At 42.4% G+C, this 144,179-nt stretch overlaps 2 protein-coding genes and 1 long non-coding RNA gene across 3 annotated transcripts; 1 reads left to right on the forward strand and 2 right to left on the reverse strand.

The window, feature by feature from the left end:
• Positions 1-23,040: 23,040 nt before the first annotated feature.
• On the reverse strand, positions 23,041-82,281 carry LOC130106696 (sodium- and chloride-dependent taurine transporter-like). Its single transcript, XM_056272909.1, has 15 exons — positions 82,079-82,281; positions 51,717-51,946; positions 49,940-50,074; positions 46,318-46,406; positions 44,855-45,000; positions 44,502-44,634; positions 43,101-43,235; positions 42,110-42,213; positions 41,856-41,980; positions 38,194-38,306; positions 36,606-36,743; positions 30,326-30,428; positions 29,615-29,715; positions 28,336-28,506; positions 23,041-27,742 (listed from the first exon to the last, which is right to left on the reverse strand). The coding sequence occupies exons 2-15, from the start codon at positions 51,943-51,945 to the stop codon at positions 27,584-27,586; spliced, it is 1,881 nt and encodes a 626-aa protein (XP_056128884.1). The 5' UTR covers position 51,946; positions 82,079-82,281; the 3' UTR covers positions 23,041-27,583.
• Positions 60,037-64,522, forward strand: LOC130131146 (protein SET-like). Its single transcript, XM_056300893.1, has 2 exons — positions 60,037-60,772; positions 64,512-64,522. The coding sequence occupies exons 1-2, from the start codon at positions 60,037-60,039 to the stop codon at positions 64,520-64,522; spliced, it is 747 nt and encodes a 248-aa protein (XP_056156868.1).
• Positions 82,282-93,171: 10,890 nt separating the features above from the next.
• Positions 93,172-94,525, reverse strand: LOC130133387 (uncharacterized). The gene is made up of 3 exons (XR_008813516.1): positions 94,480-94,525; positions 93,734-93,922; positions 93,172-93,289 (listed from the first exon to the last, which is right to left on the reverse strand). It is a non-coding gene; the product is annotated as an uncharacterized LOC130133387 (long non-coding RNA).
• Positions 94,526-144,179: the final 49,654 nt, after the last annotated feature.

Genomic DNA, 144,179 nt, shown 5'->3' on the forward strand with positions numbered 1-144,179 from the left:
ACCTTATGCAACACGAAATCCTTGGTTTTCTGATCACATTTATGACACCGTTGCAGAGATTCAATTGGTGGGGTAACCGTTTGTCTGTCAGGTCTCTGGTTATGAAAAGGAGCAAGTTGTTCTTGCCTTGGAAAGCACAGCATGCATGCACATACATATTAACATATGCCCACACATATGCACACACATACACCCCGAAGAAATAGTGGGGGTGGATCATGAGGACATGGAAAGATGCTGCTTTGTCTGTGTGTGTGTGTGTGTGTGTGTGTGTGTGTGTGTGTGTGTGTGTGTGTGCGTGTGTGTGTGTATATATATATATATATATATTTATACTTTGTTAAAAGAAACACTCAACAGTAGGGAAAGTGCTCAACAAATAAGGAGCAAAATAATCCAGTGAGTCAAGTAAATTCTTTATGAGACAGTACAAGCCTGTTTCATGCCATAACAAGCCTGTTTCATGCCGTAGGCAATTATCAGCTGTAAATAAAGCTAGCTAGCTTTATTGTTCATTTATGTGCATTTATTTCTGTTTTTGAACATTTTTGTAGTGTGTGTGTGTGCACGTGTGTGTGTGTGTGAAAAAAACCCCCATCTAAAACGGGCTAGTTGCTGGGCATTTTTTAGTCTGCGTCACCTCCTTTCTCTTACATCTCCACCACTTACCGTGTCTCTTCTCCTCTCCTTTCTTCTGTATATTTTTAGCCTTTACAGTGGAAAGGGGAGCAGCATAAATTCCTTCCAGTTCTTGAATATTTCTTTCGACACAATTTCCCCACTCCCTGCCAGGACTTTTCTTTCTGCTAAAATCCTCTTTGCCCCCCAATTATCTGTGGATTAGTGGGAATGATCTCTGCAGCTGCCAGACTAGCTGTCTCTCACCTCCCACGGCACTTGGCAACATGTGGCCCCCTAAGACCGTATGTGTGTGTGTGTGTGTGTGTGTGTGTGTGTGTGTGTGTGTGTGTGTGTGTGTGTGTGTGTGTGTGTGTGTGTGTGTGTGTGTGTGTGTGTGTGTGTCTAACTAGGAAAGAGAGGGAGAGAGACTCATCATGAGTGACGATGTGGGAGACAAAGTGTGTGTTGTAGAAAAAAATGCCTGCATGTGTGCCAATGTATTTGTGTGTATGCAAGAATGCACTGGTCTATGTGCGTATGAGTGAAACTGGGTGTGCAACAAAGTGTGTGCTTAATTGTGTATGTATGCATATGAGTACGAAATACACACACACACAGACACAGAGGAGCAGCACTTAAATTCAATATGGAAAGATGCCATTGAGTGTGTGTGTGTGTGTGTGTGTGTGTGTGTGTGTGTGTGTGTGCGCGCGTGTGCGTGTGTGTGTGTGTGTGTGTGTGTGTGTGTGAGGGAGAGTCAGAAATCCAGTCAGGCCAGCATTTGTTCACTGAGAGGATTGTAAAGCATTTAAAAAGAAACAATCACAACCTCTGTTCTGTGTCTGTCCTCGCTGGTTCTGTCTCCCTCTCTCCTCTCCTTTTCTTGTGTTGTTACATAAGCCATGTGAGTCAAACTGCCCCTTAGAGAATGACAACCTGACTGTGTTTCTGTATTTCTGTGTTTGTGTTTTTATGTCTTTACTGGATGTGTTTTTGTCTGCTTGTTCGTTTGTGCTTGTGTGTGCGTGTGTGTGTGTGTGTGTGTGTGTGTGTGGGCGTGAGCATTCTTTCCTTCGTGTGAAAGTGTGTGCCCGTGCAGTCACACATGTGTAGGTGGAGGTGATGGTGTACATGTCATTGTACAGTACTGACCCTGCTCCAGGGCTCTGGGCCTCGTCGCCCCACACCCCCGGATCAGAACAACACACTCCGTTTGTCTCAGAGCTGGAGAGACATGAAAATAAGACGCATAATAAAGGGACGTTTATGTTTCCCCCAAAGCACTTACGAAAAAAATAAATAAACAAAACAAAAAAAGCACACAGTTATTTGCCATGTACTGTAAGTATTTTCACGTGTGTTGGATAAACTTGTCTGGGTGTTTTCTACACAGTATCAAGTGGCTGATAAACAAGTAACATTTTGTAAAAAAAAAAAAATGAAAGAAAGAAAAGAAAAGATGAAACACTGGTATAAGCCTTTGAAGTCGTTCTGTGGGTTTGTTAGTGTGTGTGTATGTGAGTGGTCATCCATAACCCTATGCATTTTCGGGTCAAAGGTCAGTATAAGCCCAATCCGGAAATCGCAACTAAAGTCTGTCAGTTATGTGGATTTTGTAAAAGATTTTAAGGCACTTTGACAGGTTTACTGTGGTAGCATGGAAGAAGCTGTTTACCCTTCACCCCACCCCTAAACACAGGTACACACACACACACACACTCACACACACACACACACATCTGCACAACTACATAAAACTACGTTGTCTGAGGGACGTAGGGGCATAGAGATGTGAGTTCTTTCAATGAGAAGGTCAAATGCCCTCCCCTCTCTCGACCGCTATCATCACTAATCCCTTGAGCAAGGCACTTGATCCCCAGTTAACTGCAGTGAAGCCACTCAGTGACCACCATTAGGCGACAACAGCAGACGACAAAACGACTGTGATTGTACCCAGTGTGTCCCTACTGGCCGACAGCTGGAAGCTGGTTGTAGTGTGCAGCTAGCAGGTGGGAACATGTGAAGCAGGTTAGTGGTTTAAAAAAGGAGCTGGTGTGCTCAGTCAACGTAGCTCAGATAAATATAGGTTAGAAAGACAATCCAGCCTTCCTTCATCCTGCACGATGGGGACTCTTCATGGGGATGTGGGGGGCAGCCGCAGTGTTAACGCCGCTATTGCTGCGATGGCAAGCCACCTTGTGAGCTTTCAGTATTGATTTGTTACACGGGACGAAATTTAGTTAGCATTACCGAGGGTTTTTTTTTTAAACCAGTTTGGTTACACATCAAAATGTGTGCAAGATGCTGTCATGCTCAACATTATGTGCTTGAATTTAGTTTCCCATATTTCTGTTTCTGAGGTAGCAAATATAACAATTTGTCATTTGGATTCTGTTAAAGGGAGCTTCCGAGTGTTTTTCAAAATGTGGTCAATACAACGCTGCTGTGTCCCCGGTGGCAAGTGTCTCCAAATACAGTTTTACATGTCAGAAAGTGAACGCGCTTTCATTGCATATTGCTTGTAGATTAGAGAAATTACCATTTTGGAGTTTGTTGGGGTTTTTTTTGTGTTTTTGTTTTTGAAAACTAAGCCATCTGATGGGGGGAAATATGTGTAGTACCGAGGCTTTCTGATTCCGGATTGGGCCTTTAACAACATATGCGTTGATATTGTGTATTTTTTTCAGATTGTGTAAAGTTCTATTGTATGTAATATAGTATTTTTCTAAGACAATGCCCTCTTCCAAAATACAGGAGAGGGGCACAAAAACAGAAGGGAAAGTAAAATGTTTAACTCCATTGTTGTTGTTTGTTTTTGTTTGTTTTGAACCTTTTTTATGAATCAAAGAGTGTACTGCTATACTTCTCTTTTCGAGAAGAACAACAAAGGGACTGAAAATAAAAAGAAAAGCAAATGTCTTATTTTACTCTGGGTGACTGGGTTTGTGGTTTTTGAGTACGTCTTTGTGAAATCCTACTGGTTGTGTTTAATTAGTTTGTGTACGTGTGTGTGTGTGTTTGTGTGTGTGCGGGCGGGCAGGCATGCATGCACGTGTGTGTTTTTATGTGAGTATAAGGCAACAGACTAAACTGTTGCCCCTGCTGATTTTGTTGCCCTGACAGATCAGGCCATACACACACACAAACAAACACACTAGTGCAAACATTCTGAGATAAGCATGTGCCTCTCAAAAACACAAACACGCCAACTGACATACAGACTTAGAGAGACAGCTAGTGTACACAGCTTTTGTGACACACAACAAACAAAAGGTACAAGTTGTACAAAAGACGCAAAAACATGGAGCAAAGTTACACAACAAAAATAGGCTTAGCCAGTGGGTAAGACAACTTGATGATTATAGACCAGTCGCACTAACATCATTAATAATGAAAATCTTTGAGAAAACTGTTTAAAAACATTGTTTTGTTAACTATGGATGGAAAACTTGATCCACTGCAAGTTGTTTACCAGGCAGGAGAGGTGTGGAGGATGCAGAGCTTTTTATACTTAATAACCTACATAAGTACTTAGAAAAGCCACAAGCCCCATGCCAGGCTTTGGTTTGCTGACTTTTCATCGGCGTTCAATACAATGCAACCGCATCGTAATAAATTTAATAGGTAGGTTGCTATGTGATTTTAATTTGCCTCACCAGCTTAGATTATGGATCTTGGACTTCTTGACTGGCAGAGGGCAGAGGGTGTCTGTAAATAGCTGTCTCTCAGACTCTGTAGCTATGTCCATAGGCTTGCTATAAGGATGCCTACTTTCGCCCTTACATTTTATTATACACTGATGGATGCATGAGCATTCAGGAGGGCAGCTATTTGCTGACCCTGCTGCGTTCTCTGAGGACCCTTCTCTGAGGTTCAGAATCAGTCTACGAGAATGCTCTTCCTGATTTTATTCCTTGGTGTGATAACTTCTTGGACTTGTGTTTCTAAAAAACGTAACAGAGATGCAGCCAAAGAGTGCTTCATACATAATGAAATTGTGGAAATGGTTAAATCATACAAATATTTGGGTACTATTATCGATGATCACCTTACATTTGATGTGAACTCTGAGGCTATTGTGAAGCGGCAGCAACCAAAAATTCAACTTCTGCACAAACAAAATTATTTTTCTGTCAGTCCCGTCATCCTCTGTCACTTTTATTAATCTTTTGTTGAGAGTCTTCTGAGTTTTTCTTTTATATGCTAGTTTCACAGCCTCGTGGTAAAAGACAAACAGCCTGAACAGTGTTGTTAAAATCTGTTCTGAGATGGCTGGAGTGAAACAGAGATCTGAATTATTTTTTTAACCAACAAATCCTTCAGAAAGCAGCAAGTATGTTGGCTTCTTCTGGACACGTTCTTGCAAGTGAATTTTTTCTGTTGCCATCAGGGCGTCGTTATGTTTTACCTGCTTGTAAAACTAACCATTATTCTAAATCATTCATTCCCTCTGCAATTTGACAACTAAATGTTCCGTAGTTTATTATCTGATCGTTTTATTGTGAATACCAAGTTTATCTAGCCTATCAACATTATTATTAGAGTTATTATTTATTGTTTGTGTTATTTGTTTGTTTGCATGTTACTGTGTTTTGTGTATAACAAGCTGCTCCAAACTAGCAGAGTTGTGTGTATTGTATTGTGTTGGGTTCACGTAGTCTGTCTCCATGTGATGGGTGAGTGTGTGTGCATGTTTGTTTCCTGTGTGTGTGCTTGCTCGCAGATGTGCCTCTTGACCCAGTGATGGTGGCAGGATGAATGTCTTGTGTGTCAATGGAAATTATTAAAAACAAGAACAAGAGACCTGCATCAAATGAGTAAGAATAAAGGAGACCCCCACATCTGTCTTGGCTTTATCTTCCATATGTGTAATGCATGCAGGCATGCTAAATAAAAACTCTTTGAGGGGAACAAAGAAAGACGCTCTTGACAGTGAAGTCTATTCTTGGAGAGGAGTTGGCAGAGAAAATGCTAATATGGGAATGTCAGATCTGTCTAGTTATGTAAGGCCCTGATGGATGAGCCTCCTTAGGACAGCAGAACATATACTGCACCATTAATGAGCCTCATTCATCCACTGCCAAACTCATTTCATAACTACTATCTCAGCCTCTCATCAATAATAATGGAAATAAAACACTTTACTTTGGTGCAACATCAGGATAAGCTTCTATTCTTAGAATGAACCATATAACTAAATAGTAAAGGGTTTCCCAATGTCTTAAAGAGGATCTTTAGGTTAACTTTGTTGAAGTTTAGCATAAGTACAAATGCAGTGCTTTAATTTCCTGGTATTACTCGTGGTTTTAAAGGTTTAAGCAGAGTTGCTAGATTGAGTCTGTTTCCTTTTCTTCTGTGCAGAGCAACAAATAAACAGTTCCCAAACATTGTGGCTATAAATAATGCTACACTTTCAAAATATCCTCCGCCCAGAGTTTCTTTTTTTGATGTAATGTGTTTATAAAGTCTCAAGTTAGGGTCTGGGAAAATTAGCTGTGGGTTACTGCTTTCTTAGCTCCTCTCAGTATCCATCACCACCCTGACCGAGTCGTTGAGTTCACGGAGAAGCGTTCACAATAGAGGCCTTTAACAGAGTGATTGGGAATTGGTTGTGGTCCTGTGTGGTTATGTGAGACAGGCTACCACACTGGAGGAGAGGCCAAAAAAGGAATGACTCGAAGCACAAAAGCTAACGCACAAAAGCTTTTTTAGTCTGCATTTTGGGAGGAAGAGGTGATAATATCAAATGTTCCTTATGATATTACATGTCTATTGGCATTCTCCTTGTAACTGGTGCTAACAATCCTATTTTTGCTGGTAATTGTTTAGAGTTTGCATACAACAGAATGAAAGGAGAAACTATCATTGTTGTTACTATTATTTACATTTCTACGTTCAGTCCTTGTGTTGTTTAGATTATTAGACATGCTATGGCCATTCAGGTCTTGCCTGCACTGTAGGGGGTGTCTGCCACACAGGCAATAATAGGTAGTTTTATCAGATTTCAGAATTATTGTAAGTTTTTGATTTTAGATAATGCAGGATGACAACCACTCCACCCGGCTATATCTTTGCTAAGGTGCTGGAAGCATCAACAAGTCCAAACTGGTGGAAAATATTTCCGCACACATCTATGCACATCTATGCAGTGAAGGTTATAGCCACAAATATTGAGTGGAAATGTGCAGTTTTTGTTTACTTATTTATTTATTTGTATTCTAAAATAAGCATGGCTTCCATGCCATTTCTGGAAATTTGCATATTTTTTTTTTGTATTCTATAAGTGTGGCTTCCATTTGTATGCCTCACAGTACTCAATTTAGTACTAAAAGCTGCAGTTCCCAAGAGGTAGCACTTCTACCACCAGGGTGTCCACAGATGTACTGCATACTGCCTGTGATTAGAATGGGATGGGTTATTTCTACCTGCCTGTCCGTTATTGAATCATGTATGCTCCAATGAAGGTCTGATAGACTGACCAAAAGCTTAAATTAAGTTTAAACACTTTATAGATCTAAATGTGTGTAAATATTTTCTATAAAGTTTTTAATTTTACCCTCCGAAAAAAGATTAATCTTAAGAGGGAAAATGGACTGAGCGAGTGTCAAGTGTCTAAAGGACTGTTATAAGCAAATATTGCTTCAGTAAATTTTACCGTTGTCAGTGTATTGTCCGATATTGCTCAAGCCTATCACACATGCAGGCATCAAAAAGGTACGAAGTTTAAGTTGATTTCATTGTTCATATAAACATTAGAGCAGCGGTCGGGAACCTATGGCTCGCGAGCCATATATGGCTCTTCCGGTGACGGCATATGGCTCCCAGACAATTTTGAGTTGAAATTTAAAAAAAAAAAATCAGTTTGGAACTGATTTTAAAATACTTGTGATATTTCTTAATAATACTGTGTCATTTTAAAGTAAACAGAAATTAGTTTTGAAGATAAATTTCACGGGTCACGGGTCACCCGTGGGTCGGGTCGGGAACCAATGGCTCGCAAGCATGTCCGGGTCATTGTAAAGTGAAGAAATCAATTTGATCAGATAGCCAACTAGTTTATCCGCTTCAACCCTTGTAACGGAAAAGATGGCGAAAAGAAAAAAAGACGATGATTACCGTGCATTCCAGGCTGCGTGGACAGAGGAATTTGCATTTGTGGAGAGAGCAGGATCTGCGGTATGTCTAATATGCAATGATAAAATTGCTTCGATGAAACGGTCAATTATAAAGCGGCACTTCGATACGCACCATGCTTCATTTGCATGGAAATCTCCAGCGGGGGACAGCAGGAAAAGGGCATGCGAGGAGCTACAGCGGAGAGTGCAGACGAGTCAGCAGCAACTACGTGTGTGGACCAAGCAAGGTGACGGGAATTCCGCTAGCTTTGCGGGTGCTTTGGCAATAGCAAGGAATGGAAAGCCATTCACAGATGGCGAGTATGCCAAAACATTCATGCTTGATGTGGCCAATGAACTGTTTGATGACTTCCCAAATAAAAACGAGATAATCAAACGAATAAAAGACATGCCCCTGTCAGCAAGAACTGTGCACGATCGTAGCATCATGATGGCAAATCAAGTCGAGGAAACACAAATTAAGGACATAAACGCCGGGACATACTTTTCTCTCGCGTTAGATGAGTCAACAGACGTTAGCCATCTATCTCAGTGCAGTATCATTGCCAGGTATGCTGCAGGTGACACACTGCGTGAGGAAAGCTTGGCTGTTTTGCCAATGAAAGGGACAACAAGAGGAGAGGATTTATTCACATCTTTCATGGAGTTTGCTAAAGAAAAAAAAACTACCGATGGATAAACTTGTTTCTGTCTGTACTGACGGTGCACCCTGTATGTTGGGGAAGAACAAAGGATTTGTAGCGCTTCTCCGTGAACATGAAAAGAGAGCCATCCTAAGTTTTCATTGCATCCTGCACCAGGAGGCGCTTTGCGCTCAGACGTGTGGCCAGGAGCTTGGCGAGGTGATGTCGCTGGTCATTCGAGTGGTCAACTTTATTGTTGCCCGAGCTTTAAATGATCGCCAGTTTAAAGCTCTGTTAGAAGAAGTTGGGAATCATTATCCCGGTCTGCTTTTACACAGCAACGTGCGTTGGTTGTCAAGGGGGAAGGTGCTCAGCCGTTTTGCAGCTTGCCTGAGTGAAATCCGGACTTTTCTTGAAATTAAAGGCGTCAAGCATCCTGAGCTAGACAACACTGACTGGCTCCTGCAGTTTAACTATCTCGTGGACATAACTGGCCTTCTGAACCAGCTCAATGTGAAAATGCAAGGTATTGGAAATACAATCACATCCCTTCAACAAGCAGTGTTTGCATTTGAAAGCAAGCTGGAAGTCTTTCTCAGGGACATTGAAACAGGTCGTCTTCTGCACTTTGAAAGACTGCAACAATTTAGAGATGCATGCTTAGCAAGTGACTCCACTCAACATCTGGATCTCCAGCAGCTAGCTGGCTTTACGTCCAATCTCCTGCAGTCATTCAAAGCACGTTTTGGAGAATTTCGTGCGCGCACTGGTCTTTTCAAGTTCATCACTCATCCACATGAGTGTGCAGTGGACAAAATCGACCTGACATGCATCCCCGGGGTCTCTATCGGAGACTTTGAGCTGGAAGTTGCTGACCTGAAGGCATCAGACCTGTGGATGAGTAAGTTCAAGTCACTTAATGGAGGGTTTGGAAGGCTTTGCACAACAGCGAGCAGAGCTGGCAAGGGAACACAAGTGGACAGAAATGAAAAATCTTCAACCTGAAGACCAGCTGATTCTTAAAACTTGGAACGAGCTTCCTGTGACATACCACACAATGCAGCGTGTGAGTATTGCCGTACTGACCATGTTTGGCTCTACATATGCATGTGAGCAGTCATTCTCGCATATGAGGAACATTAAGACCAACCTACGCTCACGTTTAACTGATGGAAGCCTCAACACCTGCATGAAGCTCAACCTCACCACGTATGAACCAGACTACAAGGCCATCAGCAAAACCATGCAGCACCAGAAGTCGCATTAAAAGTAAGACATATTTAATTTATTATACGTTAAAAATACTATATGGCTCTCAATGAAATATATTTAGAAAAATTTGGCTTTTATGGCTCTCCCAGTCAAAAAGGTTCCTGACCCCTGCATTAGAGTATCCCCTTTTCATTTTGATAGCCAATTTCAACCATGCTAACTACATAACTTTCCTAGTACCCACAATTATCTTAAGCTAGCTAGAAATGTAACTCCAGGGCTGATGCAAAATTATCACTGACTTTATATTTTTCAACCCGGGCAACAGATAGAGACCCCAAACAGCAGGTTACATAATTTTTTTGGTGATTATTTGTTTTCAATTGTTCTCTAGTTCATACCGATGGAAGAAACAACATTATATCGGTCATCAGGTCAAAACAAATTGGTTAGTCAACCGTCTGTTAGCTTTTAATTTTGTTCTAATGCCGAATAAAGCTAGCTAGCCAGCAAACTAATATTATCCACAGAGATGTCCAGCTGTTACAACCATCTCTAGTATATTCAAACAAAATCCTCCTGACCGAATCTTCAGATAGGTGTGTTAAAATACTTACAAAAGAAGAAAGAAGAGAAACTGCCCCAGAGCAAGAGGATGATGGACAGATAATTTAAAAGGAGTGGCTCAGGGCACGTGAAAACTCTCCCCAAATTTTACAGAGGCTTAATGACCCTCTTGCAGAAACCATCTAGTCATGGGCACGACAGGTTTTTAAAGTTCTTTCCAATTTCCAGGTCAAATACTTGTAAAATATCTAATTATTTTATTTATGTTTTATCAACTGCATAAACCTTATCAGACAAGAAGGGCAAATTCAGAGCAAACCAGAGATGGAAAAGTGGAGGAGAGAGGAGCGCAAAGCAGATGTTGAGCATTTTCCAATTTTTATTGATATGTAGTGTTAAAATTGACCTTTGCAGTCAAGTGGGTTTTTTTCTTGAGGGACTTAATCTGACTTTCAACTCAACCCAGTAACATATGTCATGGCATGCCAGCAGCGTGCACACACAACAGGCCTGACACCCGTATCCTTCACTGCTGGAAAAATGGCTCACACCTAATGTCAACAACGAAGTCCTGAGACTCAACCGTGCAGGTGGCAATAAGAGCCTTTTCCATCACTGAGCTCCCTGGTTGTGCTTGTGGGGAAGATGACTGAGCATATTGACTGAGGCGTTTGTTCCACCTGCAACAACTGCTTTAGATTCTTTGGATATTTCACAGCTACAACAGACTAAATATTTCTAAAAGACCTAGATTGAACAGCTTATGTTGTTATATTATTTATATCGTTTTTCCCCGGAAACCGTCAATGGTGTCGATAAAAGTTGATAAAAGTGCTCAACCATTGAGGAGCGGAATTATTAAGATAGATGGGGGGGGCTTTAATACATTGCAGTACAAGCTTGTTTCATGTGTCACGCACTCATCAGCTGCCAATGTGGTTAAACAACAAAGAAAAACACACAGCCAATAACTACTATGTTGCCCCGCATCACGCCCCTAGTTACGGTGCACAGCAACCAATGGGAGGATAGAAAACATTTGAAAAATAACATCAGAAACATTACAACCAATGAGGTAGGGATTGGTGCTCTTTTTTAAAAAAAAAGCAAGGACTTAAAGGGCCAGGGCACTGTTGAAAATGCATACATTTAAAATATAACAAAATAATATCAAATGGCAGAGCAGACCGTTAAAATATAAAAATACAGCATCTAATAAAGGTCATCTAATAAAAATATAACATCTATGTTATATTTTTATTAGATGACCTCTTACATTTTTTATTAGCTGACCTTTATTAGATGTTATATTTTTATATTTTAACCGTCTGCTCTTCCAACTGTGCTCCAGCACCACTCCACTATATGATATACGTAAAGTACCCCACTGGATGTTATTTTGTTATATTTTATAACAAATAAGGAGCAACATAATTCAGTAAATTATTTATGAGACAGTACAAGCCTGTTTCATGCTGTAAGCAATATTGACAACGTATGATTACTTATGGCATGAAACAGGCTTGTATTGTCTCATAACGAAATTACTTGAATCACACATATATTATATATATATATTCATTTCACTGTCACTCAAATCTGACGCAGTTGGCTTGTATAGCATTAGGTGTCTATATATAAGGTTTTTTGACTGAACACTCGTCTCAGCTAGGGTTTGAACCCCCAATCTCCATGCGAAGACGCTGTTCTTACCTACTGAGCTATCCAACCAGACATTGCCACGGTTGACAAGCAAGAGAAGACAGCATTAGTGTTGCAGCTAGAAAAGCGCTACATAAAATGCAACTTGATCGATAGATATAGGGGGTGGGGTTATATTTGCCTTTTCCCCTTCTTCCGTTTCTTGGACTGGTTTTCATTGTGACATGACTTGAGGCGTGGTTAAGCAGCGTTTATAACCGGACGTCACTGTGAGGCGCGCATCCCCTGGAGTTAGCTAATGGCGACAGTTCGCAGAAATAAGCCTCGGGATACGCTACTTTGAACATGCGGTTCAGGATACCGTTACAGCTCCAGGACTTTGAAGAAACCAAGTTTCTTTTATGTTTGAGGATCCATCCGCCATCAACCCAAACTGAACTAAAATACCAAGAGAGAGTCCGCCGCTGACGGGAGCCGCCACCTATGTGGCCGAGGCCTTGAGGGACCTGCTAACCGCTAGCCTACTACCTCGGTAAGCTAGCCCTATTTCTCTATTCTTGGAAATCAGTCCTTCTTTCGGATTTTTCTCTCCTTTCTACACACTCCAGGTTGTTACTAATATTGCATGCTTAACCCCGACTAGCCCGTAACATAATTTGGTGGCTCTAACGTGATTTATTCGAAGATTAATGTATTGTAGCGAATTCGGGGGGCAGCCCGGCCGGACCGTCACAGCCGGGACGCGAACTCATGTATTCCGCACCGCGGGCCACAACGCTAACCAGTCGACTAAAGGGTCCGATCCGGTAGCCATAGGCTGGTCATCCGTGATCGTTACAGTATGTTAATGTTCGATAAAATTGGTTAGCGATTAGACGTCAGTTAGTGAGTTACATGCAAGCATTCTGTTTGTGAGAAGAGGCACGATTGAGTTGGATTCAGCTCGGGAAAAGCTATATGTTGCTAGGTTTAGAAGTAGGCCATGGACATACAACGAAGTACAGAATATCCAAAGGAGTTGAATCAAGTGCCAAGCTTGGTCTAGTCAGAAAGGCACGAACTGAGGAAGCCTCTTGGATGAGAGGCGAAACGTCTTCACGGATATATACCAAGTCCAGTTGCACTTGATACAACTCCTTTGGATAACCATGACGACCTGGATGAATGAGAACATTCACAGACACGTTGCGGAAGTACAGAATAGTTTCACGGCGCGGTCATTGTGGCCGTTTTGGGTTTTCAAAGTTTAATAACTTTGTGGGGGGAAAAGGATACAGACCTGCCGCTCCGTGAATTCCCTTCGAGTTATTTTCATTAAAACGAGTTTTAGATCAATCGCCCCAAAAAACAAAAAAAAAGTTACGGTAAGATTTACCTAAAACGACCGTGGACAATCAACTTGACCGTCTCCTAATTTGCGCGTGATCGTGCGCGTCATGTCACCATTTATGACGTGTTTTGGTCGCATAATGTCCTTCACGAAGTTCATTGCGCTGTCCTAGAAAAAACTAGTGTTCTCCAGTGCAGAGAAATGGTCTAATTTTGATTTTTGCCAACATGTCTGGTTACAGACGCACCACGACTTCCACCAACGCGTTGCAGTACAGGCGTTGGACAGCGGTCATTTTAAAATGTTTGAAAAATAGTATTCGAAGTTGTTAAAATGTTAATTTTGGTGTCAGTTGGTTTCATAACAGACGTACTAACACGTGTAATGCATTCATGTCTCAATTAGGTATTTATATTGACAGAATAAAATAGTTTAAAAATCGCCGCGGTCAAAATGACTGCCCACGGTCGTTCTAGTAGTTTTTAAGTTCCGGTCATTGTTTGGAACTGTTTGAGTTGTTGTTTTTTTTCTTCTGCATTTCACCTTGTATATGCCTAGTTACATTTTTTTAGATTAGCAATGTGTGTTTTCCGTTTTGTTTTTCAGGTAATATTTTCACTTTTTCAATTTTGCTGTTTTCAAGTTCGACCATGTCTCTCTGAAGTTGAAATTGTTTAGAAATAGTATTATAGTTGTTAAAATTTTAATTTTGGTGTCAGTTAGTTTCATAACAGACATACTAACATGTAATGCATTAATATCTCAGTTGGGTATTTATCTTTACAGAATAGTTTAAAAACCGACAATCATTTTGACCGCCCATGGTCGTTTTAAGTAGAAGTGAAATATCAGTCGTTCTGCTGTTAAACGGATGGTTGTGTATGTATGGAAAACTAAGCTAGCTAGAAGGGAAGTTAGTGAATGCATTTTATCGTGTGTGTTGAGGATAAAAACGGGGATATAGGTCTACAGGTTGATAACAGGTTGGTTTAGCTGGTTAGCTGATAGCTACTTGAATAATGGTGGCAGGTCTTTTGTTAGTGTGTACTGCAGTGTGAGTAACATTAGCATTGTCGTGAGCGCTCTGTGCGCGGCCTGTTCGTATCAATTTCTGGGAATATAGTGACGTGAGCTACCTCTTGTTGCAGGTTATGTTTTGTTGGTAAGGCTATTTGGTAATAGTTACCTTAGAGGTAATTTTGTGAGAGTCGTGTCTCTTTTGGTTAGCCTATTTTTGTGAGAATTTGATAACGATATCCATGGCAACGTTCAACATAGAAGAGTTTGTGGGAGTGATTTTGGGCACAAGGAGTTGCGTAAGCTTAAAAAGGAGGATTTGCTTGCAGTAGCTCACTATTGTGAGGTAGACATCACTCCAGAGACTAAAAAAACAGAGATTGTGGAGACTGTGGGGACCCACATCTATATAACTAGAGACATTCACCTAAGAGGACAGTGTACTTTTAAGGGAAGAGGTGAGGGGTCAGACCAGGCACTTCCGCTTCCGGTACACAGTTCAGTGTCGTTGTCGAACGTATGACATGCAAAGTTGGAGCTAGTAAACTACCTCGACTACGTCTACTCTCACGTCTCCTGTCTCGTTGTTTTCTAACTCCACATTGGTGACCCCGACGTGATCGAACTACTAATACGAGTATGTCTGACAACGACGACGCCGGTGCTAACAACATGGCTATTGCTAATGCTAGCATTTACACCGCTACTGTGAAGCTACCCGACTTTTGGCAGCATAATCCACGGCCGTGGTTTCAACATGTGGAAGCCCAGTTCCAGCTGAGAGGGATAACGCAGGATGCAACGCAGTACTTCCACGTAGTGGCGGCGTTAGACGCATCGACAACGGCGCGAGCAATGACACTGTTGGAAGCTCCGCCAGCTGCTGGCAAGTACGATGCTATAAAGACATTCCTCCTGAAACTATTTGAACTGTCGGAGCTGGAGAAGGCAGACTGTTTACTGTCCCCGAATGGCCTCGGCGACGGCAAACCGTCTGAGATAATGGAAAAAATGCTGTCTGTGCTGGGATCGGCTGATCCGGCCTTTCTTTTCACACACATTTTTCTGAGGTAGCTCCCCGCACCTGTACGCACAGCACTGGCCAGTTCCTCTCGCCGCCTCCAAGGACTACCGTTCTCTGGCTGCTGAAGCAGACAGGGTTTTCCTGGCCAACCGGCAACAGTTTGTGCATGCCCTGCTACCCCACCAGACCGCCCCACCACCACCTGTGTACGACTATATGGACACCGCGGCTGCGGTGACAGCCCGCCGCCAACCTGACGACGGGCTCTGTTATTACCATGCCAGGTTTGGGGCAAAAGCAAAACGGTGTCGCAAACCCTGCAGTTACAGGGTTCAGGGAAACGCCAAGGCCGGCGCTCGTTAACGGCTATGGGCGCCGGCCGTGACTGCAATCTGTTGTTCATCAGAGACTCCTTGTCGGGCCGGCGGCTGCTGGTTGACTCTGGCGCTCAACGCAGCATACTACCAGCACAAGCTGTGGACACGATGACCGACAGTCACGGCCCCCAGATGGACGCCGCCAACGGCACGTCCATTCGGACGTACGGTATCAGACATGTGGACGTGTGTTTTGGCGGCCGACATTTCGGCTGGGACTTTGTGATGGCCGCTGTATCCACCCCGCTCCTAGGTGCGGATTTCCTCTTTGCTTTCAACCTGCTGGTGGATGTTAAAAACTGTCGCGTGATTGATGCCGTCTCTTTTGCGTCATACCCCTGCACGCTTGGGGGCGCTGGAGCGCTGTGCCTCGCTAACACACTCTCCACCGGGGATCCATACCAACGCCTGCTCGCAAATTTCCCCGAGCTCACCACACCCACCTTCTCCTCGGCGGTGGCCAAGCACGGCGTGGAACATCATATCACCACAGTGGGCCCCCCAGTTTACGCCCGGGCCCGACGCCTCGACTCGGCCAAGCTCGCAATAGCCAGGGAGGAGTTTTCGACTATGGAGCGCCTCGGCATTGTCCGCCGTTCTGACAGCCCGTGGGCTTCCCCTCTTCACATGGTTACTAAGGCCAACGGGGGTTGGCGCCCGTGCGGGGACTACCGTCGCCTAAACAATGCCACGACCCCCGACCGGCACCCCATACCGCCCATACAAGATTTCTCTACCCACCTGGCGGGCGCTGCCATCTATTCCAAAATCGACTTAGTGCGGGGGTATCACCAAGTGCCGGTCCACCCACTGGATGTCCCAAAAACGGCTGTCATCACACCCTTTGGGCTCTTTGAGTTTTTACGTATGCCTTTCGGCCTTAAAGGGGCGGCGCAGACGTTTCAGCGCCTTATGGATTCTGTGCTCCGCGACATGCCATTTTTGTTTGTGTACTTAGACGACATCCTCATGGCCAGCGCGTCGGCGGAGGAACACATGATGCACCTCAGACAGCTGTTTGACAGGCTCAGCGAACACGGCCTCATCATCAACCCAGCTAAGTGTCAGTTCGGGGAGTCGTCCATCACCTTCCTCGGGCACCACATCACTCCACAGGGGGCCGTTCCCCTCCCTGCCAGGGTTGAAGCTGTCACCATGTTCCCCCGCCCCCGCACTGTACAGTCGCTGCAGGAATTCCTGGGCATGGTGAACTTTTATAACCGTTTCCTGTCCCGTGCCGCCCACATCATGCGTCCCCTGTATGAGGCCCTGCGGGGTAAGAAGTCTAAGGACGAGCTGGACTGGTCTTCGGGGATGGACGAGGCTTTTGTGGCCGCCAAGACCGCGCTGGCCAACGCTGCGCTGCTAGCTCACCCGTCGCCTGCCGCCCCCATAGCCCTTACAACGGATGCCTCCGACTACGCCGTGGGGGCCGTGTGTGAGCAGTGGGGGGGGGGGGGCTGGCAGCCGTTGGCGTTCTTCAGTAAACAACTCCGTGAGAGCGAGCGCAAATACAACACCTTTGATAGGGAACTACTGGGTCTCTTCCTCGCAACCAGACACTTTAGGTTCCTATTGGAGGGCCGACAGTTCACCGCTTTCGTGGACCACAAACCGCTGACGTTCTGTATGGCCAAAACCTCAGAACCGTGGTCTGGGCGTCAGCAGCGTCATCTCGCGGCGGTTTCCGAGTTTACCACGGACATACAACACGTGTCGGGCAAGGATAACTTCGTCGCCGACTGCCTTTCACGGGCGGTTGTTAACGCCGTTCACTTGGGACTCGACTACGCCGCTATGGCAGCGGACCAAGCCAAGGACGCGACCGTTCAAGACTACCGCGTGCCAACGCGCCAAGGTGCCCTGCCATACCAAGGCCCCTTTTGGCGCCGTTTGTGGTTCCTGAGAGGCGGTTTGACCACGTCAATGTTGACCTGGTGGGTCCCCTGCCCCCCTCCCGTGGTTATACGTTCCTCCTCACTATTGTGGATAGGGCCACCAGGTGGCCAGAGGCTATTCCCTTGTCCTCCACGACGGCAGCAGAGGTGGCACGGGCGTTCATCGGCTGCTGGGTGGCCCGTTTCGGCACGCCGGGTGACATCACGAGCGACCGGGGCTCCCAGTTTACCTCGGAGCTCTGGACGGCGGTCGCTGAGCACCTGGGGATGAAGATCCACCACACTACGGCGTACAACCCGCAGAGCAACGGACTTTGTGAGCGGTTCCATCGGGACATGAAAGCCGCTCTGCGGGCAAGCCTCACTGGCTGCGACTGGATGGACCGGCTCCCATGGGTCATGCTCGGCCTGCGTTCGGCCCCGAAGGAAGACCTCCAGACCTCCTCCGCTGAGCTGGTGTATGGCCAGCCCCTGCGAGTTCCGGGGGAGTTTCTTCCGGATGCTACGGCTCCCTGGTCGGCCGCCTCTCACCTCAGTGCGTCCCGGAGCGCTGCCGGTGCCTTCGCTCCCGTTCCGATGTCTCAACACTGCCTCCCCCGGTCCTACGTCCCCAAGGATCTGCCATCGGCAAGGTACGTCTTCATTAGGCACGACAGCCATCGGTCCCCGCTGCAGCCCCCATACGACGGGCCGTTCCGCGTCTTGGAGGCGGGGGATAAGAACTTTGTGGTGGACATGGGGGGCAGGCCGGAGCGGGTCGCTATAGACCGTCTCAAGCCCGCTCACTTGGACATTGGGGAGCCAATGCAATTGGCCCTACCCCCGCGGCGGGAACGCCCTCCTAGGTCGGCCCCGGCACCTGCCTCTGTTTCCCCTCCTGTGAAGCGCAGCCGTTATGGCCGCAGGGTCCGCCCCCCGACTCGTCACTTGTTTTCCCCGTGACTTTGCAATATGTCATTGACTGTTCTGTTGTAGAGTCTATTTTTATGTTCATGACTTGCGCTTTTGCTGTTTTGCATTGTTTTGTGTAGGTGAATTCTGGGGGGGGCCTGTGTGGTGACCCACATCTATATAACTAGAGACATTCACCTAAGAGGACAGTGTACCTTTAAGGGAAGAGGTGAGGGGTCCGACCAGGCACTTCCGCTTCCGGTACACAATTCAGTGTCGTTGTCGAACGTATGACATGCAAAGTTGGAGCTAGTAAACTACCTCGACTACGTCTACTCTCACGTCTCCTGTCTCGTTGTTTTCTAACTCCACAAGACCCTGATTTCAGTGTTGACGCCTAAACAATCCCGTACATGAAAGAGCAGAGAGAGAGAGAGGGTGATCGGCTTGAGTTAGCAAAGCTGACATTAGAGAAAGAGAAGCTTAAAGTGAACAACAGTGACTTACAATGTAAGCACAAAGCTTGTTTTGATGTTTCCAGCTGTTTGAGACTCATGCCAAAGTTTAATCAGGATGATGTGGGCTTTCTTTTACATTTCTGAGAAAATTGCCAAAGAGCTAGAATGGCCTGAGAATAGGTGGACGTTGTTTATCTGGCAGAGCCCAGGAAGCTTATGCAGTGTTAGATGCTTCTGACAGCAGAGACTATGATACTGTGAGGAAGGTGGTTTTGGCAGCCTATGAGGTGGTGCCAGAAGCCTACCGACAGAAGTTCAAGTCTCTGCAGCGAAAGTCAAATTAAACTTTGCTTGATTTGGCTAGGCAACAGGAGGTTGTGTTTGACAGGTAGTTAGCAAGCACTAATACTCACACCTTTCAAGAGTTGCGGCAACTTATGCTGGTGGAGCAGTTTACCCTGGTATATGGAGATGCATCTAAATGAGATGGGGAAAATTGTGGGATTGATTAGCGCCCAGACTCAAGTCAATCCCTGGGAAGTGGACAGTTTGAACTTTTCTTCCTGCCCAATAATGAAGAGGTTTGAAGGTTTTGTGACAAAAGGGGCAGTTTTGGTGCACCTGAGGGGTGAAATGGTCCCTATATCAATTTTGAGGGACACAGGTGCCACACAGTCCTTGGTTCAGGGTGTCATAGACCTACCATCCATCACCTATTTAAAAGCTTCTACCCCAGTGAAGGGGGTAGGAGGTGGTTTTGTTAGTGCCCCTCTGCACAAGGTATTTCTGTCATCTCATTGTAAATGGACCAGTAGTGGTGGGTATTGTCCCTTCTTTGCCGATTGAAGGAGTTGCCTTTGTGTTGGGCAATTATTTGGCTGGTACTCAGGTTTGTGTGGCACCTGTTGTGAGTGAGACACCTTGTCAGGTCCCTGAGACCATGGCCTTGGAAAGAGAACATCCTGAGGTGTTTACGGCATGTGCTCAGGCTCTGCCTGCTGAAAATGGAAATTCCAGCAAGCAGGATGAACTGTCTGGTGGTTTGGCTGATACCTTTTTTTGCTAGGCTAGCTGAGGTGTCCCCCCACTCCCAGTTTTCTTGGGAAGCCCTTATAGCAAGGAAAATACCTTTTGTAGCTCCATTAAGACAGACAGCTGATAATGCTGAGGCCAAGAAGGCTGTAGCTGAAGGTTTCTTTGTCCAAGATGGAGTCTTGTTGAGGAAATGGCAGCCTCGTGATCATCCCGCGGATGAGCCGTGGACCGTTATGACTCAAATTGTGTTGCCTGAGAGTTTCAGGAAGGAAGTCCTGCATTTAAACTATTAAGTATCCTTAGTAGGTCATTTAGGCATCCATAAAACTCAAGACCAAATCAGTAGACATTTCTACAGTCCCAAAATGCATAAAGACAGATTCGTACTGTTGTAGCTGCCATGCTTGTCAGGTTGTGGGCAAGCCCAACCAGATAATTCCAGTTGCTCCTCTCTGCGCTCTACCTGTCATGGAGGAACCTTTCTCAACAGTACTTATTGATTGTGTTGGCCCTTTGCCAAAAAATAAGAAAGGGGATGAGTATCTTCTGTCTATTCTGGATGTTGCCACCAGATTTCCGGAGGCTGTGCCGTTGAAATCAATTAAGACCAAGGTCATAGTGGAGGCTATGCTCCATTTCTTTTCTCGAGTAGTTTTACCACTAGAAGTCCAACATGATCATGGGTTCAATTTCACTTCTTCTGAAGTGATGCACGAGCTGGGAGTTAAATAGATTATGTCATCTGCCTATCATCCTCGGTCCCAAGGTGCAATCGAGACGTACCATCAGACCTTAAAGTCTATGATTAAGACCTATTGTGTTGGTTACTCAAATGACTGGGATGTAGCTATGCCATTTTTATTGTTTGCTATTAGAGAATCTATGAATGAGGCTACAGGTTTTAGCCCTTTGGAGCTGATTTATGGACTTCAAGTGAGAGGACCACTGAAGATGGTGAAAGACCAGCTGTTGCAGTCAGCTTTGCAGAAAGGTGCTCCTGGTGGGGCTTTGCAGTATGTAGCGTCCTTCAAGGACCAGCTGCATGCAACTTGTGACTTGGCCAGGAGTAACTTGGAAGCAGCTAAGGGAAAGATGAAGGCTCACTATGACAGAAAGGCAGTGAAGCGTACCTTCAAAGCAGGAGACCAGGTTCTGGTGTTGTTGCCCATGGGTTGAGGTAGGCTGAGGGTGAAATTCTATGGTCCATATACATTTATCAAGAAGGTGGGTGATTGCAATTATGGGTGATTGCAATTATAGGCATATATTTCCTCTGTTCTGTGAAATGAACTAATAGCTGCTGACTTCACATTGCTAGCTCAAGCTGCTACTCAGTATTCTACACTCTACACCGAATCAGTCACAGTAACTCACATGTTCAAACTCTATTCCACCTAGTGGTGTGGTGGAGGAACTGCGCACCAGGAGAGCTCAGAATCACGAGAAACAGTCGACGTTCTGTAGACACATTTGTTTTTATTAAGAAATAAAACAAAAAGTTTTACACTTTTGTAAACCCAGTTTAAATACACATTGGTTTTTATGATTTTATTGTTCAGCCATGGGAATAAAAACATTTCAAATTCCATTAAAATGTTTGTTTCCTCTCTGTGAATTAAAAACATTTGATACATTCTCACAGAAGGCCAGGTGTGTGTGGTAGTGTAGGGCAGAGAGATGGAATGTCATTAGAGACGATGATTAAATGAAAATACTATTAATTAGCCTTGAGGAGAATTAATAGGCCTATATTTCCCAGGGTCCTTAGTGCTTCAATCGCCATTGTTTTGTTGCAAGCAGAGATTTTTCTAGAAAGCAGTGATACATGAACTGGAAATCTTGGCTGAGGGTTGCTTCTAAGGCTTTATAAAAAACAACATTAATCTTAGTTTTGAGGAGAGTACATGGAGTTGAGACGTCCTCAGTCTAAAGATGGTTGCTGGTCCATCACAGTTGGTTGCCTGGATGTACATAAACTATGGTATAAATCCAATGAGATGTCCGTGTGCCTGTTATAGAATTTGACCAACCTGAAAAAGTTTTAATTACTTTCAAAGATTAAGAAACTGCTTCAAAAATTTGAGTCATGCTATTTATTTGGCTGTGGTTTTCCAAGCTGTCCATTGCATATGATAATGGGTATGGCCAGGTGTTAAGGGAAATTTCCTGTATCCAAAAGGTTGCAGGTTTGATACTTCCCCATGAGCAAGACCCTGAAGTTGCATTCATTGAGTACATTTAAGTGGAAAATCAGCTGCTAAACCTGCTGTTTTGTGTGGTGATAGGAGTGATCAAGTGGGCTGGTGAACATATCCTTACAATTCAGAAATGACTGGAAACATGAAGACTGCAGTTACAAAAGAGACACTTTATCCCTTCTATCTCTATTGTGTAGAGTCTATAATGGTCCAGTATGAAAGCTGATTGTTAAATCCTTGCTGTCCTTTTATTTTTAAAAAGACCAGTTAGAAAGATGACCTTGCTCTAAAAAGTTTGGAAAACGGTATCCAATTCTCTGCATTCGCCAAGAAGTCAACCGTGTGTGTGTCTTAACTGACAGAAACTGTGTTAATTGTCACTTTGCTGCCTTTAATTCAAACTCCATGTGGTTTTTATATTCCTTCTGACAGTGCAGGACCTTAACCTGAGTTGTTGGGTTCATTTTTCTTCTTCTTCTTTGGTCTCACCTCCAGCGAAATTTACCACCAAGTACTAGCCTCCAAAGGTGATGTGTAAAAAAAAAAAAAAAAAAAAAAAAAAAAACTTTGTTACAACAAAAGTAAATGGAGAGAGATTATCATAATTTAGTAAATCTAAAGGTACATATTGTAAGAATTTTAAGTTTTTAATGAGACAGCTTCTGTATACGCTAAACTGTAAAAGTTTGACATGGTGCCAACATGCTTTTAGGATCCTGAGTGGTTTCAGCAGTAGGACATGGATAGATAGATGAAGAGATGGATGAGTAGACAGATTAGATGGATGGATGGATGGAGATAGAGATGGATGGGTAGATAGATGATGGATGGGTGTATGGAGAGAGAGAGATGGATGGGTGCATAGATCGAGATAGATGGATGGGTAGATAGACAGGTAGACAGGCTGATAGATTTTCTATTCCCCTCAAGCACTTGCAACTTAGCAGAATATTGAAAACTATAAATTTACTTAGTAATAAAATTCAGTACGTTTTATGACAATGTTGAATCAGTTTTATTCTCAGTGCATTTCAAATCACATGATCTCAAATGGAAAAGCATTGTCTGAACAGATAGCTTGGTTTAGTTTGGTTTAAAACTGCAGAACATTTTGTGGTCTTTTTTTTTTTTTTTTTAATGTGACTTGGCCCCTGAAATTAGATTTTTTTCCTTGTTTTTCCAGAGTTCACAGGCTATCCTTTAAATTTCAAAGTTAGTACCACCTATTGGACAGTATGAAAAAAATACTTATCTTTCTACAAAGTATTGCACATTACAAATCGCAGCTTTTTTTTTTCTTTTTTGATTGACAGTTGTACATGATACTCCAATGACAGAAGTTCAAATACACTATGTTTGGAATACAAAAGGCAAATGTGATTGACAGTCAAAAACAAAATAAAACAAGAAACGGATGAATTTCATACATCAAGAACAATGAAAATAAAAAAGAGACTAAATTATTTTTTTTCCTCTAAAAAATAACTCTTCAGAAACTTCCGCAGTCACCCGAAGGTGTCTTTCACATTTCAACATTCTGTGTTTAAAAACTTGCATTGTGTCTCACAAACGCTTTGTTTTTGTTGCAAAAGGAACACTTCTACATGTCATGGGAAACCTTGGTTTGCGGGATTCGAACTACGGCTTTTGAGCAGGCTGACTTGACAGTGGAGTGTGAGAAGGCAGAGGGAGTGGATCAATGACACACACCAAATATAGCTACGCAGACTAAATCCACACGTGACTGAGTCAGTCACAGTATTTCTGGCCCACATTTCCCTGCCCATAATGACTACATCTAATGCTAAAGAGAAAATAAAAAAATAAACTTGAATTATCAGGGGATAGAACGAGCACAGCCACATTTACAAAACTGCCAATCCGCTTTTGACCCATTCAGAATTTTTACATGGCTGTCTGCCCAACAAGTCCCATTCCCCTGTTACGCAGGTCAAAGGTCAATGACACAATTATTTTTCTTTGGGTTCATACGAACACACGTTTTAATCAAAACTGAGCTGCGATGCATTATCCCTGACCTCCCTCCAATTGCTGGCAAATGTAAAATTTTCAGATCATTGTCACAAGGAATTAAAAGACAGATTGTTCTTGTCCATCATAAACGAGTTTGCAAGTTTAATGCTGAAAATCTGTCTTAGTGCAAAGATGCTTTGGGGAAATTGAGGGCCAGATCTGTGCAAAAGTCGAGACGCTCATAAAACTGTATATTTGGATTACCATTAAAATGAACAGGATCTGTTGTACTAGATAGCTAGTTGTGCGAGTACATCGATAAGTTTTCAACTGCATGAAATATGTTTGGTCCGGACTTGGTTTCCCAAATCCATGTTAATGATATGATCATAGCTATTCAAATTGAAGCAATAAAACCAATGGCAGAAATATTGACGCCAAGCTCATCTTGGAAAGCAAGAGCTTCGCAACATAATGATTTGTTTAACATACATTTATTAAGGATATGTAAAAGGGTGATCAGGAAAACTGTAATAGTGCATTTTGGAAGCGGTTGCACTTGTGCGGACAAATGACTGCACCATCTTTATTGGTCCTTTGGTGACATTTTACACGTATAGTTTGATGCTATTTTTTTGGCGTATTTCAGTTTTTAAATATCTGTTTTAACTTGTAAGTCCACCAGGAACCTCAGTTTACAGTGCTAGGTTCTTGATAACAACGGCAAGGACACATTGTCACCTCGATCTGTAGGGACAGCCTAGCGTAGTTTTTTTTTATGTGCTCATTCAGTGTCAAAGGCTAGAATTAAACTTTATTCAGCAGAATTAGAAACTATTAGTACATCCAGCCAAGCACCTCACTTCAGACTGGCTTTCTTACACCCATGACCCGGGGCTCCCTCGTACGTCTGTTTGGTGCTGCTCAGGAACGAAGGAGGCGCCTGGCACACGGGCTAAATCTGTCTTGAGTTTCCAGTGTATATCACATCATGACTGACATGAAGGGAATAGACCTGGAGAATGGACAGAACTGTCTTTCCAGTTCCAAAAAATAATTTTTGAAACGCGATTTAGCTAAAAGTCTCATGGTGCCAATCTTTGGGTCTTGAAACCGACAACAAGAAGAGCACTCGGGAGACTCCATGGACCACACTTGCCTCTACTTCCCCTTCTCATCTTAATTTGTTGGTTTTATTTCTCTTTCTTCTTTTTTTTTGATTCACAATTAAATGTCAGCTTTTCATCATGTACGCCAGATAAGAAATCGGGATGTTCTCTCGCCTTATCCTTTTTCTTTTTTTTTTTTTTGAGTGAAGAATAATCTCACTGTTCCTGTGCAAACACTTTTGATTGAAAATGGTCTGAATTTAATTTACAGAGCAAGTCTTATTATTTTCAATCATTGTGACGTGTACCTGATCTAAAATCCCTACCTAAACTGTGAGGGACAACAGTTTTCTAACCCATTAACCTTAGGAAGACTCAGCTCCATGCCACCAGAGTTAGAAATCACATTTAAAATCTGTGTAAATATAGCTGTGTATTGAGAAGGTCATTCCTACATTTGTTAAAACAGTGCACCTGAGTAGATGGTTGGCAGTGATACATACCTATGACAAAACCCTAAATACACAGCCATATTAAAAACGGCAATGCTTAGCATAATAATCTTTAAAATAGGAAAATGTGATGTACATTTTTCTAGCAGGTGTGCGTTGCCCATGTTGTGGCCTTTTGTTATGGTGGAAATAGCACGATTTGTTTTTATTTGTCAGGAGCCAGTTCATATTACAGAAGAACTGTATGTGATACATTGGAAGGTAAGTTCCAATTTTTTTTTCCCCCAACAAGCCTTTGAATCAAAGAATTTGGACGCAGCCAGGTTAGCATCCTATTTCTGCTCACTGGCTGTCACATTGTGAAAGGAAACAACTCTGCTCGTTCATATTTAGAATTTGATGGAGCGATTAAACTATCTGTTGTATATCTGCAAATAACACTTGAACGATTAATTTTGTTAACATACAAGTAATAGTCTGGTGACCTATTGGTTGGGAGAAATTACGCAATTTTGGTTGTACTGCTTCATGTTCCAGAGAGAAATTTTTGTGAAATGTACGCAGGATAGGTACAGAATGAATAAATATACAATGAAAGCCTTTTAACAATGGATACTGCTGTAAATGTAGGGTTTCATGTATGTATAATGGATAATAGTGTAGTATTGTCATCAAATCAAAAAGATGTTTTCCTTCTATGTAAAACTACAGCAATTATTGTCAATAGCGAATACCAATATCAATATTGTCTTGATAAAAAACATTATAAACATTGACAGAGAAAAAAAAAATACCAATGTAACCTCCTCTGTAGAAAATAAAACAAATGAAATCCAAAATGTTAAGCCAAGAGTGCGTATCGCAGTCACTAATGTACTGTAAACTGTTCTAGGACAGAGAAAAAAAGATAAGAGCTAGATAGACAGATTAGCTACTACTGTACAGTACGCCACAGAAGAAAGACATCAAGGGTTTAACCTCCACAGTTCAAATCCTTTCAGATACTTAACTCTGCGCAGGGACGGGTTTCCCCAATACAATCTAAGTGCTGGGATTGTGTTTTTCCCGTTATTAGTGTATTGGATGATGTTATTTGTGCTGAGGTTGCTCATAAGAAGCACCTAAGAAGTTTGTTTGAGGGTCATACGCTGAGGCTGGGTATGGTGTAGTTTTCTTTCATGATTTACTCAGATATTTTTAGTCTACAGGATGGGTATGCGTTTCAAAATTTGTGCGTAAAGAGGAAAACCCCATTCACACACTTCTATCAAAAATTGCTATGTGGTTTAAGACCAGAGCTTTTAAGTTTTTAGGCTAACAAAGCTGTCACAAATGTGTGTGAAAAAAAAATTATGCTAATTTATTGATCCCTGTGGGGAAATTCTTTCTCCTAGCTGTGTAGCTAGGAGCAGTGGGCAGCTGCCATGCAGCGCCGAAAGACTTAACCCACTAAAGCCAAGGCCCCTAGCATCCACATCAACAGACAGCCATGTTAAACAAGCAGCCAGCACGTGGTGTGTGATTCATTAGCTTGTAATGGATTTTTTTTTTCCGCTGGCTACAGGGATTTGACTGATATCAAAAATTTATATCAAAACTCCGCTGCTTTTGCTATGTTATACACCAAATGTGATTTTATAGAGTACATTAAGCCTCTGTGCACTGGCTGCTTACCTTCAGAGTAAACCTGGTGTAAACTAACTAGTTCTAAAAAATCGTCCATCATTTGGCCAATGTTTGATTTTTGTAAGACAAAGTTACAAGAACGTATCGTAGCTCGAATATCCTTCAGAAACAACTTTAGAAATGACTTTTCAAACTCAAAAGAAAACTACCAACAGCAGACCCTCAAAGTATTCCTAAAAGATTTGAAATGGGATATTTTTCTCAACCCTTTACAATCCACCAGACAGACAGACAGACAGAAAGCTAGCTAGCTTAGAGAAGCGGTTTGTGAGGAGAGGAGGGCGTTCTCATGGAGAGCCTCCTTCCTTTTCCTTCACATCATGGTTTCTACGATGGTGTGGGTGGGTCCTTTCATCAGCAGGCCCTTGTTCCCATTGGGGTCCAGCGGGTAGGTCAGCTCCCTGGGGCCACGGTGGTCCGCAGGACGGGAACTTGCCCCACCACGCACCGGGGCAGCCACTGCCTTGATCCTCTGGAGGGTAGATAGGACAGAGGGAAAATAGAAATAAATAAATGATAGGGAGAGAAGTGGAGCGAAAGAGAGAAGATAGGAATGTGAATGTTGTAGAGAGGGAGGGAATGAAGAGATTAAGCATGGGAGGGATAAGATTTAAGGAGAATGTGTCAGAGTAATAGAGAGAGAGATAAAGAGAGATCGTGGGAATTAGGGAGGGTGTGGGAAAGGGAACAAAAGACAAAGACATGAAGGAAAATGCAGATATGCAGAGGGTGGGAGACGGTAAGACAAAGAAAGGGAGAGAAAAAGACAGGGAAGTATGAGGAATGATCTAAACCAGTTCTACTTCTGGCAGCAGAAGAAGACTGATGTGGTGAAGAGATTGGCCTGGTATTAGGCCCATTAAATTTTCACTTAACCTCTCAAGTCAACTTAGGTGATGATTTTGTCCAGCAAATTAAGCCTTCTCGTTTACAAATATTATGAGTAGGCAACCAACAGCAAGTTTTCAAATGAATGTGAAATGGAATAAAATACTGAGATAAAATGCCATCGTTAACTTGTAACTATATTAAGAATTGAATTACTATGCAGTTGTGACCACCCACCTCTATGAGCGGTCCATCTGATTGGATGATCTTGATGACAACCACCATGGGGATGCAGATCATGGAGGCCAGGGCCAGGGTCCAGCCCACTCCAATGGACCAATCAGGATATTCATAGACCTTGTTGTACGTCAGTGGCTTGTATTTGACCAATGAAAAGACAAAGCAGCCCTGAAAGGTGGGGAAGAGAGTTGAATTGTAATAGGTTTCAGTCAAACACTAAAAGAAAACTCTGGTTGTGTTTGAACACCCATATAGAATATTCTTTATTAGTCATTTTGTACATACATACAAATGAAATTTACTGTCTGCATTTAACCCATCCTAGCTGTGTAGCTAGGAGCAGTGGGCAGCCGCCGTGCAGCGCCCGGGGAAATATTACAGCTATTGTGTGTACTATATAGCATCCATGTTTAATATACAACATTAGTGTATTTGGTATTGAAAAATATAGTATACAATATTTTGATACTACTTTCTCTGAAAAATCTAATACGAACTGACTGGACACTATTCCGGAAGAAAATGACAATTTTTCATGGTTAGGTTGTGCAACCCATACCCAGCTGCCTTCACTTCCTCTGGTTGAAGGACAGTATAATAGATTTACAATGCATACTTAATGCATTCAAATAGACAGTAAGTATTAAATAGTATGGTACTGTTAGTTAGCAGTATATTCTATTAGTATGTAGTGCATAGTAGAGCAGTCGGACACAGTCCCAGATTTTCAGAATTAGAAAGTATGAACATCAGAAAGAAAGAAAAAAAAACGTCAGCAAGTCTTGAGATGTTCAAAAATGAAAACAAAACAAAAAATCTAAACCATTTCAAAATTAAAAGGACCAACTTGGTGTTACATCCCCTGCAAGTCCCCCTTAATGGATCATAACATATTTCTTCCTACAGTGAGCTTGCCAATCTTTAGTCAAATAAAGGATGCCCTTATACACCTCAAGCCTAAGCGCATGTAGTAGAGTAAGGCCAAGTGTCCCCTGCAGACCTCTTTCAGAAACCATCAGTAGTACCTTTGCTCACAGCGTACAGCTTAAAAGGGGGTCCAGTCCTTGCATTGGTTTGAGAGTGCTTTTAGAGTGAAGTACAGAGTTTTTTTTTGTAGACTACTGGCCTTAATTTACTGAATGGAAACCAGCAAGTCCTTAATTGCTTGTATTCAGTTAAAAGTTCTTTGGATCTATGACACTGTAAAAACACTGTCGATGATTAAAAAAAATGGAGTCTCTGGTGGTGTGTATTTACAGTTAGAATGAGCCCTTACCATGCACAGAAGAGGAGTGATAACAGTCCAGCTCCATTTCATCCAAGGATTTGGTCTGTAGCCAATCATATCCTCAATCGCATCATAGAAATTATCAGCGCCTGCAGGGAGGACAAAAGCATTAAGATACCTTCCAACCCTGGAAACATCCATTAAAGAACACACTCTTAGAGGTTTCATGAACCCTGACATCAGTTATTTCACAAATTTCTCTCAAGTAGGGGTTCTACAAAGAACCATTCAGTAGTGTCAAATGAAGTCTAAGCTGTCCATTGATGCCCTTTAATATTCAAGAAGTTTCTATCAGGGCGTCAGTGTTGGCTCAGACATGACTGCAGGGTCCTGGATGTCAGTTGGCAACAGGACCTCTGCTGCTTGTCTCCTCCCTCTCTCTTTATCCTAGACTTCTCTCTGCTGTCTCATCTAATCTTTACATGAAATCATTTGAAATTAAAATATCTTCAATCTGGCTGCTGGTAGGTAATAAAATACGAATGAAATGTTACTATTTCATATGTATCTAGCAGCACAATGTCAACATCAATCCAAATATAATCAGCAGTCAGTAGAATTTACGTGTCTTTCAATTCGGTTGCTCTTCTGCAGTGAGGCCAGATGGCAAAAAGGTGTTTACATAATATTACATAAATTTCAAACTCCATTGACAAGAGTCATCATTTTCTTTTTGTTTTTTATTGAGCCAATACTCACCATAAACCCAGGCTACAGCTATACATTCAAAGAATGCCACCCACAGAAGGCACACACCGCTGGCTGCATAGTAATCAAACAGCTGGAACACATACATGCCACCCTGCAATGAATAGATCGAGAGAGAACATCTGGATCACAAACTGAGCAATGCATTGTGCACTTTTGCTACCTCTGCTGGCCTACATTTGAAATCTCACTGCCTGATATAGACAGAAAGAGAAGATAGCATGAGGAACAGAATAAAATACAGAGGGCAAGAGAGATATAAAGACAGGAAGAGTGACAGAGTGAGGGGGGAGAGAGAAAACAGATATTTAAAGACTGAATATTACCATATGTGGACATCAGACTTGCATGCACATAAACGTTCGTGTGTGTGTGTCCAGTGTAGGAATCCTATCATTTCTCTCTGGGAATGCTAAAATTGAATGGGGCCATCACAGCCATAAAAAGGTGTACTCATGGGAATCACAGAGGAGGATATAGAGAGTGAGAGAATGAGAATAGAGAGAAACAGAGGGACAGGAAAGAGGAAAAGGACAATGTGAAACACAAGGCTGAAGCGAAACTGAACATGGCAAACGTCACAAGGATATGGTGAAAGGAGAAAGAAGGAGAAAAGAAAACACAACTAGGGAAAAAGAGAGGAAAGGACTGGAAAAAGCAGTTAAGGGTGAGAATGAATGTGAAACGGACAGGGACAAGGGGAGGCAGGGAGACTGGGGCAGAGAGAACGACAAAATCAATGGATAAAAAGCAAGATAGAACAACACAATGGCAAAGTGCCATTTTAAGTATCCTAAATGGGGACAAAATCTGTTAAGTTCTTATATATATTATTTTCAAATTTTATATTTTTAATACAACGGTAAGTACATTTTAGGCAAGACAAATTTATTTGTATAATAATAGCACATTTCATACACAAAAAGTGCTTTATATAAGGCATAAGAGCATTAAATGAGAAACAATAGGATGAAAAATAAAAATGAATTAAAAGACAGAAGTAGAGAAATAAAATAGCATATAAAGAATGAGGGTAAAAGTGCAAGGGTCAAAATGCAAGGACCAAAGTGCAGTGAGTGAAAATGTAGTCAAAGGCAATAGAGAACATAAAAAATGTTTAGTCTTAATTTCAAAAATAGATGGAATTGAACCAAGTCTGTTATAGTCTGAAAGATTTTTCTAGTTGTCTATCCCTCCATCCATTATCTTAACCGCTTATCCTGCTCTCAGGATCGCGGGGATGCTGGAGCCTATTCCAGCAGTCATTGGGCGGTTTTCTAGCTGTATGTATCATAATAAGTGCTGCTTCAATATGTTTTGTATCAACTCGGGGAATAGTTAGCAGACTGTTCCCAGATGACCAGGGAGGTCAAGAGGGTGCATATGTTAAAGCAAGTCAGAGATGTATTTTGGTCCTAAACCACTGAGAGATTTGTAAATGAGCAGCAGTATTTTAAAGTCTGTTCTAAGACACACAATGAACCAGTAAAAGAGACCTGAGAATTGTTAAGATGTTTTCGGCTTTCTTTGTACCTCCAATCCCTCCGATTCCTTAATGGTTAACAAGTGCAACTCTTTCCTTTCCTTCAATTTTTCCAAACTAAAATTGACATCATCTACAGTAACCTGAACACCTCCCCTGTCCTCTCCACCTCCCCAGCTGTCTCCCCCCCCCCTTAACCAGTCAGCCCCCGTCAAAGTTCTCTCCTGTGACCCCCCCAGTGGAGCTATCCAACGTTACGGTAGGAATGAGAAGCACCACTTGTCTTCTGGATCCCATCCCATCCAGTCTTGTTAAGGACTGTCTCCCAGCTATCTCCTCAATCATCACGGAAATCATTAACTCCTCCTTCAACTCTGGTTTAGTCCCCCATACACTTAAAATGGCTGCTGTCACCCCCATCCTCAAAAAGCCTGGACTCAATCCCAGTATCATGAGCAATTTCCAGCCTATATCCAATCTCCCCTTTCTGTCAAAAATACTGGAACGTGTTGTCGCCTCCCAACTTGAAGCTCACCTCATCTCCAATGACCTGTTTGAACCATTTCAATCTGGCTTCCGCTCACAGCACAGCACAGAAACAGCCCTCCTTAAAGTCACCAACGACTTCCTTCTCTCCTCAAACTCTAGCTACCTTGGCATTCTCATCCTCCTTGACATCACTGCAGCTTTTGACACCATCAACTTCACCATTTTTCTCTCCCACCTTGAATCCTCTCTCAACATCACTGGCACAGCCCACTCCTGGCTAAAGACTTATCTCACAATCAGACAACAATTCATCACACATCAACTGCATCTCCTTCCCTGCTCCCCTCTCCCAAGGTGTCCCCCAAGGTTCGGTGTTTGATCCTCTCCTGTTCATCCTTTACATGCTCCCCCTTGGTAACATAATACCTCATCATGGTCTCCACATCCACTGCTACGCCGATGACATCCAGCTCTACATCTCCAGTAAATCCATCACTACAACAATTTACTCCAGTCTGACCAACTGCCTAACTGAAATTAAAACATGGATGCAACCAACTTCCTCATACTAAATTTTGATAAATCTGACATCATCATCATTATCGGTCCCAAATCCCTTACCAAATCCACTCACAACTTCAGCCTCATCATCGATAACTCACACTATCTTCCCTCCCACACATCAGCTACCTCAGGATCATTTTCAACAGCAACCTCTCCTTTGAAAACCATGTCAATAAAATGACCAGAACTGCCTTTTCCACCTAAAAAAAAAAACACATGGCACGTCTCCGTCCATCACTCTCCTTCTCTGCTGCTGAAACCTTGATCTATGTCATCATTACATCCAGAATCGACTACTTGCAAAAGCATTCTCTTTGGCTCATCATCCAAAGTCCTAAACAAACTCCAGTACATCCAGAACTGTGGCTCACCCCTGTACTCCAGAACCTCCACTGGGTCCCTGCTCCACAACGGATCCAATTCAAAGTTCTTCTCACTCACAAAGCCCTCCATAACCAGGCCCCCTCCTACCTCACTGAACTGCTCCACTACCATAGGCATTCCCGCAGCCTTTGCTCCTCTGATACCAACCTTCTGTCTCCACCACACAGGACCAAACACCGGACCTGGGGTGATAGTCTTCTCCATAGCTGCCCCCCTCCCTTTGGAACTCTATCCTTAAACATGTCAGAGACTGCACAGATCTGTCCACATTCAAATCATAAATCAAAACTCACCTTTTCAGAATTGCTTTTAATGTGTGATTAATGTTGTGTGTTTTGTATTTTTGGTGTGTTATTTGTATGTTTATGACTCATGTAAAGCGTCTTTGAGCACACTGAAAAGTGCTCTACAAATAAAATGTATTATTATTATTTGTCTCCGTCAGGACCCTAGCAGCAGTATTCTGAATAAGCTGAAGTTCTGAGGACTTTCTTGGAGAGACCGGAGAAACGATCATTACAGTAGTCTAGACCAGCGTTTCTCAAACCTCTCCTGGCGGACCACTTGTCCTGCATGTTTTAGATCTCTCCCTGCTCCAACAAAGCTGATTCAAATGATCAACTTGTTATGAGCTCCTGAAGCTGCCTAATAACAAAACTGATCATTTAAATCAGCTGTGTCGGAGCAGGGAGAGATCTAAAACATGCAGGACAAGTGGTCCGCCAGGAGAGGTTTGAGAAACGCTGGTCTAGACTACTGGAGATAAATGTGTGGTTAAAGTTTTTCTGTCTTGTTTAAACAAGAATCTTCTGATTCTTGACATCTTTTTAGGTGAACATAGACTGATTTTGTTATTGACTTGATGTCGCTATTTAAGTTTAGATCTGAGTCCATAAATACTTGGGCAAGTCATGTTTCCAAAGGGAAGTTTGATGTTCCCCAATACTAAAATACTGCAATACTAAGGAAATGTTAACAGCATGTTTGAAAAAATTGTGGGAACGTTTCAATGACTACTTCCCTGAACAACACTGGGATAATGACTGGGTACGTGATCCCTTTGGAATTGAGATGGCAAGTATCACATCGCCAAGCATTGAAGACAGCCAGCTGGTGGAGCTCTCGTGATCAGGTATTGAAAAATAAATTCACCGTCCGTGGTGGTGTAGCAGTCTAAGCATCGGCTTTGTGTCGATGCGGTTGCCCACTGGGGACCGGGGTTCACGGCTCAGTCTCGTCAGATCCAACTATGGCCGGACTCGATGAAGCAGCGATAATTGGCAATGTTGTCTTTGGGAGGGGGGTGGAGTTGGCTTGGAAAAAGCAGTGGTTCGCCTTGTCACGAAAGTGGGGAGGCGTCTCCTTCCAGACTGCCAGCCGGAGAGATGCAGTTAGCGAACGCATGCAGTACGAGGGTGGGTGTTCGAATTAAAATAGGGATCGATTGGCCACTATGACTGAATATCCATCCCCTGCCATCCATATGATCAAAATCATCCTGCCATTCAGCACAACCTATCTTTGTGAGAGTGGTTTCTCAGCACTGGTCCAACTGAAGAAGAAACACAGGAACAGAATGGAAATTGAACACAACCTTGGAGTTGCCCAGATTTTGAGACTCTTGTCAGGAGCAAAAAAGCATCCCAACTTTCCCATTAGTTCAACGCAGTGCACTCAGCATAACTAAATTCAGCCCCATTGATATGTTCCTCCCTAAAGAAACTTGTAAATGCTATTCATGATAGGCTTAATAGGTGTTTTGGAATCTGAAAACGATGTTTTTATGTTTCAATTGATTTTTTTTTTTTCGATTTCATTTGATGCACTTTGTTTTCATGTTTTCATCAGTTGAAAGCACTATTTTGAAAAAGCCATTGTTGCACTTGCTAGTTTTTTCCATGTTTTGAACAGTTCATGTTGCATTGCAATAGGCCTATTTGTATTGGTAAGATGGCCTTTTACTTTTTCATGTTTTGAAGAACGTTCAATTATTTTTGGGTGGAGACTTGATGAACATGGACAAAAGTGGGTCCTGAGGCTAAACCAGTTGAAAATTACTGCTCTACCATGCTGGGCAGGTATCCAGCTGCTGTCATTTGGTGACTATATTCAGTTGCAGAGATTTAGGGGACAGAAAAGGAGGTGAAAGAAAGAAAGAATAAAAGACACAAATAAGAAGAGGACACAACAAAGATCAAGGGTAAAGAAGATGGGGAAGACAGGGACGGACAAATAGGAGGGAGAGGGGAATTTGTAAAGGTGAGGTGGAGAAAAAGAGGATTAGTGAGGACAGAAGAGCAAGAGGAGTAAGGATGGAGAGAGAAGAAATGAACAACAGCCAGCAGGGCAGATATTTCAAGAAAAATATCTTTTTCTATTAATAACCCAGAATGGAGAGACAAGGAAGTTCTCATGACTTCACATTAAAAATAGGTTCTCATCTTCCCCCTAGGGACCGACACTAATAGCCATTTGTAACCATTTAAAGATCTCTTCCTGCCTTCTTACCCAGTGGGCTTTGTCCCCAAGTTAGGCAATTTTGACATCCAGTGTATGAATTTTGTCAACAACTGATTTAAATGGATTCTGGAAAGAAATTCTAATTCTTCTATTGGGTTTGTGCTCTTCCCAGAGTTTTTACAATTAAATTATCCTTAGTCCTTTAAAAACTTTTGTTAACTTGGTTTTGTGCTTTAAGTCATGTTGAAAGGAGAAAGGGTTACTATTTTTGCTACAAAATTCTTCAAGCTAAGTTAGAGGTCACAAGAATTCAGTCACAAGTTATTAGTCATAAGATGTCAGTCACAAGCCATCTTTTGAGTGTTGTTAGAATGGCGAGAACTAATCAGTGATCCTACATGCAACTTCAAAAACCCATTTTACCCAACCCAAATCCCTTCAAGTTGGCTGCAACAACATGGACATGAGTGGATTGAGCACCTACAACTCAATATCATTTGTCTACAATTGGATTACTACAACTACACTGCAATGTGCATGACCACAACATCTACATATTTTCTTAGCAAACCCTGTACATAATTTACAAGCATTTTCATGTTAGTTTTAACAATGTTATGAGGCTCAGGACCATCACTGCATTTCTCCTCCCTTCTCTGTTTACCCTCCAGTTCTTATTTCACAGCTTATCTTTACTGGCCTATCTAATAAAGGGTAAACCGCTATAAAAATATTCAAATAAATTCAATTTTAGAATGTACTTACAAAATCTAGTATCATTGTTATTGCTTCTGTTTTTTATTATTGTGACAAAATCAGTACTGATGATATAATTTTATCCATGTTTTTTGTTATTTACAGTGATTTTAATTTTTCACTGTTGTAGTTTACCTTGGTAACCATGGTGAGGCCCAGTAGGTAGCTGATGCAGCAGACGATAGCAATGAAGATCTCTCTGTGGTAACCCTTCCGTAGGAAGGACGGATACAGATCCACTAATGACGTGATCTGCCCTTCCACCTCCACAAACTACAGATAGGACAGAGAGAGAGAGAGTATTATGACAATGCTTAAAGACAGCCTGAACAATAACCAGATGCATGCTTCAACCTGCAAAAATTGTGAGAAGGAAAGCGGAAGTGCTAGACGCAGGGTTGGCAACCTATGACACGTGTGCCTATGGTGGCACGCGAGGCCATTAGCACGGGCACATGGAGCAATTCAATTAAAAAAAATTAATATACTTTTTTTGATTAAAAAACATTTAACATAAAATATAGCCTAATGGTGAACTAAACGAGCAATTATATTTAAAATAATACTGAAATAATTGGTCTCAAAACACAGCATTGTTTTTGACAGCACACACAAGTGACGTGGTCTATCATCCCCTCTTCCCTCTCCCTCTGATCTGCCCACAAGCATAGCATTACAGCAGTAGTGAAAACGTAGCATAGCTAGCTAGCTTTCTTTCTTTTTTGCTTTGTGTCCAAAACAACTGATGATGGCAGAAACAATATTGTCTAATATTCGCCTCTTTCAGTTGTCTTGGACAAACGAATCTGGATTTATTCGCAAAAGGACTTAGCTGTGTGCATTCTCTTCTACTACTACTACTACTTTCGGCTGCTGTGAAAATGTTGTGTGTCAAACTTCAAGTGTAAAATTTTATTTTGAAACGAGGCACAAGAAAAACCTCAAAGGTAAGGCTGATAAAGCTGAATCCATGAAGAGGGCAGTGTGTTTACAACCCGATGTGCCGCCAAAAGCCAAGCTACAGAGTTCAGCTATAAAATCATTGCTTAACACGGGAAGCCATTCTCAATGGAGAGTATATAAATGAGGCTTTCCTCAGCAGTTCGCAGGTCATATTTAATGGGTTACCAAGCAAAGACACAATCATCAACAGGATCAAACAACTGCCTGCTTCTGTGAAAACTGTAGACAGGCACATTACAGACATGGCTGAAAACATAAGGCACCGGAACAAGTTCTTGTATTGAAAGATGTGTCAGTATTCCGCGTAGCTCTTGACGAGTGTGGATGCAAACAACGTTTGTGTGCGTGTGGAGCATGCAGAATCTAGACTGGAAGATGAGCAGCAGCAGTAAATAAATAAATAGAAGAATGCTCATTATGAAAATGAACTGGCACTCAGGTCTGTGATCCCCCCCCCCCCCAAGTGGCACGGGACATCTAAAGGTTGCCGACCCCTTTGCTAGAGGAAGGGAGTTGCCCAGTACAACCATTGTTTTCGGAGCAGCGGTCAAGTGTTTTGCTAAAGGTTACTTCAGTGAAAGTCATCTGCCTGAAATGTTTTTCATCTTTCTATTCTTCAATGTTCCTGCCCTGACTTTCCATGACAGTTGTATAGTAGGTAAAATAGGATACCCAATTCGGCCATAAACCTGCTTCACTAAGCACCCACAGCTCCTTAAGAAGCTCTCATGTTGGTGCGCGTGTGAGGTTGACCACCAACCTGACTGTCGAGGCCAAGCAGCAGCAGCATAATGAAGAAGAGAACTGCCCAAAAGGTGGGAAGAGGCATCATAGACACAGCCTTGGGGTAGGCAATGAAGGCCAGGCCTGGACCTGTAGACAACAAGGAGAAGCAAGAGGGGGGCAAGTAAGGAAGGGGAGTAAAAAGAGAGGACAGAGAGGAGCGATTACATTAGAATGGTACCATTAGTTCATCTGGTCCACACCAATGCTGGAGGGAAAGGTCCCTGGCAGCGCAGAGCAATGTTTTAGTGTTCAAATACATCTATGCTACTCTACCAGAATATTGTGTGCGTGTGTGCATGCGTGCGTGTATGTCTAAGAGATTTTTGGGGGGGGGGGGTTTGTATACTATATTAATCTCCGTGGGGAAATTCCTCTCTGTATTTAACCCATCCTAGCTGTGTAGCTAGGAGCAGTGGGCAACTGCCGTGCAGCACCCGGGGACCAACTCCAGTCCTTTTCCCATTGCCTCGTTCAGGGGCAAAGACAGGAGTATGTAAACCCTAACATGCATGTCTTTTTGATGGTGGGGGAACTAGAGCACCCAGAAAAAACCCACCGCAGACACGAGGAGAAGATGCATACTCTACATAGAGGACGACCTGGGATGACCCCCCAGGTTGGACAACCCTGGGGTTTGAACCCAGGACCTTCTTGCTGCGAGGCGACAATGCTAACCACTGCACCACCATGCTGCCCAATTGATGTAAGAGTTTATTAAGTTGATTGGTGTATTTCTGTGATGGCGTGAGCTAAAAGCAGCACAAAGGAACAAATGTACTCTGATCACTTATTAAATCTCAACCCTTAGCTGTTGGTAACAATACTTACTGGAGACTGGCTGTGTACACTTATAAAGTACATGCTACTTTTTGACACTATTTGCATCATCACATTTAGAAATTAATGGTAAAATATGATCTAAAACTTTCAGAATGTAATGTACCTCACCATTTGCCAGTTTTTCAGTCTTATTGACTGAAAGAATCTGACTTTATATAGTTAATGACATGGTACACCACAGTGGACAACACAGCCCTGGACAAGAGAATATGTGTATATTACATTGAACATTGTACCAACTTGCTAGGCAGCTGAAATGCCTCAAACAAAAAAGACAATAAACTATACATTAAAGTAAATCAATTATATCCTGATTTCTTAAAATTGTGAAATGTCAACATTATATACCTCCCTTAAGGTATTTCACATCTCTGGTTAAATGAAACACAGTCATTACATTACATATTCAAAAGAGATGTGAAATGACCACTGCCAAACAGAAGCAAACGTGAACTGAGGTATCATGTAAAAGCAAAGGGTTTTTGCCCAGGTCCTATTTGACATGTGTAATCTTAACCTGTTCAGCAGGGGTTAAAAATGAGGAAGCATTTGAAACAGCAAAACAGCATCATAAATGATAGCTACATGCATAGAAAAATTAGGTTTATGGTGTGAATTGTGACAAGGCATCCAACCAAACATCTCATTGACTTCACAGTAACATTAAAATGGTGTATACAGGCTCCCATTCACTGGGGAGAGATGCTTGTAAAAAGTTAGATGCTAACCAGACTTGGATAATAAACTTTATGGGACAACTAATTTTGTTTAATGACACTAATATATTTTGGGGGTACAAAGAAATATTACAATGTTTATACCCTGAGGGCCAGGACAAACAACCCTTTTGAGATTGGATGGGAAAGGACAAATGGGAACAGAATCAAAATGTAAAGTGTGAGGCAAAATGCCTTTTACGTAGTGTGGTCAAGTTACCATTGTTCACTTTCTCAAAATGTTGGCTGTTGTTCTGCAGAAGTTCCAGGTTCACTTTGCTTTTCTCTGATGAGCTCCATTTCTACTCTACCCGTACCTCTCTGTTAGCCTCTCTGCAGTGTGCACACAGTCAGTATCATGTTGCCTGTTTAATTCTGTTTGTCTGTATTTCTGCTATTAGGAACAGGTGTAGGTTTTAAAAAACATACTGATCATACTAAGATCGCCTTTGCTCTATTTTATGAGGGAACTGCACAAAGACAAACTATGCTATCACTTATCCTAAACGTAAAATCCAGCAGCAGAGATTAGATGAATTTTGACAGATTTAAAAAAAAAAAGATTTCTGTTTTTTATTTATTTATTTTTTTATGGGAACCAGTTTCAGTTTTCTGTGTGTTCCCAACTGTTTTCGAATGAAGCTCAGGGCCATAACCAGAAAATAACCAGAAAGAGTCTAAAAGAAAAACCACTACTACTACTACTACTACTACTACTACTAGGAAGAGTAGGATATATGTGTTCTTAGTTTGGATATATGTGTTCTTGTAGTTTTTGGACATGTGTTTTTGACTTTGTGTTGCACTGCTGTGGGCTGGGGGAAACAATAGTTTGTTTCATTTCATGTACGCAAGTACATGAAATGAAATGACAAAGTGTTCCTGATTCCATCTTTTGTCTGGATTTGGGATTTCATGTTAAGTACAAATGGAGCAATAGTGTGTTTCTCATGCATTTGGGCCTGAACATCAACATGAACTTCTGCTGATCTGGCTCCAAATAGGAAAAGGCAAAACTCCTGTTTTGATAAAATCACCATTATTTCAAAAAAAAAAAGAAAAGAAAAAGGGTTTGCTAAACCCTGTTAGACTAATGTGGCCACATAAGAAATACAACCACAGTTTTATTTCTTTGTTTGTTGCTTTTTCAGAAGTTTTTGGAGTACAATCATTTCAATATTGTCCATTTATAGTCACTTAGTCAGGACTTCTTGATAGTACACCTGGCTAAAAGTGAATAGACAAAGTGATGCATTAAACTCTCATTTTCATACATTTCTGGGGCAAAAAATATAAAGTCAATAAATAAATGAAATGATTAAATACACCCAACCCAAAGTAAAACAAATGCATATGCTTAAAGTACATTTTCAACATGTCACTGAATAGTAAGTAGGATATAGGGACCACAACAATGGTGGAAGCTTTCAAGTTTCATCTGGTAAACCAAATGAATGCAGACATATGGAAGACCTCACAGCGAAGATGTAAGAGCCAAAATGAGGATAAATTTAACACTATTCAAATTTCGATTGCTCTTGAGCTGGCACAAGATGCCCTGTTCATTTGTATTCTGCACCACAACGCATGCTACTTTATTGCCCATCACTTTAGAGTCTTTCAATTCTGTCTCGAGCTTTCCAACCCTCGCTCTTAATAGTAACCACTATTTCAGCCCAGCGTTGCCCTGCTGTGTAATGTCTTAAGCATGGCTATTCCAGTTCGGCGTGCATTTAATACCAGCTAGCAAACTGAGCCCACACACTCCCAATCATCTCATCTTACAGTCAACGTTCGTCAAGGAGTGTTTGATTGCAGAATTTGCTGTATTTCGATGCCGTCTTGTTTTTTAGGTTTGTTCAATTACTCAGTGATTACGGTCGATTCCAGAAGAAATAAAGTTCTGTCTTCTGGATTTGGTTGCATTATTCATTCCTTAAAATGATTGCTTGTTTAAAGTCTTGCTGTTTTTCTCAGTAATCATTCCTGTTTTTATTATTTTTCTTTTCATTGATTTATTTATTTTTTTAACCAGGGAGCAGTGCCCACCATCACTGCTGCCTTTCCACAACCCTCGTACCTGACTCTGCCACATCAGCAATGTCCACCCCTTGCTCTTGTGCCATGAAGCCCAGGACGGAAAATATTGCGAAGCCAGACACAAAACTGGTACCACTGTTGAGGGCTCCCAGCAGCATACAGTCCCTATGTCACACATATGTCATGAGGAGGATTGTTAATGAACACACAAGGACCCCGCAGCGTCTCCCTCCCTCCCTCCTCCCCACTACAACCTCCCTGCCCCTCCCTGCCCCCCTGAAACCGACGCCTCACCTGTAGCAGTTGTATTTGTACTTGTTGTAGCTCCCCAAGGACGTCATGGCGCCCAGGCAAATGGCGTACGAGAAGAAGATCTGGGTGCCTGCATCAATCCACACCTGAAAAGTGGGGGTGAGGGGGTGGTGACAGAGAGGCTGAGGCCTACTAGTAGAGGAAGCACTGAAAAAAAACCAAAACTGTGACGCAGACATTGTGACTATAAGGGAGCGTGGCACTATGTGTTATGTTTATATGAATTAGGGAAACTTGGAGATTGTATGATGTGCAGATTACCTTGGAAGAGAGAGAGTAAATGTAAATGATTTTTTTAAAATTATTTTTATTTTCCCCCCCTTTTCTTTCCAACTGTATTCAGCCAATTACCCCACTCTTCCGAGCCGTCCCGGTCACTGCTCCACCCCCTGTTATTGCGGGGAGGGCTGCAGACTACCACATGCCTTCTCCAATACATGTGGAGTCGCCAACTGCTTCTTTTTACCTGACAGTGAGTGAGGAGTTTCACCAGAGGGACATAGAGCGTGGGAGGATCGCGCTATTCCCCTCCCCCTCCCCCCTGAAAAGGCGCCCCAACCGACCAGAGGAGGTGCTAATGCAGCGACCAGGACACATACCCACATCCGGCTTCTCATCCGCAGACATAGCCAATTGTGTCTGTAGGGACGCCCGACCAAGCCGGAGGTAACATGGTGACTCGAACCGACGATGCCCATGTTTGTAGGCAACAGAATAGACCGCCATACCACCCGGATGCCCCAGTCAAGAGAAAATTTAACAGAACGGGATTAAATAAAGAAATACGCATGAGAATTAAGTGAACAGGATCTCGGTTATAGACTGAGATACCTGGATAAAATGGGGTAGTTCCATAGATCGGGGGAGAATGAGGTTATGTGTAACAAAGAGATAATCTACAGGAGGGTAGTATGGAAAGTGTTTTTATTCCAACTTATTCTTTATCATTTTAAAGTGAGGTCAAGTCACCTACCTCTGGGTCCTTGAGGCGATCCAGATCAGGATATAGGTAGAACTTGATGCCTTCAGTTGCACCCGGCAATGTCACGCCTCGAACCAACAGCACGATGAGCATGACGAAGGGAAATGTGGCTGTGATGTACACCACCTGATGGGTCACACACAAACAGTGGCAACCATTAAAAAAGTGCCGCTCCATAGAATCCCCGTACATCTATTCCATTCACAGTGGTACAGCCGCTACATCAGCCCCATTTCATGCATTTAAATTGGATAATTTAATCTGAAACATTTACATTGTTGAGTGATGCACACTCACACAATTTCTGCATGGTTTTCTTGATGTTTTTACACACACACACACACACACACACACACACACACACACACACACACACACACACACACACACACACCATCTGTATTTGGAGAGCAGTATGCACATTTTACCTGGTATAATCGACGTCATTCCCGGAGTTAGAGCGTTGAGTCAAACTAATCAATAAGTAGGGTTTTAGGCTGTAAAAGGAGGAGGCTGGGATTGATTGAGCAGCCTGTGGTCACAGGGGTGTTCTTATAGTTGGACAAGGCTTTGCTGCTATGTTTACGAGCTTTAACACAATTAACCACCCTTCGAGTCTCTATTCATGCTTTTATCTTCCATCTATCCAAAGTTAGTATCATTTATATTGACAGCAATTGCAAAAGTCCCCTATTAATCCTGCAATTATCCTGCATTAATGGTTTATAAAGTTGCAGCCATTGTAAAAACTCCCTCCTAATTCTGCACAAGGTCGATAGTGGCAGGTAAAACAAGATGGTGAGCCTGTCACAGGCAAGATAACAAGGCAATAAATCACCCGCTAAATTCAGACCTGCAAAATTACAAGTGCATGGTGTGTGTCCTGGATCTACTGACACAAGCACAACCACATATTTTAACAGGAGTCGAGACAAAGCATCTTTATTTCACTTGGTCAAACCGCAGTAAAAAACATCATATGAGTGTCATGCTGATGAAGAGGAAACTATAATTCGTTTAAGAGCTATAAAAGCAGTTTGATGTGGAAGATTCTTTCATGGTCAAATAATCAGTTTGGATGCAGCTATCAACTTGTTTGTTTCATGTTTTAGAAGTAGTAACACTATACAATGGTTTAATGATTAACCCTTTATCTTGATGACATACTTCAACACTGAAAGCCTAATTCCAGTATTAAAGCCCAGTTTCAGACTGGATCTGACTTCAGGCAATAATTCCTCGCACATTAGCTTGACCGAGCCATTTTTAACGGGCTCAAATAACAGTAGTGTAATTTGATGCATTTGATTTTGCACATCTTTTTCTGGCTGAAACCTCCAAAAGCCACACCTGACCTCAGAGACACATACACACACACTCACACACACATACCTTGCCGGTGGACTTGACTCCCTTCCATATACAGAAGAAGCAGATGACCCAGACAGCCAGCAGACACAGAGCCAGATCCCATTTAATGGGACCCAGCTCCTCTATACCACCAGTGATACCCAGCACATTATGTCTGCAACAAGAGACCGCCCCAATACAATCAGAACCTTTTCTTTTATTAGCTGCTTTGATGTGCTACAGTAACTTCTTAAGTCATTTTGCACATACATGGAGCATCACTTGGTGAGGTGCTCACACAAAACATACAGGGTGCTATGTTGGTGTGGGAAGGGGAGGGGGGGTACATGTGGTTCAAAGTGTACATGTATAATTCATAGTCAGTGATAACTCACTCCCAGAACTCTGTGACGGGGGAGGTGAAGTTGGAGGCATTGGCGGCAAGCCACAGAGTTTTGTTCTTACGATAGGTGTCCTCCACGCAGCGCTCGGTGTTCCATGCCTGCTTACACCTGGCCCAGGGCAGCTCAGGGTGAAAGCACTGAGACACAGGGACAGACACAGATAGACAGAAACAGTCAAATACATACAGACCAAGTTGTAAAACATACATATGCAAGCTTAAATGTATTGCCACACACAGATACCTGTCCCAACACTGACACTATAATAGCGTTAATCATTATACTACTGTATAGAGGATGTAAAGTACTCAGGGGACTAACTTTGCCCCCCTGTAAAGCTTTGCCCCCCCCCCACCAACACACACACACAGATCTGTGAACAGGAGTGATATGGCTTTGAACCCAGTTGCTCTACTTTCATTTAGGGTGACACGTCTTGGAAGCTGTTAAAAAAAAAAATGAGGCCACTGCCAACACCACCCTCCATTCAGTTTTACTAGACATCTGTTTTGCTGCTATGAAGTATCAGTTGAGGAATCTGAAGGAAGCCATTTTGAATGGCCCCAGTAGGAAATTTTTTGGCCCACAGATGGATTCTGGGTAAAATGAATCTCCCTTTCTTGCATGACGCTGTCTCTTTTATCGCCACCATCATCTCTAATCAATGATACATCAGCATTGACGTCATAACCATCCTTAGATTACGTCAACATTTTTACACTTCTGTGCCAATAACTCAACTCGAGGAAAAATAATAAAGCTCATGCAACGTTTCTTTTTTTTTTTTACATTTTCCCCCTTTTTCTCCCTAATTGTATTCGGCCAATTACCCCGCTCTTCCGAGCCGCCCCAAAATCTGAGTACCTCTTTACATAGGTGCTTACTTTTTTTGAGGCCTGCTGAGTTATCCGTCACTTGACGATGACTCCCCAGGGGAGGATTCTTCCTCTCTCACCTTGTGAGACAATCACCCTTTCTATATGCTAAGTACCCTTGTAGTACTGGTCTATGTCGGTATTCAGTGTTAATTCATTTGCATTGTTTTCACCTTGCTGTTGGAGCCAGTAAGTCTGTCACGCTATTGTGAATGAAACTGATACAATCCTGTGAATTTAAACTACGCCCTACATGTATTGCTATTCGCTGTATAAAGAGAATTGTTCATTTGCATTCAGGGAGCCCGTCCATCAGAACAGCTGCAGGCCGCTGGTGTGTCTCGCCCGCAGCCACAACATTAAAGCCAACTGAACCGTTCACCCTACAAGTGCCGACTTTGAGAATTTATTTTGCTGTCGGACAATTCTTCCACACTAGGCTTTGCAAACACACTTTGCCCTGGGACTAAATATACCTGTCACTAAAATTAAAATAATGTTGACATCAGCAGCATGCTGAATGTGACTGGCAGGCTATTGAAACGGTACCTTTTGGGGCCTATTGTCATGGCGACCTACCTGGAGCAAGTAGTAGAGGCCCCAGGCCAGGATTACGATGTAGTAAATGTTTAGCAAGGACACGATCACAATGGAGGCATAACCAATACCTGGAGGCAGGAAAGAGAGAGAGAGAGAGATTAGAGGTGGAGCAAGAGAAGCACTGAAGAGAACAAGGGGAGGCACATTTAGCTGAATTATTTTGTCTTGCATCTGCCAGCAATAGGAAGTATGTGTGTGTGTGTGTGTGCGTGCGTGTGCGTGCGCCTGTCCAATACTCCAAGCACACACAAAGCAAATGGAGCCACTAATCTGATTGAATGTACCACAACGTCACTGGCCATCTGTGTATAAGAGTTTGAGGAAAAAAAGGGAGTCTGTGTGTGTGTGTGTGTGGGTGTGTGTGTGGTTTGGTGGTCTCTTGCATGTTGAAGTTGGAGTCTGTATTAACTCTTTTAACCGCAGTCATCCCTTTTTAAATGTTCAGCTAATTAACAACTGCCAAGCATTTGCTTCTACAGACTCACACACAAGCTCTTTCTTTTTCTTCATCATTCTCCCTCTCTCTCTCTCTCTCCCACACACACACACACACAGACATGCACGCACGCACACACTTCACACAAATCACATGGAACAGTGCTGATCAAACAAACAGATTTGTCCTCCATGATGTCATATCCTGTGCTTATCCAGCGACCTGAATCGACCCTGCCCTGTTGGTTTAGACGTACGTTTACATTTTTTCTCTGGTCATATCTGCTGCCCTTTAGACAGCCAGCACTTTTTTCTTACTGATGTTTCGCTTTCACAAGTCAAAGAGCTACTCGGGGGAAAAAAAACGCCATGTCATTGACAACGTAATTCAAGGTTAGGGCTGAAAATAAAATGAAGCAAAAATTGATAATGTATTCATTTTTTCTTTGTATAAACTCTAAAGAAATAATGATCTATCAGTGCTAATGCATTGATAGATGTATTAAATCTCTTGCAGGTTAATTCTACTACATCTGCTGCTGTACATGTAGCTAATAGCCCTGTTCACATCTGCCTACAGTCATCACAAGGATCACAGTGTGTTGTTAACCAGACACGGGGCTGTCAACCGGCTGCCCTTTACTGGGGCAGCTATCAAATAAGTGACTCATTCCTCAACGGACAGTCTATCTACCTACAGGTCCATCCCGCCACCCGTTAACCTAGATTTTGAATCTATTATTAAGCAAGAGGCTGCACTATATATGTTGCCCATGCACGCCCTCATAAACACACCCGTTCACAACCAGAACACGAAGACACATGCTCGCACACACAGCCCTGCAGTCGTCACGCCGTGGCCCGGCTCCCTCGTGTCATATAGAAATCGAAATATCGTGTAGCATGACAGTCTCCGAGGCTCAGTTAACATTGTAATGACTCACTGTAATCCTACAGATGAGCTTTAATCCCATTTAAGGTAGTGGATCAGTGAAATCGCATGTCTCCCTCGCCTTTTCCTCTTATCTTACGCCTCTTTCCCTCTTGCCCCTCCCTCTCCCTCTTTTCCTTTTACTGCCTCTTTCATGATTGCCCGTCTTTTCGTTCTGTGTCTGCCAGCGTTTCTCCTCCTCTCTCCCCTCTCGCTGCAATCTGGCTCTTTTTCTATTTGTTATGGCTCTCTCTCTCTTCCTTGTCTCTTCTTTTTCCTCGCTGCTTTCCCCTCTCTCGAGCCCTCATCATCTTCTCTCGCTCGCTCTCTAATTTCCTCTCATCCTTTACCCCTCCCACTTGTCTTTCCTTCTTCTCTCCCAGTCCTCTCAAGCTCCCCCCCATTCGCTGTCCATTTTCTCTCCTCCTTTCTTTGTCTCTTTTCTCTTTCTCATTTTTTTATCCATCCTCTTTTCTCCTCTCTTTCTGTCTCTTTCTCTTTTGCAAATGTGTTGCTGGGCTGTTGTCATGGCAACGTGCAATTCAGCACACTCTGTACACCCTGGCCTTGTCTCAGGGGTTCCCGGAGCAGTGTGTGTGTGCGTGTGTGCTTGTGTGTAAAAACATACAGGGGGAAGAGAAGAAACAGAGATGGAAGAAGACAAAGAGAAGCGGAAAGACAAAGGGCAAGGGCAAGAAAATTATTAAAGGCTAAATGGACGAGTTAGAAGAGAAAAGACAGATAAGGTGTGAGTCATACGGTACGTGTGTGCGTGCGCGTATATGCATGTGTGTAAAACAGACACAGGGAAAGAGAGAAGAGATGAATACCGAAGATGACGAGAGGTGGAAAGCGAGCAAGAGCAAGAAAACGTTTGGGAGATGTAGGACAGGGGAGAGGAGAAATTAGTGAACGATAAGGTGTGAGTCGTACAGTGTGCGTGTATGTGTTGACACGTGTTTACGAATTTGCGCATGCAAGAGCTTGACTGTGTAAATGTGTGCGCTTGTACACGGGTGCATGTGTGCCTGTGTGTATGAGAGCCAGGGGGAGCTAGAGAGGGGTCATCGTGTGTGCTAATGAGTAGTGTGTCGTAATGGTATGAATGCTGAAGCGGAGTCAGAGGGAAGTACAGAGATCCCACTCGGCAGATGGAGACACACTGCTGAATACATTAGTGTTATTTGGCTGCTAGCTAACAGGAAGATGAGGGGAGGGGAGAGGAGAAGTGAGGAGAGGGCCTAGGGGAGTTAGCTCTGACGGAGAATGGAGAGGAGCTGGGCAGCAGAGGCGAAGAGAGAAGAGAAGAGAAAGAAGGAGAGACTGGATGAGAGGGGATGTGGATGGGTGAGGAGAGGAGGTAGAACGGGGCTGTGAAGGTGAGAGGAGAACATGACACTAAGACAAGGGGAGTACACAGGGAAATAAATGACGTGAGAAATCACGAAAGGTGAGTAAGGAAGAATAAAGGGAACAAAAAAGAGTCATAGATGAGAAATAAGGAACAGTCAGTCAGAAAAACTGGTTGAAGGAAGAGAAAAGATGAGCAGGGGCACAGTGGAGTGGAAGAGGGAGGTGAAGGGCGAGGTATGGATGAGTGGAGAAATGAGAGGAGAGTAAAGAGAGAGGAGTGGAGGAGCTGGTGTGCATGCTGCTCTGTTTGCCTAGTAACTGTAGGCAGAATAAGGTCAAAGCTGGCTGAGCCACACTCGTATCCACTTTCAGACGAAGGATCACGCACAAGCTCATTCTCTACGTTTCAACAGTTTTTGGACAGTCAGCTAGGCTCGTCGGTGTTGTCGTTAATCCTACTGACGTATTTAGAGAGAACGATTACAGACAAAAAGGCTATGAAGAATCTGTACTTGTAACTCTACCATTCGCATTTGCTTACGTTTTTTTTTTTTGGTCATGGTATCTAAACTGAATATTGTCCAGTCTGTCTCTATCGTTCCCCAGTCACACGTTTGGAAAGCCAAGGGGTATGAAGAGAAGAGACACCTTCATATTACTTTTTTTAGAGAGGGAATATGAGTAATATACATACACAGATATTTGGAAACCAAGGCGCTTGATTACCACCAACAAATACCACTCGTGATTTTCAGTTCTCTTACTTATGCAACCCTGCTGGTCAGAATCAGTGAGAGATATTTTTCCGTGTACTCTTTTCATTGAAGTGACGACAATGCTATCATTAACTGAGGCGGAGACAAGGTATAAGGGGGTACTTGCCGGTAAAGATGGGGCAGAGCTTCTCCCAGCAGGTGATGCCACCCTCGGAGGTAAACTGACCCAGGGCGACCTCCAGGAAGAAGACTGGCAGACCCCCGCCAAACAGGAAGATGAAGTAGGGGATGAGGAACGCACCTGACAGGGAGGAAGAGAGAGGGGTTGGGGGGTGGGGGACAAAGTAAAGAATGGTAAATAACAAGATGAGTTAAAAGAAGAAAAGGCATGCCAAGTTCTAAACATCAAAGCGTGTGTATTTACATTTAATCAACCCATTTTTTTTAATATCATGTGTTCTCATTACGCACAAACAACCATGATTACCATGAATCTGGATGTAGGAAAATGATGGTAATTAGAATACATTAAAGTTGGGTTTAGTGACTTTCTGACCGCTGGATGTCAGATGGTGGTGCTACGGAGATTCCTAAACACAGTCACAGCTGAGCTGCTCTTCGTCCCTCCCGTCCTGTCTCTATGGTGGCCGCAAGGTAACAAACGATGTGTTTGTGATCAATTTTTTCAGCTGGATAGTGCTCACAGAGAAGTGAAAAGTTGTTGTTTGCTCATACACAGTTATTTGCTCATTTGTTACCCTAACTGGCCAGCAGCCATACCAACATGTACCCTGGTTCTGTGGAATAGCTAAGCAGGTGTGGGCTTGGATGGGAGACCTCCTGGGAAAAGTTGAGTTATTGCTGGAAGTGGCGTTGGTGGGCCAGTAGGGGACAGTCTTCCCTCTGGTCCTAATAAAAATCTAAAAAAATCCAATACCCCAGTGCAGTGATGGGGACATTGTACTGTAGGAGATGCCGTCCTTCGGATGAGACATTAAATTGAGGTCCTGACTCACTGTGGTCACTAAAGTACCCATGGCACTTAACGCAAAGAGTAGGAGGTCCCCTGGTGTCCTGCCAAAATTCACAACCTGGCTCTGTCTATCTGACCACCTAATCATCCTCTGTGTAACTGGCTCAATGACTCCTCCCCCTTCACCTCAAACTGATGTGTGGTGAGCGTTCTGGCACAAAGTGGCTGCCGTGCATCACCCAGGTGGGTGCTACACATTGGTTGTATGTTGAGCCGAATCTCCCCCCCCCCCCCTTCACTGTGAAGTGCTTTGGGTATCAAGGTAAAGTGCTAGATAAATGTAATCCATTATTACTAACTTGCTCACTTCATATTTCTATGTTATCATCCCTGCTTCATCTCCTCTCAGCAGGCTTCACCTTAGACCATGTTCTCATCTTCTGAGTTGCAAGCAGCTTATCCATGGTTGTATGGAGGTGCTCTTCAAGACCAGAAGTAATGCATTGGGCTAAAAGTTAAGAAATACTATAGACTGGTGTGTTGATTCTCAGTGCGACCGGCAATACTGGCAATCCTTTGACATTAAAATGTGTGATCTGATTCATTATTAATATCACACATATGGCTTAGTGCAGCCTTTAGCAACAAAGTGAGCCTGATAATGCAAAGCAATAAAGATAAAGTTGCAATGTTGAACCAAACCAGTTGACTTTCAAAATGTTTCTGACAGTTGAGCTAATAAGTGTAGGGCCGCTGGTTCAAATCCCACAAGTGAATGATTGAGACAGGGAGGTAAATGTGCATGCCCTTGACCATTCCCACCCGATCGACCCCCCCCCCCAAAAAAAACGCTTATAAGTGTATTTGTGACTGTGATACAAGACAGCATTTAAAAGTCTGTGCATTGTTAAAATTAGATACATATTTCTTGTGTAACTGAGGGTTTGATAATCATCTCAAACATCCTTACCTCCACCATTCTTATAGCAGAGGTACGGAAAACGCCAGACGTTCCCTAAACCGACAAATCCGCCAGCAACTGACAGGACAAAGTCCAACTTGCTGGCCCACTTCTCTCGCTGAGGGTGCTTCCCCTCTGCCTCGTCCTCGGGCCTGGTGCCGGGGCTCTTCCCAGGAGAGGGCTTCAGAGTGTCCTTGTGAAAGTCTTTCAGGCACTGAAGTTTCTCTTTCTGAGCCATTCTGCAGAGAAAAGACAAACAGACACAATGTCTAATGAGACGTGGCTCCAATTGGATCAACTGATATCAGGGTTTAAGTGGCGAAGAAATGCTAACACCTGGGGAAGCATTTTTAAAAAGTCAGGAGACCTTTTTTTTCTCCATATTTAACCGATTCTGCTACACGGCAAACCTTACAAAACCTTTTTTGTTTCGATGAAATCCGTAGGTTTTATGGCAGTTCAAATTTTAAACAAATTGTGCAACATTCTTAATAAGTGGCGAATACCTTAATGTTGGCATACATAATCGTCTACATTATAGATGTTACTAATCAAGTTTTTTTCCCTTAAAATTAATTAATAGCAGTTTTGATATGAACTCTTCAACTGTTTCTGAGTTCAAATTTAACAGGAAGACGTTCCCCTCAAGGCTCCAGTCTTTTGGTAATAACAACGCTGACTGATTATTCCATGTGATTATTCTGTCTATTCTGACCCATTTCCACCGAGCTTTTTAAAGCACTGCCCCTAGGCCAGCTTTTCTCAAAAGCTACTGTGGTAGTGCTAAAATGATGAAGTTTAAATGGATATTTGGCTCTGGCCGAAATGACTGTTGTTAAATTTTGGCAGTTTGCACTTAATAAAGTGCAAAATTTGTCTTTGAGCTTTAGTGACCTCCTTAAATTTATTAGTTACACTACAAGAACACTGTCTGTATGCATACTCAGTAATCCAGGTAAGAAAATCAAAGAAAGCTGAATTAGTTCATATGGACACGTTTATTGACAGATACGTTTCATCACTCACCTAAGTGATCTATCATCAGTCTCTACTGACTGCAGGTACCCCCCCCCATAAATAATACAGTGGCATAACAACCAAAACCAACGATCATTTTCACATGCAAATAGGCATGACCATTAACTAGAGTTACAATGGCCATGTGTACTATTCACAGAGGATGGTCATGGCAGTTTGCATATTAAACTGATTGGTGGTTTCGATCGTTATGCCACTGTATTGTTTATAAGGGTGGGGATACCTGCAGCCAGTTGAGACTGAAGAGCTCACTTAGATGAGTGATGAAACGTTTCCGTAACACTTTCTATTAAGCTTGTATCTATAACGCCCTATAAGCATCTATAACACCCATACTTTCCTATAATGTGTATTACAATGACTAACGGCTATGGCTGAGGACTGTGAAATAGCACTGAAGTCTCATGCATCTCTACAAAACTTAAGCAAAACAAGTTGGCTATGATGCATTATGACATTTGACAGATAAACAGGCTAATGATGACATATTTATAATGCATAAATCTGTTTTAAATTGACAGTGTATCATAAAGGGGGTTATGAGGTGTTGTGAGGGCGTATACATGGTTATAATGAATCTTACAATGACTTATAGCTACACTTATAGGGTGTTATAGATGCTTATAGGGCGTTATAGATGCAAGCTTCATAGAATGTGTTACCAACGTTTCTGTCAGTAAACGTTGTATCCAGATGAACTGATTCAACTTTAACTGATGTAAGAACACTGGCCAAATATCTTGGTGCTTAAATGTCCTCCGTCTGTGTGTTTTTCAGAGCCCTCCAGCAGCACTTTATCTCCGTAAAGCCTGATATATATTTTGAATCATGACATTAGCACATACACTGCTCAAAAAAATAAAGGGAACACATAAGCAATGCAATGTAGCTCCAAGTCAATCACACTTTTGAGATATCAACCTGCCCAGTTAGGAAGCAACACTGATTTGTGAATCAATTTCACCTGTTGGTAAATTGTCTAATTTCCACCTGGTGGAAATTAGACAATTTGCAAGACAACTCCTATAAAAGGAATGGATTTGCAGGTGGTGGCCACAGACCATTTGCCTGTCCTCATCTTTTCTGGCCGATCTTTGGTTAGTTTTTCATTTTGCTAGTGCCCTCACCACTAGAGGTGGCATGAGGCGGTATCTGCAACCTACAGAAGTTGCTCAGGTAGTGCAGCTCATCCAGGATGGCACATCAATGCGTGCTGTGGCAAGAAGATTTGATGTGTCTCCCAGCACAGTGTCCAGAGCATGGAGGAGGTACCAGGAGACAGGCCAGTACACCAGGAGACGTGGAGGGGGCCGCAGGAGGACAACAACCCCGCAGCAGGACCGCTATCTGGTCCTTTGTGCAAGGAGGAACAGGAGGAGCACTGCCGGAGCCCTACAAAACGACCTTCAACAGGCCACTAATGTGCAGGTTTCTGCTCAAACAGTGAGAAACAGAATGCATGAGGATGGTATGAGGGCCCGACGTCCACAATTGGGGCCTGTGCTCACAGCCTAACACCGTGCAGCCCGATTGACCTTTGCCAGAGAACATCTTGGTTGGCAGATTCGCCATTGGCGCCCTGTGCTCTTCACAGATGAGAGCAGGTTCACACTGAACACATGTGACAGACATGAGAGAGTCTGGAGACGCTGTGGAGAACGTTCTGCTGCCTGCAACATCCTCCAGCATGACCGGTTTGGCGGTGGGTCAGTGATGGTCTGGGGAGGCATATCCTTGGAGGGCCGCACAGACCTCTACGTGCTAGCCAGAGGTACCATGACTGCCATTAGGTACCGGGATGAGATCCTCAGACCCATTGTCAGACCATATGCTGGTGCAGTGGGCCCTGGGTTCCTGCTCATGCATGACAATGCTCGTCCTCATGTGGCCAGAGTGTGTCAGCAGTTCCTGTATGTCGAGGGCATTGATGCTATGGACTGGCCTGCACGTTCCCCAGACCTGAATCCAATCGAGCACCTCTGGGACATCATGTCTCGTACCATCCGCCAACGCGATGTCGCACCACAGACTGTCCAGGAGTTGACCGATGCCCTGATCCAGGTCTGGGAGGAGATCCCTCAGGAGACCATCCGTCGTCTCATCAGGAGCATTTCCAGACGTTGTAGGGAGTGCATACAGGCACGTGGAGGCCACACACACTACTGAGCCTCATTTTGAATCGTCTTGAAGAATTTCCACAGAAGTTGGATCAGCCTATATTCTCATTTTCCACTTTGATTTTGAGTATGATTCTGAATCCAGACCTTAATGGGCTAATGATTTTGATTTCCATTGATCATTCTTAGGTTATTTTGCTCTAAACACATTCCTCTGTCTAATAAATAAAGATTTTCGGCTGAAATATTTCATTCATCGAGGTCTATATTGTGTTTTTAGGTGTTCCCTTTATTTTTTGAGCAGTGTATATAAATGTAATTATTATTACTATTATTAGCTCATACATATGTATCACTATTATATTCCACACATTAGTCATGAAAGTTAAAGTAACATATAAAGAGTAGTTGCTTAAATTTAAATTAGATTAAGATTAGAGGAGAGGTGATGTGATGTGGTACAGTTGGGGAGGGTGACATAAGAAACGTGTCGAACAGATAGGCGTTCAGCCTACAATGTCGTGTGTTCATTAGTGTGGTAGACGACAACAACGGCACCAGTGGAGGAAATTCAAACACGTGGCCTCTGAATGAGTGGAAAGAGCATTAATTTCTTTAATAAGAATCGGTTAATCTTCCTTGATTGTACAGCACTGCTCATCCACAATTTTGCGCCATTATCGTGATGTTTAAGCACACACTGTTTAACTAATGTAACAAATCCCCCTTAAGCTCAGCACTACAAAGTGGCCTTGGTTTCCATGCTGGGCCTTGTGGCTTGGCTCTGCTTTTACAGCCAGCAAGGTTTGAATGAGAGCAGCGTGTCACAAAGGAGATGAATTGGCTCCGCTTGATCATTTGATAAATTGTTTTTGTACGAGGTCACATCATTGCATAACCGCAACAATACCTCACACTTTCCCTTTTCTATCCTCCTCTCAGTCTCTCTTTACCTCTCTCTCGCTCGCTCTCTCTCTCTCCTCCCTCTCGCTAGGCATCCCGATTCAGTTATACTTCATTTGATTTATTTATTTTACTAATACACTATGCAACATTCAACTTGAGTATTTGTTTCCAGGGTAACCAATGAACTCATCTTCTACTGAGATCAGTCTCAGTGCAGATTATCCAACGTAACAAAACTGGTTCATGGCGCTGACATGCCACTGAATCAGGCATATACATAGTGTACGCGTGAGGAATGAAATTTCACGACATGAAATTGAAACCGGATTCTGACTGCTGTTTTCCAGCCCTCTTTAGCTAACGTTTGGTTCCAAGAAGTAGTTAGTGCAAGTGAAGGCAGCCAGCTGTAGGTTGTGTTCACAAACCCAGAGCTGGAGAGAGTGTGTGTGAGAGAGAGAGAGAGAGAGAGAGAGAGAGAGAGAGAGAGAGAGGAAACTTCTCAGGTGGTTTTATCTTCTCAGTCACAATACGCTTACAGTTTGTAACTATGGCAACAATCTCAGTCCTGCCTCTCTCTCTAAACCACTAGGTCAAAGCCTCCATCTTCTGCTGGTCTCACTTTCCCAGTAAAAGAGGGTCAAAGAGATATGAGCTTCACAAACAGGGCCACCTGAAACAATGCAGGGGCCTTATCTTGTAGATAATGTAGATAGAGAGGTTTGAAGAATTATTTATGGGCGCTTAGCACGCAACCGATGTAGTAAAATGTGTAATAGATACAATTACATAAACCTATAACTATTTGCTTAAAAATCAATTAAATCTATATGATCGAACAGCACTCCACTTTACATGTGTCAGATGCAGCCACATTAAAACTTTTTTCCTACCTGACTACTCGCAGATTAACAAAACAAACTGATAAGACAACTTGGCCATATGTACATATCTACTATTAACTAACAGAGTCAGACATAAGTCAGAAAAAGAGACTGCCTGTACTTACATCTCCCTCATTGCTGTCTACAGTGTTGTGTGACACTTTTAACTGTAGATTCAGTCAGAATTTAAGTGTTGTCCCCTCTGCTTTCCTATTCTCCTGCCATCCTTACCCTTACCACTCACTGCTGGCTGCCCTTTCTTTGACTGCCATCAGATCTGAGATCAGTTTGATTAGCAGACAGTGCTTAGGGAGGCAGTTCTGTAACGGCATCATCACAGGTCAGAGTCCCATATTAGACAAGGTGAATCTATTTAGCAGCAATGTGTCACGCTGAGGTGCCCTTGAGCAAGACCCTACTGTCTCTTTGTGATTTGCTCTGGATGAAGATAGCAGGGAAACATGTTTAAAACAGTTTAAAATGCAAATTAGGAGTCCCCCCCCTTTTTGTTTTCTCCCTAATTGTATCCGGCGTATTACCCCACTCTTCCAACCCCTCTGCCGATCCGGGCAGGGCTGCAGACTACCACATGCCTCCTCCGATACATGTGAAGTCGTTTCCACTTCTTTTCCCCTGAAAGTTTCGCCAGGGAGATGTAGCGTGTGGGAGGATCACACCATTCCCCCCCCCCCCAGTTCCCCCTCCCTCCCTGAACAGGCACCATGACTGACCAGAGGAGGCACTAGTGCAGCAACCAGGACACATACCCACATCCAGCTTCCCACCCGCAGACACGGACAATTGTGTCTGTAGGGATGCCCGACCAAGCCTAAGGTAACACGGGGATTCGAACCGGTGATCCCCATGTTGGTAGGCAACGGAATAGACCGCCACGCCACCCAGATGTCCCAGGAGTTATTTTGAAGTAAACATTATTTGCAAGTTAATTTAAGTTAATAAGGAGTAAGTATGGGGTAAAAATACCTGGTCAGGTAAAGCCCATCCGGATGATTTAGAAATTGTCATTTTGTTATATTTAACACATCAAGTTTTAGGACTTGGAATTAATTTTTTTTTTAATCTCAAAATTTAGTTATTTAAATAACACCTACAAAAAAACAACACTTTTTTGTTTTTTTGCAATGTGCCACTGTTCAAGTTCAGTGCATAGAAATTGGCCTCGTTCTTAACCAGATGAATAAATGTCACCATTCAGTGAAGACTGTGCAACCAGTCGTGACTTAATACAATTTCAACAGCGCTGCTTCTTTTTTATTTCTATTTTGTCACTACTGTTCAGCAACCATTACAAAGAAATATAGCTGCAAGCAGCGATGGGGGGGGGGCAAGCAAGGGGTGCAACCACATCCTCGCATCAATGCGTTGCTGAGATATGCTCTGATTTCCTGTTTGACGGTTTCACCGCCGATTCAAATTGGCAATGACAGACGGACGATTTCGTAAGTCAAAAATTCCATCTGACAACTTTTGTGATGCTTGGCCCGAAGCTCATCTCTGCCAAGTTTGGTGAAGATTGGGCAACTTTGTGGCCTATATTTAAATATATCTAAAAAAAAGAAGTTCAGATTGTTACATTGTTTCACAAGAAGTCGGCGAACACTTGGATGTATTGTGTGTCTGAGTAGCGTGAGAATTGAGGCCGTTACTGCGATTTAAACTTGGCAGGAATTTGTTAGAGTTGGAGTGAGCCATATATGGTCATGTAATGTTAGTCTATGGGACGCGCAACCTCCAAACAAACGCTCGTATCACGAAAACGATAGACTTTAGGTAGGTAGATATTTCTTCGTGAGTGGCTCAACAAGTATTCCTACGTTTTGATGGGGTTTTTTTTGTGTATGTGCGTGCAAAATTGTGCAAGCAGCGGCAAGTTATAAATCCTTGTGGCAAAAGCACAGATCTGTCCGCCTCGCTCTAAATTCCCATAGGTGACATTAATACCCTTGGGTGAAATTCTAGCTCAAAAACTGGCAAAACCGCCGGGAGAATCCTTCCACAAAGTAACAGCAACTCGAGTGGGGTGGAGCCACTCGAATTGACACAAGAATGACTTTTTTTTTAAGGAAATGCATCATAAGTTAACCGGAAAACGCATTTTTGCTTATCACAGCGCCTCCCAGTGGTCAAATAAATATTTTGTGGCACAACCTCAGCAAGAGTCGATTTACTAAGTTTTGAGTCAACACATCCAACAGTTGCTGAGATATGACCTCAGCTCCTGTTTGGCAGCGTTGCTGTCAATTTTGATTGGCTGCAACGGTCAAACGGTTTTGAACGTCAAAAATCTATATTGTAGCTTTTGTGAGTGTAACCAGGTTAAAATTAATGTTTTTATTTTATTTTGTTTGAGTATGAAATATCACCAAATCCTGTCTGTGTGCTGTTATTTGTGTTTACTACATTTTATTTTATGTCATTATTTACTTTTATGTATGTTTTACAACGACCGTCATATACGTGTGCTGTCGCTTTAAGAGAGAGGTCTTGTGGGTACACGGAAGGGGGGAACACGCAGGACCCCGACACCGGAGGACTCCCCCGTACGCGATATTATGAACCCTACATAGGCCTCGCCAAAATCCCGTTTCTGGCTTTGTCACGTGTGCGCCACCGTAGCAACGCGAAAATATGTTGTTATGGGGTTAGCGCTCATCAAGGAAACGCTGTACACCCACAATTTAACCTGTCTAAGTTATCCACAATCAACATTAATATAATACCAATAACGTATCCAAGGAGCAGAGGCAGACCTTGTAACCTAAAATTGTTAGGTTAGTCAACTTAAGGCTATTCTTTCCCTCACAATCATAATTTCAACCCCATGGTTCACTTTTTAGACGATTCATAAGTTATGTAACTTAATATTTTGATTATTTTTAATCAAAACCAAAAATAATCTAGTCTATTTATTAGATATATGTTCATTTTCAGACAACTAACGTTACTTACCTCCGTTCTGTTGTTGACAGCCAGCAGTCCAAAATTACAAAAGCAGCCAGCTGTCCAAAATTGCGAAAAATACAAAATTACAAAATTGAAGGTAGCTAACGTTAGCTTTGCTTCGCACCGAGTTGATAGATTGTTTCCTTAGCAACGCAGCGGAAATCCGGCGTCCGTTCGCGAGATTTGGGACAGGGTACGGGATTTTGGCGAGGGCTATGTAGGGTTCATAATATCGCCCCCCGTACGTCTCTGACCCATCAGCCCGCAGAAAACATGCCCGCCTCGGCGGCGAAAGTGAGGAAAAAGGAGCTGAACTCCAAGAAAGCGCGAAAGGAAGTTATAGAGCACATTGAGAAAGTTCAACGGCAACTGGATAGGCTGAAAGAGCAGGCCAACGAGGAGATGTTAAAAGTACGACAAAACATGTCGGCCTCGGCGGCGAGAGTGAGTGAAAAGGAGCTGAACTCGAACCAAGACGGAGCAGACAAAACCTCCGAGGAAGAGCTAAAGGACATTATAGGACGCCTTGAGGAAGTTCAACGGGAACTGGATAGGCTGAATGAACGGGCCAGCGAGGAGACCTTAAAAGTAGAACGAAAGTGCGATAAACCCCGTCGGCCGTTCTTTCAGAAGTGGTCAGAACTGATCGCCAAAATCCCAAACCTTCTCAACCATCCAGCAGTATCTGCCCTACTGAGGGTGGAAGACGAGGAGGCACTTGATTACCTGAGCCGAGTGGAGGTGACAGAGTTTGAAGACATCAAGTCAGGCTACAGAATAGATTTTTATTTTGATGGAAATCCGTACTTCGAAAACAAAGTACTTTCCAAAGAGTTTGATCTGAACGAGAGCGGAGACCCATCTTCAAAGTCAACAGAGATCAAATGGAAATCGGGACGGGATCTGACCAAGCGCTCCAGCCAGACACAAAACAAAGTGGGGAGGAAGAGGCGACATGAAGAACCGGAGAGCTTCTTCACCTGGTTCACTGACCGCGCTGATGCTGAGGCTGGAAAGCTGGGAGAAGCCATTAAGGAGGATGACATCTGGCAAAACCCTCTGCTGTACTTGTGTTCTGACACGGATGATGAAGAGGGCGAAGGTGAGGATGATGATGATGATGATGATGATGATGCGAGACTGAGGGCCCCCCACAACACCTGGGGCCCCACCCAACTAGAACACAACGCAGAGCTACTGATGAGAGTGACGGGCGTGCAGCAGGCTGACCAGCATAGAACAGCATAGGACTGCCCCCGTTACATGAGGCTTGGTCTGAGGATCACCTACAGCAAATGTCGTGAAAATCGGACAAAATATGTGGCCTGTGCAAACTGTTTAATCATAAAATCCAATATGGCGGAAATTGACGTTATGGTGTGTATTGAGCTTGGCTTGATGCAAGGACTTCAACGATATCTTATTTTCGAAAATCGGGACATGCGGTTCAAAAGTTACATGCATAAACGTACCTCCAAATTTGATCCATTGGTGGCGCTACAGTGCCGGAGGCATAACCATGTTACTTGTTGAAAAGAATCGTTGCACTGTCCCCAAAAAGTGTGCCAAATTTCACAAATGTTTACCATACTGTTCTAGGGGCTGCCACTGACAACCTAGCCAGAAGAAAATGTTGTGGAATAAGATAACATAGAAACACTTAGGGTGCCAACGCCAGCTGCCCCCACCCCGATAAATAGAAAAGAGAAATAGATTCTGACGAAATTGAACTCAGCTCAAGTAAACCTTCAAGGTCACACACACCCCCCTCGACTTCCTCCTCCCCATTAGGACTATTAAATGGGACTCTGTGATTGGTTGGAGTTTTAAGCGGAGGGATCAGGGTGACGGGCTGTGACGCAACCAGCGCTGTAAATTTCCACCCGGCAGCGAAAGCGAGGACGATACATGAAAAAAGTCACAGAAAACAGAGAGAGAGAGAGAGAGAGAGAGAGAGAGAGAGAGAGAGAGAGAGAGAGAGAGAGAGAGAGAGAGAGAGAGAGAGAGAGAGAGAGAGAGAGAGAGAGAGAGAGAGAGAGAGAAATGGTGACAAAGGGAGAGAATCAGAGTGGGACTTATCCTGTGAGTCAAGAAAAGAAGGGGAGAAAGTGAGAGTAATCCAAAAATGTCTGTCACGTCATGTCTTTCTCCTCCTTACTTTTGCTCTTTTCTGTCTTAATTTTGCTGTCTCACTCCAGCGACAAGACATTTACACTTGGCATTTAGAGAACCAGGAACATGACTAACTTGTGGACAGAGCCAGCCTTTGTCTCTTCGCCTACCCGCTCACACAAACACATACTTGGGTTTTCTAGTTTCTGGGCATTTTAAGACTGAGTTTGCAATACATTGCAATTAGCAAAGACACGTTCTGAACAAAGACCTCTCTTGTGTGCAGCGAAAACAGGAAGTGCTAGCTTTCACAGTTGCCTGAGACGCTTCCTGTGTCAGTCGAGGGTCGGTAAATAGTGGAACGAAGTCATTTTGTGTTTTAAAGAAGTATAAACAAGCCTTAGTGCTGAATTGGAAACCTTTCGAGTTTCAAACTGCATTCGGGTGTTGCGTTCTCTTCAGAAATCACCACACAGGTTGTCTTAAGATAAAGCAAGTTTGCTGAAATGAAGCTGTTCCTCTCCCTCCCATACTCCTATTTATCTTATTATGTTCGTGGTAGTGTAACAAAGTGTTGATGTACCAGTGTTACTAACTAAGCTATTTCATATGCTAGCAACATTTGCTTCCACTTTATTGCCTGCAGTCAATTACTTGCTTGCATAGCAACAAGCCACTATATTCTTTGGTGAAAGAAATTGCAAATAAAAAAAAAATCTTAAAAAAATGTTTTACTTTTGTTGTTTTTTTACTTTCATAGCTGTGATTGCTTTCAGTTCACGTCATTGCTATTCACGATAACATACTCCCTCTCGTGCTGTACTGTGTACAGATACATAACGTATAGATGGAAGGGTTTTGTTGCCTTAATAAAAAATATGAAGACAAACTACCTAGCTAGTTTTCAGTTAATAGAAAGTCATATTTTCAGTTCATATAGCTTAACCTATGTCATAAATTATTTATGCATATAATGTATAAATGCATAGTTAGGTTCACTTCAGTTTTTTTTTTCTAAATTGGTCTGTAAATTGTCCAATCTCTACTGGCTCCAACAGTTAAGACCAAAGTCAGCAATCTCTTTTCAAGATGTGTCAGCAAGGATTTTTTTGTTTTTGTTTTTGTTTCTTGTTTAAAAACAGTTAATAGGAGATGTTCACACTGGCGCTGTTGAAAACCAGGAAGCAATTAAGATTGGTAACCTTGCCTCTCATGGACTCTCAAAGTGATCCAACAACCTCCTGGGATATGAGTATAAAAGAAACTCTTTCATCCATTAAGGTGACAGCCATTAGCATTAAGTGATCGATTGCTACTCACACCTTTGATAACATGTTATCCAAGTGTTGTAGATGTATGGTAGCCTATTGATTCAAATTCCTTTTTTTTTTGTGGATAATTTCACACTTTATTTTCTTGGAGATACAATATTGGAGAGGTTTAATTTGCCTTTTCAAGGATTTAACTTGAGACAAGTTTAAATTAATTAGACGAAACACTGGTTATTTACTGAACTGTACCGAATTACCATTTTTGCTCAGAAGTCATTAGTTCATTTTGCAGCACACTCTTGGTGTTGCATATGTAATTAATTATGCTCTTCATGTTATTGGTCTATTTTTTGCTACTAGAGAGGTCCAGGTTTCTTTTTTCTATTTCTGTCATTATGAGCTCCAACTTTTAACTGCGCTAACAGGGGAGGTGGTTAGAGGAGTCATACACTTGCTTTTTTGTCGCACTAAAAATGTCCCAAATGAGCTCAAACACTGACTAGTATAAGTCTCAGGATGAAATGTATAAGTTGGATATAGCCTAGCGAAAAGTACCGTAATTATTTGGCTCTCTATTAAACGTAAGTCAGTGACAGCTTTAAGACCTCATATAAACTGAAGCCTGTTAATTTTGAAAAATAAAGGATGGGCTATACGTCACACACAAGCCAACAACTTTACGATATTGGAGACATGTTCTGAAAGGTTTCAACCTTCTGGCTACAAAAAGCTAGCAGGTCTGAACTTATTCCTGCAAATAAATATAAAAATATGGTCATGTTACCAACCAAAACATTAATGCCTGTTATATTTTACAAAGACGGCGGCATTTTTGGATATACATGCATACATATATGTATGTATATGTAGTGTGTGTGTGTGTGTGTGTGTGTGTGTGTGTGTGTGTGTGTGTGTGTGCAGACATACATAACGTTTGTTAACGATGTTATCCTGCTAGCGAGGACATGGACTCCATTAAGCCTGTGATACACTTATCATAACAACAGAAGGAAATGGTCTAAGTAGTTTAACTCCCGGAGGAGGCAGGTAGATGAATTAATGTGAATAACAAAGTTGTCTGCAAGGAACAAGTGATTCATTGAGAAAGAGGGGGCAAAAGAGGAAGATGTGAGTAAATGAGTGAAGCAAAAACATTGCTAAATAAACAAACCATGCGCTCAGTCAAGCCTCCCACATTAAAAAACAGTTTCATTTTACTCAAAAAATAGTGATAATGTTCAGAACTGGCAACTGGAAGCTCCCCTGCAAACAGCTGCAATATAGTGGTTGGAAGTGTTGTTCTTGTATCACTGCCTCCACAAACTCCCTCCGGAGAATTACACTGGCCGTGGGAACAACACTAACTGTAGAGCGATTTAAGACACAGGCCAAAACCACAGTGTAAAACATAAAGACCCATTGTGTGGTGGTATTTTTATGTTAGTGTATGTGCATGTGTGTATGTGTGTGTGTGTATGCTCACTGGACCAGATTCTGTGCTCTCTATGTCTTCAGACCCCAGCTAGTGCCATGTGACACACACACACACACACACACACACACACACACACACACACACAAACTCCCTGACCGCTTACATAACATGTTTCCTATTTTAAAACCATGTACGTTTACAATGAGTCGCCCATTACAATTCACTCCCCTTTCTCTTAATCCCCCACCTCTCCCCCCACCCCAATACAGACTTCTCATTCTGATCCTCCCTCCGTTCCCCCTGGACCTACTTCTTCCCTCCCACCGCCTTGTCTCTGTTGTCTTCCTCCCCCTTCCCTACCCCCCGCCTCAACTCCATTCCCCTTCATGTTTTCTTCTCATCCTCTTCTGTACCTCTGTTGTCCTCTACAGTCCTCAACTCCCTTTCTTTTACCTCCTCATCCTATCATCTAACTGACTCATCCCACTCCTTTCTTCACCACCCTCTTTTCAGCTTTTTTCCCCCCCACTCCTCCTATCTCTCTCCCCTATCCATCCATCCATCCATCCATCCATCCATCCATGTGTTATCTTAACCGCTTATCCTGTTCTCAGGGTCGCGGGGATGCTGGAACCTCTCTCCCTCTCTGCCCCTAGTAAGCACATTGTCCACCTACTCTCCACTCCCACAGTATTAACCATAGCTCTCTACTCCTCCTCTCACCTTCTCCTCCTTTCCCTCTTTTACCCCTATCAAATTCATCTTTCTGTTTTCCTCCACCCCCCACCCCCCCCTCTCTCTGCAAGCTAGAAGTTCTGAGGGGTGTTGATGGTTTGAGAGAGTTTGGCATCAGATTTAACAGGAGATGGCATCCTTTGAGATATCATGTTTATTTATTCAACACAGGGTTTGGATCATACTTGAACCCTGTGTCACAGTAGATGAGATTCAAGTTGGCTGTGGGAGTGCAGAACTGTCATATTAATTTTTCCCATGCCTCCTAAATGAATAAGGTGGTAGCTGTGTTTCTGAAGAAGGAGCACTTTGTCAATCAGCTTTTTGAGAGTAGAGTCTTTGTATGGCATGTTTTGCCCCATGCTATACATTCGCCAGTGGTGACTCTTTCTGGAGTTCCAATATCCCCAATGAATTGCCGGCACATTCTAGGAACACCTCTTTCTCCAAAGCCAAGACCAGAGAAAAAGTGCAGCATCAAGAAAACACTACAAAAGACACTGAATGTGGTCTCCAATTCTTTAGATTTGGTAGGGATAAGCTGTTGCACAGAAAGAGACCATAGTTTATCTCGTTCATGTAAGAACCTGGATGTTTAGAGTTTGGTATACCACCATCAAGGATATGGATGCTACAATGTTTTTTCTTCTTTTGCTTGGAGAAACCAGCAACAGGAAGGAAGCTGTAGGCAGAGGGATAACAGGCCCTGCAAGAGGACTGTGATGCCCAGTGCACTGTGTGCAGTGTGAGCTCCTTGTTGCTGAGAGGGTAAGCCTGGACAGAGACTTCAGCCTGGAGGAGCTGACTACACAAAGTGGAAAGTTTTCCTCAGGCCATGCACTGGGACTGGACAGCTTATACACAGATTATTTATCAATATTTTTGAGGCTGTTTTGGAGCTGATCTCCATAAGATGCTGCTGGAGTGTTTTGGAGAGGCATTAATGAGAGTGTCCTGTCAAAGGACCGATTTCCCTCTTCTGCCTCAGAAAGGAGAAAAGGTTTTGTGGAAAAAAAAACTGGAGGCTTGGTTCTCTCATGTGCAAATTATATGGTGCGTTCCACAGGGTGCTTTTCAACAGACTGAAAGACACAACACTATTGCACTGATAGAGCCATAATCTGTCCTTTTTTTGACAGTATGAGCAGGAAATTTGTAATTTATTGACAAATCAAGATAAAGCATGTATTATTTTTTTTTATCTCTACCCTAAGAAATGCTGGGTAAGGGGTTTGCTTTATCTAGTGGATGGGGCTACTATACTGTATCACTAATGGGGCTACTATCGGGGTAATAAATAAGGGAAGATAAAGAGCAGGCCCAAACTCATAAAAAGGGACATTAAGGAAGGGGTGCTCCATCTCAACACAGTTGTCTCGGGGCCTCTGCCATGCAGATTCAGAAGCCAAGCCTCTGGTTTCTCACTTCCAGAGCCTTCCATTGGTACTATCAGCATATGCTGATGACATTAACATCTTAGACTTAGACTGCTTTTATTTGTCATTGCCTTATATGCATGTCTCATACGGACCTCAGTGCCACATAAAAACAAATACCACACAATAAATATTAAAAACGAAAAGTGCATTAAAAACAAAAATTATTCACAGACCTCAACATCACAAGCACACCTGACATGGACAGTGAGTAAGAAGGTCAAAAAGTCATTTTATGGAAGGTCTAAGTGTTCAGGCTGTTGAAGAACCTCACAGCCTGAGGAATGAAACTGTTGCATAGCCTAGTGGAGGCAGCACGGATGCTCTGGTACCTCCTGCCAGAGGGTAGCAGGGTGAAGTGGATGTGGGAAGGGGTGGGTGGGGTCCTTCATGATGCTAAGAGCCTTCCGGGTGCACTGTACATAATCGATGGCCTGGATGGATGGAAGAGCCGTTCCTATGATCTTTTCAGCTGTTTTCACTATCCGCTGAAGGGATTTGCAGTTGGAGGCCTTGCAGTTCCTATGCCAGACAGTGATACAACTGGTCAGAATGCTCTATGGTGCCTCTGCAGAATGTGATGAGGTGGGTGGGTGGAGACTTGCCTTATTCAGACGCCACAGGAAGTGAACACACTGCTGGACCTTCTTGGAGAGCGCAGTGACATGTGAGGACCAGGAGAGGTCCTCTGTGATGTGAACTCCCAGGAACTTAACACTGCTGACTCTCTCCACGTCCATACTATTGATGGCCAAGTATGATGGGTGCTGGTCTTTCTAAAGTCAATAATGACCTCCTTAGTTTTTCCTACATTTAGGGAGAGGTTGTTTTTGCACCTCGCTGCCAGTTGATCCACCTCCACTCTGTATTATGATTCATTATTGTTGCTGATGAGACCTACCACTGTGGTATCATCAGCAAACTTTATAATGAGGTTGGAGGTGGATGATGCTGTGCAGTCATGAGTCAGCAGGGTGAACAACAGCGGACTGAGCACACAGCCCTGTGGAGCGCCAGTGCTCAGTGTGATGGTCTTGGAGGTGATCTTGCCAATTTGCACTGACTGTGGCCTCCCCGTGAAGAAGTCTAGCACCCAGTTGCAGAGGGAGGTGTTAAGGCCCAGCTGGCTCAGCTTTTCAATCAGGTGTTGTGGTATGATTGTGTTAAAAGCTGAGCTGAAGTCAATAAACAACATCCTCACATATAGCTGTTCTTTCTCTCCAGGGGGGACAGGGTTGGATGAAGAGCAGAGGTTATGGCATCTTTTGTGGAGCAGTTAGCGCAGTATGCAAACTGGAGAGGGTCCAGAGTGGAGGGGAGGCTGGACTTGATGTGCTTCATGACCAGCCTCTCAAAGCACTTCATGATGATGGGAGTCAGTAGTAATTGTGGCAGAACACAGGGGACTTCTTTGGCACTGGTATGGTGGTAGACTTTAAACATGTGGGGATGACTGCCTGGGACAGCGAGATGTTGAAGATGTCAGCAAGGACATCTGGCAGCTGCTCAGCACAGTCTCTGATGGCTCGGCCTGAGATTCTGTCTAGACCTGCAGCTTTGTGTGGGTTGACTCTGGACAGCGTCTTTCTTACATCATCTGCGGTCACCTGAAGAACCTGGTCATCCACCAAGGATGTAGTCTTGACCACCGGCACGTTGTTCAGTCTCTCATATCGTGTGTAGAGGTCATTCAGTGCATCTGGGAGGGTGGGGGCACCGCCACAGGTCTGAGGAGGAGGCTTGTAGCCAGTGAGGGCCTGGTTGCCCTTCCACAAGTGCCGTGCATCTCTGCTATCAGTGAAGTGGCTGTTGATTCTCTGTGCATATTGTTTTTTTGCCTCCCTGATGCCACACGACAGGTTGGCCCTCGCTGTCTTGAGAGCTGCCTTATCACCAGATCTGAATACAGCATTCCGGGTCCTCGGACTTCTGCTGTCAGCCAGGACTTCTGGTTAGGCAGCGGAGAGATGGTTTTGGTGACTGTGACATTGTCTATACATTTATTAATTTAGGCTGTCACTGTCACTATGTATCCTACAGATCAATGTGCTCACAAGAGGAGGCTGCCGCTTTGAAAATGCCCCAGTTGGTGCTCTCAAAGTAGTCCTGAAGAGCTGAAATAGACCATCTAGTCAGACCCTGGTCTGTCGCTGAACCGGTTTGGCAAGTTTCATAAGTGGCCTGTATGCTGGAATTAGCATAACAGAGATGTGGTCTGAGTTTCCAAGGTGGGGGCGGGGGCATGCTCTGTATGCATTCTTATTAGTGTAAATGAGGTCCAGTTTGTTGTTTTCCCTGGTGGCAAATTTTACATGTTGATAAAATTTAGGAAATATAGTCTTTAGGTTTGCATGATTGAAATCCTCAGCAATAATAAAAAATCCATCGGGGTACGCGGTTTGTTGTTTGCTGATGCCATTGTGTAGTTCGCACTTGCCTCTGAGGCATTAGCGCTCAGGGGCAACTACATCAAAAGTCACCAGGATGTACAGGGTTTAGAGGCTAGCTTGGAGCTGTGAGGCCTTACAGGTGAGGCAGTGGTGGAAGGAGGCCACTCCTAGTTTACCTACAGGTCTCCAGTTGGTTAGGAGTAAAATAAAGACCCTCGGAGTTGATTTGCGGTACAGCAGACTTTGTAAAAAAAAAAAAAGAATTGGAGGGTATAGTAGAGCGGGTGTGTGCCAAGTTGTTAAAAAGGAAATAGCTGCTATACTGTTTAAGGGGAGGGTTCTGGTTGCCAATAATTTGGCTGCCTCAATGCTACGGGCCAGACTTTTTATCTTACCAGTGCCATCCAGGGCCCTAAATGAAGAGGTGGAGAGATCAATATAAATGTCCTTGGTCTCTACAGCACTTGATAAGGGCAGCTTGCGTATACTTGCTCATTGAGGAAGGAGGACAAGGCCTCATATTCATTACCGTAATGGTAACCTCAAAACAGAAATTCCCCCCCAGTCTTGTCCATAAGATAAGGGATGGTCTTGGGTCTCTTGCCTCGTCAGTTAAATGGATCAGGCTCTGACTCTGGACCAACATGTCAAGTGTATGATTTGCTCTTGTTTTTTCCAGCTGAGAAACACTGAAAAGCTCAGGCCCATTGTGTCTCAAGCAGAGATGAAAATGTTAATTCATGCTTTTATATTGTCCTGTCTTGACTACTGTAACTCCCTTTTCACCTGCCTCAGCAACACGTCCCTGGATTGTTTACAGGTGGTCTAAAATGCTGCTGCTAAACTCTTGACCAGGTCCTCAAAAAGGTCTTATGTGACACTGATTCTGATTGATGGGGAGCCAGTGAAGAGCAAATTCAGAATTCAATTCAAAGTTCTTGTGATCACATACACATCTCTGGATGGTCAGGCACCTGCCTACATTAGAGATCTACTGCAGCCCTATGTAACCAGCAGTCTCTAAGGTCCTCTGATCAGGATTTGCTGGTTGTTTCTCGTTCTAGGCTTAAAACTAAAGGAGACTGCTTTTGAGTGGCTCATCTGTTTATTCATTGTTTAATGGCAGTGGTTTCTGGGTCTGGGTGAATGTTTTTTCTTTTGAATATTTGTGTTTGTCCCCAGATACATAGCAATGAGGAAACTGCCCACACTTAGATGACCTTTAGACATAAAAAAAGAAAGAAAAAAAACACAGATCCAGGGGGTGGGGTGCATGGTCACTGTGCAGACAAGTGAGTGCTCACCTCTGGGTTGAACATACCTATTACAAAATGGTTGGGTGACTGGAAGTTTTTTAGCCTCGTATGTGGGCTGTTGGGGGTGTACTGTGTTGTATCGCATGACAAGTTGTTGACTCTCTTTCTTTCTGATGGTAATGGCTGTTGTGTTTGTTTGTTCTTATGCATTTACTGTTTTTTCTTTTAGTAGGTTTATAGCAGTATGCATTGTTACTTTTGACCTTTGAGTTCCGTTTGCAGTATTAATAGTTTTTTTGTGTTGCCCGAAGTGGTATAGTGAAGGCTTTTTAAAATTCAACGCGGTCTCTCTCTTTCGCTCCTTCTATCTATCAATCAGTCTATCAGCCTATCAATCTATCTATCTGTCCATCTAATCTCCTTTCTCTTGTCCCTCTCTGGACCTTACCTCTATCACAACCCATTCTTGCCCTTCAGAGTGGACTGGACGGCACATGACTTGGTTGGCCTTAGCTTACAGTACTGAGTCATAGTAGCATTTGAATAGCTGTCTCTGTTATGATGTGGAAGGATGGAGAGACATAGAGAAGGCTTCATCCAAGCCTTGCATGTGTGAAGATGGACACTTTCACATTTACTGGTAATATAGACATTATTGTGTTCTGAAATGAAGTCATGAACTGAATCAAATTACTGCATTAAAATAATACTAAGTGAACTTTTGCTGTATTATTATGCACTAAATTGTTGATAATTGTTGAATACAGTTTATCTGCCATTTATTTATGAATGACAAATTTATGAATGAGCTGGCCCTAGGTATGTAGGGTATCTCTTGCAGGTTGTCAAATTCCAAGATGGCAGCACATCTCTACCTGTTCGTATGTCTATAGGACTATTCTAGTGTTGACTGAGTGATATCCGTTGTTTCTAAAAAAAAGTACTGGTCAATTTTTCAAGTTGTTTGAAGAATACCACCACTTTACGTCTGTTTTGGTTTAAACTACTGTGTTAATATGTAAATCCGATGGTAGTCAGTCTGGTACAGGCCGGGTCTTGCTAGTTCTGTATGCAAGAAACTTGCTGGGCCTAGTTGTGTCTCCCAAAATCACCCTTTGTTATACAGTCTCGGTTTAATTAAAGGAACCTGTCCATCACACTGTGTACTTGGATCATATGTGAAGTGTGGCTTACATTCTCACTAATTCAGGAGGATCGTTTGGACCATAGAGCCTGTTCACATCTCAGCACTGGAATACCAACATACCACTTAATTTTGATGGGCCCAAATTTTTCATGATAAAGGAAAGTGCTTCTTTCATGGCTCCGATACTGGTTTTTGAAATTGTATCCCTATTGTTTTAGACCCTGGCTGGTCCTGATTTTAGTTCTTCTTCTAATTGCCAAAAAACTCAGACTTGAACCTAGTTTTTTGGCACTTACTTGTATTGTTGCCTCCTGACTAGATCCTTGCTTGTGTTGTATTAACTCTCAGATGTATGTCCTTTGGATAAAAGCACCTGCTAAATGAAATTGTAATACTGTAACGTTGTTGTTGTTGTTGTTGTTCTTCTTCTTCTTCTTTAATTGGCACTTGGCATCCAAAATGTTGCATTACCACGACCTACTGAAATATAAGAACTTCATAGTACTAATTGTATACCCAAAGTGATCCCATTCACAACATTGTCCATTCTTTAACCCAGAGCCAGTCTGAGTTGATACAAATCCTTCCCACAGTGTAACATCTTGATCTTCTCCAGATATGTCAAAAACATTCAAATATCTCCTGGCAGCGTCCAGCACCATTTTGATTCTTCCAACTTCCCTTTTATTTCAGCAGCACTATTTATGACCATGGCATTGAATGCAAAAAATTTTTTCTTGTCCATGCAGACATTCTGGTCAGCTCCATTCCTTTTCTGCTCCAGTTCTTTTTGCACTTCCACCATTTCTTCATTTCTCTCCATTCTCCATTCTCTTAGCATCTTCAGCATACAGCAATCCCATTTCTGCTCTCATCTTATTCACTTTGTTTTCCTTAATTATTTTTGACCACTGTGCTTGGCCAGTATCATGAGTTCTCTTGCAGTGCTGACACTTTGCTTGTGCTTTCTCAACTTTGCAATCTTCAACATTGCAGTTGTCCTCCCCACATCTCCCACATCTTCTGACTCCACTACATACTGCTGCATGTCCATATTCTTAACAAAAACATCTGAGAGGAGCTCTCTCATATGGCCTCACCCTGTAACTCACATAATCAAAGTACACTCTTTCCAGCAATTCTCCTTCAAATGTCAAACACAGAATTGCTGTCCCCCTTCTCCCTGTCACAGAATATAGTCATTCCTCTTGCCTCACACACCTGCAAAATCCTGAAATGACTCAGCCTTTACTGACAGTAGCACGCCACTTATCACTCCCTTCTTTGCTTTTAGTCCGAGTGAGAAGCAAGTCACACAGAGATACCTTCTAAATACCTTGAGCTTAAGGGCTATATCCCTCTGATGCTGAGATACAATCAATGATAACCAACCCACTTCTGGTTATCCTGCTTGATCATACATCTCCCAGGTTTTCCCCCTAAAACTTTCCAACATCATGTGGATCCTTGAAAATCCTGTCTTCTCTTGTCACGGCTTTCATCCCAACGAGATACTTCGCCTCTGTTCTCAATGACTGGCTAGAATAGCTTGAGCACTTTAATGCATTCTTCTTTCTTTTCTTATTTTCAAACCCTCTCATGTCCTCATTTTCATTTCCAATTTTTCTCTCTGACTCCGACGCCATTTCCTTCTCGATTTAATTCTTTTATCTACAGCATTGTTTCACCGAGCTCGATTTCTTGTTAACGTGGATGTCACACGTCATCATTTGGCTCAGGAGGACAAAAAACTTGGATCACTGCACTGACCTTGATTTTGTCCATATTCTTGCTCCGTACTACATGCTTTTGCTTTTATTGACTGTAGTGCCTCATCTTTTATACCCTCAAAAGGTACAAACTGGGCTTTTAAATCTTAGGAGCTCTCCCACTGGATCACATAAATGACTGAAGATCTCATGACTGTACTCTATTTCATTAAACTATTGAGTCCATATGACCGGTTCTTTTCATTCCACTCTTGTCCCCAATGTAGATCAGGGGTTAGGAATAATCAATCAGTACCAACACAAAACTCTGTGAAAAGAAGTGTCTTTATGCATGCTCTATAATCCAGGTAAGAAAATCGAAGAAAGTTGAATCTGGGCATCAGGACACAACATTTATTGACAGAAACATTTCATCACTCATCTAAGGGCCTTGACACACCAGGCTAATGGTCAGCCGTCGGCCAGTGTCGGGCCATCAGTAAGTGTCTGTGACCCTAGTTTTTGCGGTGTGTCCCACACCGTCGGCACTAGTTGGACCCCTGTCGGCAGCTTTTCGGCCAATTCAGCATGTTGAATCGGAGGAGCCTGTCGGTGAGAGAGATCCCTCTGACTGCTGCTCAGTTTAGCAAATCAGTGCAGACCGTACATGCTAGTTGGCTGTTGGCTGTAGTCTTTGCAGTTTGTTCAAGTGCTACTTTTTGGCCCAGACGGCAGGCGACGGTGAGGCAACGCAACAGTCAGCATTCATCACTGCTAGTCGGTTTGGTGTGTCTGGACCCTTAGTGACTTCTTCAGTCTAAACTGACTTCAGGTATCCCCACCCTTATAAACAATAGTTACATAATGACCGAAACTAACGGTCAGTTTCATATACAAATATGGGCATGACCATTAACTAGAGTTTCAATGGTCATGTGTATGATTCACAGCGGATTTGGGAATGTTTGCAGTCACTGCATTGTAAGATGGCGACAGAATGACCATCCCTGAAATCACCATCTTATAATGCTGTGAATCCAAACATGTTTGTGTGAGCGAATGTGTGAGAGTGAAAGTCTCTGACAGAGTGGATGATAAAGAAAGTTCAAGAAAATGACATAAACACTGAAAGAGAGTTGAATTCTATTCAGCCTTATCAGTCACTATTGATTTTTAGAGAGCTCCCTCTTGTATTTGCATTCCAAACATGTCCATTTCCAGCAGGCATGTTACTGTCGGTCAGTGGTCTTTAGCCACCTTTGACAACAGACATTGGTTTGAGTCTTGTATCTGGATCATGTGTGCTTTATAAAGCCTCAATCGCTCAAATAGCCCAAGAAGATGTTTTTACCTTTACTTGCATCCAAACATTCTCAATACAAGACTTATGAAAAAATTTGGTAACACTTTATTTTAGGGGGTCAGAAAATTACCTAGTTAATTTCCTAGTAATAAGGTGGTAATTATCACGTAATTTCTTAGAAATAAGGTTGAAATTACCTTGTAATTTCCTAGTAATGTGGTAGTTTTTACAGGCAATTCTACAGCTAACCCTAACCCAAATTACAAGGTAACTTCAAGATTATTTCTAAGAAATTACGTGATAATTACCACCTTATTACTAGGAAATTACCAGGTAATTTCCAACCCCCTAAAATAAAGTGTAACCAAAAATTCTTACTACATACCACACACAAACACATTTGTCGGTGAAGTAGTATAAATTTGACACATTTAAAAATGGCGCAGACGTTTTATTTTGAAGTTGAAATTAACTTTATACATCTCATGACTGAAACAATCCATATTCAAGTTCAAGCTGCCACCATTGCTTCATGCATACACAACGATAACGCTAAATCATACAGGGTGGTTTTACAGTGACTTCATGTTTTACCAGGCCATGTATGTACCCAACTACCCGGGGTCAACTACAGCATAGCACCCCTAGAACTGATGGGGATCAGCTGTCTTATTTATGGACACTTAAGTAAGATGGATGCTTTGCGGACATGGGGTCTTGAATCCAGGCGCTCAGGCTGGAGGGGCTCCCCCCCTCTTTTTTTTTTTACCCCCAATTGTATCCGGCCAATTATCCCACTCTTCCAAGCCATCCTGGTCGCTGCGTCACCCCCTCTGTCAATCCAGGGAGGGCTGCAGACTACCACATGCATCCTCCGATACATGTGGAGTCGCCAGCCGCTTCTTTTCACCAGACAGTGAGGAGTTTCGCCAGGGGGACGTAGCGCATGAAAGGCTCCCGCTATTCCCCCCAGTTCCCCCTCCCCCCAAACAGGTGCCTTGGCTGACCAGAGGAGGCACTAGTGCAGCGACCAGGACACACACCCAAATCCATCTGGCTTCCCACCCACAGACACGGCCAATTGTGTCTGTAGGGCGCCCAACCAAGCCGGAGGTAACACAGGGATTCGAAACGGCGATCCCCGTGTTGGTAGGCAATGGAACAGACCGCTACGCTACCCGGACGCCGGCTGGAGGGTCTCTTTATAGTCAGGACCAGAATTAGCATCTGTTATATTTGCAAAATAAGTTTCTGGATAAGTTCATCTTTTAATTTTCCATTCTAGATATAAATTATCATCAAACGCCACATCTGCATGTTGACATTTGCCTCCAGGCTTGGTCAGTGTGTGAATTTGTATCCCCATTATTACAATCGCATACAACAAAGTTTTTGTACATGATTTGGTGGATGAAATGCACTTTGTTGCATATGTGGTAGAATTCATCTCTCACCACCTAAAGCACTTTGTCCCTGTCTGAACTTTAGCTCATTAAGAGTGCATGCTTGTAATTTGTCCGTATGAGTGCATATTGTGTTGGTTTGTGTTCTGTTGGTGCAAGCCCTTCATAAATATGGCTAACACAATAATAATCTCAACGGTAATAGCGAGAAATTGTGAACATGTTTACTAATCATGCTAATTAGTTTTGATGATCTGAAGAGCAAAAAAATCCACTGCACATCTTGAATGTTTTCGACTACAACAGGTATTTCAAACAAAAGGAAAAGTTGCAATACCACTGCTATGCCACTCTTTTAACACTTTAGTGAAAATAATGGTGAGGCCATGGTCAGTATGTGTGTTGTATTGGTTCGAGTGTGGATTGTGTGTATCTCTTAAGTGGGTCAGTAGTTCAGGCAAGTAAATAGTGTGGCAATGACTGGTCTCTTTACAGAGCTAAAGTCAAGGACACACAGCTAACAAAGCTTTGATTGGCGCTCCTTCACTGTGTGTTGTGTTTTTATTCTCCGTGTCACTGTACTGTATCTCACCATCTATCCATGTCTCTGTCTTTCTCTCTCAATCTCTGTCCTTCACCTCCCCCTCTCTATACATATATATCTGTCTATTTTTCTTCTTACCCTTCATCTCTGTCTTTTATCCTCTTTCTTCATCTCTTTCTTGATTTCTCTGGTCTCGCTTCTGCATCATTTAGCCCACTACCATTCTCTGCCCTTACCTCTGTCTTTGATAGAGAGAAAGATCTCTCTATCTCTCTATATATAGTTCTCTTCTCTGGCTCTCATTCTAATCCCCCCCTTCATATTCACACATAAATTTCTAATGACGTTCCAGACTCTGGAAAGTCTGTTAACAACAACTCACTTTCTCGTAAACAGGCCTCAAGTCGGACTTGATAATTGATTCAACTTTAACAGGATTTGAACAGCCCTTTCATTTACTTGAGAGGCAGAAAGTAAATCTACCAATTTACCAAACCAAACCCTTGCAGGAAAAATATTAATCTTAGTGAGGTTTTACCTTTTATGAAGGATTTATCAAATAACCTTTTCATGAAATGCAAATTAAAAAACATTAAAGGTAATCAAAGGTAATTTTCATTATAAAATGAAGTTGGAAAAACATGTTTAAACTCTTTCACACACAGGCAAATAAACTGCAGCCTATAGCCAGTGTAGCCTTACGTATAACTGGTGTGTGTGTGTGTGTGTGTGTGTGTGTGTGTGTGTGTGTGTGTGTGTGTGTGTGTGTGTGTGTGTGAGTGCTGCTGTGCGGGAAACTCAACTCCATTTTTGATGACATTTTCAACTGCTGATAGATTTACGAGATGAAGATTTGGAATGGAATGGCTCTACAACACGCACGCACACACACACATGCACACACACACACACACGCCCACAAATATACAACCCACTTATACGTGTACATACAGGGCAGAATAGTGTCTCTACGCCTTCTCTTTTCTTTGGTTGATTAACTCCTATTTCTCCCATATGTCCCCCCTCCCGCCTCTCTCTCTCTGCCTCTCTCTCTCTCTCGCTCGCTCTCTCTCTCACATCCAGTGGTGGGTGGAGTCTAAATGGGCAAAACCAAAAGACTTGCGAATGATAAAAGGAGCCTGTGTCCTTCCCTCTTTACCGTCTCACACCTCTCTCTGTCCCTTCTCTCCTCAACTCCACTGTCCATCCCATTTCCTCTTCTAATCTCTTCCACTGTCTTTTATTTTCCTTTCTCACTTCCTATAACCCTGTCCTACTGCTCTCTCATTTCAGACCTTATGTCTTTTGCTCCTGTCTTTCTCCCCCCTCCTCTTTTTTTGAATATCATACAGTGTGTTGTGTGCTTGAAGAATCCTTTCTTTTGTTTCCAACAACACAACGTGATGAAAACCAATGTCAGCCCAAAATGCCATCACACACACACACACACACACACACACACACATGTGATAAATCTGATAGACCTACAGTGAGCAGGTAGCAGAACACTAACAAAACTCTGCCACCTGCAAAAGGACACAGACAGGAGCTAAACGTCTCTGCCTGCTTAGTCAAGATCGGGACATGCATCAGCCTCGGCACAGCAAAGCAGTGCAGAAAGGGGTTTTGGGGTAACAGTGGCTCACAAGGGCTTGCAGAGATGCAGACGTTTGCACGCCTCCAAAATCCCCACCGTCCACTTAGTGTGTCTGCAGGGCCACATGTCTTGCCAGTGCTGACTGGTTGAGCGGGGGGTATCTTGTGGCATGAAATCAATACCTAATCAGCACAGCAGTGGGGACATAGAAGCAGACATACTATATACACACAGATACGACGTAGAACAGAAGACATAACAAAAGTGCCCAGGGTTTTCATGCTGTGTTAAGGTATGTTGCTTTATGAGGGATTCAAGCACTGCGGATGCTGAAACCCCCTTAAAGCTGTTGGGATTCTGCCTCTGTTTTAGCCTGTATGTATCCGAGTTTCACTGACCAGAAGAGCTGCAGCAACCAAATCAAACTCTTACAGAGGGTTTCAGTCTCACCCTTTACTAAGGCAACAAAAAGTATGTTGATTAGCCACATGGTGCCGCTATAACAAGTAATGTTATGTTTTGGCCTCTAACTTTGAGCCATTTGTCATAGGGAGAAATTTCTTAGGAACATGCACATCCAATCAATACAATCACTTTCACACTTTTTTCACTCCTCCTCCTTGGTTATTCCTTCAAACCACACAAAACTGTAAAAACGGTAGGAAAAATCATTGACATGGCACTACCACAACTTCATAATATTTACACCACTCGCTGCAAAAGGGAAGCCCAAAACATCATTAAGGACACCAGCCACCCCGCTCATGTTCTGTTCTCGCTTCTTCCATCTAAAAAGTGTTAGTGGAGCATCGACTCACACACCAGCCGTCTCAGTAACAGTTTCTTTCCACAGGCAGTCAGGTTGCTGAACAGCTGAAGCACCCATATGCACCTTACATTGTTGCGTTATCATGTACTGTATATTGTGTATATAATGTATGACTTTCATTGTGTACATAGTCTGTTTTTTTAAGGGGGGGGTGTCCTTTGTCCTTTTGTCCCTTGTGTTAAGGCAGAGACAGCCAGAGCGCAAGAATCTCATTGTATTCTAATACACATGACAATAAAGTTGAACTTGAACCTGAACTTGGTGTGGACCATCTGGAACCAGATTGGCCAAATGGTTTGGCTATTATCAACCAACGGCCTTTTAATGAAACATGTCAGAACATAGAATTGGCCAAAACTCATTGACCATTAATGTGAGAAAACCATAATAATTTGAAAAAGATGGGAAGAGTTCTCACTGGGCATGCCCACAAAAACATTAAATTCTACCTACAAATGCAAAATTTTATACATTTTAACTGTGGATTTTAAAAAGAAATGTTAATATATGCCAGAACCATTTTCAAGTCAGTTCAACAATGTCTGGCTGTGATTAATGAATGTGAGTGTGGCTAATTAGATAGTAACCAAATCTCAATAGATATTACAATTAAAAATGCAGTATGCTCTGAAGAGTTGACATTTCCATAGTACACCCACTGATATGTGGAGAAACTGGCGCTTTGTTTTGCAAATCCCCTCTTAAAGACTGACTGTCTGCACTGTTATCCATATGGGATCATGGCTTGGCTTTGTGCTTTCAGGCAGCTGTGTTTTTGTGCTAGCATGTCTACGTTGGTTGATATAGCAATGATGCAGGCATGCGTATAATGACTAGTGGCACAATTCGGGGTCCAACAAGCTATCAATATGGAGATGGTGTGTACTTTCACTTTTTTTGTGTTTTCTACCTTGGCAAAGGTGCAAAACCCATGCGGTTCATGAAACATCAGGAGGAGGATGGTATGTACGGTGTTGTTGCATGCTGAATGTGGTTTGACATATGAATGTGGTTTAAATCTGATTTGGAAAACACAGATGCCATGCATTTTTCTTGCCATTCAAACTACAGAAGATCCAAATAAGATAAGCGACAAAAAAAAAACAAGAACAAAACCATTATTCAGGCAGACAGTCTGAACAAAGCCTAAAGTCACTCCCTTTTTCATGAACAGCTAACTATAAAACTCAGACTACACTCACATTTTTTTTTAAATGGGCCCAAAATTGGCAGACATGTTGGGTTTGAGGCCCCGGCGGCATTCAACTCCACGCCGGGGCCCAAAGTATGTTGACTTGTTTCCGTTTCCTTTGTAATTTGGCCATGGCAATGACATGCCAGTATGTAGGAAAACACTTTTTGCTGGTGTAAATGCATTGCACAATCTATAGTACGTATGTGAGGATGCAAACACGGTTGTGCACATGGGCGTGTGTGGACGGGGCTCCGTGCCGGGGTGCAGCAGCCTGATGAGATTGACTTTCATGCGTCTCCGAAGAGAAGTGACACCAGGATCAGACCGAGACGAGGCAGCCTCGCGCGCCTAGAGCCGAATCGCGTCCGGTTTTGCGTCGTAAACGTGCAGACCCAGTCTTATGTCGAGTCTACGGTACATTATGTCGTTCCCAACCCCGGCATCGCACCCCAATCCTATCTCTGGCCGACATTCACCATCTCCGATGCGGTTTTAAAGGCACAACCGGTTACTAACTGTCTAAACAGGGACAACTCACAGGATTAACTTGGCTCACAAAGCCATTTAGACGGCTTTAAACACTGAACGCGTTGCGACGTCTATCTCGGTGACACAATTAAATGGGACGGTGCAGCCAAATCGACCAGAATAACACGGCGACTGAAAAAAAACAAAAAGTGTTGTGAAGTCTAAACGGCGACCATTGTTGTCGGAGAAGAGACAGAGACACCGACGGGAACAGATAATGCCGTGTCACCGGGTTTAATCCCTCCGCTCTTTAACTGGACGAGACGGGCTCCGTGTCCCTATTCACACACGCATGCATACCCCACTCCAGTCTGCATTATTCATCTCGGTGCCTCGCGGCTGGCGCTTCAGACACACGACTGGGCGAGTCAAGGCGACACTGTCTAGTACACAAAGACCAAAACCGCCGATCTAACAGACATTGCATAGGCAAAAAAAAAAAATGTCTACTGCCACAAACCACTCGCACCGGTCCACAAACCGCGCTGAGCAACATCCGTGTTTCGGAGACAGCGACTCTGCAGCGCGGAACAATGAAGGAGGATATGAGATGTTGTGCAATCAAACTACTGAGAGGAGATCGATTCACAGGCGATATAGTGTGCTAACATCGTCTTCAGTCCGAAACACCCCGTCTAAACCAAAGCCAAGACCACATGCATCCCACAGCGTATATGTGAAAACGTAAACGTTGGAATATATCCAACGTACACGTACAGAAAGAGAGAGAGAGAGAGAGAGAGAGAGAGAGAGAGAGAGAGAGAGAGAGAGAGAGAGAGAGAGAGAGAGAGAGAGAGCGGGGGGGGGGTGTTAACGGATGGGATTGGTGGTAGGAAACACCGCGCGGTGTGCAACGTGCGCCCAGCGAGCATCCTCGACTTCATCAGCTAGCGCGCTTCACTTCCCCATATAGTCAGTTCAGTTTTACTGCCGAGCAAAAAAAAACAAAAAAAACCCCCAAAAAACCTGGCAAAACACATGAACACACTAAATCATCCGCGATAAGATTATAAAACGTGCCTCTTGGCGGGGACTAAACACGGGACTGGATCATCTAAAACACTTGACGCTTCGCATCTCGGAAGATTGAATTAAACGAGAAATGGCCATAAGGAAGTGCGCTACTCTGTAGGCGGCTAACACACGAGAAATTCGGGAGAACGTCCCAAACGCGTCAAAGGGCGCTTTCAAATAAAAGACCGCAAAACGTTGTATCTCAACGTTTTACAGCCCATGTAGTATAAAAGGCTGTAATGTCTTTTAGGCTGCTCCCATAGCATCTCCCCAAGACAACTCCGTTTTCCACAACAAATAAAGGAAATATAAAAAAAAAACAATAATCATAAAACCAGATAATTGTCCTATTATACCTGGAAACGCTTGTTTCATCCTGACAGGCAGATTCGGAGCCTTACTGACATAGCAACAGTGCTCGAGCGTGTCAGATCTCACGTGAAAAGGTACAATTTTGCAAGGAAATTTTACAAAGTGCACCAAGAACAACCTAAAATCCTTTAATTCTGGCTCTGCGTAGGTGTAAAAAATAAAATAAAATGAGGATGTCTTTTCAGTTACCTGCTTGATGATTGCTGCTATATTTTTCCTTTTATGTCCTTTTTAGCGCGTGGCTGTCCCTTGTTTGTTTTTTGTTTTTTCCTTGTTCCTTGTCCGTGTTCTCGCGTCCGTGAGAGCGACTAAGGGCGGACACGTCTGAAATTCTTATTTATAAGCCTTTCTTTCTGACCTTTGTCTCTTAAAATGGGGGACCAGAGAAATCAGCACGAGTGGAAAATCACCGGCCTGCCTCCCTGTGCAACAGGAGAGCCGTTTTTCTTAAAGCGGCAGGTCCCCCGTATCTCGCCAGCCTCTCTCAGATGCGCGCCACCAAAAACTCTCATCGTGCGCGTACTCGACAGGGGTCACAACGCCCAAGAATGTACAAGAGTGCAGTGAGGTTGGGAGTGAAGCTCCTGCTTCGCAGCCTGCCGAGAGCACATTTTGATCTCTGCTCCTCAACCCCAAAGGAACTGCGCTCGCTGTGGCACCCTACAACATTAAAATTCAACACAATGTCAAACGTTTAGTCTGACCCGAAACTGAAACCCAACTATGTTCAAACATCACTTGTTACTGTAGTTGTCTTGTATCTTGCATTTTTATACCGAAAAAAAAACACGAAAGCTAGAATTCAGTTTTTTTCCATTTGTCTCTATTGGGGAAAAAAAGCTCCACCTTCTACAGCAATCTCTCAGCTGATCTTTTTTTTTACTGATACTCATGGTGTCATCAGACACACTCATAAAGCCTATCGGATCAAATCATGAAAACAGGAAACGCCGTCCACCTTCATTGACAGTCCTTGCCTGTGCTTGCCACTCTGGTCAGCTCGTGAAAATGAGTGAGGCTAGATCACTCCTGCACAGTTCTCGAGACAACTGAGAACAAAATGGATAAAGGTTCAAAAAACACACTATTAGTCTTTCACAAATAATAAAAAAAAGAATGTTGCTGAATGTTTTTATCATACCATGTTCAGGGTTTCTAGACATGAGAAGTTAAATCTGACAATTGCTTTTGGTCCGACTTTAAAGTAACTTTATCAGAATCAGAATCATGTTTATTGGCCATTTAGGTTTTTACTACATGGAATTTGACTCCAGTTTCATGGCTCTCTCAGTGTACTTGACATAGAATAAAAACACTACAACACAACAATCTTCAGATATATACTCAAGGATTGACTATATACGGGCGAAATAAGAGGTGATAAAGTGCAATGGTACAGAGAATACATCAGAGATACTGAAATAAATGTTAGCAGGCTACTTACATACATGCCTGAGGTAGATGTACATGACAGAGCGTACCAGTATACGTACAACGTACAGTACAGTACAGTAGATACACAATGCTTGGTTTATTTGACAGTGTTAAGCATTAATTTGAATGACAGCCCGTGGAAAGAAAGTGTTGTTATATCTGATTGTTTTGGGGTAGAGAGGGGAGGAGTTGGAACAGGTTGTGACCAGGGTGTGACGGGTCTGCAGTGATATTGCCTGCCCGTTTCCTGACTCTGCAAATGTATAAGTCCTGAATAGAGGGCAGGTTGGCACCAATGATTTGGTCTGCAGACTGTCTGTTGTAGTCTGTCCCTGTCCTGTTTGGTAGCCAATTCAAACCAGACAGTGATGGATGTGCAGAGGACACACTGGATTATTGCAGTGTAGAACTGAATCTGTCTTTATGCATGCTCAATAATCTAGGTAAGAAAATCAAAGAAAGCTGAATCAGTTTATCTGAACATGTTTATTGACTGAAACGTTTAATCACTCATCTATGTGAACTCTTCGGTCTAAACTGACTGCAGGTTTCCCCTCCCTTTTTTTGGAGGAGGGGGATTTTTCCCCCCGTTTCTCCCCAATTGTATCTGGCCAATTACCCCACTCTTCCGAGCTATCCTGGTCACTGCCCAACCCCCTCTGCCGAGCCGGGGAGGGCCACAGACTACCACGTGCCTCCTGTGATACATGTGGAGTTGCCCGCCGCTTCTTTTCACTTGACAGTGAGGATTTTTGCCAGGGGGACATAGCAAGTGGGAGGCTCATGCTATTCCCCCCAGCCCCCCCCCCCCCGAATAGGCACCCTGACTGACCAGAGGCACTAGCGCAGTGACCAGAACACATACCCACATCCGGCCTCCCACCCACAGACACGGCCAGTTGTGTCTGTAGGGATGCAATTGTGTCTGTAGGTAACACAGGGATTCAAACCAGCAATCTCCGTGTAGGTAGGCAACGGAATAGACTGCTATGCTACCCAGACAACCAGACCCTTATAAACAATACAGTTGCATAACGGCCAAAACCAATGATCAGTTTCATGTGCAAATATGGGTGTGACCATTAACTAGAGTTTCAACGGCCGTGTGTACTATTCACAGAGGATTTGGGAATGTTTGCAATTACAGAACTGAATCAGCAGTTCCTGAGGCAGGTTGAACTTCTTGAGCTGGCGGAGAAAGTACATCCTCTGCTGAGCCTTTTTGATGATTGTCTATGTTGGATGCCCACCTTAGGTCATGGGAGATTGTGGAACCCACAAATCTGTAGGTTTTCACTGTAGACACCATGCTGTCGAGTATGGTGAGGGGAGGCAGTGCTGGGGCACTCCTCCTGAGGCCCGCTGTCATCTCCACTGTTTTGAGCATGTTCAGTTTCAGGTTGTTATGGCTGCACCAAAGGCCCAGCTGATCAACCTCCCATCTATATGCAGACTCGTCACCATCCCGGATAAGGCCAATGATGGTTTTGTCCTCCGCAAAGTTCAGGAGATGGGTCACCTAAGGTGCAGTCATTTGTGTAGATGGAGAAGAGTAGAGGGGAGAGCACACATCCCTGGGGGGTGCCAGTGATGATTGTCCGGGTGCTGGATGTGATTTTCCCCAGCCTCACCAGCTGCCTCCTTTCTGTCAGGAAATTTTTAATCCACTGGCAGATGGGGGCTGGTACAGTGAGTCGAGTGAGTTTGGAGTGGAGGATATCTGGGACAATGGTGTTGAATGCTGAGCTGAAGTCCACAAACAGGACCCTTGCATATGTCCCTGGGGAGTCGAGGTGTTGGAAGATGTAGTGCAATCCCATGTTGACTGCATCATCCACTGACCTGTTTGCTCGGTAGGCAAACTGCAGGGGGTCGAGCAGGGGGCCTGTGATTTCCTTCAGGTGGGCCAACACCAGTCTCTCAAAGGATTTCATTACCATAGACGTTAGAGCAATGGGCCTGTAGTCATTTAATCATGTGATAAGGGGCTTGTTGGGGACCTGGATGATAGTGGAGCTCTTGAAGCAGAAGGGGACTTCATACAGCTCCAGTGATCTGTTGAAGATTAGTGTGAAAATGGGGGCCAGCTAGTCAGCACAGACTTTTAAGACAGGAGGGTGACATGCCACCTGGGCGCGGTGCCTTCCTGGTTTTCTGTCTCTTGAAGAGCTGGTGCACGTCTTCAACACAGCTCCTAAGTGTGAATGGGGGTTCAGAGGGGGAGGGGAGAGTGGCTGGCAGGGAGTGCAGTTGGTTGTATATTGTGGCTGGAGAGGGTGAGGGGTGTGAAAGTTTGCTTTTCAAACCTGCAGTAAAACCCATTAGGGTCATCAGCCAGTTGATGGTTCCCTGCAGTGTGGGGGGATGGTCTACTGTAGTTGGTAGTCTTTCTAACAGTAGCGGCCCGTGGCCATAAATACTAGTGGGGCGGACAATGGCTGCAGCTTCTGAATTGCAAGCCACGTCCACTTTTTTTATCGTTATTTTAATAATTAAGTATATTAAATACTTATATTAATGATAATGATTACTATCTTAGATAATAGACAGTACATACCTGTAAACGTACCAGCCAGCAGCCCACATAACACCGCAGTAGCCAACACATTTCAAAGATGAACAATAGGCTATCCTTTAACCCGAGTGTAAGCGACAAAAAAAACACTCACGATAAACTAAAGCAGTGTCTAAAAATAGCTTACTCCATCCATCCATCCATTATCCAAACTGCTTATCCTGCTTGCAGGGTCGTGGGGATGCTGGAGCCTATCCTAGCAGTCATTGGGCGGCAGGCGGGGAGACACCGTGGAAGGACATGACAGTTGCATTACATCTTGCATGCAATAAGTAGCTCGTTCCCGATACTTTTGGATGTACCTTTGAAAACCATTGCCTTTTCTAGGTACTCCTGCACTAGAGTATCCAACAATGAAACTAAATCCACAAGGCCACGGAAGACGACAGGGTTATTGGATAATTCGGTCTTGTCGTGTCCTTGTTCAAATGCTTCACAGAATGTTATGCAGTCCATAAGCTTTGACAGAATGTGCCTGTTTTTGTCCACCTCCTTATTGTGGTTCCGCACACTTACATGGTAGCTCTCGTCAAGCTGTGCTGCTATGTTGGCTTGACCAAGCATGGCTAGTTTCATAGCACAATGTAAAGATGCCTTGCATGACTCGTGTTTCTTAGCCCGTTCTGAAAAGTGCTTCAAATCACTCAGCCCTGTGTTAGTCCATGTATCCCCTTGTCCTGACCCTGCTACAGATGACCGGAACAATAGGCACAGGAAACAGAATATTCCATGTTGAGCAACCACGTTTTCTTTTCATACCATGTTTGCAAAAATGTCCTGTTGTAGGTTTTCCCATTGTCCTTTGTTTACTGAGTAATGTTAATGTCTGGTCTATCAGAGCCAAGCTGCTTAATTACTAACTTGTCTTGTAATCGTAGTCATTCAAATCGGTTTTTTAAAATAAACTCTACACTGTTAGACACAGCAGGTGCAACAATGCTGGTCGCCATTTCTGCAGTAGTCTAAACGTGTGGACTTCAAGAAAACGGTAGAGGCTGCAGAGTACGGAGGTAGGGCACATCTTTGACAACCAGCCGCTATAATAAACCTGCCAGTGAAAGCGGGGTGCTGAGGTCTCCTGCCCCAATATTGCGCAATGCATTAAATTGAGACCGAATCACTGAAATGACAATTTTAATGTTCAAAGATCAAAAGTTGTTGAACAGTTTGATTCATTTATTGCACAAAACTAGGTAATATGTATTGCAATGTAAATTATGATGTATTAATATTGAAAAATAGTTAATGAGGAGGAACTATGTCTTTGGGTGGATGATTTTATTTTTTATTTTTTATTTTATTGGGGCGCTCCCCCTGAACAGGCGCCCCGACCAACCAGAGGAGGCGGTAGTGCAGCGACCAGGACACATACCCACAATCCGGCTTCCCACCTGCAGACACAACCAATTGTGTCTGTAGGGATGCCCAACCAAGCTGGAGGCAACACGGGGATTCGAACCGGGATCCCCATGTTGGTAGGCAACAGAATAGACTGCTATGCTGCCAGGATGCGGAGATTGGGATTTTGTCCAAATGCTAGTTGATATATGCTGCAGCCATGGATGTTGTGCATAATGTTCTTATTCCTGACCGCCCAGTCCAGGCAGTTTGCCAGTCACATCCGTTGTCTTGTTTTAATTTCCATACAGTTTTGGTAAGCATTTGATTGTGTCTCTCCAGTAATTAATTATTCCAAGAACTGTAGCCAGCTCTTGTCTTTGTTTCTGTGTGCAAATTGTTTGTCCATATCTCTTATTTCTTCATTATTAAATTTCCCACCATTGTACAGGGTGGGCCATGGACATCTATCCAAGTATGAATTAAGTGTTTGCCTATTTCTGAGGATTTCTTTGTTTGTAGAATACTTCAAGCACTGAAACATGTAAAGTTGTCAATGATATGTCGATATCAAACACCTGAATCCAGTTCATGCAGGTCCATTACAACAGTTTCATTATACTCTGAATCTAAATGCATACCTATATGTACAGTAGGCAGGACATGTCACACAGTCATTCAATATTTGTTGTACGATGGTGGTACACTCACTTTCTTGGTTGCCTGAACTGCACTGAAGCTGCTGTAATCTGTCTGCAGATGCATTATCAAACTGCTTGTAAAACTTTAGAAAAACTTTTTGCTTCTCATCTGAGGTCATGTTTTATGTCACTGTGAAGACCTCATTTTCAGCACGAACTTTTTCATTATCCCTGTCTCTAATTTTTATGCAGTATTGTCCAGAACTAGCAAATTTGAGAGGTACAGACTGTATGAGCATCCCCACATATTTCCATGTCCAAAACTGTCCAAACCTGCATTCTCCAGGGATGCTTTACTCAGTGGCAATGGAATATCAGCTGGAACTACCTCAGTTTCAACATGACATTTTGTTTGCCCTATTTTAGGTGGGATTTTCACTTTTCTGGCAGAATGTTTACTCTCTGCTTAAATCTCCAAACATAAATGGACTGCAACTGGGGTTTCTGTTCAAATTGTGATCTGTTTAGTTATCTGTCTTGGCATATGTCCCAACACACCCCAAACACCAATTTGAAGCCTTTTTTTTGGCAAAGAAATTAGGTATATACAAATCAGGTCACCAACAGACTGTTAATGTATCCATTGACTTTTTCACATTTGACTTCTGCAAATTCCAAAAACAATGAATTACATTGTTTGTGAAGTTTGCAGAAGTCATGGCGAATGTCACATAACCTTCTGGGCATGCCAATACAATTTTGTCATTGTCTTACTCACATGAGCAGAAGGATTTCTGTGCTCTTGACAATTTTAGCATTTATCTTTACTTCTACCATGTAAAAAATGGGGTGGGGGTGGGGTTTAACCAACCAATCTGACTGTTCAAAGAGCAGTTCAAATTTTGCAGAATGTTTTTGAAGTCAATTTTTCATGCATGCATGTTTTTTTTTTTGTTTTGTTTTGTGTTTTAATTGATAGCTTTGTTTTCTGTATGATTAGGAGTTTAGATGCTGCCAGTGCTAACCCATAGTTGGGCCTATTTGGCTTGTCTGACTGATTGTTCAGCTTGTGGTTGGTTGACTGTCTGAGGGGTTAACAGCAGCCTGCCTGGCTGGCTAGCTTGATATTAAATCCACTGGATGACAGGTTGAAAGGCTGAATTTCTGATTCATCTAACTGGCTACATGTCCTGTTTAGTTCATAAATTGATTGCCTGGATGGCTTGTTATTTTTCTGGCTGGTTGTTTTTTTCTGACTGATCATGTAGCTGGTTGAAGAGCTGGTTAGCTGGCTGGTTCAGTTGGCAATATCTGCATCTGTGGTCCTACAATGCATTATAGTAAGAGGTAGAAAGCCTTACACTATCAAAAAATATAAACAAGAGTTCCTTATACAAAACATGTCTGTCTTATTTTATAGGCAAGAGATTCCAAGTTGGTGAGAATATGGCCATATTTGAATACTTGGACTGATAAGGCCATATGTGAAGCTGACAGTTATGACTGGTAAGATAAAGAAGGCACATCTTGCAGCGTGTTGTTAAAATATTTGATTGTATTCAAATTACAGTTGTAATGTATAATTTTAGAAGTTATCACAATGCTTAGTGACAGATCCTACTCAATGACAGACAATACAGTCCTTAACCCTAGTAATTATAGTGCCTTGTTATAACCATTAATCTACACAGGAATTTCACACTAAAATTTCACAGTTGCACTTTCATAGCAGCTATATATCAGAATGTCAGACATTTCAGTATGACAATGCTATTGGTTCCCTCTTTATAGCCAAGTTGAGCAATCATTTGAAGTTTATGTCACAAGACTCCTCTTCTTCTTTTAGCTTGTTCTCTGTTTCTCAGGGGTCGCCGCAGCAGATTTTATAGTTATCGGTACCCTGTGAGGGCACAGCACCAATGGTAGTCATCGCTAACCCGGGCCTTGACCGATCTGGTCGTGAGCCTCAACCGATCCAGTATGGTCTACTCAATCCGCATAGGTTTTGGCAAAATTTTACATCGGATACCCTTCCTGACACAACAACTAACCCTATGGACAAGGGCACAGGTAAAGTGCTAGATGCCATCCCAGTATTCATGGACTTGTGCCCATGCCTGTCACAAGACATGATACAAGACTGGTTGTGTTAAATTATTTTATAGGGTCTCCTTAGCCTCAGTTTGCACATACATGCTAAACATTTAATGGTGAACGGACAATACAAAGGTGGATAAAGAATACATACAACTGTATATGGTGTAATTTTCCACTGTGATCCAAATTTGAAACACCCCATTGCTGGAGAAAGTATGATAATGCCTTTAAGGGAACCTTGACTATTAAGACTTGTAGGCCTTAATATGCTAGAATTGCCCTCTCCTACTAAAATATGTTGTTAGAAACACATGAAATATTTTCATTATTTTAAAAAGCCTCAACATTTAATACCTATCTTGACCTACGGAGGCCACCATTACTTTAGGTGCACAATGCATGCTGGGTCGATTATGTAAATTGGCTGCACTTGAGAGGTGAGCTAATGGCACTGCTGTTACCTGTTGCAATTTTTACCGGCCCACAGTAGAAAAAATATCAATACAGTGTCATACTGTGCTGCTTTAGGTTGTAGTTTCCAGTTGAAAAGCAACAAGAGAAGTGATGTAAGTCTTCACAGCTTTCCTAACGATAAGAACAGAAGAAAGGAGTGGGAAAGTGTATGTGGACGAATACAACTTCCTAAAGACCTGCAGCTATATTCTTGCCACTTCTCTCCTGATGCATTTGATGCATTTAGTCAACCACAGATGCAAAAAGAGCTCACAGGTGCTGCTGGTTTTAAGTAAAGCCTAAAACCAAATGCCGTACCTACAATTTTCTCCCACAAGGAGTCTAAATGCCCATGGATAGTGAATGAAATCTGCTCTCTTATACCCTTTTCCCACTGGCCAAAAAACCTGCTAACATCTGCCTTTGGTGGTCAATGTTACATTGACCAAAGGTGGATGTTAGTGGGTTTTTTGGCCAGTGGGAAAAGGGTAAAAGAAATATCAAAGACAGGAGACATTGGATGTTCTCCTGCTAGGATGTAAACAAACCATTCCTGCAGTTGCAGCCTCTGAAGGCAAACCATCAGGCATGACCCTGATCACGGAGGAACCTGACAATCCACCAGTTCAGCAATCCACAAGTGTACAGTGTTCTCCAAGTAAGACCGATGCAGCAACTCAGACAGATATAGACACATTGGATGCAGTGGTACAGTCAGTGGATGTGCACTATCCGGTAAATATGGACAATATTTACGCAGGTAAACATGAAATTCAGTTGGATAAACAAGTAGAGGGGGACAGTCAGTCCCAGGATCTGTTCCTCTCAGATGATGAACTTAGCAAGGAGAGTCAGCCACAGTACAGGCAATCTCACCTGGAATACAATGTAAGCTCACCTGAGTCCTCTCAAATCACCCAGGAATCACAAACTTAAAGTGACACCCATAAAGAAGATGGGCTTTTTCTAGTTTCTGAGGAACCGTTAAAACAATTGCTTCAGTATTGTTTTAAGTGCGGCTCCTTGACTGTCAAGGAACATATGAAGGAGCTGCAACATGAAGGAACACAGATGACACTAGAGCTCACATGTGCTAATGGCTGTAGTTCAGTGACGTGCAGTGAGGTCAGTGGCTAGGTTGGCAGTGGGCATTCACAAATCCAAATTACATCAGTTTGTGCTCACTAATGTTTTATAACAATCTGATCCTTCTTCATCTTCCAACTGCCACAGAATTCTAGAATATTATGCCCCCCTGACTGAACTACATTCCAAATGAAAACCTAAACAAAATATTGTTAATATATGAAGAACTTTTTTCTTGTTTTATATGGTTTTTGATAGCTGTGAAATTGCTTAATAACACCATTGCCTCACATCATTGCATTACACAGCATTACATCACTAAATCCCAAAAATGCCTTTTTGCAGACATACTGCAATACAACAGATTGCTGGGCTTTTTGGTTGTGTCAGTGGTCTTATTGACTTGTACAGACATGAAAGGGGCTGCATTTACCTCATTTTGAATGTTCTGTCGAAGAGTGTCACTTGCTGCCAGTTTTGAACACTGTTCGATGTTCTTGAAAACACTGAGGAAACTTCAAGATGCGTCGCCAACCGCTGGTCTTTCTCCACAAAGAGGTTTAAGAGCTTCACATAGTTTCCCTGGTTTGATAAGCCAGCGCTTTCCTTGCTTCCCTGAAGGCTAATTCCTGTTTCCCTAAGTAACAAATAGCACGAATCAAGTCCTTCAGAATCTCACGTTTTTCCCTCACCTTCGCGTTGTGGATGGAGACTTTATGTTTGTTAGCCTCGTTTAAAGCTAGGTTGATCGGGGTGCAGTTTCCAAAGGTTTTCAAAGCTATTTGATGTTGAATGTGTGAACTGGACCACTCGTGCTTGACTAGCACTGCAGGCAGATTGTTCAGATCACAGTAGCTGGCACCTACCCATACATTGTCCCGCGCTCCGGAAAACAGCAAACAAGGGAAGCAGTACAGCCTGCTGGTGGTAGCACTGGAGTCGCATAGCCACTTTCCTTATGTACCACTCTGGCTGGAATGATTGGATAATGTTCTGCCCTTTACACTGGTGGAGGTCAGGGAGAGCTGGTATAGGCCTGCCTTGCTTGATGACAAGTAATTTTTGCTGGGAATCCAGTTTATTAAAACTCTGAAGCTGTACGATGGTCAACATTACTGATTTCACTCTGAATTGTAGCCAAGCTAATCAAATTCAAACGAGCTAGCTTGCTTTATTGATAGCAACATGCATACTTGTAACTAGAGTGAGATTTTGATATGATGTTATGAATTTGTTGTATGGTTATTTTGATTAAATAATTACAGAGTAGGCACTGCCTACCCTGACCGCATGTCATTGCTGTAGTTACAGATGGAAGACTAATGGCAGACTGAGTGGGACCAAATCGGCAGAAAACCTGCTTTTGGCAGCATCAGTTTTCTTCAGTGGCATCCATCTTGCTAAATTTGAATGGTTCTGTAGTAACATGAACCTCAAAACAATGTGAAGACACATACACAACACTGAGGAAGAAGTTTGTCTCTCATCTCATCACATCATCAGCCGCTTCTCCGGGGTCAGGTTGCGGTGGCAGCAAGCTAAGTAGGGCACTTCAAACATCCCTATCCCCAGCAACGCCCTCCAGCTCGTCCTGGGGGATCCCAAGACATTCCCAGGCCAGATTGGACATGTAGTCCCTCCAGCGAGTTGAGTCTACCCCACGGTCTCTTCTCAGTCGGATGTGCCTGGAAAACCTCCAAAGGAAGGTGCCCCAGAGGCATCACAATCAGATGCCCGAATGCATCTGAATGAATGAATGAATGAAGTTTGTGTTTCCTGTTATTGGGGAAAAAAAGGGCCAAAGAGTGGAATGCAGTGTTAACTACCATGAAATCTTGAGAAGCAGAAGTTGTGCTCTGTGGAGATGGCCGGTGCAACTCTCCAGGCCACTCAGTGCAATACTGCACGTCCACTTTTTAGATGTGCAGAGTGAAAAGGTTGTCGACTTCAAAGTAATAAACTGCACCAACGTTTCAATCTCTAATACCTTGGAAATCAAAGGTTTTAAGGAAGCTCTTAACACTTTAAAAGAAAATAGAGTGAAGGTCTCTACCATCTCCATTGAAAAACATCCACAAATTGTTAAAGAAATGGGGGTCTGTAATTCAGAAAAATGCCACGAATTTGATCCCTGGCCACTGCACCTAAAAGGAGGGAATGTGAAGGCCTGGGAGAGTAGATTCCATCCATCATAAATCATTTGTGTTGAGGTGTACAAACCTGTGAGGGTGATGCCAAAGTGCTGAAAGAGAAGTGGGTATCAGTGATACACCATGTTACCAACCGACATGACTGGCCAGGGAACAGGCACCATCACCGATGAGCTCATGCACCCCTTTATGAGCCAAACCAGAGAAGTAAGCTTTGGTTAAGGCCAGGATCTGACAGCCCACAAAGCCTTCGTGAAGACTGTGAAAGACAAGTTGTTTTTGAAAGACCTCGATCATCTGACGAAGCGCATCCACACAAAAACACTAGAGGTATGTTCAAATATAGAAATCACCTTTTGTAAGGTGAGCTTTTGTCACCTAATGTGGTGGTAGTTGGATATTGTACTATGTTTAACCTATTTTTCATATTTCCGTGTTCGAAAAGGCTGTTTTTGAAGATGGGGAGCGTGTTGATGAACTCAAGTTCAAATCTCATCAATCAATCAATCAATCAATCACATTTTTTTTGTATAGCACTTTTCATACAAACAAATGTAACGCAAAGTGCTTCACACAATAAAACAATGAAATCGATAACCCCCCCCCTCTCAAAAAAAATAAATAAATAGAAGTACGGGCAAATTTTAGAAAAGTACAAACAAGTTTAAAACTGAGTTAGTAAAATAAATAAAAGTGCCATAAACATTGATTAATTAAAAGTAAAAACAGAGCAGAATATATAAAAATAACAAAATATATAAAACACACACACTATGAATTTAGCTGTAGGCTGTTTTAAAAAGTAAGGTTTTTAACCTGCTTTTAAATGTGTCCAGTGTGGGGGCCTCTCTCTCAGGTCCTCATGGCGCAAACTCCACAAGAGATTCGCAGCAAGACCAGTAGCTGTTGAGAAAGACTGTGGCTACTTGACGGCTATGGAGGCAGATATTCTGTCATCTGAGTCAGATTCAAACCGGGGCATGGACATGAGATTAAACCAAAAACATACCATGACTCCAAAAGATAGACTGTCCAAATCACAGATCATTTTTCAAACAGTAGTTTTCACATTTCAAGTAGTTGCATCATTACAAACACATGACGTAAACACCAGAATTGTTCAAATCCACATGAACTTTAATTTTAAATTCTAGTCAAAAGGTCAGTGTTTTCAAGGACACTTTATATTTCATAAATGGGATGAAACACATCTGTATAATTTTCATATCGGGGTACATTTTGTAAAAACATTATTTAAACCATTGACATTTTTGTATGATACCCTATTTTGTTAAGCTGTGCATAACTCATGCTCCTGATGAAAGTCATCCAAATGTGAACTATGCAGTTTAGATATCATTAAAATCTCTCCATGCTTCATCTACTTCTGCATGGTCAACATGTATAGCTTCAAATTCTGTACAGATTCCACCTGGTTCAGAGGAGACATTTCTTATTTTGTTAACTGCACATCATGGAATGACTGCCGACTCTTCTCCCCAGCCTGCCATGCATCCACCATGTAAATATGAGGTATATATCTAAGACCTAAAACCAGAATTTTTGAAACAAATATACTGTTAAGTTATGAAGGAATGATACAAGCTGTTTCCCTTAACCCGTAAATCTACTGAAGACTTCACACAAAGGGTGCAGTCCAGTTAGAATTTTTTTCATCATTTGTAGAGGGATGGAAAAAAGTGTGCACAGGTCAACTGTTACAGCTGAAACTACACGACCCTCAGTCCTCCACTGTCTTGAAGTACAAACATGCCACCTGAAGTAGGAAAGTAAAATTCACTTGAATGCTTTACACTAACTTCTATGGTTTTTCATCTGAGGATTTCGGTTACTGATGGTGGCAAGTGCAAAATGCTATCGATATAGAAACACTACTTAGTTCCCCGGTAGATATGATAAGGTGTTATAATCAAATATATGTGCAAAATAATGCAAGGACACTATTTGGTCTGCAGAATGCAAATAACCAGGAATCAAACTGAATTTAATATATAATACAGTTTATACAAGATATGTAAAGATTTGTACTCTGAATCAGTATATCAGTTGTGATAAAGTGATACTGATGAATCTACTGAAGAGTTTTAAATATCCAACAGCTTAATATTGTTGTAGTGGGAATGTGTAAGCAAAACTGTGTATCTAGGATACAAGGCTGGAAAAACCATACTTATGTATATATAAGTGTGTGTGTGTATATATATATATATATAGTTGTTCGCCATTTTTGCTTGTGACCTGAGATGACCTGACAACATAATCTTGACTTGACCAAAGCTTGCTGTTGCAGACCATTCAAAGATGGATGAGAGAAGAAAAAGGGAGATATGAACTACACAAGAACGAAAGAAAGAAAGACAGAAATTATGAGCATATACATCAGGAATGTCTGCTTATCTTCGCTTGTAAATAGTGATCTTCTCTATGTGACTTGCTCAGTGTCTTGGTGACTGAAATATTTTAAGACAGACAAAAACAATTATTTCCTCTAGAGCTGCTTTTACAGTTATACGTTCATGTTCTTTGGCATAACATTCACACTCTTCGCACACATCATCCTCCAAGCCAAACCTGCAACACCAGTTTTATACAAAATAGAACTTTATCTATTCAAACCAGCTGGGCAACCTTCATGTGGTGCTGCAAGTTAGTCACGAGACTCATTTAATCCAATGGTACATGCAATGGAGGGAAGATAAGCAATACTTTCTCTCTAAATTCTCTGTTAAAAGATAAGTATAATGTCATGTGTTGAAAAAATTCTTACACCCAAACACAACTCACTTTACCATGGACCCTTAAAGAGGAAGCGCATCAACTATGTGGCTCAAAATTGATCATAGATCTTGGTTTTGTCTGTTAGTGAACATATCCCAGGAGAGAGGGATCCTTCATATCTTTGTGATTTAATGATACTATGTATTGATCCACAATTTATCTTATTTTATTTATTTGAAGTTTTGTTGATAGAAAAACATGACAGGAGAAACTTGTATTATTAGTATTATTGGAAGTAGTTGTGCAATGCATCCTTCACCAAAGCACAAAATGAGGATATAAAATTTGGAGAACAAAGTTAATTTGAGCATTTGCGTAACTCTACAGTCTGTGTTTTATAGAGTGATGCATGTCTCGTGGCACATTTAACACTAAAATATTTCTAACGCTTGAGAAAATAAATGTCATCCCAAATGATGATAATAATAATAGTAATAATTAATAATAATGATAAGCATTTTATTTAAAGGCACCTTTTATGACACTCAAGGTCACCTTACATCAAATACAACAAAACAAAGCAGTAAAAACATTAGTGCAATCAACAATAAAACACACAATAAGCAATAGAGCATACATCAGCAGGAGTTTAAAAAAAATGAATTTGATGCTGTCAATGCTGTTAAAGTGAGTGTGCTAGTTTAAAAAGTGGGTTTTAAGAGCAGTTTTGAATTCTGTAACGGAGTCCAGTAAGCGGATGTTACAGGGGAAAGAGCTCCAGAGCATAGGAGAACACCCTGGCATGCTTTGTACTGAGGTTGATGACTGGTAGTGCCAACAGACCTGCTAGTCTGAAGGAGGTCTGTAAGATAAACAGAGGATAGATAACGAAGAGCTTAGAATGTTAACAATACAATTTTAAAATTAATCCACTGTGACACAGGAAGCCAGTGTAATTGAATCAGCAGAGGAGAGACATGGTTAGTGGACTTCGAACGTGTAATAATCCATGCTGAAGAATTCTGGAGGAGTTGAAGTTGGTGAATACGTTTCGTGGGGATACCTACCAGGAACACATTGCAGTAGTCAATGCGTGATGTGACCAAAGCATTGACTAAGACGTCTGTTGAGTGTTTTGTTAAAGCAGGGCGTAGTCTGAAGATTCGCAGATGGAAAAAGGATAGGAAGACATTGCTTATATGGCTGGAAAAGGAAAGGGTACTATCTAGGATAACACCAAGGCTCTTAGCCTGACAGGAGACAGGTACGGTGGCTCCAGCAATGTAGAGTGAGCAAATATTAGTTTTTGAGTGTAGCTTTAGTGCCAATGAGGAGTAGCTCAGTTTTATGACTGTTGAATTTCAGATAATTGTTAGTCATCCATATCTGTATATCAGGAGACAAGCAGCGAGGGTACTGGAGGGGAGAGTGGAAGTGGGCTTAGTGCACACATAAAGCTGTGTATCATTGGCATAGCAGTGGAAATAGATATCATAGGAAGATGTTGGTAATCAGGAAACAGGAACACTTTGTAATTTTATTTCATGTACTTACGTACATGAAATGAAAAGAAATATAATTTCCTCCAGCCCACAGCAGTGCAACACAAAGACAAAAACATAACCAAAAACTACAACTACAATAATATACATATCCAAACTAACACATATATCCAAACTAAACCAAAATAATCACTGTCCAAGGGAATGAACGCCAGTCAGAATGACTGGCGGAACTGCCGATGATACAGTCCTGTACACCTCTGGTCCCTCCCCTGATGCTGCCCTGAAAACTCTCCAGGAGAGTTTTCTAAAAATCCAAGCTGGCTTCTCTGCCCTTGGCCTGGTCTTAAACACCAGCAAGACCAAAATGATGTGGTTCGGCCACAAAGGTGCCTCCCAATCTGACACCATCGTAGCTGCAGATGACAAAAAGCTGGAAGTGGTCACCTCCTATAAATACCTAGGAGTGTGGATCGACAGCACCCTGTCATTCTCGGAACATCTGTCCAAACTGCAGGGCAAGGTCAAAGCAAGGCTTGGCTCTCTCTACAGAAACCGCTCCTCTTTCACTACCTCGGCGAAACGCACCCTGGTCCAGATGACTGTCCTGCCACTACTCGACTTCGGCGATGTAATCTACTGTTCAGCCTGCAAGGGATCTGTCGAGCGTTTAGATGTTTTATATCACTCTGCCATACGTTTTGCCACCAATGCTCCCTATAGGACCCATCACTGCAAGCTGTACTCCCTCATAAACTGGCCCTCCATCGAAACCAGACGCAACATCCACTGGCTGACGTTTATCTACAAAACACTTCTAGGCTACACTCCCTCATACCTCACACACCTCCTCCACCTACGCCCACCCCCGAAGTACTCCACCCGTTTAGCTACGCACATCCTGGTAAGTATTCCCAGTACCAAATCCTCATTAGGCTGCTCCTCGTTTCAGTATGCAGCAGCCGATAGCTGGAACAGGCTACAAAAAACCCTGAATATGGAAAAATTCATCTCCGTCCGTTCCTTTAGGGAAACCATAACAAATACACTAGTGCACACTTGCAGCTGTTTTACCTGAGCCAACTCCTTGCCACCATTACTGTTTGTCTGTCCTCCTGCTCCCATGGTTGTTTTATACTCTGCCTGTATGTCATAGCCTAACCTGCTGCCCCCCCCCCCGTCTGTTTTTAAACCCTGCTAAACGTGCGGTATGTCATAACCTGTTGCTACACCCCTGCTGTCTGCTTTATCACTGCTACATGTACTGTATATCCTAACTGCCTGAGTTGTATGTCTGCTTGCCTCCTAACTGCCTGCTATACTGTCCCATTATTGGGCTGTCTGCTGTAATTAACTGTCTACTGTCTAACCCTGCTGATACCGTATGCTGCCAATACCATTAATGCTTTATGTGTGTGTTGTATGTTGCCTCTTTTTTTATTTTATTTTTTTGAATTTTTATTTTTTTATTTTTTTTTATTTTACTTCCCATCCCCTTCCCCTAGGGGGCACTTACCCCCAACATAGGCCATTATTGTAATTAAGAGTTTGCTCTTAATTAACTTGCCTATTAAAATAAAGGTTGATGATGATGATGATGATGCTGGTCTGCACAGGCTAGCAGTTAGTTTAGCCTACCCTGCTTCCGCATCCTGTCAGACTGCCCTTGGTGTTATCTCCTTGAGCGTAGCTCTGGGCAGAGCCATGGTCCCTGGTCCCAGCCGATCCAGCGCTAGCTCTCCCAGCCATCAAATGAAGACAAAACTTAGATGTAGATGTGGACAAAGACACTGCATGGACGGTACTGGGTGAGGCCGCCACAAACGTAAATTCCCACTGCCATCCTCCTACACCGGTACTGGGTGAGGCTGCTGCAAATGTGAATTTGTGCCGTCATCTTCTCACACTGGAAACAAGATGGAGGAGGTAAAATATAAGCAGGAGTGGCCCCAACACTGAACCCTGTGGAACTCCATGAGGAACTATCAAACCCTCTGACCGGTAATTCTGAATTTGTACAAAATGTGTCCTGTCTGTAAGGTAGGAAGCAAACCACTGATACAGTGCCCCCAACGCCAATGCTAGCCAGATGATCCATGAGTAGCTGATGGGATATAGTATCAAAGGCTGCGGTGAGGTAAAGGAAGATGAGGATAGATAGTAGACCAGAGTCAGCTGCACGAAGGAGGTCATTAGTGATCTTAACCGGGGCTGTTTCTGTGCTATGTTTGGGGCGAAAGCCAGATTGGAATTGTTCAAAGAGGTTATTGTTATCAAGGTGGATCTGGAGTTGAGATGCAACTACATTCTCAAAAGTTTTTGGAGATGAATGGTAATTTGGAGATAGGCCGGTAGTTGTCTTGGTCATTAGAGTCTAAACTAGTTTTTTCAGAGTTGGTCTGACTATGGCAACCTTCAGTGAAGGGGGAACTATACCAGTGGACAGAGAGGAGTTGATGATGGAGGTTATCAGGGAGATGATAGGGGGCAGGCATGTTTTAACAAGGGTTGTGGGAACTGGATCCAGGTGACATGTGGAGGTGCTAGACTTAGTTATAAGTTCAGAAATGGGATTTTCAGTTGAAAGACTGAAGTCACATATAGGACAGTGGGTGGGGACAGTTTCATGGCACTTGCTGATGGTAAGTCAGTCTGCATGATGTTAGCATAAGCTAGCCGCTCATGAATGGTACTCATTTTAGAAGGGAAAACTTAAAAAATGCAGAGCATTTTTCGTTAGAAAGTTTACTGTTCATATTGGTTTCAGGTGGATTTAGTAACCTTTTAACTGTGGAGAAGAGAGTTCCCGTATTCCCTTCAACTGTACTGATGATATTTGCATAATAGAATGTTTTAGCTGTTGAAAGAGCATTTTTGTAATGGTGTATATGATCCGAATACATTTGTTTGTGAACAGAAAGTCCAGTCTTGATGCAAAGCCTCTCAAGGCCCTGACTTAAACCCTTGAGCTGACATAATTCAGGTGTGTACCAGGGAGCAGTATGGGCAAATGATACAACCCGTGATTTCAGGGGGGCTAAAGTATCAAGTGCAGAAGATAAAATATTATTTTAGCAGTCCATAAGATCATGGAGTGAGGAGGCTGGAGCAGGAATGGGGTTCAAGGTAATAAAACGGCTGAGATCGTCTCGATTAATATATCTAATGTTGTGGTATGATATGGTACGATGCATCCTTGATTTACTGAGCAGTAGGTTGGTGTTGAATAATACAGCTTTATGGTCAGAGATAGGTAGTTCAGTAGAGGTGATGTTATATAGTGCAATGCCAGAACAGCAAATTACCAAGTCACCGATTTGACCCTTGGTGTGGGTTGTAAAACTGACATATTGTGTTAGATCAAAGCAATATAACATTGCTTTAAAATCTTTAGTGAACATACTGTGAGTGTTATCAAAATTAACATTTAAATCCCCCATTAGGATTATATTCAGAGACATTGCACTAAGGGTGGTTAAAACTGTCAAGAGTCCAGTGATAAAAATATTCGATGCGTTAGGTGGTCTGTACAGAGCAGTAATAATGATGGATATAGGGCCATAGAGCTTAACAGCCAGCAGTTCAAAGGAAGATTGATCAGGTAGAGAGAGTGGCATTAGTTTTATACTATCACGATAGATCAGCACAAGGTCGCCTCCTCTGCCTGAAAACCGGGGCATATATAAACAAATCCTGGTGGAGTTGCTGAATTTAGCTGTAGACAGTCATTCTGTGACTGCCAGGTTTCCATGAGACATAAATAGTCCAGTTTGTGCTCTGTGATGAAGTCATTGACCAGAAGGGCTTTTGTTGGTGATAGATCAGATATTGTAGAGGGCAAACTTATGACAGGTCATGCGCGTATAAACAGCTGACTTAACAATCAGAGTTAGCACACTGTAGTCTACATGCTGGTTATGTCATAATATGTTGTGTGGATGAGAAGCCCAGTGCCTAATAGTCTGTATGGGGAAAACTCCCATTGAGAGGGTTAATGACAGATGAGGCCAGAGGGAGGAGCTAGCAGGCAAAACAGTACTGTGGGGTGCCATCGTAGGCAGAAACGTAGAATCCAGGAGGGATGTGTGAAATGTGAACAGTCAATCACGTGGAGAAGACTATACGGTGTGCTGCAGGTTGGCCGCTAGCATTCGGCTACCCAACCTGTTCGGGTGGACTCCCATCAGTTCTGAAGAGGGAGAATGACCTCAAAACAGATTAAAATTGTCAATAAAACCTATATTGTGAGATCTGCAGTTGGAGACTGGGCATGTGTGCAGGATGAGGATTCTGCTAAAATGCCAATAGGACATGAAATAAAAGCTGACTTTCCACAAGTACTTAAATAGCTGAAAAGGTCATTAAAATCCTTTTTGGTTAATTCAGACTGCTCACGAGCAGCACCGTTTGTCTGCACATGAACGATCACTCGACTGGTAAATGATGGGAGTGAGTGCAGCAGCCCCGGGAGCTTATCCGGGATATCTGGGACTATGGCTCCAGGGAAACTGTGTGGCTGCTTTGAGAAAATGGATCTTCTCAATTATGGAATACCCAACTATTAATGTGGCTGGGAGAAAAGGGGATGAGGAGCTGTGGTTTCTTATGGCAGGAGAGTACACAATCCACACTGTGTGTTGAAATTGCTGACTGGGAATATGGTGCCCGAGCAAGTAAGTGTTGTGATGAGGCAGCGACATCAGCTCTGAGAATGGATTTCCCTGGGGGCTCAGGGCAAGGAAGGTTTCAAGAGCATCTAATCACGGCCTCTTTCAGGATGATGGGAAGAGGAGGTCACCACCTGGGACGAGGGCTACTGTCTTGGCTTCACAATGGGATGGCGAGCCACCTGAACACTGCTTGCAACTAGCAGGGAGGCTGCAGTGTCAGCAGGCACGATTTTCACAGAAATGTCCAGATCAGGACACGTCAGAATCACAAGAACATTGGCTAGGTGGACTGGAGTGTCATCAGACAGGGTCACGTAGCGGTTGGAGAGGCTTAGGTGAGAGGTGGAGGCAACCCCGGTCGAGTGTTTCTTGTGACCATGGACCACCACTTCAGCCCAGGACGACTGGTGGTTAGGTATTAAGCAGAAGGAAAGCCATGGACAAGTGAAGGGGTCCCCACAGGACTGTGTCCTGGATGGTTGCACTGAGAGAGGCAATCCGTTTGGACTGCCCAGAAGCCACATCCATGAAGCTGGACTAAAGGGAGTCTTTCTTATGGAGTTCATCAGAAAGCTGTCGAACATCCTTTTCAAGGTCAGCAATTTTTCTATATGCTTTCTTTAGTAACACACTGTCCTCACAGGGCAAAGTTGGCATAATTGTTTGGTTAGCTTAGCCACAGGCTAGAAACAAGCCACATACAGCCTCAGCGCTAAAAAAATCGGAGGTTTTAGTGCGATCAAGTCAATGCAGGAGCTGATGATCAAATAAATTCCATAAAATAATAATAGAGGCAAACCATAAAATCAATCAAAATAATCAAATGGACCCAAGGATTTGTTAAAAGTTATTAGTTATTAAAGTTAAAAACAAGCAGAGCAACAGACAAACAAACCATCAGCTGGGAACCGGATGTGACGCCTTTCTACAGTGTAGAAAAGATGTCAAATTAAAAGCCTTAGCCCAACTATTAACCTCAACATTCAAACGTAACTGAGTCCAACAGCATCCACACCCAAACCAAGTCTGAGCTAACGTCAACAGATGTATTTTGTGTTTCCTTGAAACACGAGAGCACGCCTAGTTTACAGAAAGTGAAAGCAGGGGTAAAGCCTGAATACAGATGTAGCAGCTGCTGCCAATGTTCACACAAGTATTGACTGTTTAACGTAATATATATGGCCGAATTTTGGTCTCATCAAAATTGAAGTTGAGTCAAAAGTTGAATTTATAGTCCATGCCAAACGTCATGTTGTATATAAAGTAAAACTAGAAGAGTGCACTCAGTAGAGTGCAGATCCCCACCAAGTGTATCTCCCCTTCTCCAGTGCTTGGACTTAGGCGAAAAACCAGCTGAGGAGTTAGCACTCAATTGCAATTTTAAACAGGTTTTTCAAAGGTTTTGAATCACCACAACCACGAGAGGTCCTTGATCATAGTCATAACTGCACAAAAATTATTAGGCTGACAGGCCCAGTAATATGTGAGATTAATAGCACACAGATACACGCACACACAGACAGACAAGCCAGCGTTTTTCCCGCCATTGTAAGACTCTTGTGCAGCGCCCAAGTTGACTGAATGAGGAATATGGAAAAAAAAAGTTTTTAATATGTAGTGCTCAAGCTAAAAAAATCTACCTAATGAAAACGTTTTTCCTGTCAGTCTGTGGATGTGCGGCCTCTTAGGCGGAACGTCACATGAATGCGACCAAGTCTAATTTGAATTTACACTTTCCAAAAGAAAAGGTTTGCCATGCGACCATTTTGGTCTAACCCTAACCCTGTCTTTACTTTCATAATATAATAAAATTGGGTAAACTGACTCACATCTGACTCAGGTCCGGCAGTGACAAGAATATACAACACTTCCTGTTTTTACTGCAACCTAGAGGAAGTTGTTCCTTTATAAGTTTTGCATTTTTTGGATTATCAAAATTCTTTTAATAACATTTGATCATGTCACTGCCTGATCTGAGCACATGCGTTAACCTAAATGGTTTACCCAGCTTTATTATATAATTATTTTTGGTTCATCCAGTGTTCTTCCAGTTCTCCTGTGCTCATATCAGCAGTGAACTTAATTGATTACGACTAATTGCAAACTGTTCTCTTCTCTCACATGTCTTTTCTCTCTCTCTGAATGATGTCTGCTCCTTTCTCTTTTTCTGTGTTTGAATGGTGTCAAGTGAGTCTCCCTTGTGTGCACATGTAGTTGGTTCTCCTCCCAGGTCTCCATGGTGATGGTGGTCACCATTTGGATGCTGCCTGCCTTTCCTCTCCTCATATAAGTTTTTTTTTTTTAATTTACATGATGATGCTGGTCGTGTGGCTTGGGTCCTGGACTGTTCCGTTGGCATCGGGACACTGCTTTGCATCCTGTGCATCATATTCTTCATACATTTTATGTCCATTATAATTCTGTTATCCTCTTTCAATGTTATATTATGTAAATTGCGTGAACACAACATCAATTGCACGCTGTCCATCTTGGGAGAGAGATCCCTCCTCTGTTGCTCTCCCTGAGGTTTCTTCCTATTTTTTTCTCCCTGTTAAAGGTTTTTTTTTAAGGGAGTTGTTCCTTATCCGATGAGAGGGTATAAGGACAGGATGTTGTGTTGCTATTAAGCCCACTGAGGCAAATTTGTAAACTGTGATATTGGGCTACACAAATAAAATTGAATGAATGAATGAACGAATGAATGAATTAATTATTTGCTGACTCGCCAAGTACAATCGATATCTTGTTTACTTTCAAGACCAATACCCCAATATGTGTTTTGACACTGTTGTTGCTGCCTGATCTAAGTCAAATGTGTGTACGCATGCGTGCAGCAGTAATAGAGGGCAGCACTGGTCGAGCGAGCTAGAGAGTGAATGAAGAGAGGGAGTGGCGGTAGCAAGAACAAACATTTTTCTAAGGTTTTTAATCACCGCAGCCACGAGAGATTCTTGATCATACACTCATAACTGTGCACAAAAAAAAAAAAAAAGACTGATAGGCCCAGTACTATGAGAGATTAGCCACAGACACAGTAGTTTTTTTCCCCCCTCAATTCACTCTGTACAGTTACTTAAAAAGACACAAGTCAGGGGGTCCATGGTGGTGTAGTGGTCTAAGCTTCGGCTTTGTGTCGATGCAGTTGCCCACTGGGGACCGGGGTTCGTGCCCCGGTCTCGTCAGATCTGACTATGGCCAGATTCGATGAAGCACCAATAATCGGTAACGCTGTCTTTGGGAGGGGGGCGGAGTCGGCTTGTGTTCGTCACATGAATGCGTCTCTGTGTGTGTGGGGAAAAAGCAGTGGTTCGGCCTGGATTCGCCTTGTCACGAAAGTGGCGAGGCGTCTCCTTCGAGACTGCCGGCTGGAGAAATTGGCGAACGCATGCAGTACGAGGGTGGGTGTTTGAACAAGAATAGGGAGTGATTGGCCACTAAATTGGGAGAAAAAGGGAAAAATCAGAAATAAATTAAAAAAAAGACACAAGTCAGTGGCTTAAGGTGATAGTGGTGCTGAGAATGGTGCTGACATTTTACACAACAATGAAAAGATGAGTGAATCAGAATTATCAGCAAAATGATCCTGGAGATGAAACAAAAGCGAGAAACCTTACAGTGGGTTTCTTTTGGCTTGTTATTTATGTAAATGTTTTGAGCAGTGCCATACATTCTTGGGGACTTTGTTGTTGCATCAGGGATCATTTAATTGAATTATCTCCCTTTGAATTGTCCTCCTCGATAGTGTTTATTGTAATTTTTTTTCAGTTGAGATGTTCTATATGTGATGGACTGGCGGCCTGTCCAGGGTGTCTCCCCGCCTGCCACCCAATGACTCCTGGGATAGCCTCCAGCATCCCTGTGACCCTGAGAGCAGGATAAGCGGTTTGAATAATGGATGGATGGATGGATGTTCTATATGATCCTTTATGTTTCTTTATCTCACTATTTGCACCTATCTAACTACATCTTGAAGCGAACAACAAACTAGATTTTTAGATGTGAATGGGACCTGAACATGATGGCTGGTCAGTGTTCAGTGTGGCTTATTGAGTGGACAAACTTACAGGTCACAGTCAGCATAACAACATCTGACTGGTGGTACCGTCCCCTGCCGTTTGATATATCTTTCTTTTTTCCACACTGGATAGTTGGCACAGTTTACCAGAGCTTGACGGTTTCGCTCCATCAGTTTTCAAGCAAGAAATATATACATGTTTTTCCTTAACCTGGTTGCTAATATTTTCGAATGCAGTTATGATTATATCTTCATAAGAAATACTTGATCAAATCAAATACTGTTGTGGTTTTCTATGGCTCATGTGGAACGGTATGGCATTGCTACTGTCAGGGTTAGGAGACCAGTGAGTAACCAGTTGCAATCACACCTCATAAAGTCTATTGACTCATGAGATGGTGAGATGGTGTCTATAAAGTGTCCAAAAATGGCACATGTTGTAGTGTGTTTCTGTCTAATTTGGAAGCAACACTGCATTAAATATCAATATTATATGATTGCTTCAAATCAGTGGTCAAGTAATTCAATTTGTTTTTTCTTCAAATGGTAGAAACTAACTTTGTATTTAATCAAAATTCTGTTTTGTTTTTTTAGATTGCCTGTGTACAGTTTTCATGTTGGATCTTGTCAGTGACCTTGCTATCTGAGCCAAGTCAAACAACTTCCTTGTTGTGTAACTACTTCACTTAAGTCAGGAGAATGGAGGCCTTTTTGCGAATTGTGTTATATGCTTCACACAGTTGTTTTCATTCTGTAATAGATATAAACTGACAACGTGTGGGTTTGTCCCCGCCCAGAGATTAGAAACTATTAGCCCTCAGCATGAGATAGATACAGCAAAGCTGAAGACCTGTCTGTCAACACACAATACACCACAGGACAACTGAATCTCTCTCTCTCTCTCTCTCTCTCTCTCTCTCTCTCTCTCTCTCTCTCTCTCTCTCTCTCTCTCTCTCTCTCTCTCTCTCTCTCTCTCTCTCTCTCTCTCTCTCTCTCTCTCTCTCTCTCTCTCTCTCTCTCTCTCTCTCTCTCTCTCTCTCTCTCTCTCTCTCTCTCTCTCTCTCTTTCACCTTTCATGGGACCAAAGCAATGAGAGCTTCTTTGCATCACCATTGCATTGCACTCTCACTCACCCATATCTCCTTCTGTCTTCCTCTCTGTCTCCCTTTCTTCCTCCGTCTCTCCGGCTCTCTGGTAGAGTGACGATGGTGCAGACGATGGTCTGCTGCAAAGAATATGCAACCAATAAGTGGACTGATAAAAGGACAGACAGGCAGATCATGTACAGATGCTTGTCCGTGCTGTGGCATCTTTTCTCAGGCTGTTATGTAAGCACTAATCCACACTGAGTGCCATGAACTGGATTTGTTTAGGATCCCTATAAACACATTCATGCACACACACTGCACACAAACACATAAGGGCTTCCTACACTGAGGGATGTTCATCACAAAGATGACTTTCCCAGACATGCATTTGAACACAAATGCCCTATCAAGCGCACACACGCACACATGCACATACATACACATGTAAGACAACTTTGCATCATCCAAATCACGCCGCTGGCCTTCATGTGACTGAAGCATTGTCGTGTAAATAAAGAGCTATTGAGCCACATGCCTGACTCGCTTCCTGGTTTAGACAAACACACTGCAACGTCTCACGCCATGCAGTCAGATTTAGGGTTGAATATGTAAGCTACATTTTATCTGCGTATCTGCGTGAATCGATGTATTTTGCTGTGTCTGCCTGGTACAACCACAACTTTCCATTATTTGTCCCCGACTAGCCCCAACGGAACAGTTCAGCTCGTTTCAGTTCAGTTCCACTGTGAAGCAATGAGACGATAAAGATGATATGCAAATTACTAATCTGCTGAGATGAAAAAAGAAACATAAACAAGGAGCTCGAAAAACTCATTTGTGCTATTATTTAAGGGTTCTTAGAGATGTGAGACTGAATCAGTTAAGCGCACTTGGCTGTTCCAAAGATTGTCTATGTTTAGAAGCTTTAACACTCAACAGGAAAAACAGGAGACCACGTGGCTCTCTGCAAAACTGGATGCTGTCCTCCTTCGATTTAACCTCACACAGCATGGGTTTATACTGTACATAATCATATGATGCCATTGCAACAAAAAATATTCTGAATAGGCTCGTACAAAATATGCTGATCCAAAATCCCTGAAAGTACTCATCACAGAATATATATTGAAAAAAAATGCTGTTCATACTACATTTAGCTTGTGTTGTTTGGTCCAAATAAATGTAAGATCAGTTTCAACGAGTGATATTTACAACTTTTGCTTTTTCTGTTAATATGAACACATTGATGCCAGTACCAGACATCTTTTTTCAGCCTCACTTTGTAGTGAAGGTCGGGGTGTGCAGAAGTAGGTTTAGCGGTGGCTCTCTGCCTCCTCCGTTTCATTGGCTGCATCCCAATTTGGCTTTATTATTTCAAACATAACACAGCAAATGTACATTTCCATGTTTTTACCAGCTTACTGCAGCTCCTTCACTGCTGCTCCATCCTGCGAGAGGAATGACTGAGGAAGTCTTGCAGTACTAATACAGGATAGATGCAGGCTGGGGAGACTCACACAATGCCACCACTGTTAGCAGCACTAATGCAAACTAGGTGCAGGATGAGGAGCTCCTACAATGGCCTCCACTGTAATACTGATGCAAGATAGATGCAAAGCGGTGGACTTCTGACATGGCTATTCCTGTACACTTTACCAGTGCAAGACAGGTAAAGGACAGTGGGTTTCTGTCATGGCTACTTCTCTAGAGCTAATCCAAACCACGGTGAGCTAACCTTTACATTAGCAATGACTGTATATGTTGTAATAGGTGCAAACAGTAGTGGTATTTGGATTATTTACTGTAGTTAACATACATAATTCTGTCCAAAAGAGAATATATGAAATGGTTTGTCTTTTGCCTCACTGGGAAAAGATGGGTAGTGTGTTGTGTGTGGAAAATCATTACACCGAAACAACCCCTTAATATTAATCCTACCAACCGTACTATGAAACGTGTATGAATTTTAAAGTTGCTTCTTTTCAATCTAAAACTGGGTAACCAGCGGTAGCTTTCATAATGTATGAAAAATGTTTCAGAAAATATCAGACTGTGCATATTTTTTTCATCCATAAGGGTTAGAAAAAACACTTCTGCACTTTGTTCTCATTTGTTTTCAGTTTGAAAATTTCTGTAATTGCCACCTGGCAGAAGTCTAAATCTAATCTACATCAATCAGACCTGCCCCATAGATCGGTCCTTAGTCTGGTTGACAGAAGGCTTGTTACCATAATAAACCAATACAACTACTACTGTAACTACTGCACTGCAAAATACAGATTAATTGTTTAGGCCAGGCATTATAATTGATAAATTGTGTAATGTGTCTATCAAAAATCAATGAAAATCTCTTTTTTTCTTTTCTTTTCTTTTTGGTGTGTGTGTGTGTGTGTGTGTGTGTGTGTGTGTGTGTGTGTGTGTGTGTGTGGCTTAGTCCTGTCTTTCCTCGTAGATCTGGGATTCAGTCTGGTTCCCCTGAAAACCAGCGGTCAACTGCGAGGCACAGGTGCTGGTGGATCCTGGAAACTGGGAAGATTTGCATAGATATATAGTTATTATCTAACTTTAAGATTACTATATTACATTTATAGTTTCATCTTGTACTAGCAATTTTTAATTTTATTTATTTACCTATTTTATGTTCTTGCACACAGTAACGGAGCATCCCTTCCATTTCACTGCATGTTTAATTTTGTGTCGCTGTGTATTTGACAAATAAAGATCCTTGAATGCTTGAATCACTTCACCATGAACTTTGTCCTCACAAATTAATTAGTCTTTATAGTGACACTTAACAAGACTGTTCTTTTGGTGTTATTTTTTCGCGTGCAAACATCATGTGTACTGTTTAGATGAAATAAGGGAAGTCGTTTGCATCATATAGTTGTTGCCTATAGGACAAATGTTAGGATGAGTTGTGCCAAATGTTGAAATTATTCATTATGGAGTGAGATCGTCCTGTGACTTAAAGGACAAATGTGGTATTTAAAGTCTGATATTGTAGATGTCATAGGATGAGACCCTGAAGCACTGTCTATGGACTTTCATGAACTTTGTACTATTGTATACTGTATGTTCCAGTTAGATACATACAAAACATATGGCCCAAGAAAGTAAATGAAATAATTTCGTTATTATTGATAGATTTTATTCCAATGACTTGCATTATGCATTGCAATATACCAGGTAAGGTCTTGTTGGTCTGTCTTGTTTAAAGGTACTATGACAGTTAAACAATTCATGGACATATTAAGCTGTTGTAAAAACTCAAGACTGTCAACTTTTGCGTTTTTACAGGTTGGCTTGTTTGACCATGTGGCAGGCAGAGTATAGTTTGTGCCTCAGTTAAGAGAATGAGAAAAACCCATGTCTAACTAACCAGTTTGCCTATATTTATGTGCATCTTTCTCAGCAGAGGAGAAGCCTTAACATGCTGGCTGGTCTTTAGGGTTGTTAGAGCTGTTGATCATTCACTTATGGCCTTCATAAAGGAGGATTCTTAAGAGTGCTGGGCCTCTAAAGTTTGCCGTTGAACAAAAACTGCAAGTTAGAGAAGTGTTTCCAGTGTGCTCTACCTCCAGAGTGCCTGAACTCCATCCACACACATACACACACACATACGGATGAAAGTACATTTGCATTATTCTTTGCATTAATCTTACTACTGCAAAGTGCCACGCTAATGTGTTGTGTTGTCTGCAGTGTTTGGTTGTAAAAACTGACTGGTGACTTCTGGTTTAATACCAGAATTAAGATTTTTGTGACTGTCTTACAAGTCAATAATCTTCCACAGTGAAACTACTGACAGGCAGGCAGTCAGTCTGCAGGCTGGTCAGTTAACAAGCCAGCTGTCGGGCCGTAGGGGCCCATAAGACTGATCTGTTTTCATCTGGCCACTGGTTTCACTGACTTACCAACTGAATTATTGTGTAGCTGAATTCTACTTTGCAAGGCTGACTGACAGGCTGTAATGGTAGGTTGCAGTATAGTAATACTGCTGCTATAGCTGGAGGCCATCGGTCAGCTGCAAAATCTCATTGTTATTCTCCCAAGCTTTTTCTCAGATTTATGTGGAGAGGGAGAGACAGAAACACAGAGGCAGGGTGGTCAAAAAGTGATAAATAAACAGACACAGAGCAAAAAGAGTCTTCCTGATGAATACATCTTTTGGTGCTATTGTCGATGGCGAGATGCTGACGCTCAAGGTAAAATCCACAGTATTTATCTGGTGAAGGGAGCGCTCTTAGACTAGTGTTTTACAAGGGCTGAGTCTGAAGGGTTTAACCTTTAGACCAAGCCTTAGCCCAGACTATGCAGGGGAAACAACAGAGTTACAGTCTACATTTTTATCCCTGGGCGATCCGGTTGAGGGCCAAATTAGTTGTTATAATTGGGGTAATTTTTTTTTGTCCAGAGTTAAAGATATTCCATCAACCCTAAGCTAAGAATCTGCAGTGTACTCTCCTTAACTGTTCAGTAAGACTATTAGATAGACAGACAGACAGGCAGACAGCCTCTTTCTGTCTCAGAAAAACCAAGGTGCCATTTAGATAGGAAGTGGTGAAGATGGTAAACTCTCTGGAAAAAGAAGCTGTTATGATTGTTGTTGTTTGGATGACTGCTTTGAGTGCCGTTGCATTGAAGATCATGTGACAGGAAACGTGACAAGCATCTAGATGACAGACTTCCTGAAATATAGTGAGAGAGAGAGAGCAAGAGAAGGAGGGAGGAAGAGTAAGATGAAAGAAAAGGAGACTTAGAAAGAGATGGTGAGAGAGATACAGAGGCAGACAGACTCACAGGAAAAAAGAGATGCGAGAGACTGAGGCAGATAAAGGAAGAAGCAGATTCATAAGACGAGAAATGAGGAAGAGAAGTACTCTTTTTCTCCATTGATTTTGTAAACCAAACCTCCCAATTCATGTCAAAGGGAGAGGAGGTTTGAGCCAGAGTTGGAAAAAAAGCACAAAGAAATCTCAACATTGCTGACATATCAAAGAGCAAGTCTTGGCCTCTTGGTCTGTTTATCTGGACAAATCAAATCAAAATGAAGATCTTCACTTGCATGGCTGCCCTAGGTTTTTTATGGTACAATTTCCTCTGATCAAAAGGTTTAAAATGTGTTGTATTTTTTAAGATGTAACTGTCCAACAGCTGCACATTTGCTGATGACGTCCTTGCATTTCTGACTGATGTTCCTTTCTCACTATCACACATTATGGGACATTTTAGTATGCTAACGCTTCAAAAGTAGCGTGCTAAATTTTGAGACCAGCGCTTTAGTGTTCAAAATAGGGAGTTGAGCTTTTGATCTTGTTAACATGCTAGTTCTTTGAATGGTTTGGGTTAAAGTCCTTTGAACAAGGTGTGCTACATATTGTGAATGCAAGCATGCCATCTTTTTGAATAGAGCCGTCTCAGTGTGCTTGCATGTTTACTGGTTGCAGGCTACTCTAAGTGGGTGAGACGCGTTAGGTTTTAATCCCATATTACTGAGGCAGGCCCAGGATTAGGTGTTGTCATCTGACTGCCCCAGCCAGCCATGGAAAGGGATTAAACCAAAATAAAAGTACCATTACCTCATCGTGTAACAGGCCAAGGGTAGACGGAAGAAAGAAGGAAAAAAAAACAAAAAAACCAAGAAACCTCTCCCCAGTACCACGGAAAGATTTATCAGAATTATAACATTTCTTTTTAATCTAGCTTTCAATTACAGTTGCCTTTTATCCTCTCAGGTGCCCTACCTTTGACTTGAGCTTCATTTCACTCATTTTATTATGTTTCATAGCCATATCCTTTTGGCAATATTTTGCTTTATCACCATATGTGCTCTTAAATTGTTCTTTTGATTTTCATTCTCTGTTGTTCGGTCTAAAGCACTTTTAAACTGAATTTTTCTTTCCTGGTTGCAAATGTTTTTAATTTGCTTTCTTTTTAATGTAAAGCACTTTGGGCTTGATTTCAGTTTATCATTGTCATTAGAGGGATGCTGATTGAATGTTGATTTTTTTTTCTTCTTCCAGGAACTACATACACTACCGTTCAAAAGTTTGGGATCACCCAAACAATTTTGTGTTTTCCAAGAAAAGTCACACTTATTCACCACCATATGTTGTGAAATGAATAGAAAATAGAGTCAAGACATTGACAAGGTTAGAAATAATGATTTGTATTTGAAATAAGATTTTTTTTACATCAAACTTTGCTTTCGTCAAAGAATCCTCCATTTGCAGCAATTACAGCATTGCAGACCTTTGGCATTCTAGCTGTTAATTTGTTGAGGTAATCTGGAGAAATTGCACCCCACGCTTCCAGAAGCAGCTCCCACAAGTTGGATTGGTTGGATGGGCACTTCTTTGAGCAGATTGAGTTTCTGGAGCATCACATTTGTGGGGTCAATTAAACGCTCAAAATGGCCAGAAAAAGAGAACTTTCATCTGAAACTCGACAGTCTATTCTTGTTCTTAGAAATGAAGGCTATTCCATGCGAGAAATTGCTAAGAAATTGAAGATTTCCTACACCGGTGTGTACTACTCCCTTCAGAGGACAGCACAAACAGGCTCTAACCAGAGTAGAAAAAGAAGTGGGAGGCCGCGTTGCACAACTGAGCAAGAAGATAAGTACATTAGAGTCTCTAGTTTGAGAAACAGACGCCTCACAGGTCCCCAACTGGCATCTTCATTAAATAGTACCTGTTAGAGCCTGTTTGTGCTGTCCTCTGAAGGGAGTAGTACACACCGGTGTAGGAAATCTTCAATTTCTTAGCAATTTCTCGCATGGAATAGCCTTCATTTCTAAGAACAAGAATAGACTGTCGAGTTTCAGATGAAAGTTCTCTTTTTCTGGCCATTTTGAGCGTTTAATTGACCCCACAAATGTGATGCTCCAGAAACTCAATCTGCTCAAAGAAGTGCCCATCCAACCAATCCAACTTGTGGGAGCTGCTTCTGGAAGCGTGGGGTGCAATTTCTCCAGATTACCTCAACAAATTAACAGCTAGAATGCCAAAGGTCTGCAATGCTGTAATTGCTGCAAATGGAGGATTCTTTGACGAAAGCAAAGTTTGATGTAAAAAAAATCTTATTTCAAATACAAATCATTATTTCTAACCTTGTCAATGTCTTGACTCTATTTTCTATTCATTTCACAACATATGGTGGTGAATAAGTGTGACTTTTCATGGAAAACACAAAATTGTTTGGGTGATCCCAAACTTTGGAACGGTAGTGTAAGGGAAGAGGTATTTCAAGAACGCAGAGACACTTGGATGCTGTATGACATCCAGATGGAGAACATACATACAGACACATTAAAGTACATGGTGACCCGAGTCACAGACTTGTGGACAATTTGACACAGTGACTGCAGGTAAGATTGTTTCAAGCTTTTGGATTGCAGCCTATCTTGACAGCTTATGCTTGAGAAATTAACTATGGCAAAATAACAGGTGAAAAAGCCAGTCTGGATACAGATTTGAGCCTGGTACAACCAACTGAAGTATTTCAGAAGCATGTAAGGTAAAAAGCCAGACCCATATCTTCCTGTTCAGCTCACCCCTTAAGGGGACATGCAAGACAGGACACCTTCGAGGTGTCGAAACTCAAAAATTAAAAGACCAAATTGCATGTAAAATGACTTTAGACTGATGGGAGACCTTTATGCACACTATGGACCAATCACTCCTCATTCTGATCTTGTAATGTTGGCATATACCTTATAAGTGTGTGGTGTGGACATTTTATGTTTTTTTTTGTATTTTATTTTCATGTGACCCCTGTCAATAGATAAACTGAAAATGAGCCAACTAGAACCTCAACAGAAATTTCTGAAACACTTCCTGGAACAGGCTGGGGGAGGGGGGTGGGGGCGGGGTCTTACATGCACTTTAAAAACATTAGCTTAACTTGAGCTTTTCAGAAACTCCTGACATTGGGTTCATTGGGTTAAGGTTGGAGCCCTGCCGCTGATCTCCTGTGACTCTAAAGCCATGTCTCTTGTTACCACTCAGCAGACAATCTCATTAGTCTGCTTGTGTGTCCATCTAAAGCTCTGGACTGAACGACAGCTTACCAAGAGAAGGGCCTCAGTGTCACAGCATAGGCATTACTTCATTTGTTTGTTTTTTCCTTTTTTTTCCATTACATTTTATTGTATTTATGCTTATGTATAATGTCAAAGTGTGTTTTTCTTCAACTTCCACGTGTATCTCGACAGTGCTCTTTTTCTGTGGGTCTCTCTGTTCAGATGGATTTTTAATTTCAGTGACTTAAGAATACATAAATATCTTTAATTAGTCATGTAATTTCTTTAATGCTGCTCAAAGAGGGGTGAAAGATGATAAACATGGAAAGTGAATGCTTAACATTTCAGCTTTTGGGAGGAATCACAGCAGAGATAATGCCGTCACAGGTCCAATCTCCCCAGCCGTGTGTGTCCTTGAGCAAGGCACTTATCCCTGAATTCATTAGTTTGGTTCAATTCTGGATAATAATGTTGGCGACATGCCAACATATCTCCCTGTCTTCTTTAGGTGGTTGTGGACTGCTTTTGAAAGCAGGATATAGGGCCTATATTCAAGGTTAGGTTTATGCTATAATTAAAAGTATACCTTTTATGAATAGGATGGGGGGAATAATACATTTCTATACAAAAAGGAATATTTTGGTTTTATTTTAAAACTGCAAATACAGGAGCATTTTTGAGCATGCAGCCAAGGACTTTAGCAGCAGAATGGAACATTTTGTACCATGTTTTTCTAATGCCAATGGCCAGGTTGAACTGGCAAAGGTTAATCTCTGCATGATTTTGGATGACAATATCCATGTTCCGCCCTCCTTTCATACCCTCTCTCCATCCTCTCTCTCTCTCTTTTTCTCATATCTTGTCTCTGTTCTTTCCTTGTGTTAATTGAGAATTGTTCTTTAACTCTCTTAAAAGTGAACAAATCAATCAAGCATAAAGGGATTTTGACAGCTTGTAGAAAGGTAACTTCTCATAATAAATCCAAAATGAAACCATAAAAGCAAAGCTTTTTTTTAATATGCAATATAATAGTAGCAGTAGATTAAACTGTTGCATAAGGAGTCCCCAAGCATAGTTTATGAATGATAGAAAGGGCATTGCTTTTCAATGCCCTTCGACTGTTACCGCAGAACCTCTGATAATGATGTCATGGCAAAATGATCTCATCACGTGACACAGAGTCGATGATTTTATCATGGCAGTGGCATCTTCTTACAAGGCACTCTGGGAAAATAATTGTGCTTCCTTTTCAATGCCCTTCGACTGTTACCGCAGAACCTCTGATAATGATGTCATGGCAAAATGATCTCATCACATGACACAGTCGATGATTTTATCGTGGCAGTGGCATCTTTTTACAAGGCATTCTGGGAAAATAATTGTGCTTCCTTTTCAATGCCCTTCGACTGTTACCACAGAACCTCTGATAATGATGTCATGGCAAAATGATCTCATCACATGACACAGTCGATGATTTTATCGTGGCAGTGGCATCTTTTTACAAGGCATTCTGGGAAAATAATTGTGCTTCCTTCACAGTCTATGTGCACAGGTTGATATATATATATATATATATATATATATATATATATATATATATATATATATATGCTCCAGCATCCCCATGACCCTGATAGCAGGATATAAGTGGTGGTGTGGATAATGGAATGGATAATGGAGCTATTCACTTTTAAAGTGAATCTGCAGTCAAGGCCAACAAACACAATGTTACAACATCATACGCCATACAGTTCGATAAAAGCAGATAGGAAAATCAGGATTTCATTATAGAAGAAAAAAAAAACACTACTTCTAACCAAAGCACCACGGGCAATATATGTAAACTATGCGGTTTAATCGCTGTGGGTAAAAATTAGTCCTTCGTTCTCCAACTCTTTACTGTATGCATTCTGCAGAAGCTATTGCCGTTCTCGCCTCATGGTTGTATATATTTCAGCTAATTGTGCCTCCCTTATGGCTATTTTCACAAAGTGCACCAAGTCAGTTTTCTAACTGCCAAACCAGGCTACACTGCAGAGGGTTAAAACAATCTTAACAACAGTCATGATGTAGGAGTATCATCCGGAGGTCTGTGACCTTAACTCAGCCTGACTTAGTATCTCCCAAATCTGGACTGACATCTGTGTCTTTCTTGTGCTATATTAATCAGATTTGAGTCATCTGATTAATATGATCAATGTCAAAGGAACGTTCTTTTTGTCACTGTCTAGTTTTCAATAGTGAGATCTTTTTTAAAAACTGGTTTTTTTTTAAATTTGCACACACCTTTTTCCGGTATCATCTTATCTCTTATTCCTATTTTTAATTTAATCTCACTTAGGTGCTGCCCAACACAACCCCAGTCCTCTCGTTTTGAGCAGCTGTGTGGGGGCAGATGAGGGTTGAACGCCTTGCTTGAGGGTATCTCTACAGTGGCTGTTAAGGGATGAAAAGTCCTTCCCTACTCACTTCTGTCAGCAGCTATACCACAATAGACATATTTCTCTATTGAAACCAAGTACTAATGAAATCATCTGAATCAGCAAATAGACTGTCCCATTGAAGCTCTCCATTGAAACTATCTATCCATCCATCCATTAACCAAACTGCTTATCCTGCTCTCAGGGTCGCGGGGATGCTGGAGCCTATCCCAGCAGTCATTGGGCGGCAGGCGGGGAGACACCCTGGACAGGCCACCAGGACATCACAGGGCCCACACACACACACACACACACACACATTCATACCTAGGGACAATTTAGTATGGCCAATTCACCTGACCTACATGTCTTTGGACTGTGGGAGGAAACCCATGCAGACACGGGGAGAACATGCAAACTCCACACAGAGGACGACCCGAGATGACCCACCAAGGTTGGACTACCCCTGGGGCTCGAACCCCGGACCTTCTTGCTGTGAGGCAACTGCGCTAACCACTGCGCCACCGTGCTGCCCCCATTGAAACTAATACCTGTAAAATTCTTTAAAAAAGGTCTCTACAACCTGAAAAAAAGTAGAAAACAATAACTTGCACAGAAAATACTGCATGGTGTACATGCAGTACAAATACATGGTACAGTATAAGGTCAAAAGGGAGTCAGATATAGTACTAAGGGAAAGTATGGACATGTGTACTGTGGACAATATGTCACATTACTCAGCAAAAACTACATCCTAACTTTTGACTGTATCACTCTTATATTAGCAGGTGAAATGTTAAATTTCTTGAAATAAGCGAAAAGAAATTTGGGTAATGCTTTACATTTAGTGCATGTAATAAGTCATAAGTGATAAGTGCAATAATAGGTAAAATATCCGTATACATCCTTATAAATGCTAATTAACATTATGTGATAAGACTATATAAGTGTTAATAATAGCATCATAAACAAGTTTTAGGTCACTAGGTGGCGCTTGCAAAATATGCAAACCTACTTTTTTACTCTTGCCTTAGGATGGGAGTCCAATCTACATACATTTTTGCATGAAGCAGCTAAGGACCCTCATGATTAAAAGTTAGTAAAATCATTTTGATAGTCCACAAAACAAAAACGATATAACTTATAAGGGCCTTATGCTTATAGTCTTATTAACACAACAATGTGTTAATAAGCATTTTGTAAGGCTTTATAAGATAAGGGTCTTATTACATATTAATTAACACATTACATGCACTTCATGTACAGCGTTACCCAAATTTGTCCATGGGGAAGGGTAAACTTACTTCAGGCCACCAGATCCTATTAAAACAAGTGAGAAAACAATGATACAAGGCATACAATGTCATTTGTTTTAAGATAATGGCAACGGCTGGAAGTTGTTTCACAGACTAATTTGCAGTGAAACAGCTCCAACTTCAACATTTGCAGACTTAGTTGATTTTTTTTTGTAACAGTACAGGGAGCGTGAGTCTGTTTCCTCGCTCACTACTTAACAAAGGGCCCAGTTATTGTTGTGCGGCTGTTGGTAGATTTAGCCGTCAGGCCAATCAGCGTCTCCTTAATGAAGCATTAGCTGGTTGGCTGAGCTCGTGCTCAGCTTTTTGCTCATTAAATGTTCTAAGTCACTTATTTTTTTCTCCTTAGAAATGGACGTTGAATCTCTTTACGCTTGATTAGAGGGATAAACACATTCTTAAGCACATTCTCTTTCTTCTCTCGCTTTCCCTCTCTCTCTCTCTCTCTCACACACACACAAAATAACCTCAAACAAAAATTAATTTGCTCTCTCATTAATGCATGCAACTCTTGCCTCACATTTAAGGGCTAAACATATAATCATCTCTCCATTCTGTCTCTGTGTCTCTCTATATCTTAGCCGCCACAGGCTGATCTCTCTCTCTCTCTCTCTCTCTCTCTCTCTCTCTCTCTCTCTCTCTCTCTCTCTCTCTCTCTCTCTCTCTCTCTCTCTCTCTCTCTCTCTCTCTCTCTCTCTCTCTCTCTCTCTCTCTCTCTCTCTCTCAAACAAACACATTCCAGGGAGATCGTGGCTGTGGTCCACCTGCTGACCACTGGGGCATTACGGTTGATCGCTCTCCTCCTTTTCCTCCACCCTCTCCTCCTTTATGTCAACACCTCCTCCTTTTTGTCATTTCCCTCTCTCCTCTCCTCTCCCCTCTACTCCTACTTCTGCAGTGTTTTACCTCAAACTCTCCTCTTTTTCCTTCCTCCCCTTTTTATTCCCTCTGTTCTCAGGCTCTACTCACTGCCCACCAGTCACTTCCATCACCTCCACCACTGCCAGCTCCTCTTTTTCGGCCACCCTCAACTTACTCTCTTTTTACTCTCTAACTCTTCTTTTTCGCTTTGGTTATTCCTACATCTCACACTTTTCTCATTTCACCTCTCTCTTTCCGCTTTAGTTCATTCCCCCTTCTTGCTCTCTGCTTCATATACGCCCCTTCCCCTCTTCTCATCTCCCTTTACTTTTTTAGCTAGTCTATCTCTAACCGCTCATTCCCGCCTCCATGTGTGTTTGCTCCATGCCACAAGCACCCCACAGCTATGAGGGAAACACTTTATTGGAGGCTTTTATTTCTTAATTAAATCTGGCTGCCGGAGACATTTTTTATTTGTGGCTGTGAGTTGGCAGGCATGGGAGAGGTCTCAAAACCCCCGCTGACCTCACAAGGGGGATCAAGTGCCACTGGTTCTTTGTGGGCCATAAACAAGACAGGCAGGGGATGTTGATCCAATAGGTGAAGCTTTCATAATGAAACTCCAGTGCTTTCACCTGTCTATTAACTGGTATGGAGAAGTGGTGGCAGCCCACAGTGACATGCTGTGTCAGCACTCAGCTCTTGAAGGGCATTATGTGCAATGTAGATTAACTATTAGTACCACTGAGTGCCAGTTGCTCTCTTTCAGGCCAGCAGAAGTTCTGTTTCAGCACGTCTATTTTTACTGGTGAAATCAGGGGTTTTTTTCTGCTAGTGACCGCTATGAGCAACCATAGTGACCAGTAGGAACTGCAACATCATCAGCAGATGTTACCATGATTGACAGTTGCCCAGAAGTGACACAACAAATGCTAATAAAATCTCACAATTTTGTAAGCTACTTAAGGCAGAAATCCCGCAAAAATATCAAAGGAGGAGGCAATCACACTGTAAAACACTATACAATATTTACAACTAATCATGTTATACACCACACTGTTAAATCTCAAAACTAATGACAATGCTGCTGACCTGTCCTACAGTAGCAATTCATATATTTGCTATATATATAGAATTCAAAAGCAATTCATATATTTGCTCTACTTTTGAAGTGGCATTCATCATGTAAGAGTTTTTTTTATGGGATGATGCAAATTTTTGGATTGTGTTGCAAAGCTGGCTCCTTCATATTGGAAATGTGACACATGCATTGAGATGGATATGCGAGGACCCATAGTTTTGTGGAAGAACACTGGATTTCAAAGGTCCAGGGAGCCCTCAACTGGTATTTACAAAAATTAAGATTTGGAGACAGAATGCAGATTTTGAAAGCCGGAAATCTCAGCACTTGGCAAAGCTATCATTTTGCAGTTGGTACAGATCAATAACTCTTTCCAACCCCCTCAATATATGATGATCTTTTTTTCTTTTCTTTTTTTTTTTGCTCTGATAAAGTCAGTTATACTGACAACACCTTTAAAATGTGCTGACAGGGACGATTCTAGGATCAGCTCTTTAGGGGGGCTCTGCCCCTAATGAGAATTTGACATGCGTACCTTGCAAATGTACCTTGCAAAAGTGTTCAACCCCCCTGCTATATCACTCATTTCATTGTCTAACAATTAATACATAAATATTTTTTCTATATATGCTATTTTAATTTACAACGATACTTTTAATGAATAATCCTTAGCATGAGTTTTACAACACAAAATATATTTTTTTTAAATGGAATATGCCGTATCAACCTCTTCCACATTGGCAAACTTCAATTCAATTAGGTATACAATGTTACCTTTAGAAGCAACCTAATTAGTTGGGTGGTCTATTGTAGTGTATAATAATGGTTCAGAATGAACAATCGCTCATTTCAATATAACACACTTGTTTTAGAGAGGACCCACAGCCAGTTAATGAAACCTGGGGCAAATACTCAATCATAATGTCCAGGGGCCTCATTCATCAATCGTTTGTACATACAAAATTGTTCTTACACACCCATGGATTTTTTTTTAGCCCTGAGGTTTGTCTCAGAGACCAGTGTAGAACCTAGGTAACTCCTGAATTTAGACACCAATTGGCTAAACACTGACATCTTTGCAAGCCTGGGTGATGCGCGTTGCAAGAGGTAGACAATAGATGTTAGGAGGAAGCGGTTACAAATAACCATCAGGCTTTGTTTCTGCTGTCAATCTTGAGAGCTAAAAAAAGCCCATGGGTGTGTAAGAACAAATTTGTATGTATGAACAATTGATGAATGAGGCTTCAAAACTTTCCAAAGCAAATAAAAGATCAAATTATAGCAAAGCAGATATGAGGAAAAATGTACAAGACATTGTTTCAGTCTCCACATGGGTACAGTCCATATCATCAAGCAATGAAAGAAGTATCATAATTGAGAGACAGCTTGCTAAAATTGTGTTGATACATTACCAAACATATCGAATCAGCTGCACAGTAATATTGATTTGACCCAATGTTCTCTTTCAGAACATTCAGAAAATGTATTTGCTAATGCTTCAACTTACTTGTTTTTCTCCACATGCTAGTACTAAAAGTCTTCAGATAGTTCAGAATGCTGCAGCTAGAATCCTAACTAAAACTAGAAAATTTGACCATATTGCACCAATTATTGCCTCCCTTCATTGGCTTCCTATCCATGTTTGATCAGACTTCAAGGTGCTTCTGCTGACTTATAAAATCCTAAATGGGCTTACCCCATCTTACTTGTTTAACAGATTAAATTTTAATTTTGGTGTCTCTGCCTTAGCTCACTCTTGGCTCAAGTACTATTTATCTTGAAGAATACATTGTGACTGCTATAATAATATCACATCAAAATTCTCTTACGTTAAATATGGTGTACCTCAGGGCTCAATTCTTGGCCCTCTACCTTTCTCTCTTTATATTTCACCTCTTGGCCAAATTATATGCAGTCATGGAATAAATTTCCATTGCTATGCTTTTATGATACTCAGCTGTATGTGCCTATAAGGGCTGATGATCATACTCAGATTACTAATTTGGAGGCCTGCTTAGCTGCTGTGAAAAACTGGATATCCCTAATCTTTCTGCTTTTAAATTCGGATAAAACCGAGATGCTGGTCATTGGCCCTGCTAGACACAACCTGTACTATATGGCAGGTTGGTTTCTGTCTCAATGAATTTACCAAGCACTGTTCTGCCAAGGAGATTATAGCATATAGATTATTGACTATTGCAAACTGTTTTCTTCTCTCCCGTGTCTTCTCTCTCTCTCTGAATGATGTCTTCTCCTTTCTCTTTTTCTGTGTGTGAATGGTGTGATGCGAGTTTCCCTTGTGTGCACATGCAGTCTGTCCTCCTCCCAGGTCTCCATGGTGATGGTCGTTGTCACCTGGACACTGCTTGGCATCCTCCTCATCACATTTTCTTTTTAGATATCTTATAAATCCATGTAATTCTGTTATCCTGTTTTAATGTTATATCCTTCTCTCACTAAGGTGTGTGACTATTTTTTTTCTTGTTTTTTAACACGGTGATGCTGATTGCGTGACTCGAGTTCTGGGCTGTTCCGGTGGTGTCTGGAAACTGCTTGGCATCCTCATCATCATATTGTTCATATATTTTATAATTCCATAGTAATTCTGTTATCCTCTTTCAATGTTGTATTCTGTAAATTGTGTAAACACAACATCCATTGCATGCTGTCCATCTTGGAAGAGAGACCCCTCCTCTGTTGGTCTCCCTGAGGTTTCGTCCTATTTTTCTCCCTGTTAAAGGTTTATTTTTTTATTTTTAAGGAGTTGTTCCTTGTCCAATGCGAGGGTCTAAGGACAGGATGTTGTGTTGCTGTAAAGCCCCATGAGGCAAATTTGTAATTTGTGATATTGGGCTATACAAATAATATTGACTCGACTCTCTGCACCATGAAATCCTAAATTCTCTACCTACATCTCGCGAACTAAGTCTGAAACTAGGGGCGGGATGGGTAGGAAGTGTAGAATGGTGATCGTTTTCACTTTACAAGCATTTAAGCCCTCAGACAAGTTCACAAAATCTAGAGGTAGGGTTGAGGTAGGGTAGCCAACTTCCTGAAACGGGAATGAGGAATGCCTGTGTGTGTGTGTGGGGGGGGGGGACTATATGACCTTAGACTGAGGAGTTCTGACTACTGCGGACCTGTAACAAATATTTGATTATTGTGTAATGCTCATTTTGTCCAAAACAACGGGTCTTGCTCTTACACCTGCATTGCCCTTCAGTAATAGACTTATCTAAAGGTATAACACAAAAATGCCCATATGTTGTGTCCTCCACAGCCTCTCACTCATCCTATGATTTTCTCCCGATGAATGTTGTTTGATGTTACAAATTCCTCCCTGACCAATGGAGAAAACCTTGTAGCAGACGGTGCAGTTGGCCATGTACGCATTCCAGCCATTGGTAATCATTTTCCCATTTTCTTCTGTATTTTTGTATCTTTTTTTTTTTTGCCAACAGACTGCGCTTGCAGGCTGTCATTTTTTAAATCTCACGCCGCTGTCAGGCATATCGTAGCAACACTGAATGGCAGCATGAGAAGGACATCCTCTGTTTGGTAGTGGAACATAATATGACAGACAGGCTGAGGGATAAGGGTTTACAAATTGACCTGTCTTAATAGTCTAACCTGTACTATTTCTCTCCCATAGATTTGCACTTAATTGAGTCTCAAAAAATATGGTAAAAAGTATGTGCTGTATCAGTTAAATACGCAACACATCTTAGTTTCCAATTACGGGATGTTTCCATGATAGTAATAATAATAATAATTATTATTATTATTATTATTATTATTCTTTTAGGGGTGTTGAGATGAAATTTAGGTATGCTTGAGCACCCCTAAAAAGAGACTAAAATCGCCAATGTGTGCTGATATATGTATTTTATTTGTGATTCACTTTCAGCAGGTTTCAAAGTTCTATTTTAGGAGTTTTTAATTATATCCTATTATTTGTTGCTGCAACGGCTCATCTTTCCGGTTGGGTTCATTCAATCATATCTTAGAATCATTATCCTGTGAGTAACGTTTGGTGAAAATAAATTATCGAAGTGATAATAAGCTAACTATAATCAAATACCCTTATGGTTCTGAGAGATAAAACTGAAAACTAAGCTTCTGAGCATGGAGGTTATAAAAGTTCAAGGTCTGGATGGTGAGGGTCACCCTGAGTGTTTAGTTTGGCTGCAGCACAGTGTCCACACAGAGGAGATGAGGAGAAGAGTGTTTTGGACTTTAAAAGCTGAAAGTAAACAGATTGAGCGAGCTGTAATGTCAAATATGTGGAGGGGGTGAATAAATCAAGCTGACCACACAGTAAATGTTATCTCTAACATAGAGCGAGAGAGAGAAAGAGCAAAAGAAAAAAGTGGAGAAAGAAAGAGGCAGAGTGAGAGGAGCTAAGAAAGAACCCCATAACAGAATTGAGGGGAGGAGAGAGAGAGAGAGACAGAGCTTTTTTACTTTAAAAAAAAAAACTTTAATATGTCACAAATTTACAGCAGCTTTGAAACAAAGACTCATAGAAAGACAGAAATAACATTATTATTATTACTCGTAAATAACATTTTTGTTATTATTATTATTAGAGCGAGAGAGAGAGAGAGAGTTGAACAAGGGAATAGCAGAGCTCAGTACTATTTGTGTTGGCGAAGCAAAGAGAGATAGAGAGTGATAGAATAATGCCAGAAAGAGAGACTGTAGAGAGAGAAAAGGAATTTTTTGCTCAAGCTGAACATCAAAGAGAAAGGAGAGATAGAGAAAGTTAGAGAGAGAAAGGCTGGAGACAAAGACGTAAGAGATGCATTGCAAATATGCACCCACAAAACAAATAAAAGACAGAGACAGACAGACAGACAGATAGACGGATAGACAGATAGATAAAAGTGCAAGAATGATGGACAGAAACAGGAAGGAGGTACATTAATAGACAAGCACATGTAGCTCTGGTTGAAAAGCAGGAAGATCACACTGTCACTCATTTACATTGAAAAAGAAAGTCAGAGAGGGAGAGAGAGAGAGAGAAATTGAAACAACTGATGACAACAGAGGTAGGATGAAATAAAGTGACAGGAAGACGAAGGGGAAATTTTTATATGGCAGTGAATGTGCATTACCACATTACCAATCATATTATGTTGCAAGACATTACAAAAACATGACAAGAACAGACATGCACACACACACACACACACACACAGTTACACACATAGACTGACTGGCAGTAAACAAACACAAATGCACACACGCTGACTGCGTGACCAACCGAAAGATACATATAAACTCTCTGCGTGGCCGTGAGACACAACACACACACACACACACACACACACACACACACACACACACACACACACACACACACACACACACACACACACACACACACACACACACACACACAGAGTCTGGCTTGGCAGGAGACACATGCATACACTCTAACAAACAAATTAAGTGACCGACAGAACAGACACTGAATGGCTTACCAACAGACACACACATAGACACACACAGACTGCCCTAAATTCAGCCCCAAATATATACACACACTAATTGACTGAGAGGGAGACAAGTCATGCAAGCACACACACACACACACACAGATTAACGTGTGACTCTTCCTGTTGTGAAGAAGCGAGTGAAGCAGAGTGGTGTCGTGTTCAGTCTTGTATTGATAGGAGGCTGACTGGTAATGCTGTCTGATGATCTTACTGCCAGTCTTCCTGGAAACTTACCTCTAAAAAGAACATCGATCACATACTACATGCTGGCGGATGTCCCCCCCGAAGAGACTTTACTTTGCAATGAGTAGATACAACTTGATACACCCTCGTGGGTAGTCTGCCCACTGAGTTACACAGGGAATTGAACCCTTAGTCCTGCCAGTGTTGAAGGGGTACAAGTAGTTCAGAATTTTTGAAGTCTACCCGTTTTCTACTCGCCGCTAATGTTGATGAGCGACAGATTTCTTTTTCACATTGAGCCATCCTGTATTCTACGCTGGGCTTGTAGCTCCTGCTAGCCAATTGCAGTGCAAATCAACAGTCCTCATTCAGTTCAAAGAAGCACTTTATAATACTACTACAACGGTCTATCATGGGGAATTCAATTGGTTATTCTAAGATGTTAAATTGTTTCTATTGTCAAGCCCCCTAGTGTTTGCTGGACCAATGTTCTTTGCTGCGTGATGCAGACTGACACGTAGTTACCAGTATTCGTTGGTAGGCTATGTTGTAAACGTGAAGCGGTAGATCGAGATCAACGCCTACGCGCCACATTAGAGAAAGGCAATCGGAAATGTGAAATGATTCATGCCTGTGTGGTGCAGGCTGTCTGAATAAAAATCTGTCATGGTCACATCATTTCCATGGATTTGCACTGAGGACATGGCTGTGGCTGTCTATGTGTCACATGAACGTGGCATGCAACTGTGCACACTGGCACACACTGGGACAACAAAGCTCCCCGGGAGTTTATGGCTGACATGACACCGCCGTCTGATCAGAAATGAGATCGTGAGGAGAGGAGTGATAGGAGCAGATAAGGGATATCAGTGAAAAGATGGTTGGCATGGAAACAGGGCACCTCCAGAGTAGAGTGTTTGAGCCCCCGCATTTCCATCCTAACAGTGAAAACCCTGGAGATGACAGCCTGGATTACAGCATTTTGCAGATGACAGAGGACGGTTCTGAGTGCTGTCAGAAGTTTGCTCGGTGACCGGGTTGCATTCAATGGCATGCTGGATGATCGCCATCGAATGAGGAGTCGACCATAAAGAAGGCATTAGCTCTCACAAAATAACTGCTCCACAATTACCTAGATAATATCTAGATAATTCCATTATCAGTTGTAATGCTCACCCTCCCCTTGACAATTATATGGGAGTTTGTTACCCTTGAGCAAGGCGCAAAGAGCCCCCACTTCATATAGTATTTTAAGCTTGTGCAGCACTTTGGTTCAACTGTGGTTGTTTTAAATGTGCTATATAAATAAACTTGACTCACCTTGACTTGACTAGATCTGGAGGAGCACGTGGTTGTATAATCGAATAAAGGCTCTGCATGAGGAGCACTAACTAATAACATCCGTTTCATTTTTTAATAATAATAATAATAAGCATTACATTTATATAGCGCTTTTCTAGACACCCAAATCACTTCTTAAATATTATTATCTTAGGATTATTAATCATATTATCAAAGCATGTCTTGAGACATTTATTCGAAAAAAGCCATTTCATATTGTTCTTTTTTCAGTAGTTTTTATGCTAACTGGTATTGGCTTCGTGTCATTAGAGTTCACGTTTTCTTCTTTTCATTTATAGTGTCAGTATTTGCATATTTATTTTTATGCTTCTTATTTTGTTTCTTGTTTTTTACTCTTTTGTCGTAAAGCACTTTGTTCAGCATTACACACCACACGTCACTTTCCCATCACAGCATGATCCTGGTGGAACTCAACCACCATCACTTTGTGAGAAAGGATTTGTGTGAGCCCATTTCAATAAATTATACATGTGTTAATTCAACTAAATTAGCTAAAACACCAGGAGTAATCCTTTATTCACCCAAACAACTGCCTAATTAAACTGCTGCTTGTTTGCTAAATTAGTTCATTGATTGAATTAATCGCTTGATGTCTTTCCACCAACACTACCAATTCTGTAAACACACAAAGACACACAAACACACCACAACACAACACATGTTATAGCGAGTAACAAACATGTAAGGAAAGTTGTGTCAGCGTGAAAGTATACATTTTACTTAAAAAAGGTTCAGTAATAGTAAAATTTGACAAAAATTCAAACACTCAAATGAAGTACAGATATGCTCCAAAATACTCAAGTACAATAACAGAGTGTTTTTACTTTGTTGCTTAACACTATTGAGATCTAGCAACAAACGGGGTTAGGCAGAAAAAGTACTTGGTGATGATACTCAAAAAGAGTAACTTATTGAGATTACATTTAGAAAACATCTCAATAGGAACATGTGAAATATTTTGAGCAAATGTATTTGAATCTCACTATGTGTTGACCTTCTGCCGATTACTGCTACTCGCTGTGTGGGCGAAAAATTGCATAACAGTTGGATTAAAAAACGCAACTTATTTATCCATTTGTCAACCTATGTTATCTAAAGTCTGTCTATCTGTTAGCCTGTTTGTGTCTATCATCAGCACCATCACCAAGTCTGTAGCCTGGAAAAAGGTTAAGCTGTCCTTTTTTTCAGTCTTCGGGGTTATCAGTTTGCTGGTTAGGCCACTAGTCATTTGCAAATGCGGAGGATGAATTTCCCCACAGGGATTAATAAAGTACATCTTATCTTGTCTTAGTTCATCAGTCCTGAGTAGCTGTTGTGGACAGCAGCCAGAATGGTCAATGGATTTAACCACAACAGCGTGTCCTAGTCGGACACTGAGCCCTCTGTGTCCCACTGTCCTATTCATAGGGGCTTTCATGGCTCGGTGATGTCACTGCCCTGCCTCTATCTATCGATAGATATAGGCTAAGAGCTGCAGGCTGTACAAAAGAATGGAAAATAAGAGCAAGAGAAAGAGTGAATAAAGAAAATAAAGAGAAACGTGTGAGAGAAGCAAATATTTGGGAGAGGAGAGAAAAAGAGAAACTGGGTGTGGTAGTGGGGTGTGGTTTAGGGTCGGCTTACACCAGGACGGTGCCGGTGCCAGTTCTGCCTTGGTGCCTTATGAGAACCTGCCTGCATTTCGACAGGTTTGAGAACCTAACGTTACATAGCAGAAGTTGGGGTAATTTCCATGGGGAACAAAAAAAAAAAATCATGGTGGACGGAACGCATCTGCTTTGCTTTCTTGTTATAAATTTACTTTAATTTCACTGCTTTCAAGAATCTGCTGCTGCTTTCGCTCATGTTTTATCAAAAATGGCAGCCAATTTCTCCACAGTAGCCCCTCCCATAGCCACTGAGGTCAGTGGTTCCAACTTTTAGGCCAGCAATTTTGGGGAGCCGTGCCGGTGCCAGTGTCTTTTCGGTGGAAATGTGTGAAACTGGTTCTAGATTAGGTGCCGGCACTGCGTTGGTGGAAAAGGACTATTTATTCTGCAGTGAAGCTGGGCCCGACTGACTGACACACACAGGGAAATAGGTGGAAACACAGAGCTGAAAGCAGAGAGACAGAGAAAAGGGGAGCCACTCGCGGTGAAAAGAGAGGGCAAGGAGACGGCTCCGGCACCAGAGAGAGACATTGTTAAATAAAGCCTGTGTTAACCGGTGTCCGCCTCCATCTCAAACCATTCTTGTGGCAGATCTTGCCATGCAGGGACAAAAGCAAATGAAAATATTTAGGTAAGGAGTGGCAACAGCTAACAAAAGCCTTACAGAAAAGTGTGACTGTGTGTAAGTGTACATGGTTTGTGTGCATGTACACTTGTAGGGGTGGTAAAGACAATTAATGAGTTAACAGTTAACAGAATAGACTTGACTGTGTGTGTGTGTGTGTGTGTGTGTGTAGCAGATTTTTCTATGGGGACCAAATGTCCCCATCAGGATAGAAAAACCTGAAACCACCCACCTTGTGAAGACATTTTATGGGTCCCCATGAGGAAGAGGGTCTATTTTAGGGCTGGGACTTGGGTTCAGGGTTAAGGTTAGAATTAGGATTAGGTTAAAGTTGGGGTAAAGGTTAATGTAAGGCATGTAGTTATGATGGTTAAGGTTAAGGGCTAGGGAATGAATGCAGTCCATGAGGGGGTCCCCACAAGTATAGGGTAACGTGTGTGTGTGTGTGTGTGTGTAGGTGAATTGCAAGCAATATGTTGCAGAAAACCATTTAGGGGACCATCAGGTCACCTTATCAAAGGGTTGTAACATTTTGTTGCCCCTATCACAAATACTGATTTGACAAGGGAGTTAATGAGAAAGCCTGTCGTGTAAATTCTTGTTACGAAATTGTCTTGGCTTTACCATGACCTCTTGGGATGCTCTTCGTCATTGGGTGACTATCTTAAAAATGTCCCTTTTATTAGTCAGCAGCTGCAAGACAGGCGAAGCAGTTTCAGACAAGAAGGGAGGGAAGTGGTGGAGATAAGACTGTATATTTATTAATGACAGGAATAAGAAGGAATGAAGGAGAAATAAGGAGGGATGAAGAGAAGGAGGGAGGTGAATGAATAGGGAGGGAGGTATGAAAGGAAAGAAATCAAGAGAAAGAGGGAGAGGGAAGAAAACGAGAAGCGAAAAGCAAAGAGGGAAGGTGAGGGATGGAGAGAGGAAACAAGATGACAGAAGGGCAGAAGGAGGATAAGAGAGGAGGACCAGTTCTCCGAACTTACTGGGTGCGGCTTTACAACATGCTGACAGAAGTGGACAGTGAGGAAATGGCTGGTGGGATGAATGGGGACGATGGCTGGCAGGGAACAGTGAAGCTCAGAGAAAAGGTCAGGGTAAAGCTAAGGGTGTTTTTTCCTTGTTGCTGAGGCTAGCAGACCAGAGGGGACATGTAAAATCAAAAGAACCATAACTCAATGATGATTTTCACAATTTTTTTTTAAATTTTGTGGTCAGTGAACGGTTCTGCCTTCCAGCCAAGCTAGAGACACAGCTCAAGCTGCAAAAATAATTCCTTATTTTATGAAATTAATAAAAATCTCATAGCTAACCTCTTCAAAGATTTCCATCTAGCTATCCTATATATCGTTGTCTATTCCAGCTCAATCCATTTCAGGGTTGTGAGAAATACACACCTTTATCTGGGTAGATGTCCTTGTCATTTCTGGTCAGGGTATGCTAGGCACAATACGGCTGCCGCTACTTACTGGCATCTGTTCGTTGTCTGTCCGTTCACATTTTCTCTCCCTAAATATTTGTTTTTTTTTTTTTACTGTTTCTCTTGCTCGTATTGTGTGTGGACCCACTGGCTTTGTTTGTCAATTTGTCATGTGTTCGTCAACTCGACTTCCTGGGTCTGGACTCCTGCATTCATCTCGACTCCTTGACCTGCGGCTTCTGCACCACACTCGTAGTTGTATGTTGTCCATTCTCGAGCCGGTGTTTCTCGACTACGCATCACCCGTCGTCTGTGCTGCTTCCTCCATCTGGTGGAGTTGGACATAGGCTGTGCTGTGCCATCTTGTTTAAGGAGTCCTTTCTCTCTCTTATGTTTGTTGGTGTTTCTGTTGTCCCCCTCATGTAGTGTACCATTGCTGCTTGTATTGTTGGTTGTGTACTGTTGCTGTAAAGTGTCCTTGAGCTCTAGAAAGGCCCTATATAAATTTAACATTATTATTAATTATTATTATTATTATGACCAAGGCTAAAAGGCCTTAGACAGTGTCCCCTAAATAGGTAACATGAACAAGGCCAGTGTGTTGACAGTGGACAGGGAGAAAAGTTGCATACCATTGAAATGACAGCAACCAGGGACTGTTGAGTCAGTTTCAATGGATAGACCCACATACCAATGGCTGACTTATGAAGAACATGTGGTAAGATAAAGTGACTGCTCAATAGCAAAAAAAGTGACTAACTTGCTTGTTAGCATCATGGGAACAGGGTGACACACAGAAAGACAGACATGTTGAAACAAACACGACAAGCTTGGACTGTTGAGAAAAACAAGTTAAGAACATTCATGCAGATTGCAAGAGGAGCATGAACAAAACTGGACACAGACAGAGAAAATGAAAAATACAGTGAGATAGAAAGGTTATGTATTGTAACCCTAGTTCTATGATAACCGCGGGAGCCCTCCAACAGAGCACTCTTCAGCATACTGAAATTTAAATGTATGTACTCAGCCAATCTGGACGAATATACTCTTCCCTTTTTTGCACCCTCTGACCAAAGCCATACAAGCCTATGTGCAGAGACAGAGACAGACAGACAGTAGAGAGAGACGCTGATAGAAAAATGTGCTTGTACTGTCCATTAAAGAATTTACTTGAATCTTGAATCACTGGATTATTTTGCTCCTTATTTGTTGAGCATTTTCCTTACCATTGAGTGTTTCATTTAATGAAGTTTTATATATATATATATATATATATATATATATATATATATCCCAGCCACTGAGGATGCACAAGCCAGTGTATTCTTAGTGCTGGTCCCAAGCCTGGACAAATGGGGAGGGTTGCGTCAGGGAAGGCATCCGGCGTAAAATCTTTGCCAAATCAAATATGCGGATCATAAATAAGATTTCCATAACGGATCGGTCGAGGCCCGGGTTACCAACGACCGCCACCGGTACTGTTAACCAGCAGGGTGTCGGTGGAAACTATGCTACTGTTGGGCGAAGGAGAAGGAGAGGGGGAAGGCATGTCCAGAGGCAGCTAGAGAGGAGGAAGGGTAGGCATGTGGAGGTGAGAGTCGGAACTTTGAATGTGGGCACTATGACTGGTAAAAGGAGAGAGCTGGCTGATATGATGAAAAGAAGAAAGGTAGGCATATTGTGTGTGCAAGAGACCAGTTGAAAGGGGAGTAAGGCCAGGAGTATCGGTGGTGGGTTCAAACTCTTCTACCATGGTGCGAATGGGGGGAGAAATGGGGTAGGGGTAATTCTGAAGGAAGAGAACGTCAAGAGCATGCTGGAGGTGAAGAGAGTGATGAGTATGAAGCTGGAAATTGAGGGTGTATTGCTGAATGTTATCAGCGCATATGCCCCGCAAGTTGGGTGTGAGATGGACGAGAAGGAAGAATTCTGGAATAAGTTGGACGACGTGGTGGAGAGGGTACCCAAGGAGGAGAGTGGTGCTTGGAGCAGAATTCAATGGACATGTTGGTGAAGGGAACAGAGGTGATGAGGAGGTGATGGGAAGGTATGGAGTCAAGGAGAGAAATGTTGAAGGACAGATGGTGGTCGATTTTACGAAAAAGATGGAAATGGCTGTGGTGAATACGTATTTCAAGAAGAGGGAGGAACACAAGGTGACTATATCTTATGTAGACGGCGCAATCTAAAAGGGATTGGAGACTGCAAGGTGGTGACAGGGGAGAACGTAGCTAGGCAGCATCGGATGGTAGTCTGTAGGATGACTTTGGAGACCAAGAAGGAAGCAAGGAGGAAGTGAGGGTAGCTATGAAGAGGATGAAGAGTGGAAAGGCAATTGGTCCTGATGACATACGTGTGGAGGCATGGAAATATTTAGGAGAGATGGCAGTGGGGTTTTTAACTAGATTGTTTAACACAATCTTGAAAAGTGAGAGGATGCCTGAGGAGTGGAGAAGAAGCATACTGGTACCGATTTTCAAGAACAAGGGCGATGTGCAGAACTTTAGCAACTACAGAGGTATAAAGTTGATCAGCCACAGCATGAAGATTTGGGAAAGAGTAATAGAAGCTAGGTTAAGAGGAGAGGTGATGATTAGCGAGCAACAGTATGGTTTCATGCCACGAAAGAGCACCACAGATGCGACGTTTGCTTTGAGAATGTTGATTGAGAAGTATAGAGAAGGCCAAAAGGAGTTACATTGTGTCTTTGTGGATTTAGAGAAAGCATATGACAGGGTGCCGACAGAGGAGGTGTGGTATTGTATGAGGAAGTCGGGAGTTGCAGAGAAGTATGTAGGAGTGGTGCAGGATATGTATGAGAGAAGTGTGACAAAGGTGAGGTGTGTGGTTGGAATGACAGATGGGTTCAAGGTGGAGGTGGGATTACATCAAGGATCGGCTCTGAGCCTTTTCTTGTTTGCAATGGTGATGGACAGGTTGACTGACAAGATCAGGCAGGAGTCTCCATGGACGATGATGTCCACGGATGACATTGTGATCTGTAGTAAGAGTAGGGTGCAGGTTGAGGAGAGCCTGGAGAGGTGGGGGTGTGCACTGGAGAGAAGAGGAATGAAAGTCAGTAGGAGCAAGACAGAATACCTATGCGTAAATGAGAGGGAGGACAGTGGAATGGTCAGGATGCAAGGAGTGGAGTTGATGAAGGCATATGAGTTTAAATACTTGGAGTCAACTGTCCAAAGTAACGGGGAGTGCAGTAGAGAGGTGAAGAAGAGAATGCAGGCAGGGTGAAGTGGGTAGAGAAGAGTGTAAGGAGTGATTTGCAACAGAAGGGTACCAGCAAGAGTTAAAGGGAAGGTTTACAAGAAGGTTGAGAGACCAGCTATGTTATATGGTTTGGAGACAGTGGCACCGACGAAAAGACAGGAGGCGGAGCTGGAGGTGGCAGAGTTGAAGATGCTAAGATTTTCACTGGGAGTGATGAAGAAGGATAGGATTAGGAACGATAATATTCGAGGGATGGCTCAAGTTGGACAGTTTGGAGACAAAGCAAGACAGGCAAGATTGAAATGGCTTGGACATGTGTGGAGGAGAGATGCTGGGTATATTGGGAGAAGGATGCTGAATATGGAGCTGCCAGGGAAGAGAAAAAGAGGAAGGCCAAAGAGGAGGTTTATGGATGTGAGGGAGGACATGCAGGTGGCTGGTGTGACAGAGGAAGACACAGAAGACAGGAAGAAATGGAAACGGATGATCCACTGTGGCGACCCGTAACGGGAGCAGCCAAAAGTAGTAGCAGTAGTAGTAGTATATACAGTGCATCCGGAAAGTATTCACAACCCTTCACTTTCCCCACATTTTGTTATGTTACAGCCTTATTCCAAAATGGATTAAATTCCTTTTTTTTCTCATCAATCTACATACAATACCCCATGATGACAAAGCGAAAAAGGTTTTGTAGAAATTTTTGCAAATTTATTAAAAATAAAAAAACTGAAATATTGCATGTACATAAGTATTCACACCCTTTACTCAGTACCTGGTTGAGGCACTCTTGGCAGCGATTACAGCCTCAAGTCTTCTTGGGTATGAAGCTACAAGCTTGGCACACCTATATTTGGGGTATTTCTCCCATTCTTCTCTGCAGATCCTCTCGAGCTGTGTAAGGTTAGATGGGGAGCGTCGCTGCACAGCTATTTTCAGGTAATTCCAGAGATGTTCAAAGGGGTTCAAGTCTGGGCTCTGCCTGGGCCACTCAAGGACCTTCACAGACTTGTCCCAAAGCCACTCCTTTGTTGTCTTGGCTGTGCGCTTAGGGTGTCGTTGTCGTGTTGAAAGGTAAACCTTCGCCCCAGTCTGAGGTCCCGAGCGCTCTGGAGCAGGTTTTCATCAAGGATCTCTCTGTACTTTGCTCCATTCATCTTTCCCTCGATCCTGACCAGTCTCCCAGTTCCTGCCGCTGAAGAACATCCCCACAGCATGATGCTGCCACCACCATGCGTCACTGTAGGGATGGTATTAGCAAGGTGATGAGAAGTGCCTGGTTTCCTCTAGACGTGACGTTTGGCATTCAGGCCAAAGAGTTCAATCTTGGTTTCATCAGACCAGAGAATCTTGTTTCTCATGGTCTGAGAGTCCTTTAGGTGCTTTCTGGCAAACTCCAAGCGGGCTGTCATGTGCCTTTTACTGAGCAGAGGCTTCCGTCTGGCCACTCTACCATAAAGCCCTTATTGGTGGAGTGCTGCAGAGATGGTTGTCCTTCTGGAAGGTTCTCCCATCTCCACAGAGGAACGCTGGAGCTCTGTCAGAGTGACCATCGGGTTCTTGGTCACCTCCCTGACCAAGGCCCTTCTCCCCCGATTGCTCAGTTTGGCTGGGCAGCCAGCTCTAGGAAGAGTCCTGGTGGATCCAAACTTCTTCCATTTACGAATGATGGAGACCACTGTGCTCTTCGGGACCTTCAAAGCTGTAGAATTTTTTTTGTACCCTTCCCCAGATCTGTGCCTCGATACAATCCTGTCTCGGAGGTCCACAGACAATTCCTTTGACTTCATGGCTTGGTTTCTGCTCTGACATGCACAGTCAACAGTGGGACCTTATATAGACAGGTGTGTGCCTTTCCAAATCATGTCCAATCAATTGAATTTACTACAGGTGGACTCCAATCAAGATGTGGAAACATCTCAAGGATGATCAGTGGAAACAGGATGAACCTGAGCTCAATTTTGAGTGTCATAGCAAAGGGTGTGAATACTTATGTACATGTAATATTTCAGTTTTTTATTTTTAATAAATTTGCAAAAATTTCTGTAAAACCTTTTTCATTTTGTCATTATAGGGTATTGTGTGTAGATTGATGAGAGGGGAAAAAAATGAATTTAATCCATTTTGGAATAAGGCTGTAACATAACAAAATGTGGGGAAAGTGAAGGGATGTGAATACTTTCCGGATGCACTGTGTATATATATATATATATATATATATATATATATATATATATATATATATATATACACACACACACACATACATACATACATACATATTTAAAGCTTTGTTAAAAGAAACACTCAACAGTAGGGATAGTGCTCAACAAATAAGGAGCAAAATAATCCAGTTAGTCAAGTAAATTTTCTATGAGACAGTACAAGCCTGTTTCATGCTATATACACAGAGGTGCACATAAGTGGTGCGCATGCGCACTTAAAATATTCAACGAGCACCAGATTCAAGTGTTTTACTGCGCATTTGCGTACCAAACATTTTGCAGTGCAGAGTATGAGCCACTGCTTTTAGCCAATGCTATAGTATGAGCCACTAATTTCTCCAAAATGTCAAAGAACTAAGCGACATTGAGTAATTTCTTTGGTGTTCCTCCACCTCCACCAAAGAAACGCCATACTGAACCAGAACCAAAGTCAAAGCGTAAGTTTTCAGAGAAATGGCTGCAGGACATTGGCTGGCTTCAAACAGATGACGCCCGCGCTGAGATGTAGTGTAAACTATGTCTGGAAAATCCCACATTAGCGGATAGAAACTGCCACTTTTATATGGGGACGAAAAACTTCAGCCATCCAGCTTTTGATAAGCATGCAAACAGCAGAGAACACCAGAAAGTAGTGGAAGCTATTGCTAACAGGCGCAGCCAGGACCAGAGACCCAGCGGCCCGCTCGACAGGTGGCAAGACAGACTGACGGAAGAACAACATCAGGCACTGGCAAACATGTTCTTGTTGGCCTTTCACAAAGCGAAACATGCACGTCCTATGCGTTCATATGAGGAGGATATTCCGCTTCTCAAGAGGTTAGGAGTTAATGTTGGGACTGCTTATCATTCACGAGAAGGGGGATCCTGCATCACGGCGAGCATCGCTCAGACAATAAGTTCAGAGTTAAGTGAAAAACTGAAAGCAGCTGAATTTTGGGGTGTGCTTTTCGATGGATCTGAAGATATAACAAAAACGGAGCAGGAAATTGTGTACATTGTTTCTGTGTCCCGCAATGGAGAATACAGCTCAGACTTCCTTGGATTAATTAATCTGGGGACCAAACGACATAGTGGATGGACTTGTGCAACTGTTCAATAATTGTGGTTTAGCGGAGTGGAAGGCAAAGTTGGTGTCGGTATGCAGTGATGGAGCAGCTGTCAACGTTGGAGTTTACAACGGGGTTCGTCCCAAATTATGTCAGATAGTGGATATCGGGGATTCCCTTGTGCATATTCTGTGCACCGCCCACACATTTGAGAAGTGCGCTAAATCAGCTGATCGCACGGTCCCATACTGTGAGTCATTTAATAAATCTATCATCACTTTGCTAAGTTTTTACTTAAAGAAAGGGGGTGCAAAACGAATTGCACAACTACAAAAGATATGTGAGGAGAAAGCCATTGATTTTGTCAAACTAGGTAAGTTCCACAACATCAGATGGTCTGCATGGAGACAAGAGACTCTGTTTAAAATATGGAGAATGTTACCAGCCATTCAGATCCAAGTGGCAACAAGTGATGACAGTAGCCTAAAACATATCAGCACAGAGCGTTTTCGTTGTTTCCTAGCCAACATGCTTGATGTTGGGAACATTGTACAGTTCACCTCCCTCAGGTTCCAGAAAGACAATCTGACTATTGGTGAATGCAAAGATGAGCTCATGGTTGCTATTGGACAGTTGACGCTACTGATGGGCAGGGAGGGCAAGTACAGGGAGGAGACTGTGGCACATGCTGAAGCTGACAGGGATAAGATTGATGTGTTGAGAGCTTTAATTCATGAATTTGAAAGCAGATATGAATCCCTCAAGTCATGCGATCACTTTTTGATTTTTGATCCTACAACTTGGCCTAATGAAATGAAAGACATCCACGGTTTTGGCAACACAACACTTAGTAACATCCTTGAGAAATATGAGGCCAGCATGCATGTTGACAAAGATTCAACTTTAAGAGAGTGGTTGCGTTTAAAGCAAGCTGGAAAACATTTGGCAGCCTCCTCTGTGCATGATCTAGTCAATGCAGTGAACACCAGCAACCCAGGCAGTTACTCCAACATTCAGAAAGTCCTTCTGCTGTCTCTTACACTGCCCTTGAGCAGTGCTGCATGTGAGAGAGGATTTTCACACCTGAATATAATAAAAAACAAGTACAGATCCTGCCTGTCAGACTATCGCCTCTCATCTCTAATGCACACCCACTTATCTAAGTTCACAACAGAAACCTTTGACCCAAAGCCAGCAGTAGACTTGTGGATGCACACAGCTAATCGTAGGCTGAAGCAGCGAGAAAGGAGCAGGCCTAGTACAGCTGGTGTTTTTGAAATAGAGGAAGACAGTCTGGAGGGGAGTGATGAAGATGACGATGATCGGCTTGGTGTCGATGTAGTTGCCCACTGGGGACTGGGGTTCGCGCCCCGGTCTCGTCAGATCCGACTATGGCCGGACTCGAGGAAGCAGCAATCATTGGCAACGCTGTCTTCGGGAGGGGGGCGGAGTCGGCTTGTGTTCGTCATGTGAATGCGTCTCTGTGTGTGTCGGAAAAACAGTGGTTCGGCTTGGATTGGCCTTGTCACGAAAGTGGGGAGGCGCTTTCCTTCGAGACTGCCGGCCGGAGTGATGCAGTTGGCGAACGCATGCAATACGAGGGTGGGTGTTTGAATTAAAATAGGGATCAATTGGCCACTAAATTGGGAGAAAAAAGGGAAAAATCAGAAATAAATTTTAAAAAAAAGAAGATGACGATGATGTCCTGTAGGATAACAGAACTTTCAGTGCTTTAAATAGCAGTATCTGTTGTGAGTTTGATTTGGTTTTCAGTGTTTGAAAAAGCAGTAATTTGTATATTTAGTTTTCAGTGCTTGAAGAGCAGTCATTTCATTTGAAAGTCACATGTATGGCACTTTAAAGAACAGACATTTTGTTGTAACCTACTGCTTTTATTCATTTTCAATTGAAATTAAAGTACATGTAATGTTATCCACGTATCCCTCATATTTTGTGAGGTGGGTGGGTCATGGAAAAATGCATTTAAAAAAAGGTGAGCACCAAGCAAGAACCTCAGGTGCTCCTTTGAGAACCAGACCAAAAAAATTATGTGCACCCCTGTATATACATATATATATGCGCCTGGCGGCCTGTCCAGGGTGTCTCCCCGCCTGCCACCCAGTGGTTGCTGGAATAGGCTCCAGCATCCCTGCGACCCTGAGAGCAGGATAAGCGGTTCAGATATATATACAGTGACGGCGGGTGGTGATATTGGGTGGGTGGGCTAACAAATATAGTATACCCATCAATAGCTCACACTGCAGCAACAGCAACATAACATCTGAGATACCAAGTTAGAGCAACGACACTATATACCTTGTCATAGCAAGCGCTCCACAACAACACTATAGAAGTATAAGAAAGGCCTGATGCCAAAAACTCTCTCTTTCTCTTTCTCTCTCTCACACACACACACACACACACACAATTTGACTATTTTTCTCTACACATTGGCACATGCCATTTTTAACAAGAACAACATATGCAAGAATGATGGAGTGATATGCTACATGATAGAACAGAATGCAGAATCATGTAGCCTACAATGTCAGAAAAGGGCTCACCAAAGGATGCACAACAAAACGTGTCCCAACTGAAACGACTGCCAATAAATACTGCAACTGTTTTCATCACAGCTGTTTTGCAACACATTGGGTCAAGCATGTCTACAAAAGACAAGCAATATGTAAACAGGAAAGTTAGACGTGTCTGGTGGTCTTTTAAGAGGTCTATAGGCTTGGGCCTACCTTATTTGAAGAGAAGGTCACACCGACGACCTTTCTGGGATGCAAAACAGGTTAATCTCCATGCCATTGAAGTCCGGTGATTTTCGGGCAAGTCCCGCTCAACATGTCCCTTAGTAATTCGGAGGAATGATTTGATCCTCTTGAGTGTACTGAAACACGTCTCTGACTCTGCTATGTCATGGGGGTTGTGATGGGTATTTGTGTTCATTTCAATGTTTCAGAAAAAGTGCTCTGAAGATTGTTCTCAGATTGTTGCCTGAGCTCAATCACGCACTGGCTTACACATGCCACGTCGGTTGTCTCATCAGCTTGCAAGGCCACAAATGGTGCCTGCGATATTTCATCAGCCAACTGTTGTCCATAAACAGCCAACACACAATCAAACAACTCATTTTGGCTCGTCTTAGACGTGTACTTGGCAACCTGTGTGTTTGCCAGGTGATCGGCTAACTGGCTATCCAAAAAAAGAGAACTGTTGGCGAGGTCCAGATCGCCCCGCTGGAGGGAAGTCGGAGATTCGTCGGACCCCCGCAGAGCTAGCTCGTGTGCCCCACAAAATGTAATACAGTCCACAGTCCGTGATAATGGATGCCTGTTTTTCTTTACCAGCTCGTTGTGTCCGTATAGAAATGCGATGGGCCTCATCCAGTTGACAGGCGATGTTAACTTCACCCAGCATTGATAGCTTTACGCTATTTCCAATGTGACTTATGCTGCATGCATGTTTCCTTTTTGTCGGATACATTTTTTCAAATCCACAATTCCTCGTTGGGTCCAAGCCGTGTCTCCCCCAGAAAGCAGCAAGCATGGGAAACAGAAAAGTGAATTCTTAGCTACGCTTGCCGTTAGACAGTCCTTTCGTTGAAACCAAGTAACACAAAACTTACGATTTTGTCGTTTGTCCTTTTGTGTTGTTTGAACATCGTTTGGACAACGTGTCCCCAGTCTCTTCACTTCCGATTTTTCCTCCAAAGACATTGAAGAAATTGGACGAGAAAGTAAATAATCAACGTCGTTCATGTTAACTCCCGCTGCCCCCATTGCCACTGTCGCTCACTTTTCTCCCCTCCCACTCAAGTAGCGCGTCACTGTATGCACTGTCTGCGCTGTCATTGGTCAAGTCAGCGGCCTGTGGGCTGATTGAATTTAGCCCAAATGATCAGCAAATCAAGGGGGCGTGCCAAGACACCTGTCACTCGCGTAACACGAACAGGAATGGAAGCTGAAGCAATTGTGTTTGGGCTGTAAAAAATTTAGATGTAGTTTGTGTTTTTCTTGTGACTTTATTGGTGTTGCTGCTCTTTGGTTCCACCAAAATTTAAAATAATCTGTTCTAAGGTTTTTTTAACAACAATTTTCCCATCTTTATTGTAAAATATAGGGAGGGCTTGGCCCTGTTAGCCCATTTATACCAGCCGTCCCGAGATATATATGTCTCTATACTATTTATGATGGCTATTCAGATATCCTGCCCTGGTTTTGTTGTGATTTTGTCATCTTTACATCTGAAATGAAAACATATCAACACAATTACCATTTATTTCAATACAAACTAAAAAACATATATAATATATACACTGGGCTTAACAGGGGCATACTGGGCTGAATTGGAACAACAGTGGATTTGGCACACAAAAAAAAGAAGAGAGAAATGAAGAAATTTTGCTAAAAAATTCTAAACTATTTATCTGAAGTATTAAATACACCATTAACTACACAACAGTGCAAAATATCTATTGGTCAGTATGAACAATATCAGTTTATTTGCTCTCATATCCTATATGGACAGAGCGATTTTTAGTAGCACTGTACCTTTCAGCCTATGCGAAATTAATGAACATATTTACCATAAACATATATCAAAAACATAAAAAACTATGCAAGCTTGCTTTAACAGTATGTGAACATAAAATGTGATGAAATTTGTGAGTTATCAATGGAAAATTAAGATTACATCAGGTATGAATCACCCTTAAGTTTTTTTGTGGGTTTTTTCCCCCCAGTGTACTCGTTTAATGTGTCAATAATCTTTGTAGAGGAAAAGGGAAAAAATGGCAGAGAATACAATTGTACATCCACACAAACGGATAACGATTCCATCATTCCAGAAGCAAGCAGCAAAAGAATTGTCAAAAAGAAGAGTTGTGAGGCTCATATAGAAGGTAACTGCACAAATGTATTTGTATTTATAATATTCACAGTGTTCAATGCACAAAAAGTAACATTACATGTAATTACGGGACCATTTCTTTCAGAAGAAGACAATGACACCGCTGTCAAGAGGAAGAGCTGTAAAGGTGAATCCATTCATATAGAATAACCATCTCCCTTCTCTAATGCTCACTCTATCTAGAAGTAATGTTCTGGCTGTTTAACATGAATTATTGCAAAGAATGCTTAATGTATGTTGCTGCTTTACATTTAGATAATAGTACAGGTCTGTAGGCATTTCCAAAGCCACATGAGATGATGAATAATAAGACTGCTGCTGGATCCAAGTCCACTGCTGAGGGTAAGTTGATAGACCATACCTTTATAGAGTGTTGTTCAAAAGAGATAGTGCAGGCTAGTTGATGACATGAGCAATAGTTTGTTTCACATTGTCATGCATCTAGTCAGACTGCGTTTGTTATTAGGCTCCACAAGTTTTGAAAACAAGCTTCAGAAAATAGGTGAAAAGAGCAACAAAGCTGCTGCTGTGTGGCTATTGGTTTATATCGTAACGCATTAAACAATCTCCACATAGCCTACGCATAGCACACATGAGTTTCAGGATTGTTAAAGGGTGCAGGCTTAGTGCAGGTTTAAGTTG

This window comes from Lampris incognitus, chromosome 2 (genome assembly GCF_029633865.1).
Source record: "Lampris incognitus isolate fLamInc1 chromosome 2, fLamInc1.hap2, whole genome shotgun sequence".
NCBI lineage: Eukaryota > Metazoa > Chordata > Actinopteri > Lampriformes > Lampridae > Lampris > Lampris incognitus.

Excerpts from the sequence above, each read along its gene's own strand:
- LOC130106696 (XM_056272909.1), bottom strand. The coding sequence starts at position 51,945 with ATGGCTCAGAAAGAGAAACTTCAGTGCCTGAAAGACTTTCACAAGGAC. Across the intron at positions 50,075-51,716 it reads CTGCTATAAGAATGGTGGAG|GTGCGTTCCTCATCCCCTAC; the intron begins GTAAGGATGTTT and ends CCTCCCTGTCAG. Across the intron at positions 42,214-43,100 it reads ATCGCCTCAAGGACCCAGAG|GTGTGGATTGATGCAGGCAC; the intron begins GTAGGTGACTTG and ends CCCACTTTTCAG.
- LOC130131146 (XM_056300893.1), top strand. The coding sequence starts at position 60,037 with ATGTCGGCCTCGGCGGCGAGAGTGAGTGAAAAGGAGCTGAACTCGAAC.